This window comes from Necator americanus, chromosome I, assembly GCF_031761385.1.
Source record: "Necator americanus strain Aroian chromosome I, whole genome shotgun sequence".
NCBI classification, from domain to species: Eukaryota; Metazoa; Nematoda; class Chromadorea; order Rhabditida; family Ancylostomatidae; genus Necator; species Necator americanus.
The window spans coordinates 6,401,429-6,528,287 of NC_087371.1; the positions used below are offsets into that span (position 1 = coordinate 6,401,429).

At 40.2% G+C, this 126,859-nt stretch overlaps 12 protein-coding genes across 17 annotated transcripts in view; 7 read left to right on the forward strand and 5 right to left on the reverse strand.

The window, feature by feature from the left end:
• Positions 1–454, reverse strand: part of RB195_004710 (uncharacterized protein) — a gene marked incomplete at both ends in the record, with an annotated part of 6,550 nt that extends 6,096 nt beyond the window's left edge. Inside the window, one exon of the mRNA XM_064182674.1 lies at positions 279–454. Coding sequence (XP_064033941.1) covers positions 279–454 — 176 coding nt within the window. The remainder of the gene's footprint in view (positions 1–278) is intronic.
• A 12,887-nt stretch (positions 455–13,341) lies between these two features.
• Positions 13,342–17,231, forward strand: RB195_004711 (uncharacterized protein; the record flags this gene model as incomplete). Its single annotated transcript, XM_064182675.1, has 2 exons — positions 13,342–13,447; positions 17,074–17,231. 2 exons carry the CDS (start codon positions 13,342–13,344, stop codon positions 17,229–17,231), a joined length of 264 nt encoding a protein of 87 aa, XP_064033942.1.
• Positions 17,232–24,798: 7,567 nt separating this feature from the next.
• RB195_004712 (uncharacterized protein) lies at positions 24,799–25,041 on the forward strand (the record flags this gene model as incomplete). The annotated part of the gene is made up of 1 exon (XM_064182676.1): positions 24,799–25,041. One exon carries the CDS (start codon positions 24,799–24,801, stop codon positions 25,039–25,041), a length of 243 nt encoding a protein of 80 aa, XP_064033943.1.
• Positions 25,042–51,491: 26,450 nt separating this feature from the next.
• RB195_004713 (uncharacterized protein) lies at positions 51,492–53,327 on the reverse strand (the record flags this gene model as incomplete). Its single annotated transcript, XM_064182677.1, has 2 exons — positions 51,492–51,666; positions 53,290–53,327. 2 exons carry the CDS (start codon positions 53,325–53,327, stop codon positions 51,492–51,494), a joined length of 213 nt encoding a protein of 70 aa, XP_064033944.1.
• A 49-nt stretch (positions 53,328–53,376) lies between these two features.
• RB195_004714 (uncharacterized protein) lies at positions 53,377–72,421 on the reverse strand (the record flags this gene model as incomplete). Of its 2 annotated transcripts, XM_064182679.1 has the most annotated exons (14): positions 53,377–53,494; positions 53,593–53,678; positions 55,845–55,937; positions 57,904–58,062; positions 58,131–58,206; positions 60,024–60,087; positions 61,706–64,257; positions 64,495–64,578; positions 64,732–64,795; positions 65,507–66,645; positions 68,922–68,977; positions 70,984–71,069; positions 71,141–71,171; positions 71,271–71,282. In XM_064182679.1, the coding sequence occupies 14 exons, from the start codon at positions 71,280–71,282 to the stop codon at positions 53,377–53,379; spliced, it is 4,620 nt and encodes a 1,539-aa protein (XP_064033946.1). The 2 variants fall into 2 exon arrangements, with proteins under 2 accessions (XP_064033946.1, XP_064033945.1); XM_064182678.1 differs by lacking the exon at positions 71,271–71,282 and adding an exon at positions 72,173–72,421 and having other exon boundaries at positions 61,706–66,645.
• On the forward strand, positions 71,541–73,969 carry RB195_004715 (uncharacterized protein; the record flags this gene model as incomplete). 2 transcript variants are annotated; one of them, XM_064182681.1, is made up of 7 exons in its annotated part: positions 71,541–71,613; positions 71,681–72,026; positions 72,088–72,307; positions 72,364–72,869; positions 73,181–73,302; positions 73,362–73,527; positions 73,588–73,969. In XM_064182681.1, the coding sequence occupies 7 exons, from the start codon at positions 71,541–71,543 to the stop codon at positions 73,967–73,969; spliced, it is 1,815 nt and encodes a 604-aa protein (XP_064033947.1). The 2 variants fall into 2 exon arrangements, with proteins under 2 accessions (XP_064033947.1, XP_064033948.1); XM_064182680.1 differs by lacking the exons at positions 71,541–71,613; positions 71,681–72,026; positions 72,088–72,307; ... (1 more) ...; positions 73,362–73,527; positions 73,588–73,969 and having other exon boundaries at positions 72,559–72,888.
• RB195_004716 (uncharacterized protein) lies at positions 73,649–73,969 on the forward strand (the record flags this gene model as incomplete). The annotated part of the gene is made up of 1 exon (XM_064182682.1): positions 73,649–73,969. One exon carries the CDS (start codon positions 73,649–73,651, stop codon positions 73,967–73,969), a length of 321 nt encoding a protein of 106 aa, XP_064033949.1.
• Positions 73,970–74,000: 31 nt separating this feature from the next.
• RB195_004717 (uncharacterized protein) lies at positions 74,001–74,312 on the forward strand (the record flags this gene model as incomplete). The annotated part of the gene is made up of 1 exon (XM_064182683.1): positions 74,001–74,312. One exon carries the CDS (start codon positions 74,001–74,003, stop codon positions 74,310–74,312), a length of 312 nt encoding a protein of 103 aa, XP_064033950.1.
• A 3,373-nt stretch (positions 74,313–77,685) lies between these two features.
• RB195_004718 (uncharacterized protein) lies at positions 77,686–79,834 on the reverse strand (the record flags this gene model as incomplete). The annotated part of the gene is made up of 5 exons (XM_064182684.1): positions 77,686–77,696; positions 78,652–79,420; positions 79,478–79,548; positions 79,708–79,729; positions 79,808–79,834. The coding sequence occupies 5 exons, from the start codon at positions 79,832–79,834 to the stop codon at positions 77,686–77,688; spliced, it is 900 nt and encodes a 299-aa protein (XP_064033951.1).
• A 5,872-nt stretch (positions 79,835–85,706) lies between these two features.
• RB195_004719 (uncharacterized protein) lies at positions 85,707–100,200 on the reverse strand (the record flags this gene model as incomplete). Of its 2 annotated transcripts, XM_064182686.1 has the most annotated exons (12): positions 85,707–85,824; positions 85,892–85,977; positions 87,902–88,003; positions 89,471–89,620; positions 89,683–89,758; positions 91,619–91,709; positions 92,706–93,859; positions 94,777–94,814; positions 94,875–94,924; positions 94,997–95,030; positions 96,886–96,888; positions 99,991–100,200. In XM_064182686.1, the coding sequence occupies 12 exons, from the start codon at positions 100,198–100,200 to the stop codon at positions 85,707–85,709; spliced, it is 2,112 nt and encodes a 703-aa protein (XP_064033952.1). The 2 variants fall into 2 exon arrangements, with proteins under 2 accessions (XP_064033952.1, XP_064033953.1); XM_064182685.1 differs by lacking the exons at positions 96,886–96,888; positions 99,991–100,200 and having other exon boundaries at positions 94,997–95,027.
• Positions 100,201–100,597: 397 nt separating this feature from the next.
• RB195_004720 (uncharacterized protein) lies at positions 100,598–108,704 on the forward strand (the record flags this gene model as incomplete). 2 transcript variants are annotated; one of them, XM_064182688.1, is made up of 11 exons in its annotated part: positions 100,598–100,660; positions 102,205–102,272; positions 103,269–103,338; positions 103,399–103,466; positions 104,610–104,710; positions 104,771–104,894; positions 106,632–106,700; positions 106,769–106,887; positions 107,005–107,153; positions 108,288–108,471; positions 108,541–108,704. In XM_064182688.1, 11 exons carry the CDS (start codon positions 100,598–100,600, stop codon positions 108,702–108,704), a joined length of 1,179 nt encoding a protein of 392 aa, XP_064033954.1. The 2 variants fall into 2 exon arrangements, with proteins under 2 accessions (XP_064033954.1, XP_064033955.1); XM_064182687.1 differs by lacking the exons at positions 100,598–100,660; positions 102,205–102,272 and having other exon boundaries at positions 103,270–103,338.
• A 2,570-nt stretch (positions 108,705–111,274) lies between these two features.
• On the forward strand, positions 111,275–125,433 carry RB195_004721 (uncharacterized protein; the record flags this gene model as incomplete). Of its 2 annotated transcripts, none has more annotated exons than XM_064182689.1 (15): positions 111,275–111,343; positions 114,029–114,121; positions 114,260–114,305; positions 114,391–114,434; positions 114,833–114,879; positions 116,743–117,574; positions 117,634–117,668; positions 119,474–121,126; positions 121,193–121,305; positions 121,367–121,487; positions 121,559–121,634; positions 123,037–123,189; positions 123,763–123,870; positions 125,134–125,222; positions 125,337–125,433. In XM_064182689.1, 15 exons carry the CDS (start codon positions 111,275–111,277, stop codon positions 125,431–125,433), a joined length of 3,576 nt encoding a protein of 1,191 aa, XP_064033956.1. The 2 variants fall into 2 exon arrangements, with proteins under 2 accessions (XP_064033956.1, XP_064033957.1); XM_064182690.1 differs by lacking the exon at positions 111,275–111,343 and adding an exon at positions 113,766–113,792.
• Positions 125,434–126,859: the final 1,426 nt, after the last annotated feature.

Genomic DNA, 126,859 nt, shown 5'->3' on the forward strand with positions numbered 1-126,859 from the left:
TAATTTCCTTTATTATTTATTAATTATCCCGATTATCCCAGCACTCAAAAGCGTAAAAATACTGTAATAAAAATATGGAAGAATATCGTCTTCCTTTCTATCCCTTTCTTTTTCTGTCCTTCACTGTATATTTTCAGTATTCCCTTTGCATTTGTACTTCCCAGAACCTTTTCTGACACGCCACTGAGCACCACAAGTAAAAAAAATTGTCCATTTATTATTTCTAGTGCTTAAAAATGTAAATACGTAGAGGAAAACAACTATAAAAATTTTTTCACCTTATCAAAAGTAGTGCCATCGAATTCCCAACAATTCCAACCACACATAGCAACGGTAGCAGGTAGGGGAAATTCTGTCGCAGCCATGTGATCACGGATGAACGTTCGATTAATTTAAATATAGCATAAATCGAATTCTCATCGTCAACTTCCAATTCCATTATCGTCGAATTCATTTTCTGAAATTGTAAACAATTCAGACTCGGATTTAAATGATCATCCACGAAAAACACTCATTTCGAGCGAGTGAAACGATAATAGGATAAAAGTACAACATACTACGGTAAGTGCAACTCACTACGGTACGGTTAAAATTTCATTAATTTTAAAGTGAACGTGTATCTCCCAACTCCCAAAAGAGATGGAGTAATTGGAATTTTTACAAATGTGAAGAAGATAGAGCGGATAAAAAAACTCAAATAAAAAGAAAAAAGATAAAACTGTACCGGAAAAGGGAAGAAAGAAAGAAAGGAAGGAAGGAAGAAAGAAAGAAAGAAAGAAAGAAAGAAAGAAAGAAATGTAAAAATAATACAGTGTAGGAAACAGTTATCACTTGCAATTTTTAATTTTTTTTTCTAAATTTACAAAGAAAGGTTATATGTGATAATCCTAGCATTAAACGTAACAAGAACTCATCCATCCAAAAATCGTTGGATTCCATGTTTTTCAGGTTTTTTCAACGGTCTAAAATATTCGATAACTAACGCCTCCGCCTCTAAAATTTGGATTTTGTTCCACTAGTACATGTATCTTGAGAACTTTTGACCTTACCGTAATTGAAGAAAACAAAACAAAGTAAATACGAGGTGGCGTTATATTTTGTGGGAATTCTCCTCAGTAGCAAAGCGTAGATTCTTTTTTGATCGCTGCTTTAACAAAAGTTAGCTTTTTATACCTTTTTTTAAATCGCCTTTTTTTAGCAAATCGTTAGATTCTTTTTTGATCGTTTTTTTAAATTTTTTAAATAGTTAGCTCTTTGCCGTTTTTAAAATGGCTTTTTTTTAAATCGTTAGATTCCATGTTGTTAACCTTTTTTAAAAAATTTTCTTGGAATTTGAGAGTTACATATTGCTTTTTTTTTCGAAATTAGCAAGAGTGTATGTGAAAAGGAAAGTGTAATAACTTGTCTGCATAGGGAAAAAAGGATAAAATATATGTATGTGCATATGTATATGTATATTTATGTTTATGTGCATATACATTAAAAAATGTAAAAATATCCTACAAAAATACCCCCAGGTAACGAGAATACTGAGTGGAAGAATAGAAACGATTTGTTAGCACGCAGCAAACGCTGGTTCAAATTATATTTGAGTTGTTATCAGGTGAATGATGAGAAGGACAACGTTCGAAAAATAAGAAGATACACAGAGAAAAATCCAGAGAATGTCGGATCAACTGTTGCGGATCTCTTGAAAATAAATGCCATAGATTGGTAGAATAAATTGCGAAGCACTAGCGGAAAGGTCTAACACTGGTCAACAAGATGTTATTAGACGGTAAAAGTGATAAATTATCGTTTAGCAGGTAAAAACATCAAAAATGAACGTTGCAGAGCAGAACTCGAAATAAAAATAAGATAGAATATAGGGAAAAAGTTGATTTGTCAACAAGTAAACAGATGCAAGATTCTAAATTTTTCTTAGTAGCTTCTAAGCAAAAATGACAGTTACCCCTCTCTGGGGTACAAGTTAGAAAAGCTTTCCAAAAGTTTATCGTTTAATTTATAAATTATTTCTAAAAAATTATTACATTAGATTTATCCATTTATTTATTTATTTATACCAATAATGTGCCGGAAAAGGGAAGAAAGAAAGAAAGAAAGAAAGGTAAAAATAATATAGTGCACGAAGCAGTTATCACATACAGTTTTTTAGAGCAGGAAATTTTTTAAATATAATTATTAATTATTTGTATTATTTTTACTTTATTTTTTTCAATGTTAGTTCAATCTACACTTCCTTTTCTTGTAGGAAATGAAAGGTTCCCTTGCGAGAATTGGTCGTTAAGCCTACAATGCTTTGCAGAAGTGGACTACCGCTCTGGTTTCTTGAAAATGTGCAAGAACAAAAGAAGAAAAACACTGTTTTCTTGGCAATTGACGGTCTCGGAGACCTAACAGACTCATACAAATGTTCCCTTTTTAAAGGATTTTTCCAATTCGCCTATTATTCTAATTTAAAATTTTTATTTTAAAAGGATTTTCCAGGCACCAAGAATTGCAACGAAAAATTACGCATCGACCAGAAAAACTCAGCCTATGTATGTGCAATTTCTATACGTTTGAAAGTATGAAAAGTACGTAGGACTTCACTTCTTCACAACACTTTTATTCCCAAGAAACATTTTAAACAATGGAACAAAAGCATCAAAAATTCAGAAGAGAGAAGGGAGCCAGAATTGTGATGCGATGCGGTCACACGTCATTGTACTAATAGGGCTCTATGGTGCATTATTTAGAATATTTCTTAGCGCAAAATGTCTGGAATCCGTATTTCGTGGCTTAAAAAATAAAAGAAAAAACTCGGTGTCATTGTAGAACCATTGATCGTAATTAACGACGTAGAAGATGACGTGAAAAAACGAGGACTCAATTATTTCGAGCGGGAAAAATCCAGCAAAAAAAAAAAGATTCTCGTGAAACTACTAAAATACATATTTCCCAATATTCACGTGTGATACTACAATTTTGTAGCAGACTACAATAAAAATGTGGTAATTTGCACTTTTAAAATTACATTGCTACGTCAATGCTGGGTGATGTTAGAAAACGCTATATAGATTTAGATTTGACCAATAAATTTAAGGACAAAATGGATCTCTCTCGGGAAATGTGATTATTTCAGATTTCACATAGACATGTCGAGAATGTGGAAAGATGAGTGATAAATAAATTTAAAAAAACAAATATATAAATGTGTAAATATTAAATAACACTTTTCGAGGGTTCCCCTTATTGTCAGAAAGCTATAAAATATCGGGAAAGTACATATCTCTGGGGCTGAACATTGCTGAAACACCCCCTAAAAAAAGAAACACGAGAAAGTTTATGGAAGGGAGAGTCTCTGAGGTATTAACTAATGTTTAAATAACGATTATGTCGAAAAATCTGGAACTGTGCGGAAGCAGACGAGCTGTGACAGATATATAATTCTTGTCAAGTCAAAAAAAAAATCCTGGAATCATCGCATTTTTCAGGTAACGGACAAGGAAGTAGTGTTTTTTTCTCATTTGTCAGGTGGCAAACACCTGACAAATGAGAAAAAGTGTTCTTCATTTTGAATGTACCTATGCTATGCTGCGGCCTTCAAGGATATCCGAGCATTTTAAGGAGCACGTTCAGGAGGAGAAGAAAATCTGTGTTGCACTTTTCGCGCGGTCACAGGCGCTCGCTCGTCACATGCTCATTCGTAGTTCCTCAACTAAACCTCACTCGATCAACGTCAAAACGGGAGGGAGGGGAGGGGAGGGGGATTGACACATATAAACTATGCACTCTTGTGAAATTTGCGAACCGCTAACATAAATTTGAAATAAAAAACGTCGGATCGAAGGAGAAAATTGCAGTTGTCGGGCGGATGTAGGGGGGACGGATTCGAGGACGAGACCGACGGCTCGGCCGAAGCTCAATTAGACAATTATGGACAATGAGTAGTGAATGCGAATCCAGAGCGGCGTTGAGAAGCGTAAAGCTCGGAGAAAAAAGAGTGAGCTGGAGACCAAAGACAAGTTCCAGCTAGGGCACATCGAGAAAAGCCCCAACTCCGTGCGGTTCGTAGGAATTCATGCAAACGAGTTCATCCGGAGGAGGAGGAGAGTGCGGATTTGAAAGTAGTCGTACGAGGGCAGCCGGCACTGGCTATAGCGCTGCTTTTTTTTCTGAGCTGAGGCAAATGAGTGCAGTAAAATTCAATGTACTGCCGGAAAAGATTCAAGCACTTAAGCTCAACTTTTTAACGTAACTATAGTGGAGCACATAAGATACAGCTGCGTTAGCTGAAAACTAATTAAAATGAGGAAACGATTTCGGAAAGAAAAAAAGGGAATGCAAACGGATGAAAAAAAGAGGATTTAATGGACATTAGTAGTACTAGTAGATAAAAGTAAAATATCCATTTACTCTAGGATATAGTAATGAATGACTTCTCTTAGGTTACTGTATAGACCTTAAGTTGGAGTTGAGGCGTCGCTAACTGCGCTTAGCGATAGTGTCATCTCTTCTCACTTCCTAATTAGCGTTCTCTGAGGAAATTCTTAGAAATCCTAGAAAATATTCTCTTACGAGACCGTAGTAGGACGGAAAAAAGTAATTAAATGGCAGAACCTTATCAAATTGCTACATAATCATGGTTTCAGTACGAAAATGCTTTGATTTGTACTGTAGTAGTAAAGTGTACTGTACTGTAGAGGAATGAATGGGCTTCTTCCGAAGCAGGGAAGTTACAGTGTCGTAACTTGGATAGCAGATAGTATGGATATGCAGAAGGGATTAGTTCTTAGTCACGGAAAAAAAATTAATTCTTGAAAAAAAAACCAGATTTCCTTGGTCTAACATTGAATTTGAAAATAAGGATAATCATTTATATATATATATTAATATTAATATCACTTATACATATACATATATATTAATATTAATGTCATTTATACATGTATTAAGTTATGTGTCTTTAAATCTTTTACTTATTTTTAATTCATTTCATTATATTTTTTTTGTAGATTTTAAAGAAATTGGACTAATTTGAAGCGACTAGTATGACGTTGCGTTGATGCAGTTCAAAAGCTGAACTGCCACAATTTAATTGTTTTGGTTTTTCGACGGAATGAACTGAAAATTCTCTGAACGTTTTCATTTCACTGCTTTCACAGCAGGTCCCAGAGCGATCTCTTTAAATTGTTTTTCATTTGTAGCTTTATCCGCTTCAGATAGCTCCGTATAGATTGTGCTAATAAGCGATTCTATTTAGTTTTTATTGTCACTTCTTGACAGGATAAACTGCAGCTGATTGCTTTTATTCATGCTTAATTTATGCTTTCAGCATAACCTCAAATGGAACAGTTTTTCCAGTAAATAAATAACAGTTAATAAATAATTTCTTTGTTGTTATTTTTCCGTTCTTCGGCTCTTATTTTTGGTCAAAGTACAGAGTAGCTTTGATGGTGAAAGCATATCTCATTCCAGCAAGCTACAGGCTCATTTTCCGTTCCTAGGTATAGTCAGAAATTGTAAATATACGACTTTAGCGGGTAAAAGGCATCACCCACGAATCTGGAGTGGTACGGATTTCCGGTAGAGTATTCGTATACGGGATAGTATATTATGGAGAGAGGGTGATTCCGTCCATTTCTTCCTAATTGCCGTAAAAAACGGCCCGGAAGATGCGCGCGCGCACAAGTCTGGCGCGCTCCAGTCGAACTCCCTGTACAAAATAGTGCGCCAAAACGCCTGAAGCCGTATCTTCCGAGCCGTTTTTTACGGCAATTAGGAAGAAATGGACGAAATCACAGCCCTCTCCATAATCTACGATCCCGTATACGAATACTCCTCCTGAAATCCGTACCACCTCAGATTCGTGGGGTGATGCCTTTAAATGCCCGGTTGGAAAGCAAAAGTTATATTCTATGTTAGTACTGACATTATTTATTTATTCATTTATTTATTTATTACGCTTAAAGGCGTGTCCAGAGTAAGAAGCAAGGGATAAATACAAATAAACAATAGAAAATCCAGCAACGAGAAAAGAGTAGAATGAGAATAAGCAGGGATAAGTCACGCAAACAGTAAAGCAAGGGACGATTTAGTAATTTAGTAATAAATTATGATGATTATATAATAATAACAATAGTAATAATAATAATAATAATAATAATAATAATAATAATAATAATAGCAATAATAAAATAATAATTATTATAGTAGTAATAATAATTATATTAATGTTAGTAATTGTGATATTACTATTTTATTACTACAACTACTATCGCTATTCGCCGGCGACAAAGCGACAAATGCATTGATCTCTGCAAACTCTCGCAGAAGATCGAGAAGGTTGTGGGCAGAGCTACATGTACGTTCAAGGACGACACATCTCAGGGAAGATACGGTAATCACGTTAGGTGATCACTTGTTTTCAGAGTGAATTGTAGCTATCTGATTCTATTGATGCGCAATTTATGCTTTGAACCTAACCACGAACGTAACAATTTTTAGCAGTAAATAAATAACATTAATTTTTTTTTAATTTTTCAAAAAATAATTTCTTCAGTGTCATTTTCATACATTCATTCATATTTCATTTTTATTCACTGTCACGATAATGGCTTCATACGAGAAAGCTCCCTAGCTAGTACCATTGGTCATTTCATCATTTTAGGGTCCCGGCTAACAATTTATGGCCTTGTCTTTCTACAGGCACTTGGAGCCGTTTACCGTTTCACGGTTGTTCTGCCGATTAAGTAAATAAGTAATTAACATCGTTAATATTATTATTACGCATGTCATAATTACTCAAGTTGTCTAGCGCAGAAGTATGTCCGTAAACAAACATTTGGAGTCGTTTTGGTTTATGAACTCGCATGCATGATGCGCTGGGATAGAACGACTTGGTGAGGAAAACGATGGATCAAATCAGCTTTGTCCTCGCAAAAGAAAAACATTATAAATTTATAATCAAAAGGATAAAAGGATAAAATCACTGGCGTATCAATCCACTTGGGATGCGCCAACGCGTTTTACTGGAATTCGTAATCGTTGAGGTTTTGGAACGCGTGTTGGCCTACGCAATGACTTGCGGGGGCCAGCCGATGATCAAGTCAGTGCTTTTATCCTCCCAGACAAGTCTGGTACCAATTTATCGACCCCGGAAGGATGAAAGGCTTGGTGAGCACTAGAGCGGATTCGAACCCTCGACCGTGTGGCTACAACGGACCTCTAACCGACTGCGCCACACCCGCCCCTAAATTTATAATTACTGATATAACAATATAGCTATAATTAATAGTGTGATATTTATATAATTTATAATATATAAATTATCTGGCACGAATTAATACACCACAGAGGAATGAAAGGCTCGTTTAGTCATGGGTGGCGTCAAAACATTCGCCAGACACAATGAGATTTCCTGCTATTGTGTTTTATTCGCCTTCTTAGTTGCGGGAAAAGGTTAATTAGCTATTCTAAAGTATACAGAAATAAAAAAATCTCGTTGAAAAAGATGGATTATTCGATTCCGTCACGTTTCTAATACGTCTTGTTCTTTACTGAAAGCCGGAGAGGAGAGGGAATTACTTTCAATAAACGTTAGAACCCACCACTCTTAATGCTTTGAGGGGCCAGTCTTGTTGTGTAAAATTTCAGGCGAAATTCTCGTGAGCTCTATTCCATCTCGTTTTCTGTTTTATGGCACCCCTGTAGGTGTTTTCAATAAATAAATAAATATTGTTACTCCTAAAGTGAACCGCTTTTTTTTTGCAGGGTATCGACTGTATTCTACAGTATCGTCTAGCCAGCCAGTCCTTCATAGGTAGCCAATTACGTGGGTATGTCAACAAGATCATCAGAGAGAGAGAAAGAAAAAAAAAACAAAATTTGTATTCCTTTTTCTGCATTTCTACTTGTGGCAAAAAAAAAAGATTAAATGAGAAGTTTTCGTGGATTCTGATGTATGTGAGATGTCACATGCATGGATCTCTTAGAAATGGAAGGGAATTTCTTCGGCGAAAAGGTATGGAAACAACAAATCGCAACAAGCAGCAGAATTATGAGGTAATAAATAACAGAAAAGAAAAATTTGTACGAAGTGGGGGCAATGAATATCGTTCAGATGCTATTCGACAAGTTCTCAGCGAATCTTTACGATTAATGTGTTAGTTACTGGGAGGTGAACAGCTGACATATCACACACACACGCACATACACCAAACGATTGGATCCGAAAAATCCGCCGGCACCATTGGCTACCGACCTCAGTTGCGGCTGTAGTGATTCGCCCAAATCCCAAGTCCTCGTTAATTCAGGTTTTTGTCCACTAATTTTTGAACCCCAATGAGTAAATGACGGGGTAACAGTGCCTCGGACTCGCTGATTTTTGATCCTTTCTACTTAGGAGATTTTTTGAGCGGTGACTACGAATTAGGTGGCGGTGTAGAAAAACACGAAATTTCAGAGAAATGAAATAATGAAAGAAAGGGAAGGAAATGTTGAGCTAAGAATGTCTTCAAAGAACAACGTAACAGGTTTGAAAAAAGAAGCGGAAGAGGTCCAGAAGGGGGAATTTTCCGCAACAGCCGGAAGAAGAGGCGCTGGTATAAAAACAACCGAGTGGAATTTGAGAAGACTTCATTCATTTTCGGGCCACAAATTTAACAAAATCAATCCATCAATAAAAAGCAAATAAAATAAAAAAAGGCCAACCAAAAACTCATTCCGAGGTCCCGTTGGATTAATTTTGGTGCCTTTTGTCTTTTGTTTATACTTAATTCTGACGCATTTTCTCTGCGCTAAACTAATATTTATCTTGAGGATCTGTGAATGGATGAGTCAGATAGGGAATCCGTCTCTTTAAACGAATTTATCCACTACTTAAGGTCAACTTTGGCGGATGTAGCGCAGTCGGTCGGAAGAGGTCCGCTGCGACCGCACAATCGATGGTTCAAAACCGTTATAATGTCAAGCAAACCAAGCCATTTATCCCTCCGAGGTCGACAAATTGGTCCTAGGCTTGTCTGGGAGGATAAAAACACTGACTTGATTATCGGCTGGCCCCGCAAGTCATTTGTATAGGCGAACACACGCGCTCCAAAACCTCAAGGATTTCGATTTTCAGTAAAACGTGTTGGCGCATCCCAAGCAGAAGCCAAGAGCTTTATCCTTTATCATTTTGGTTGAAATCTTTCGCTAGTGTGTGGTCGGATAGGTGTTTTTTTTTCAAGAGTTAATGTTACCCGATCTTGAAGGTTCTGTCGGTTTCAGAAGAATTAATATATTGAAATTTTAGATTTCTTACATCGTTATATTTGCATTATCTAAATTGTATTTAATACGTTACATTACATTATTATTTACATTATTTATCATTTATTTTATTTAATACGTTACATTACCATTTAATACATTGCATTTTAATACATTACATAATATATTTTTAGTGGATTTTTTTCTATCATAAGTTCTGAGCGATGTTTCAAAAAGAAAAATAAAGTCGGTAGTTCCGAGAAATTCCCTGATTTTCTTCACTTCCGGTGGATGTTAGACAGCTACGTATAAATCAACTTGGAATGCAATTTCCTTTGTTGGAAATTGTGTAAAAGCCTTCGCATCCTTCCATATAAGGCATGCATTCCTAAGTACAAACTCTCATGAATAGTTCATCTAAGAAGGAAATAAGAGAAATTTTCGAAATAATAACAGGAAGCTCTGGCAAATTTCCGGAAAAACCCAGTTGATGAGATTTACGGTTTTTAACACTTTATCTACTATTTTACTTTCAAAAAATTACGGTGGTGTTAATCATTTCAAACTATTTGGAGTGCAATGTTCGTTTTTCTCTTTTTTTCAAATAAATTTTGAAAAGATGTCTTTTACACATCTGAAAATATTGCAAATGCTTTCGAATTTATCTTTGAGCTTCACTTTTTTACACTTTTAATTAAATCCGATAAAAGGATATGAGATAAGTCTCAAAGGAGATCCAAAAAGAAAGGAAAGAAATCAAACGTTCCTGTGAGCAGAAATAGAGGAGGGCCGAGGGAAAGGGGAGGGTGAGGGGAGGTGCTTTAATAATCACCGGATAAAGATTACATAAGTAGTCCCAACAATTCCTGAGTATTACTTCCGTTCACCTACTAATCCACTGTCAATGCAGAGGCACATTAATCTATATTTATTCATATTTCAGTATTTATTATATTTTTTTTTTTTTTTTTTTTTTTTTCGATAATTTTACGAAGATCTTAGAAAAGTATGAGGTGTCGATGAAGGATAACAAGGACAAATACATAAACCACTGTACTTACAGTAAGCTTACGGTTACCGTACACTTGCACTTGTGGTTGAAGTTAAGCTCAAATTTCAGATAATAATAAATAATAAATAATACATGATGTAGGATCCGAACGTTTTCGATCGACGCACTGGTGCAGTATGGATTGAAAATACCGAGAAACTCATTACCGGAATCTTTTGGGGAAATTTCCCTGGGATTAAATACTTGTTGGAATAATTAGGATATTGATATGTCACCTTATTAATAAAAACTTTTACGTTGAAATCTATGAATTGGAAAAGTGTGCGGATTTTTTTTTGCTTTAAGTTGAAATCTACGAATTGGAAGAGTGTATGGAATTTTTCGCTTTTCACCTGTATTTTTCAGAAAAAAAAATTCAACTGGATACTTAAACTATAGAACTTTTCACTGATCCATAAAGTATGCATAAAAAAGTAACAATTTAAATTTCTGCGACGAAAGCGATAGAGGTTGACTAGAAAAAGCTAAAAGTTTAGTATCACACAACGTTTTGGAGAGAAAATCTCAACTCCCAGCTGAATTGCTGCCGTCTCCCTGCCAGTACATACGCAGCGCTGAACTCACACGTCGTATCTCAAAGATTTATGGCTGGCTGGCTGGGAACAAAGTCAGAGCCAGCTTCGGATAAGCTTGTTGTGCTGGATCCTACAAATAGAAAGTGACGGCAATGACGTCTATCCGACAAATACAACGTCGTTCTTCTCAATGCATTACAGTTGGCGCGTGAAAGGATTAGGAAAAACGTGAATTCATCTTACTGAGGTGTTTTGGAAATGAAGGAGCGACACCACTGCATCGAGAAATGCGACAACGACAAGAAATACCGGAGAAAAATCCGCGCTAAAATGCGCATAATCTATATCCTTTGACGCATTTTTGATAGAGCCATTAAAACCCGTTGAACGCTCTCTGGGATTCGACGACGACAACGAGGGAGTTTAGAATTATGGGGAAATACGAAGAAATATAGCTGGACAGCTGGAGTTACAACATTGCCAGAGAATACTAATCAAGGGGGAACGTCAAAAACCAGCTTATTTCTAATCACGACGAGAATTCCCCCACGTTACTAGCAAAAGCTATGCGATTAACGTAATTTCACACGAGTTCTTCGGCGGTCGGCAACAACCGCCGCCGCCAGCAGCAGCAGGAAAGGAAGCTAATTAGTCCGACCGACGTAGCGAATTGTATCCTGTACGTCCAGCAAATCGAATATCAACTTTTTAGTGATGATTCTCTTTTTTTTTTCGTTGGTTGACTACCGGATGTAGCAAGATTAAAGAGCATGAGAAATGTTTGTGGATATGTGATAAAAATCTTTGCTGAAGTGCGTACCTTTACGTCCGCCTTAATCTACAGAATTTTTTCTACAGATACGGTAAACCGTACTGTAAAATGCAGGGTGATGAGCGCGTATGAGTTACGCTCGTGAAATGGAAAAATAAATAGAAGAAATAGAAGAAAAAATGTAAGAAAAAAGAACAAATATAAGAAGTGGAAAAAAACTGTAAAACTAAAGAAAACCAAAAAAAACACAAAAACTGTAAACTAAAACTGTAGAAAAAAACGAATATTTTTATCCGCGGAATGCTATAGAATCAAAATTGATCCAAATGTTCCAAAATATCGTTAATTGGGAAAATATACATACGCAGTTATTAACGTTGGTGGGGTGGGAGACGTGTGTTCATCGTCTGCGGCTTATTTAATAATGTTGCCTTAGCTGAGGCAGAATATATTAGCAAATATTCTCACACCCTCAGAATTACTGGACGTCATCTATTTTTGCCTCGTTTAAGCCTCTTAGATTGAAATGGGCCCGTGTGAGGGACAATCCCTACACCGCTAGGATACTGTAGGACACTGTACTGTGTGTGTGATATGTGATACTCGAAGTAGACCTTTGATATTATAATCTTATTATCAAATATTGCAATATTACTATTTATTATAGGGTTTCTTGAACGGATTCCAGAAAACCTTTCAATAATCTCAATAACATGAGACGCAGTATAAAGTGAATAGAATATTTTTTGTTTTCTTTAAGATTGCGTGGGGAAAGAATTGGAAAACTTCAAATCAGAAACTTGAGACTTGCGGAAGAGCCGAAAACAGCCGCTTATGTTGAACCGAACGACCGCGACGCGTGTGTCAATTGGTGCCGACTGAGACACGTGACACGTACAGAGAGGCTGCTCGACCGCGGTCATAACAAAATGCAGAAGGGTACAGCCCAACCCGTTATATTCATTGCTAATATAATTATTACAGTTATTCATTTAGTTATCTAGTTATAGTTATTTAATTGTTTATTTATTATTTTTATTATTATCACAATATATATTATTCAATTCCGCTTTTTAAGCGGACTCAGTTTAGGATAATTTTTAAGGATCTCAAATTATAGCTTTACCGACTAAATTTTTACGAACTCCACTGATAATTCCCCAACAACTAGAACTTAATTCACTTAGAATTTAATAATATTACTGTGGTTAGGTGTTTAAGTGTGGAGGAAATTTTCAAGATCCTTGAACCCTACAAAATGAAAAGGCATAGCGAGAGATTTAGCTCTCCCTATGGAATTGTTGCTACTATATCCAAACATTATGGGCTGTTTTTGTTTACTATTTTATAATTCAGTGTAATTTTAATTTTATAATTATTTCAGATAATTATTTTATAATTTATTTTCCTCTTACAATTTTTTGAAAAAGTTCAATTTTGAAAAGGAATGAGTGCGGGGCAAAGTGAAACGAACATTCACCTACAAATTACCTTAACTTAGGCTTACCCACACATAGGTTTTGGGGTTCGGTAGGAGTGGTAAACTACAAACATCTCCATGTTTTTGGGGCCTTTTTCCCGCAGGCACTGATTTTTATTCGGCAACGCACCGTACCAAGCTATTATCCATGGCTGGACGTGGTTTTCATGCTTTCCTCACAACGAACCTCAGTATAACAGCAGATGTTATACGTACTACATCAATAGTGCAAGTGACGCTAGAGATATGTAGGGACGATGCGAATTAGATGACGTATACGTCAGATGAGACGTCATTGCAAGGGAATGCAATAGGAGTCGACGAGAGCTGGCGAGGTCTGAGGAAAAGATGTGAGTTAAGTCGAGACGAGTCGGGTACGAGGGCAACACGGAAGTTAAGTGCGGAGTCTCCAGCTACCTTCCGTAGATCCGCTGAGAAATTCTTTGGACCGAACCTCCCGAGAAACAGATGCCTGATGAAGTAGCAAAAACAGACAAGTCGAGAAATAAAAAAGATTTATACTCCTTTAAAGGATTTTCCCTAGGATAATAGTGAAATAGGTGTTTCGCTCAGTAATGACGAAGTTTGCTAACAGAGATCGTTTTATTAAATGCTTATTTAATAATTTTATTGCTAAATAGTAATAATAATATTATAATAATAAATAATAGGAAATAATGGTATGATATTCATGACAGATCATCATATTCTTGATTTTAGTAGTGACATAGTCGATCAGTGCACCCTTTCCTTTCTAGAAGCATCAAATCCGGCTTCTAGCTCTTTTAATTAATTTTAAAATTTTAATTAAATTTCGATTTGATTTTAATAGTGAATTTTTCAGTGATATTTTATTTATTCAATACTTTTTATATTTCAGTTTTATTTGAATTTAAAAAAAAACACGTCCGAACTGAAGAACACGACTCTACTTTTTTGCACATCACACTTCCTTCCACCTTTGGCCGCGCTCCAATCAAACGAGTCACGCGGTCGTTTGGGTGAACATAAGTGTCAACAACTATTGGTATATAGTCGATCGTAAAACAACGTATTAGTTGAACTGTCCCACGTCCTCCGTTTTTTCAGAAACAACATTATTATTGTCATTTGATAGTTGCTCATGAACTAAACATAGTAATCTGATACGCGGAGTACATACAGCTATTTTGCCTCAAAGGTCCCCGGAATAGTAAAACTATTCCGATGCAACGTGCAAGTTCGTGCAAACTCGATATAATCAAGAAAAACTTATGTGCAATACGTTTCTCCACGAACAAGTGCGTGTACGTCTGGAAATTCCAACAGGTTTTGGAGGAGATCTCATTACACACTTGTGGTAAGTCTCAAAGATGAAAACATCCAGAAGATCCAGAGAACACAGAAAGATTGTTTTTTTATTTTTTAAATTATTTTTAGATTATTATTAAATGATTTTTATCTAGATTATTTCTAGATTATTATATTATTAAATTAGATTTTTTTCTCAAAAGGTTTTTTCACGGATATTTTCTTCACGGACATCTCAATGATTAATGCAATATAACGATGACTTCACGGTGCTGATGCACTTCTATTTTTCTCCGGAGCCTCAGTCAGAACTTGATTGCCTAGCGCGTACTTGTGATGGGCCAAATGTCCCTGAGATGTCAAAATATCAAGATTTTAACTATAGGAGTTAACTTTGCGGACAATTTCGTAATTTCTCATAGACAAGGACAGAAGGAGAGCGGGAAAGTGAGGGAGGTAGAAAAAGCTGGCGAAAAAGAAAAAGAGGAAAGAGAAAAAGAGAAGGAAAAGGAGATGAGAATCGATTTATAGACGTGAAAACACCAACAGCCAACAACTTTGTTCGTGGAGATTCTGGAATTAACGGCTGCGCTGCGGAGAATAACAACGCCCAAGGCGGTTGATAAAACAGGTAAACTTAGTGCCTCATCCGAAAACTGCCCGAAGAAATTTCTCGAAAATTTCGAATATTTTTCAGGTCCATTTTCCTCACTTTCTTTTGTCGAACGAATGTAAAGCACAAAAATCAAGTTTTTAGTTAAGATGATGGGAAAAGGACGGAAGAAAGGAATTTTCAATTATAACTAACTTTTTTCATTTTTGTAGCTATATTTCCAACGAATATAACTAGAAAACGGTTCACGTTCCTCCTTCGGTTCCTTTGAAAATAAGGGAATTCCATCGTACTACCATCCTTGGGCTTCCCAAAAATCGATATTTGCTGGGTTTTTCTCAAAATTTTCCCTCTACTTCCAGTAATTCTCTTAAAAACCACACTTTATGGATCTCGATAAGTGCATGCAGTGGAGCAGTACTTTTGAAGAACAAGCCAAGAACAAACAGACGGGAAATCTTAACGAGATTCTCGAAGCAATCCATTGGAAGAAAAGAACCGCTCACTCAAGCGTTTCATTAAGACTTTCTTAGAGGTAGATAAACAATTTGGTGAATTTTTTTCTTAGGAAACATTTGAAATGCCAATTCTCTCCCGCATTTAAGATTTTGATGAAAGAATTGCACACGGAACCACATACTTCCTGAATAGAGCATTCTCGAAAAATCCCGGATGTACATAAGTAAAGAAAACACTGTCTATCGCATAATTTATTCTTTCTTCTTTGAAAGGGAAATAGGAAACGGTTCATTAGCTTCCGCCTCGAAGAAACACCTGTCCATTAGCTAAAAATCAACGATCTTTAAAGCACTTCGTGGTTTGTCCAGCAAATCGCACCTGTTTTATTTAATTATTTATTTTATTTAATTGTTTATTTAATTTATTTTATTTTTATAATCAGTTTTATCGCTGCGATTCGAGTGATCGAAACGGGCTTCTATGATTCTGACCCAATACCGAACTGGTTGGCTCAGCCGTAAAAAATCTCACAAAGTATCCAAAATATGTGACAATAATTACTAACCAAGTAATATAAACAATAAAACTGCATAGTAAAATTTAATAATTAATTGGTATTAAATAGTACCATTTAGTAATATAAATAAAGTGAAAAATAATTAAAACAATAATATATGTATAGTAATGAAAAACAGAGAAATCGATCTTTTGCCGACTGAAAAAAGATTTGCCATACGTGCCGTATCGGATCTCCTTCTCCTCTAATTCAATCACTAATTGAAAGCAAAAATGACATTCACATATTTGTAATGAGTATTAACGTTGGTGCAAATTCATTTTCCTCAAAAACAATCGTATAGAAAGCTTTTTGCACCTAATCCATTTAAAAATGATTGATTCTGGGAAAAATTGAATATTTTCAGTAGACAAAAACTAGAAAGGATTAGTAATTCCATTTGCATACATAGAAGAATACTGTCCGAGGTCTGAGAGAAGGGAGGAGGGCGTGCAGCGTCGAGAGATCAGGATGGGACGTGAATGAAATTAGAAAAAAAATCCAGAACTCTATCCAGAAACATTTAAATCATTAGCAGTATCTCAAATGAATAAAAGTCAATAGAGATAAAATAGGAGAAAATAAGGTAAAAAAATTAAATAAAAGCAACAAGGAAGAGAAAGAGCAGAATTCATTCTACATTGAGGCTATGGAAGCCGTTAAGTAAAAAAAAGAAGGAGCTCACAATGAGTTAAGGTCACCACCGGACAATTAATTAACAGTGACTCGGGAAATATTTACCACAAAAATAAAGAATAAAAATATTATATTTACCACGAAAATAAAAGATAAAAATATTATATTTACCACGAACATAAAACATGAAAATAAAAGATAAAAAAGGGAAATTTTTACCACGAAAATAAAAGATAAAAAGTGTAAAGTAAAAGAAGAAAATGGAAAATAAAATGAATAAAAATAAAATAAAAGAAACAAGGCTCAAGTAAGCAGTGAATATTAAAGGTTGCCGGCATACCATGATAGTGTGTTAACTATTGTGGTATACTGGCAACCCTTAACACAGTCTGTTAAGCCCTGAAGCAGTTCTACAGGATCCGAGATGGATCTGAACGTATACGAAGGAAGAAGTTCGGTACCAGCTATACTTCAATGGTATCCATCGTCTACTCCGGTCACCAAAGAAATCCAGACAGCTACACAGAAATGGCCATGGGCCCGCCTGCCGGCCGAGGGCCAATTAAGAGTTGAGTCATGGGAAGAGTACGAGGATAAAGGATAAAGGATAAAGTTTCTGGCGTTAATCAATCCGCTTGGGATGCGCCCCCACGTTCACTTCAATTCAGAATCGTTTGAGGTTTACGAACGTGTAACTGGCCTATACAGTGATTTGCGGTGGCTAGCCGATGTGTCAAGTAAGTGTTTTTATAATCCCAGACAAGTCTGGTACCAATTTATCGACCCCAGAGGGATGAAAGGCTTGGTGAGCACTAGGGCGGATTCGAACCTCCGATCGATCGTGCAGGAAGCGGAACCTCTAACCGCTACACCACTCCCGCCCAGTACGAAGATAGCACGCAATAATTAGCGAATATACGCGTCATCCCCGTCTAAACTACGTATATGTGAATATGTGTGGATAGTAGCGCTTTGACTAACGCACGTGTGTGTGTGTGTGTGTGTGTGTGTGTGTGTGTGTGTGTGTGTGTGTGTGTGTGTGTGTGTGTGTGTGTGTGTGTGTGTGTGTGTGTGTGTGTGTGTGTGTGTGTGTGTGTGTGTGTGTGTGTGTGTGTGTGTGTGTGTGTGTGTGTGTGTGTGTGTGTGTGTGTGTGTGTGTGTGTGTGTGTGTGTGTGTGTGTGTGTGTGTGTGTGTGTGTGTGTGTGTGTGTGTGTGTGTGTGTGTGTGTTCGCATATGTAAATGAACCCCCTCTTCCCCACCCACTAAATAACGAAGCCACATAAACTCGTTCGGATACCCCCGCTTTTACGTAATTATGCGGATATCCCTGATATGGATCATGGGCACGGCAAAAAAAAAAACAAAAACAAGAAAAAAAAAACGAGGAAAACCATGTTTAGAATTATCTGGATGTAAATTTCGAATATTTTCAGATGAACATTCTTACTAATGCTGTTTTTGTTCAACTATAAATGGTAAAATTGTTTTTAGAATTATAAAAATAATGAAGCTTATCAAAACAACACCAATACTCATGAATAATAATAATAATAATAATAATAATAATAATAATAATAATAATAATGGTAATGTGTAATTAAATAACAGTGGTTTAATAATGTATATTTAATTAATAGTAATCAATTTCTCCGATTTTTCTTTGCAATAAAAATGCGATCGCAATGAGCCCACGAATGCCAATGCCGTGTACACCCCGTCAAATAGGATTTTCTTCTGGTAGACTGCGGATAATCCGCAATCTTAGCATTAGTCTCACGAAATTAGGGCACTTAGGATACGGTAATCCATGTCGGAAAAAAAACATCCACTTCTCCATATAACTTCATTGCTTTCCATAGCTTTCAATAACGAGTTTTCCTGTAAATAGAATTCAGCAAGAAAAAACGAATTATTTTTTGTTTTTGGATTTTATTGACATGCGTGTTTATATTTGAAATACGTTTTTTGTTCAGTTATAGCGAAGTTTGCTAACAGAAATCATCTTATTGAATGTCTATTTAATCATATTCTTGATAAATAATAGTAATAAATAATAGATAATAATGACACGTGTGGTGTAGTGGTAAAAAGTCACCAGTAGGTCTGCACAGTCGATGGTTCGACATCACTCGCAGCCAACAAAACCTCGTTGCCTTCCTTTTCCTTCCCGAACGATAACATGGTAGCAGCAGAGTTGTCCGAGAGGATAACCTGGTACACCAACGTTACCCAACCCACGCCAACGTATAGTCCGCAACTCAAATTTTATTCTAATAAATAATTAACATAATTTTCAATAATACACATATAAAAACATATTAAAAAATCAAAATATCATGTCATATGCCATACGTTGAAAATATTCCATTGCTAAACGAGAAAAGTGCTTAAAATCTTATTATTTGTGTAGTTATAAGAGAGGAAAATGCTGGGTAAATTTAAAATTCAAAGTCTAGAATAAATAATTCTGTTATCGTAGCTTCTTGGTGTTTCTCCTTCCAAACTGAAAGATTTTTATGGCCAAAGATGTTATAATGTATTATGGTTAGCAACCGAAACCTGGGTTCCTAAATAAATAAGTTTAAATCTTATTTTTTAGTGTTTTGAATAAATAATCCGAATAATTTTCAAATAATTCAACAAAAAAGGAACTTCAGTGAAATTAGATGTATTAATGAACATTTGAATAAATCTAACAGCAAACTAACAGAGAAAAATAAATTTGAGTGTCTTTTTTCTATTTTTTTGAACAAATAATTAACATAATTTTCAATACTACGTATATTGAAAATATATTTTAAAAAATTCCTCCAATTTTCATTAATTTAGTTTTTAATTTTGAATTCCAGAGCATTCTAGAGTTCTGGATGTGCAAGAGTTTTACGGCAAAACATCACTACAAAAATGGTTCCTATCCAATTACACTATTATTTGGATTGATTATTGTAGGATTATTATGATTAATTAATTATTATATCCAGAAGCTGTAACACTATGAATATAATTTAGATTTAATCGACTTGAGACGAAGCTATAATACTAATTTTTTTTCCTGGGAAAGTAATCTAAGTGAGACTTCAGTGAATTCATATCGGCTCGTCACGAAAATCGGCTTAGGCAGATGGAGGAAAAACACGCGAATACGTTCGCATAAACATACTTCTCTGATTCTATGTATCCACCTAAAATTAATCCCTCCCTCATTTTTAAGGAAACATGATATAATACATGGAAGCCGATCCAGGTGCCTTCGGTAAATGCAAGCCATTCACCCGTGGATACCTTCGTGGTATAAACTTATGATTGAATAGAAGAATTTGGATCATATTGTAGAAAACTTCTTCTCCATATTTATCTAGATACATTTTGTGGAAAAATAGAAAGGATACATGTACGTGCTATGAAGGTTCTGGCAAAAGTTTTTGCTGCATTTAAAGCAAAAAATAAACGCAAAAACTCAAATCACCCCATGAATCTGAGGTGGTACGGATTTCAGGTGGAGTATTCGTATATGGCATAAAAGATTATGAAGAGGGAGTGATTCCGTCCATTTCTTCCTAATTCCAGTAAAAAAAACGGCCCGGAAGATGTGGCGCGTACACAAGGCTGGCGCGCTCCAATCGAACTCGTCGTAGAAAGTAGCGCGCCGGAAAGTGACGCCCTAAGCCGTATCCTTGGGCGGAAGAAATTCAAGGAATCACTCTTCTCTCCAATTCAAGGAAGAAACTGGATAAATCTTGGAATGGATACTCATCAAGTACGGATTTTCCAAAAATATCGTTGATTTTTTTCCACACAAAATTCTGGTTGAATTTTGCAAAGATTCTTTTCGCACTCTTCAGGCGTCCATCGGGATTCGTTTACCATTTGTTCGAATATCCGCGAACATTCAGATGTCCAGCAAATTCAACCTGAGTTTAATTATATTTCCTTTGATTACTGTATTATTAAATTAACCATACAATGTCTCAAAAGGTCACCACTTTTTTAGATCACGGTTCATTTTCGGCACTTTGGTAGTATGCACTTAATTCTAGAATTCTCAAGCTTTGGAATCACAAGCCTATACTGCTTAAAGGGAGTAAAAACAACTAGATTACTAGGAAATACATAGAAATCCAGAATATTCCTCTGTTCAGCCACATCAAATGGATTATTATAATTATATTGAAGTGCTTGATAGTTGGGTCATCCGGAGCGGACTAATTAGCGCCAGACTCTTTTTTTACATATTTATTCTCTTGAAAACACCCTCAGATGTTCTACAAAACAAAAACAAGGAGGAAGAGGGGTTGCTAGAGCTACGCCCAAGCTTTACACATCGAAGCTGGTCCTGGTCTCCTTTTAGGTACTTTTCAGCATGAATTGACGGCTTCCGCTCCAGCTACGGAATATGTGAAAAGTGTTAGAACGCTACAGTAGGACACCAGGGTTGCCAGTGTTGTGGTGACCTGCTCAACTCAGAACTCAGAACGGGCGAGTCCGTCAAGGACACTGAGCCAACGGTTGGGGGATCTCGAGACGAAACGACTCACTAACTTTGCTATAATTGAGCGATTATCCGCTACTAGACTAGAACGAGGGCCAATTAAAGGCACATAGATTGAAAAAAGCTCATCGGAGGGAGTTCCAGCTGGCTAGTGTCCTAAAAGAGCAACAGAAAGGTAAAAAAGTAAAATATTGAGCTAGAAATAACCCTTAAAGGCATCACCCCACAAATCTGAGGTGGTACTTATTTCAGGTGGAGTATTCGTATACGGCATAGTAGATTATGAAGAGAAGGGTGATTCCGTCCATTTCTTCCTAATTGCCGTAAAAAAACGGGGCGGACGATACGGCTTAGAGCGATCCGGCGTGCTACTTTCTACAACGAGTTCGATTGGAGCGCGCCAGCCTTGTACACGCGCCGCATCTTCCGGACCGTTTTTTACGTCAATTAGCAAGAAATGGACGGAATCACTCCCCTCTCCATAATAATCTACTATCCCGTATAAGAATACTCCACCTGAAATCCGCACCACCTCAGATTCGTGGGGTGATGCCTTTAATTAATTTGACCGCTTAAGTGTTAATTCAGAAAGTATTACTATACCGCAGCTCAAGCTCTCTGGACGCCACCACTTAGACTTGCCGTCAGGGGCAGACGACTTGCCTCAGGGAGGGAAATTTCATCACCTGCGTTGCGGACGCGTAGCGGATGCGTGGACAAACATAAATGCTTGTTTCCATGTTTTTAACAACGCGGCACTTAAGCTCTTCTATGTATCCAGTAACGCTCGACCTCTCGCTTTGCCAACAAGCTTCGTATCGAAGACAAAAAATTAGAAACCAGAGAAATCTAAGGAGAAATTTCAGAGAGAAGTGAAGAGAGGAAGGCTTGAACACATTCTCTCAAAACCAACGAAGGAAGACTGATTGGAGAGAGAGGAAGAGTGAGCGAGTAAGTGACTAAATGACAGTTTTTATACGGTAATGAAGGAACGGGGGAGCATTTGATGCCGTAATAGTGTCCATCAGAGCAGCGATGCATGCAAACTGCAACCACAAAACTCCTCGTAAAATTCATTCAAAGTCTTTGCACACCGTTCACCTAATACAAATGTATTGTGAAAAGAAAAATCGTTCAAAAGAAGAAAAAGATAGAACAAAAGAGAAGAACTCAAGGAAAAGGGAAGTGAAGAATGTTACAAGAAATTCCGCATATGTTGGGTTAAATACAATTTGGATAAATACGTAAGAAATTTGAACTTGAAATTTGTCATACGTCACGCGTATAAATAGCAAAAACTACAAATTTTATAAAGACATAGAAGAAAATTGCAAAATTTCCGTGTTGCACGTGAACTTTACACGAAAACATTTAATTAATTAATTAATTAAAGTAATTAGCTAATTTTTGCTTTACACTGCATTCTTCTAAGATTAATAAAACTACTACTATAACTTATTACTTATGCATTCGTGAGTAAAAATTGATTCAGCCATGTGGAATGAGTGAATTTCGGCTAAATGTCATAGGAATGAGTAGTATTACGGAGGTGTTGACGTAAAGGATTTCCCATAATTCAAGTGCCGGAACTATTACTGTATGCCTACATCAAATTCTATGTATATGTATGGAATAGAGTTCTGATGACGACGAGTTCGGCAGCACAAACTAAGAGATACGAGCATGCAGAAGAACGCTCCAATAAAGCGTTGACTTCTTATAAAAATGAGCAAATCAAGTGCTCGGCGGAAATGCGCAAATGGAATTGTGCCATCTACGAGTATTGGGCCAAAGTATTCGTGACTGATGCATAATTGTACAATTCGGAAGTGCTTAAGTGATGGTGAATGACGGACGACGGAGCTCGTTCCATAACAAGAGCGTTTTCCATTCGCCCTGGAAGCACAAAGCATTTTAGGCGGGCTGATGGCTTCCACACGGAGAAGAAGCAATGCCAGCCTCTTCTAACTATTTGGTTATCCTGATCCAAGTATCATGTATCCGTATTCCTTTCCCTAGATGTTTATTTATTTTTTTTATCTATCTATCTATTCACACACACACCAATGGTGCACCAAAAAAGAACAGAAAGAAAAAACTTGTTCTGTGTCAGAATTGGGGGGAATCCAAAATGGATGAGTGCTTTAGAATTTTGAATGAACAATTGCACCACATAAAAATTACTCGAGAAGAACCAAACGATGGTTGGCTGCCTTATTTAAATGCTTAAATAAAACTGCACAAATGCATTGCTTGTGTGAAATGGTATCGCAGGGAAGCTCAAAAAACACACTGATAAAGGTAACCTCTGTTCATCTCGTTGCGATGAAAAAGAAAATTATCCACAATATAGGCAAAAAATGATTCGTCACGTCCTCTACCTCCTGTGCACAGCAATGTGCACAGGAGATAGAGAACGTGACGAATCACTAAAACCAGCTATAAACATAGCTAGTTTAAACGGTCACACGAGATCGAAACCCAACATCCAATCTCGAACTAGAAATGAAACAGTGAGGACCTCACGTGAAGGTAGAATTCCCCCTGTGCATCCATTTCGTCTCCGATTCCTTAAAGGCATCACCCCACGAATCTGGAGTGGTACGGATTTTCGGTGGAGTATTCGTATACGGGGTTGTAGATTATTTGGAGGAAGGTGATTCCGTTCATTTCTTCCTAATCGCCGTAGAAAACGGCCAGGAAGATACGGCTTTAGGCGTTTTGGCGCACTATTTTCTGCAAAGAGCTCGACTGGAGCGCGCCAGCCTTGTGCACACGCTGCATCTTCCGGGTCGTTTTTTATGGCAATTAGGAAGAAATGGATGGAATCATCCTCTTCTCCATAATCTACTATCCCTTATAAGAATACTCAACCTGAAATCTGCACCACCTCAGACTCGTGGGGTGATCCCTTTAACTGATGCGATAAACCGGGTTCTTTTGCGAGCACAGTTGCAGGATGATGTTGCATCAGTGAACATCCCGAACGACAGCATCATGCGACAGTTGGTTCGTAGTAGACTGTACGGTACACAATGTGTATGGGAGTGTTATGCCTATTCGGAAAAACTGGAGATTGCACGAAGATCGGAGCAATCTACCAGATAGAATGCCTGACCTGAATGCATTGGAGAAATTGGGAGGATGCTGAGCATGCGTATCAAAGACCATTTGACTGGTGAACGGCGTGGAAACACGATGACACGATTAGGGCGCCATAAGAACGAGAAACATGGTGGAAATGAGTTTGAAATAAAATGTGCAATATCAGCCCACGAGAATGAAATATTTGCAGAGAAGCCATTGGAACCATTCTGGAGTTTCGTCAGGAATCCATCCATGAATGACAGAAATGAGTGCTTATCAATTCCGACGACTCTATGTCGTTCGTAACCCTCTGTGAACTAAAAGATTGTTCCACACGCAGTTCCTTAACACTATCCAGACATTAGTACTTAAGGATACTGCAGCGTAGAACTCATTCGCCTTGGGTGTTATTCCGTAAGGACGAAACGTCAGTCTGATAATAAAGTTTCGTTGGCATAACAAGAGAAAATAAAAATTATTATTTTTATCTAGCATCTTATTTTGCTGGTGGATCCTGGCGCAGTCCTTTTCGTGGTGGATAACACGTTAAATATATCATTTTCCTACTGTAGAAAGTGAAAGATTCTCAGTTTATGTGCACATCTGGGTTTGGACGACCAATCTACGCACGAATAGATAGGAATAGTGGTGTTGTTCACGAATATGAACGCCATTACGCTCAATTCCCCTTAGTGATCCCGGAAAATGATCGTGAAACTGCCTCGGGTGTCGCCCTGCCTCTCGGGAGATGTGCAATTTATTGCGGCAAAGGGATAAAGGATAAAGTGAACGGTGTTAACCAACCTCTATTCGCCTATGAGCTCGACTTTAGTTGAAAATTAATTAATTAATTGAGACCCCTTTGAGGTTTATGAGCGTTTATGAGCCTTAGAATTACTTGCGGAGAAAAACCAGTGAATTGTGTCAGTGTTTTTTATGGACCCAGAGGGATGACATGCTTGGCGAGCACTATTGCGGATTCGAACCTCCGCCGATCGATCATGTAACCATGGGTCTTATGCACTACGCTACACTCGTCCCAGGGTCCCAGGAGAACAGATATATTTTGGGAGAATTGAGAACAAGTACTCAAAACTATTGTCAAGCCGGTCCCTAACCATACCCATTCGCTGTAGTAAATGACGGATGACCGCAACTGGTGTGGAGATTTAGAGGAGAATCATAATTTATAAAAATATAGGAGAAAATAATGAAAAATTATATTATGATAGAACTAATTCGCAACCCGTCTGTGATTGTACAGATGGGGCAGCTTCTGCTGCCTAATTGAGCTGCATTAGTATCTATTATACTAACATGAACTAAATAAATAAAAATTAAATAATTGAACAGTTATTTATGGTTTAAAAAATAGTAAATAATAGTAATTAGATAAAATAAATTTCAGATTGGGTTCGAACTATTATTATTCGTGTCGCGGACGCTGGACGCTGTTCAACGTATGGTCCGGAACAAAACGACATGAAGCACAGTGCATTTGCGTACGCGCTTGAAACGGCGCGTTGGATTCAGCATCTGGAACCGAGGTGGGACCAACACAAACTACAGCGATGGATGGTGCCAGCAAGAGTTCCAGTACGCTCCACCGTACCACCTCGAGAGAAGCCGTGTACGCAATTGCACCGTGTTTCATGTCGTTTTGACCCCACTATGGTATGCTGGGGTCCCATCGTGTAAAAAGTGAACCGTTAAGAAGTGAGGACCATGGAAATGTGCTTCACGACGCCATCTTCAGGATTGCTAGAAGGAATTGAGAGTGAGAGAGATTGAGTATTCACTTCTTAGCAAACTACACGTACACTCGTACGTCTATTTTTTTCGTGGAAGGATCCCACTATCGCGTCCTTTAAATCCTACGCTGCCTTTAAATGCAACGACAAATTGTAGAACCGTCCTCTCCCCGACGCAACACACATTCAGCTTACGTGGATGTTTGTTTAATATTTTTATTTTTTTTAGATATTTTCTTTATTATTTATATGTTTAATTATTTCTTATTGTTATTATTTAGTTCTTTTTTTATGTACATCCTCCTCAAAGAGGAAACATCTCATATTTAGACTCGCCTGGATGCTCGTTTCCGCATGAATTCTCTTCAAGCAACTCACGAACTCGGCTATGACTTATGTTTTGCAGGTGAAATATTTTCCATCCGTCTTCAGAATGAAAAATATCCGCCTTCAATCACAGTTAGTTGATATTTACTGCTGAGGATACCCGGCAGAACATCGTTCGCGACAATAAATTGAGAGGAAAATCTGAGATACGTCACATTTCCCGTTTTTCCATCTACTTTCCCTCTCATGGAAGAAAAATTATTCGCTTGACTTCTAATTACTGACTCGTTGAGCAATTATAAGCATACGGGAGGAAACATTCGTCATTCAGCATATGTTTACTGCTTCTAATAAACACATTGGTGGAGAAAAAGCATTTTATCGTCATCAGACTCGAATTAGCGTGAGTGACGAGGCAATAAGCGTATTTTCCTCTCTGTTTTTTTTTTCGTGCTGCCTTTAACGACGACATATCACGAAACTGAGGGCTATTTTGGATCCCTGCGCCGATACATACAGTTAAGGATGCATAAAGCACGCTCATACTCTCGTAAAATTCACCCTTATTCCTATTCGCTTTTCGTGGAAGGACCCCAACAACATCCTGGACAAGTATGGTAGTGGTCGTTCGTGTGCTACCTTTAATCATAAGTATGGTTAATGGAAGTGTGCGTAGTGGTTATGAGAAATTTTTCAAATTGAGAAAAAAAAATCAGAAATTGAAAAGTTTGATTCTCGAGGATAGAACAAATAAAATCGTGGATTGGATGATGAATTCTTCGATATCCGTGGTCTTTATGTTATATCATATGTATTGATTTCTTCGGATCTCCTTTGAAAATGAAAGTCGCGAAACCAACCGGTAAATTGGTTCATCGGTGATTTATTGTAGTCTTTTTTTCTTTTTTCTTGAGATAAATGGGAATGCCACACATTTTTCAAAAATTATGATCACCCACGAAAATGAACCACATCGGTCCTGGTCCAATCCATCCATTATCCGGTCCACATAAGAACAATCCTGTCGAGTGATAAGTTTCGCCTCGTCGATAAAAGAATAAAAAGTCGTTTTTGCTTCTTTTTTTTCTTGTTGAAAAATTGAAACATGATTTTGGGCTAGTGAGGTTTCTGTTTGGCAAGCAGCTGTTATTGGACTCACCCTTAAAAAAAAAACAGGAGACTATTTAATGTTGCCTTCTCAAATTTCCATCACTTCTGGTAATTATTGCTATACATACAGGACCGAATCGATCACAAAAGTTTCATGGATCAAGTGAAAAAATTACCGTTAGATTAATTTAAAAAAAAATCACTGCACAACAGCATAGCATGGATTCATGATAGCATGGATTCAGCTGCACTATTAATTCTGTATTTGAATTTGTATCCATTTTGAAATGGATATTGATTTGGAAATTTCTCCCGGTAATAAATTGATATGATTTCTTTTTCTTTTAGGCAATTTCATTTTTTTAATCAGACTAATTCTTAAATTTTGAAGAACTCCTTGAAAATCAATCATAAAAAAAACCAGCACATGTATTTTCTGTGCTTTGGAACGAAAAACTTTCTTAGTCCCTCCAATTCAGCGACATTTCAGGATTTGCTCCCGTCCAAAACATTTCCCTGTAATGTTTGTTTGTGGAAATCGACATCGAAAGCAGCTAACGCGTTTTCGAGTCGAGTTAGTGGTCTTGGATCCCCCGGTTAGGATTTTGATTAATTCGAGAATCCGTTCTCGTCGCAGAAACATAAATGAAACTCGTAAAGCAACAAATTGCCTGGAAAAACTTCGTGCTGCGCTGCGATCGTGGACAAAAAACAAGCAAACAAACAAAAAACATTCATCAAAAGCTATGACCAAAAAGGAAATGTCTTCTGTCTGACCGCAGGTTAAGTTTCGAGAAGTTTTTTTTATAAAATTTAAGAATCATTCGGACAACAAATTAATACTCGTGGATGCCTCATATCAATTGGGACCCATCGCTGGGACCTTAATAATTTCAGGTGATGAAGAAAAAATTACAAGTAAAAATGCTGGGAAAACGAGAAATAAAAAGATATAGTACTATCGTGTTCTTCATTTTTATAAAATACCCAATATTTATTTTCCTACGAAGGTATGCGACGGAACGCATGCAATTCGTCTCCTTAGCGTTTACTTTCCTCTCTCTCTCTCTCTCTCTCTCTCTCTCTCTCTCTCTCTCTCTCTTCTCCTCCTCTACCACTTCAATTGAATGCAGCTATTCTCGAACATTCACGCATGTACCAGCGCTAAAATGTAAGTATTTACTAGAATTTTAACATAGCACTTAAGTATGTAGCGCACGGAAAAAAATTAGCGTTCAAAAGTTTGAAAAAAATTAAAATTAAAAAATTAGATTCTCGAAACTAAAATTTCTATTGTCTACAAAAATTTATATAGTTTCTATATAAAAAAAAAACATTTTCCATGAAACTCGTCGTCACTACAGTAATTTTGCTACGCAATTGCTATCTTTCTATGCTATCCTTTTTATTGTCTATAAAAGAATAATTTTTTTTTACTTTATACATACGAATCCTGTAATCCATGCCCCATAACTCATACAAATCCCTCAAAATCCATATTGTGGATGTTTGTGACGTAAGTCAGTTGCTTTCAAGGAAAAATCAATCAAGCCGACGCAAACATGAAGGGAAGAGTTGTGTTGGAGTGGATGTGTAAAAAGAGTAAACTAAATCTGATACAATCACAAATAGCGCGCAGTTAAGTTCTTTTCAAGTTATTTTAAAGGAGATCTTTCTGGATGGGAGGGTTGGAAGATTCACTTCGTGTGTACGTTTGCCAATATGCTAGAAAATTATCCAGAAAATTAGAACATACAGAAGAAAATCTATTTTTTTTCTCGCACTTCTACAATGTCTAACACATGGATTTGGTGAGGATTCATTAACTTGAGGATCATCGTGTCCGAAGGATGCAAACGGCGAGAAGAAAAAAAAACAAGGACGATTAGAAAAAAAATGCAAATAAAATTGTTTCCGAAGAAATATACGGACAAGTAGTTAAAATAGGGCAACAAGACAACAATTATATTTTTGTCACGGATAGTTTTTATGAAATATTACCTTTTTCTTTATAAAAGAAACATTGCGAACACGACATTACGTCAGAATGCGTTCGAATGCTGAATGGAGAGCGGAATATAACAAGTAAATGGGAGGGACCGGAAATGCGACTCAAAAGAGTGGGAGGAGAAAAAATTCTGATGGAATTTCCATGGACATCATCCTAGGAGTATTCTCATTTTAGTATTTCATCGCTCCGAAACAAATTTATACTGGATCGACAAGGAGACATCAAAAGTGCCGAAAAGTCTTCACTTGAAGACAGCAACTGTTCGTATTTCGTGTATGCAGGAAGAAAAATGAATTTTTCCTATTTTTTCAGCCATAGTTGTTTTCAGAATAGTGGAATTGTCAGTTCTTAAATCTAACGAAATGTGGAATAGGAAGTTCTCGAAATTCTTGGTGGCTTGCTGGAAAATGTGGATTTCTAGTCATGATTCTCTGAAGTCGCGTTCTCCGCTCCAGATCCAATTTCACATTGAAAACGGTTTTTCTACAGGTCGAAATTCAAATCAATTCAGCATTTCAATTCAGAAGATTCAAATCTACTACAGTAATCTGCAGAGTTTTCTTTTTAAGCGAGAAACTTTCGAAAATATTGAACTTTCATCTTTCAATTGTAAATGGAGCAGGGGAAAAAAAGGAAATCTGACGCTAATTATCTAACGGGTAGCGCTTGCGTCCGTTTCATCTCTAACCTTAACCTAAAAAAAGAGAAACAAAGGAAATGAAATAAGTATTTTAAATAAATTACGCATGCAAAATATGTATGGTAATACGAAATTATTACCTATAGTTATTAAAGTTCTTAAGGTTTTAATCCAGTTATTGTGGCTTCAAGAAAAATATCCAGAAATAGAAATACGAATATAAGGCATATACTCGAAAAACTCTCTTTCCGTTTAAGCAAAAGGAATTTGTAGGAGCTTTTTTTTCGCGTGACTGAAAAACGAGAAACGTTCATATTTTGCGGGTCCCGTTAGTAAATATGTTACAAAAACGGGAGAATGTGGATTTCTTTTGGGAAAAGAAACTTGGATCTTATTCTGATTCAAAGAAATTTCCGCCTTTTTTTGAATGGAAATAGATGGTTCAGGCGGAGTGTTGGAATAGATCTTAAAATTTTATTATTTTATGTTTATGTAGTGTAGAAATTTTTTCGTCAGACGCTAAATTTTCTCTAGTTTAGCAAACTTCTTCGTGAATGCCCATGCGCAGCCGAGAATCCCACCACAAAAAAGTCTACGGTAGATTAATAGGGCATATATACACATGTGAGAACGGGGTTCAGCAGAAAAAAAAATCCAAAAGGTTCCTGCTCCGACGATCATTTCTGCTAAATAGATTAATAAATATGTAAATAAATAATAAATAATAAATAGATATAGTTAAACAGAACAGAACAGTTAAATAGTTTCCTTTTCTTCTTTTTTCTTCTAAATTCTTCTAAATTAAATAATTACTTTGACAACTGAGGGCTGGCTGTCTTTCTTAAAGCAAACATAAAACGTTTCAAGACACACGTTGCCTACCGAGCGACCAAGAGGTCGAGATACGCTGTGAATAGGTGCAAACGAACAGAAATGGGTTCCTCGAAAAATGAATAATCTGGAATTGACCAGAAAATAATGAGGTATAAAAAAAATGAGATAAAAAATAATTCTCCAAGAGAAAACATCAAAATGGATTAAATATGGATGCGTTGAAGGAGAAAAATCTAACACATGCTATAGTAATGACATTTTACAGATCTACTCTCCAGTTACCGTATGGAAGCAATGTTTTCGAAACAAGAAACAAACAGGGGAACAAAAACGAATGGATTGAGCTGAAATTGACGCACACGCACGCACAGCATCGACCGAGTTTTATCAGTTTTAGGATTCCACACAGAGAGAGAAAACAATATTATTGAGGATCTGATTGGGAAAAAAAGAGTAGTCAGGTGCCGCTGGAATTATCTACAAAATCAACGAATTCCGAGTCGGCAGGAATTTTCAGAAATTATTTGTCTTCCTCATATCATATCGTCATTAATCTCTAATCACAAAAAATGTATAGATGATAGGAATTTTGTGCTTTTTTTCTTCTAACAACTGCTTTTCCAGTGAATAAGTGCTCCAGTCTCGCCTAACAAATCTACTTTTTTTCTGTTGTGCGCTCCTCCGACCAAAAAAGATAAATTACATTTCGAAAAAAAACTCTTTAATTCTAACTGGATTAAAGGACTTTTTTTCGAATTGATCGAAGAATTCTATGATCGTTAATTTATTTTGTGTTCCTTTCGATTCAGGAAATGTCTGGAGGAAAAAAAAGCATTCTGAAGCAAAAACACTTGTCAAGGCCGAGCAGAAGCTCTTAATTCCGTCGAAAGAAAACGTTTAGGCTTCGAAAATGCTCCAGGGAATTCCCGTGAGGTTTCTTCAAAAGAGTCTAGGAGAATAACATGAAGAGTTAGGAATTGACAACAGTTTCTATTCGTGAAGTAATTGACGACATAAGAAATTATTTAAGAAGATTTTTTTTAGAAATTTTCATTATTTTAGAAGCTAGTTATAGTTGGAGACGATTCGTATATAATTTAAAGCATACCTATTACCTTGGACCAGAAACGAAGTGAAATTTCGCCTCGAGACGGTCAGGATTTCGTCGGCGTTTATTCCGAATCCGCTGTATTTCTTGAAAATGAGTGATTCACGCAGTACTAAGAGAAGTGAGGAGCGAATGACGACCTCTCCGCCTAATTAGATATTGGGGATTTACAAATTCGCTGCAATCACGTTGATTTTCCTTCAACTAATTGCAAATGGATGCTATATACGTATAGAACTACGGTACGTGCACAATGAATTCGGAAGGGAATGTAGAAATGTAGGAAAAGCGATGTGCACGGCCGAGAAAACAAGCAACGCACAGCTTGCAGTGCTCCCAAATTCAATTTCGTTTCGTTTGACAAGGCTGAGGAAAATGTACGAGTAGGGGAAGGAAGAGGTAAATAGGGAGGAGGGAGAGGAGGATGAGGAAGAGGAGGAGTGAGGGAACGGGAGGAAGAATAGATAGGAGAGGAAGATGAAATTTGAATCAAATAAGAGGAATCGGAATTGAGTTATTAGAGAAAAAATGTTTTTTTTAGAACTTTATTTAGAATAGAATAGAAATAGGATTTTAGAATTTTCCTCAACATTGAATGTTTAATATTCTTAAAATTATGTATTGAGGGAAAATTTCCTTTATTGAAAACATGTAAATCTCAAAATATGGCTGTTGCTGCTGTTATTTACATATTTATTTATACTACTATTTATTGTAATATGGCACTAAATAAAAATAACTTTTTTCTCTCTGTAAAAGTTCATGAGGAGTAACCTTCGTTATATCTTACTCCTTTTTTGATTTGAGAAAAATTCGAAGAATTTACTCCTTCCCTTAAATCACCACTTTTTTATTTACATTTTAGTAACGATAGTTGTTTGAACTGCACGATATCTGGGGGAACGGTCAGCTGTAAAACTTTTTTTTAAAGAATTTTTTTAGAATAAAATAAAAATAATTTATCGCTATTTAGGTTAAGATGTTGGAAAAAATCTACAATTGAGAGCAACACTGGAAAAACTTTAAAAGTAGAGTAATTTGCTGCTTGTAGCAAAATAAATACAACCAATGGCAAATTTCCACAGCAGAAACAGAGATCAGAATTATTGGTTTGTTTGAAAAGCTGCTCCTATTTTCACAGGAAGAAATAAATATTTATTATAACAATAAAAATAAATGGTAATAAATACATACGTATATCGTATAAACAAGTATATATAATAATAAATATAAAAGTAAATAAGAGTAAATATGAATAAATAAACATATAAAGGAAACAATGTGTGAACAAATAAATAAATAAACACATAAATAATAGTAATAAAACAAAAAAATAATAAAAAGTGCAATAATTTCATCCATTTATAGATGGTTAGAGGTCATTGATGGCCATGCCTAGGCTGGTATCTAACAAATGCAGAGGTTTCCCTTATGAAAAAGTCTTAAAAGTTATAGAGGCAGTAAAAATATACCGTATTGTTTACTGGTGCTGAGCATTAGCAAATAAAGACGACCATACTGGTGGGAACCCATACATTATGCATGAGCTCAGACGATGTTAAAAACCTCGTGACACAAAATTGATGTAGTGTGGTGAAACTTGATGAAAAACAAGAATTCAGAGTGTAGAATACGAATATGGGTGTGGTCCTGGTTAACTTCCGCTAATCTCAGTTAAAAAAGGTGTGGAAAATGACGCTCGTTCCTACGAGGTACCCGGGAACGCGCCACCGTTGCGCACGCGCCGCATCCATAAGCGAGCCGTCGAGGATCAATGAGGTCTCCACCGCAGCCCATTCATGTAGAACCAATGAATCGGCGGTTGAAAGAACCGGTAGCGTGTGAAAGGATGAACGTTCTAACGTACCTCGTAGGATTTAAAATGGTTCTCACGCCGTTTTTTGGTATCATTGAAGGAAGTTGAACGGAACCACGCTTACATTCGTAATCTTCACCACGAACTCCATGTTTTCATCAGTTTTCAAAACACGTTACCTTTGTTATTATTATAATCATTGTAAAAATCCAATTCTTCATAATTCACCTACGCAAACAATTTTCTTCCCATTTCTCAATTTCCATTCATCTTTTATACTTTCTCTTTTTTCATCCTTTTCTCACTGCTGTACAAGGTTTATCTTTAATTTGTCTAGAACGAATTTAAATTTGAATTGAATTTGAGGTGAACAAGAGGGAAGTTTAAATTTGAATTTGAATTGAATTTGAGGTGAACTAGAGGAAAGTTTCCAGTGGGTGTAGTGTCTTAGCTAGGATTTCATGCAGATACTTCACTGGAGATCTAATATTTTGACTCGCCAGATGTTTTCAAACGTCAGAAAATAGTTCCGGATAATTTATTGTAGTGTCTTCAACAAACTCTTCATGTCTTTCGGCTGAAATTCTTTCCATGTGGGACAAGTGTTCCAACTCGAAAATAGAATGTTACGGGAAGCGTTCGTGGATTGCTGATTTTTATTTTTCGTATTTTTTGATGCTGGATTCTTTGCTCTGGTAGCTATGGCTTCTGGACATTGTCTGTAAGTATCAACGCCAACAAATTCAGGAATCAGGGTCATTAGAACCACCCGAGGCAACAGTTTAGCCATACAGAAAATATTTTTACACCAATAAGATTGACGAAAAAGAACGTCGTGAAGTAAATTCCATTACTCGTGTGTTTACGGAGGGTAATCGGGTAATTTCACCAGTAATCCACTTTTTTTTCCATATTGTCAATCATGTGGGCGTATAGAGCTGCATCATTGGATAAAACCTGTACGGTGCTTCTGCCGCCTCGGATTTGTAGGAGATTTTCGCGTTTTCTTACTAATCCCTGTCAACTACACACGTCCCCAACCATAGATAGCAATAAAAAGAAGCCAGCAATGGAAATCTCTCCGAATCCCGTATTCAAGGAAATGCGTGGGCGACAGTCTTAAAGATATGTAAACTTTAAGCGAAGAGGAAAAGAAAAATACAGGAATATAAATAATAGTGTAGGAATATTTTAATTGATTTCTTTGAGCTGTAACCAAGATTGGTATTGATCGTCTTTATTTAACAACGGCTAACCTATAGGAGTATAAAAGTGTAGGAATAAAATATAGGATTCGTTGAATCGAAAGCAAAAAAAGAATCCCTCCCAGAAGAATCAGGTAGCTGTTCGTAAGAGTTTAGATGTGTAACAAAATTTTTATAAGAATCCAATCGTGAAGAGCAGAAATGAGTTCCCATTGATTGGGGAAAAAAATGACCACAGCTCTCAGTGAGTTAATGTGAGAGTCGCAAGTGGAATGAGATGACATTTTTTCTGCAGAAATGTTCTAGAGAATCCCTTTAAGCCACTGAAAGTTAATAGGAAGCTGTGTCGAAAAAAAAGGACTCAGCTACCTGCTGAAAATGAGACTCACACTTCGAGAAAGTCAATAAATAAAAGTAAAGTTAAATTTAAGTCATAATTATTTTCAAAAAATATTTGAAAATAGTCAAACTAAAATTATTTATTTCACTTGTCTATGTTCATTGGACTGATGTGATTTTGCAGTTATTTTTAATAATAATTTTTATTTCCAAGATATATACGCTCCTTCACATGTAGAAATTTCTCAAAATATTTAGGTTCGTTTTTGAAAGAAAAAAATCATAACGAGGAAAAGTTTTGCCTGTTTCTGTGTTTATTTTTTAATATTTAATAAAAAGTAAAATGTGCTTATCTTGGTACGGCGGCGAAAAAAAAGTTAGATCTTTCAAACGAAACATCGCTGGTGTTACCTACCATAGCCGAGTACGGTAAGAAATCGCAAGAGAAGCAAAAACAAAACAAAACGAAAGATTATTGCAATTTATGATAAGTAGTAGATGCGCAGCGGTGAATCAATCAACACTTGCGTGCGAGCGGCTAACAACAAGTGCCGACGGACAAACAAGGAAGTGATGTTTACGTGAACGAAAATGAATTCGTGGAAAATTCAAGGATATCCGGCACGTCTGGAAGTTCCCAGCGCAAGCAGTTCCATCCACCACCGTATGAATAAATGATGTCATTTTAAGTTATTGAAGAATGCAATGAAATCAACTCGACATTCCACTTCATCAATGTAAAAACTGTGCAAAATGTGCAGAAATCCAGCAAATCCCGTGACCTCGTGAATAGCACACGAAAAAAGCTGAAGCATCGGCTGCAGACAGCGATGCTCACTTATTTATTCGCTGTCTTCTAGCCCCCAAAATTTGCATATTTTGTTTATCCGCCGCCTAATAAACACTGAATTTTCTATCGTATCAAATGCGCGAAAATCAATGAATATATACGATAGATGTAATTTTACGTAGACTCAAACTGCAGGAAAAGGATCACATTTCAGGAAGAACGAAGAAACGGGCGCAGCGGAGCGCGCATGATCAGACGGATATTCCCACCTTGAAATTGAAACCTTCAATTTACACTGAGAAACATGCTGCATGATTTTATTAGGATAAATCTACTGCATGATTTTATTAGGATAAATCTAATGTATACCGAAATAGAGTGACATGCGAAAAAAAAATTCAGCGTTCCCATTTTTTCTTCAAAATCTGTTTTTTTTTAATTCTGTGCTCTTTTTTTTTGTAAAGGCATGACTATATTTGGGTTGCTTCTAAAGACGCCCCAGATTTCTAACAACTACAACTTAAATCCTTCTCCGTCGTATTAATGAAAAGTAATTTTTATAATTATAATTCACACACGTATGTACAACATTTCCCTAGACTATCAACTCCAAAAGTCCTGAACTCGGACAGCTACGAGTCGAAGAAGCGCAGAAATCTCACCCTCCAGTTCTTTCTGAACATCGAATGTTTTTTCTCGTTGATGCAGCTTCAGTGCCCGATACAAATGGTGACCAGATGTGGCCATATGAGGGGAATAAGCAGGGAGCGACAATTTTCTGGCAAGATTCCCACGTGAGGTCCACCGCTGTCATGAAGGTTACTCTCGAAAAAATTCGGTTGTAAAGTTCTACTGCACCCTACTTTTACCTCGTCTGACTACCAGCCGCCACTTTATCCCTATCCTTATCCATCCTCCTTAAAGGCAGCATACCACGAATCTGGGGTGGTACAGATTTCAGGTGGAGAGCTCCTATGCGAGGTCGCAGATAGTGGAGATGAAAGTGATTCCGTTCATTTATTCCTAATCGCCGTAAAAAAAACGGCCCGGTAGATGCGGCGCGTGCACGAGACTGGCGCGCTCCAATACAACTCTTCGCAGACAACAGCGCCCCGGAACGCTCGAAGCCTTATCTTCCAGGCCGTTTTTTTTACGGCGATTAGGAAGAAATAAACGGAATCACCCTCTTTCCCACAATCTACGACCCCGTATAAGAACTACCCACCTAAAATCCGTACCCACCAGATACGTAGTATGAAGCCTTTAATCGTTTGAATCGTTGACGTTGTGGAGATCATTTCCTGACAGTAACTTAGACATTATGCATGTGAACAAAATCTTTCATCAATACCAAGAACCGTTAAGCAGTAGTGAAATTCTCTAAGATCAATTTTCAACTGTCAAACAGAGCCATTCACTTTCTTTTTCATTTTTAGCTATTTTCTTGGTCTTAGACCTTTTTTTTTTGACATAATAGTCAGAATAATCTTCTTCTTCCTGTGCCTGCGAATATAGCATCGTAATCCCTTATTTCATTTATTTGTACTCTCTTCCTAACCCGAAAATTGCCCTAAAGATTCATCTACTGTTTTTTCTTTTTTTTTCTTTTCGATTTATACTTTCTTTCTGACATATGAGGTGTTCTAAGGATCCATTCGCTATTTCTGTCGCTTGCAGCCGATCCTCGGACATAAAAGGAACAATCGTCCAAGCACTAAATCACCAGGAATTCCTTTTAGAAATGTATGACTAAACACGACGTTGATAAACAACCGAACAAGAAAAGTGAACGGCTTTGTTTTTCACAGTTAAAAATTGATCTTAGAGAACTTCCGTACTGCTTAAAAGCATCACCCCACGAATCTGAGGTGATACGGATTTCAGGTGGAGTATTCGTAAACGGGACAGTAGATTATGGAGAGAAAGGTGATTCCGTCCATTTCTTCCTAATTTCCGTAGAAAACGGTTCGGAAGATGCAGCGAATGCACAAGGCTGGCGCGCTCCAATCGAACTCTCCAATCGAAATCTGTAGAAAATAGCGCGCCGGAACGCTCGAGGCCGTGGTTCGTGGTATTATTGAAAATTTTTGTTTACATGCACAATATTGAAGTCACTGTCAGGAAATGTTCTCCACAATGTCAACGATTCAAACGATTATGGAGAATGGAGAAAGATAAGGATAAAGTGCACGGTTGGTAGCCAGACGAGGTAAGTAAGTAGAGTGCAGTAGTACTTCCCAACCAATCTTGGCAATTTTCCTGTTCTTTTACTTTGTGACAATGCCCGACCATACGTAGCAAAGCTTACCCTGTGAGGAAATTGCAGAATTTGCTTGGAAATTTCTCCTCATTTGACCCATCTGACTACCATATTTGTTTCGGGGACTGAAGCCGCATCCATGGAGGAATATAAAAATTCGATGAAGAGGAAGAAAGAGAAAGAACAGGAGAGCGAGATTTCTGCGCTTCTTCGCCTTAAAGCCGCCACAGTTCTGGACGTTTGGATTTGATAGTCTGTTGTAGTGTTGTAAATGCGTAGTGGATCATGAAGATCATTATTTTGTGGATTGATGTACATTCATGATTAATAAAATTATAATAGTTTGAAAAAAGTTTGAAATTCGCTAGAAGACTTTGGGAGCAGCCTAATACATTTGATTATGATGTGAAATATCATTTATTTTGCATTATTCTACACTATGCAATTTTTCCTGGAAATTTATTTTTTTTATGTCACTATAAATAACTCCCAAGACCTTAATAATAAGCGTTGGTTCAGCAATCAAACTAAAAGGCATAGAAAAAATGCAGCCGTCTCGCCAGAAAAGAAAACAATGGCCTATATCGGGATTTCAGAGATTTTCCGAAGAAAAATCCGTAAATAGCCCAAAGCAATTTATACAAATCTTATAATTCAACAATTTTACTTCGTTATTAGTTGGAAATGGTGAAAGAGGAAGTTTTAAGCTATTATCTACTATTATCTTTTCTTTTTCAGCGGCGGTGACGATCATTTTCGCGATGAAAATCCTGTGCAGAAGAGAGAGAAGAAACGATAATTACGATTTTTTGCTGTTTGTAATCGCTAAATTGTTCAGATGGGAAAGGAAAAACGAAGGAAAACACTTGAAAAATGTGAGCTAATCCTGTAAATATGTTCCTTCATTTTTTATCTTACCGTCATCCTAGAACAAACAAACAAAAACATGACATTCTATGAGTCTACAGAAGCTCAATTACATCCTTTTGTTGTTTTTCGAAAGTTTCCTCAAGTACTTGTGCCCCTAGTGCCCTGTGAAACATAGTTAAACATCCTGGAAAGGCACTTACGCTTTAAAAAATATGCGGCAATATTTGTTTTTCAGCAAAACAACTAAAATGAAAGAGTTTTCATTAATTTTTCCTGGATTAGGAGGACGCTAAGTCTAATTCTAAGTCTAGTCTTCTATGTCTATTCTTCTAAGTCTATTTTGATGTCTGCTAGAACATTCCAGAATCATTTCGGAACGATTCGAGAACTTTGATAAGCTCAAGTCTTAACTCGAGTTGTTTCAAAGACGCTGTCCTCTGAGTTCTCGGCTGAGTGCTTCCGTTCGCTCCCTCAGTGATCGGCACGGGTTGTTGATGTGCACCGAGAATAAAATATTGACTAAAGTTGTTTTTGCAAAGGAAAAATAAACAAAATGTGAATAAACAATACAGTAACAAAATATAATTTTTATATAATATTTGTCTTATTTCTTTTCGGACAACCCTAAATGAGCTAAGCTAACACGGCTAATCCATTAGCTTGTGTTTATCTGCTGGATGGCAGCGTGTGCCTCTACTTTATCAATGTAAGCACGTATAAATTATAGGGAAATAAGTTTTGGGCCCTTTATGATTTAAAGTAATCACTAGGGCGAGAAAATATGTGCATGCTGTTCCATGTTCCCTAGAAAGTTCGCCAATCTATCGCCGTCCCTGGTTTTCACAAAAAGAGCCGGAAGAAAATCCATCGCAGGTCCCAGGTCTAATTAATCCCCAAGGAAAACCAAAAAGCAAAATCTTATTTTTGTCCGTTAGCGCGTCAATTTTACAAAGACGGCAAAGAAAATATTCAAGATATCGTGGAACTAATCGTCTTACACTCCATAACATCCTCGCAGCTGAGAATTTCCCCGATATTAGTGCGTACGTAATTGTTTTCTTGTTTACGACGATCCGTTCGCAAAGCCGTTCCAAAACAACGCTTTCGAACGTGGTTTTTTCCATAAGAAGATGAGTCGGGGAGCACGTACGTCACATAGAATGTAAGGGTGTTTTTCTGAGGCACTTCACAATCCCTCAATGACTTTAACTTCACTTCAAGATATATGTACAAAGAAATATGCTATATAAATAGGGTGGGTGGGGTGGGGGGGTGAGGGGTTCCCCTTCCGGCCCAATCGAAGGGGGGGTCCACCCCCCCCCCGCCCCCCCCCCCTTTTTTCCTCCGGGGGGGAGAAAAACAATAAAAAAAAAATGAATAAAAAGTGAAAAAATTAAATAAGTAGATAAAAATGAATAAATAACAATAAAATAGAATAAAAATATACATGAGTGAAAATACATGAAAAAATAAAAAAAACACGTAACCCGCCTATCGAATTAAGAAGGTGATTAATTCTAGGATCTAGCCTACGTAGGATATCGTGCAGAGAACGAGATAAGAAACAAAGTGTTTAGCATTAATCAATCCGCTTGAAATCCGCAAAAGCCAGTTCACCATCAACTCAGAATCGTTTGAGGATTACCACCGTGTCCCTGGCCTATACATTGACTCACGAGGGCTACCTAATGTACCGTATCAGTGCTTTTATCCATCCTGAGAAGTCCGACAGCACCAATTTATTGAGCTCGGAAGGATAAAAGGCTTGGTTCCCGTAGAGGACTTTCGAACCAGTGACTGAGAAGTCGCCGCCAAACCTCTTACGAACTAGCACACCTTTCCCACATTGTTAATGATGTGATCTACTGTAAAATATGTAATCGATAATCTGATCTATTGTATAAAAATATGTATGTGCACTTGCGAAAACTCGTCCACAAACGTGTCCCGCGGAGTGTGGCCACGATAGAGAGTACGCAGACGGCGATAGAAAGTGGAGAGAGTGTGTTACTGACGAGAGAGCACTGTCTTCACTAGTGAGGACGTGTCAGAAGGGCAAAATTAAGTCAGAAAATGAGTTTCTTCAACATTCTCAAAATTTCAGTTCTTAAAGCTTTTTGGTAACGAAAGAATTCAGGAAAACACTGCTACTTTCGGTGTTTTCCCGAAAAAAAAAATTACAATTCTGTTTTTCAGAGAGAATAATCATGGATTGAGCCAATTTTAATTGTTCCAGAAAAAAAGTGCCCGTATTTGTGGTAAATGCAATTGCTTTGTGTGTGTACTCGCACACCAATCCAGAAAGTGTAGTTATAGAAAAAACAACAGAGGATGGCGGAGAAAGTATATGTTGGAGTACGGGATGTCGTTGGATCGTCATTTCCACAATGATGAAGCGGAAGAAACCGAAGGAAAGAAAAAGAAACATTTTATAAAAATACGTTTGCAAAGGTGCGGGTGAACCGCAGTCGGTAAGAGGTTCCGCGGTCTGTACGATCTGTTAGAGGTTCGAATCCACCCTGGCCTGCTCACCAAGCCTTTCATCCCTCCGGGGTCGACAAATTGGTACCAGATTTGTCTGGGAGGATAAAAACAAAAAAAATCGAAATAAAAACAAATACACAAAATTAAAAATAAAATACGCATGTCCGTAAACCTTCAACGATTCTGAATTGAAGTGAACGTGGTGGGCCATCCCAAGTGGATTGAGAAATGCCAGACACTTCACCCTTTATCCTTTAAGGTTTCCAAAGTAATAGTACATATTTCCTCGACATTGACAAATCTATAAATTATTTTATGAAAAAAAATCCTATATGGATTCTGTTACAAAACTATAGAGCCAACTTCAGATAACGTGAAAAAAATGTTCTTGGAAAGGTCATATGTAGAAATCTCTGAAGTCCAGTAAATGTCGTACTTCATGAGTATGGGATTTACTGGATCTCAGTGGGTTGTTATATTATTTTGCATTTTTATCCTTTTTCCATAAAAAAAAACTGAAGTTGAAACACGCACTACAAACAATGCATGCACTGTGTGAGCTGTAAAACATAGAGAAGTATATGATTAAACAGAAAGTGCTGCATCAATGCACTCCTCGACTCAATGAACGCTTTCAACCTCAGTACAATACATCGTACAGGGATGTATCAACCCGATGTATCAAATCAGTGTTTTTATCCTCCCAGACAAGTCTGCTACCAATTCATCAACTCCGAAGGAATGCGATCCTTGGCACCTTAAAGGCAGCATACCACGAATCTGAGGTGGTGCGGATTTCAAGTGGAGTATCCGTACGGGACGGGGTCGTAGATTATGGAGACGGGGTAGTTTCACTCATCTCTCCCTGAATCACTACAAACAGCGGCCTCCAGAATGCTGTTTTGTACGACGCCATCTATTGCAACGCTCCACCCCTTGCGCCGCCTCCGTCCTGCGATTCGTCGAAAATCAATTCGGACTGCTCCGATAGGCAGTAAGGGACGCTACGCGTGCAAGGGTAATAAGCTGCAATAGAAGGCGTCGTATAAAACAGCATTCAGGGGCCGGCTGCTTACAGTGATTCAGGGAGAGATAAGCGGAACCACCCTGGTCTCCATAATCTACGGCCCCTTATACAGATATTCCACCTAAAATCCGACCACACCAGATTAGTGAGGTGATGCCTTTAAGGCGAACTCGAACCTCCGATCGATCGTGCACCCGCAGCGGAACTTCTTACCGTCTGCGCTACACCGCCCTACACCGAAGAATTAGGATGTAAGACTTTATTAGATCCAAAGATATTTCTTGTCGAGCAACTGTTCCATCAAAACTTCGGTATTTTCACGTTATCACTCGTGCGGAAACAGTACACTCTAACCTTTTTTGACTATTTACATTGTTTGTTGTCAAGATACTGTAAATAATATACGTTGGATAGGTTGTTCATGCTGGATAGCATAATGTAGCAATCTCTATTTTGCGACAAAACCTATTTTAGGATAGAGCAACTTCAAACTATCATGTACGTTTACAAAAACAAGGATAAAGGAGAAAGTGCTCAGGTATTAATCAATCCCTTAAGGATGCGTTTAAATTCATTTTAAAATCGTGCAAGGTTTTAAATGCGTGCACACCTTCAACAGTAATTTGCGATGGGCAACCGATCGCAAATTAATGTTATCACCTCACCAGGCAAGTCTGGCACTAATTTATATAAAAACAAAACAAAACAAAACAGAAACATGAACGGAACGCTTGATTACATTTTTGTGTTTTTTTTACGCTAACAGAGCGCAATGCACCCTTCGATGTGAAAATAAACACAACATTTCGATACATGGCCACTAATGGTGAGTCACTCAGATTATGGAGAGAAGGGTGATTCCGTCCATTTCTTCCTAATTGCCGTAAAAAAACGACCCGGAAGATGCGGTGCGTGCACAAAGTTGGCGCGCTCCAATCGAACTCGTCGTAGAAAATAGCGCGCCGAAACGCTCGAAGCCGTATCTTCTGGGCCGTTTTTTACGGCAATCACGAAGAAATGGACGGAATCACCCTTCTCTCCATAATCTACGATCCCGTATACGTATACTCCACCTGCAACCCGCACCGCCCCAGATTCGTGGGGTGATGCCTTTAATGGACCGCGATAGTGACAACCATAAAACCAAGACAGAGAGAGTAAACAATTCTCAAGAAAAAAATTTCAATAAAATTCTCTGCTAGGAAAAAAAAGAGAATGACGAAGATGAGTGTAACAAAAATAAATAAAAATTCTCGGTCATTCAGTCATATGGTCATAAACAAACATGAACTGCACATGCAGAACAGTAGGAAGAAGCCTACAGAATCTAATTTACGAGCAGAGAGAAGCCAGCATAAAAGTAAGATTTTTCCTTGTTTCTTTAATGACGTGAATGATGAACATGATGAGGATTTCTTTATGCAACCAGACCAACGATTTCTCGTAAGTTCTGTATTCGTGAGCTAAACGACTGAAACTCCGAAAATCGCAATGTTCGCAATTAGTCTGTCACTAGGGGGAGGTTCGAGCGGTTTCAAGCCTCAACGTGAAAAGCCTCAATTAAACAGCAGCGAACCGAGTCGGCAACGCTGCTTTCGTTCGTTGTTTGTTGTCGTGGAATTCTAAACGCGTCAACATCCTTTAACTACGCTTTCTATAGAGCTAAAGAACTAGGAGAGTGTGGAACAATGGTAAGAGGTTCTCGAACCCATGTCTGTCTCGTTGTCATCATGTCCATCATTCACGTTATTAAAGATATCAGTCCACGAATCTGAGGTGGTACGGATTTAAGGTGAAGTAATCGTATACGGGATCGTAGCTTATGGAGGGAAAGGTGGTCCCGTCCATTTCTCAATAATTGCCGTAAAAAACGGCCCGGAAGATACGGCTTCGAGCGATTCGGCGCGCTATTTCCTACAACGAGTTCGACTGGAGCGCGCCAGCCTTGTGTATGCGCTAATTGTGGGACTTTACAGGACCACCGTATCATATTTGATTCACGCATTGTTTACAAGCAGGGTTGATTAGCATCATAAAATCATCCATGCAGTTGAGGCTTGATACACTTGATCGCACTTTGACAGCAGCCATTCTCTACGTATCCATCCGTCATGCTTGGTCGGTTTGCCGTTGGCAATAGTCCTAGTCTAGCTCAAAAACTCAAATAAATAGAAAAGAAAAAAAGAATAGAAATAAAATAGAGCATAAGAATCAAGAAAAAAATCTTGGAACTGTACTTTTCATGCATACGAAAGGTAGAACTCACAAAAAGGTAATCTTTAGAACTATTACAGCGATTCACCCGAAGAAAATCGATTTAGAAAAAGATTAATTCCGTAGAGAAATGCTCCTTGTCTGGATTTATGCTTTCTTGTGGCAACGAGATTTTGGTGATGGATGGTGAATTTTATTGATGGTCAGACGTTTCGACAACCTCGTATTCATCAAAACCTTGAAAATGGTTTGAGGTTTTTGATGCAATGCTATGCTTCCATTGAACTCCACCTCTGAACTTGCAGAGCCTAGAGATCCTAGACATCGTTCTAAGAGTGCATTATTCTGAATGTGTGGCCCTAGAAAGAATCCCAAACAGAAAAACAAAAGTGACCAGTTTGAGAAGAAAGATGTTTCATGGGATATCTATAGCAACAAAATCCTCAACCAATTTTTAGACCTTTGATAAAGACCAGTCGATTGAAATCGTCAGCCGAACTAATGAAGTTTCACCAAAGACTTTGTTCGCAAAACAAGACAAATCAAAATAAACAACAAACAAATCTTTCCCACAATGCCGAAGTTTGACGAAGAGGAGAGGACTTGTAGATTGTTGTTTGAACTTTGCTAAATTCGTTGCGCGAAAAGAAATGCTTCAGTAGCAATGAAGCGGATAATTACTACAAATTTTGCCTCATAATTATAGTCATCCGTCTTTCTACGAACTCAATATTTAAACTTGAGCAATTGCTGAGCACAAATCATAGAGTAATTATGACCATGCGCACGTCAACCATGAATTATCCTGTGCAGTGCAAAGTTCACATCTACCACAATAATCAGCAGCGCATCACGAAATTTACGTAGTAGTACGGAAATCTCAGGGAACTCGTGGTTGTAGATTACGGAACCCAGCGCGACTAGCGCGCTCAATTTCCCCTTGTCGTCGTAAAAAAAGGCGCGGGAACGACATTTGTTCCTACGCGGGGTACGTTAGAACACATTCCCCTGGCGCACGTTCCGGTCCCATCAGCAGCCTATTCATTGGTTTACTGCTATTTACTAACTTCATACTTAAATAGGCGAACGGGTAAAAAAAGGATAATATCATTGGCGTATCAGTCCACCTGGGATGCGCTAACGCGTTTTACTGCAGTTCGTAATCGTTTAGCTTTTTGGAACGCATGCTGGGCTATACAGTGACTTGCGGGGTCAACTGATGATCAAGTCAGTTTTTTTAATCCTCCCAGACAATCAGTTGACCCCGGAGGGATGAAAGACTTGATCTGCGCTAGGGTGGCTTCCAACCCGTCGACCCTGTGGCTACAAAGGGTCCCCAAACCTGCACCACCTGTGAAGTCGTTCTTGGAGCACTAAAGTCGTCCTTAACTCCCAGTATCCATCTTCACCGTTTGCTCCATATCCATCGATGATCAGCAAACCATCCGTCAAATCCTTGCTTAGGATTCATATTTCAAGTAGACGCAAGTCCTGACGGTATAGTAGTCAGAGTGAAAATACGAGGAGTCAGCAAGTTAGCAGAATCCATTATGCAACCGATTGACCAATTCCCGTTGATATAGGCTCATCTGGAGCGATTTTCATGAGTGTTTTACGATCAACCTCCAAGCAGTAGGAAAGCCAAAACGAATTTTTGAACCATGAACTGGTGGTCCGCTAGCATTACAGTTTTATGGCTATCAATTTCCTGAAGAAGGCGAAACGTTAGCCAGAATAAAGCTCGATAACAATTTTGGTTTCACAAAGTAGGAAAAGTAGTTCACAATTGTTGTACGATTTTTGTGCTCTAAACTTCGTACTCTAATCGCTAAGCGTTTAGGGCAGTTTTGGAGTTGACAGTCATTTCATTCCCATCACATGCGTGCATTCATTATTGTGAGAGTTTTTTCCAATTACATTTTCTTGAAATCACTACATTAAGCAAAAATCATGACGAGATTCCGGGAAACAATGGAAAAAGTCTGGAACCTACACCCATTACTTTGACAACCATGATGTCATCATCCGTTTTGTTTGTCGTCGCTCGCTGTAAATGATACATGAGTTTCTGCAGCATGTTTTCTGAGGTGTGTTACCTCCAAAGATAGGATTCTTGTGATAATTTATGCACCAAATGCAAAAAAAAACATCGTTTTCTTGTTAGCTTCTCGCCGAAGCGGACGAAAATTACAAGGGAATTGAGGCTCGTTACATTACATAATGACATCATCAGACTCGATGCATACTGGACATGCTGGATTCGAGCAAGGAGACTTCGGGTCTTTATCACCACAAATTTCGAACAGTTCGACTAAGTCAGCACTGCTGACGGGAACTTTTTTCATACATATATCTGGGATAATTTCTTTTTAACAAACAACACAAACGGAGAGGTCTCCTAACGATTAGACTGGCTGACGACATATGACCTTTATTTATTTATTTTCTTTTTGAAGCTGAAGAATTGCTATGTAGGAGGTGCACACCTCGGCCGAATGTCTTCATACGCGCTCTTATAGGCAGCGTATCACAAAACTAACCTGTACAAGAATATAGAGTTCGACCCCAGTCAATTCCCCTCTATTGTTCTGAAAAATGGCGTGGGAACGGCGTTTCTCTCTACGATGCACATTAGAACGCACTCCATTGTACGCTCTCCAGCCCGCCCAATAGCTTATTCATTGGTTTTCTTGATTAAACTGGTGAAAAGACCTCATTGACCCTCGGCCGCTCCATCGTGGATGCGGAGTGTGTGCAAGAGCGCGTTCTAGCGTAGCTCGTCAGAACAAACGCCGTTCCCACGCCGTTTTCCAGAATGTTAGGTTGTAGTTGAAAGTAGCCACGCTCCTAGTCGTAGTCTACGCCTCAAATTCTATCTTTTACCGCATTTTTCCCAGCTACATCAGTTCTAGGTTACGATGGCATTATCCAGGACACGTTAGAAGGAGATGTAGTGTGGATCGAGTAGAGAAAGAGCGTTTGCAAACGCACCGCGGGCATCCGGTTGGATATTCAGCACCGGCTACCGTATCTGGTTCCCTAGCAGATTAAAGTGCACTTATTCTTACCATATATGCTCACACGCAACTTGACTAGGGCAAAAAAAGAGGTTAAACCAGCATCAATGATGACTCCGCGAAAAAGTCATGAGTCTTATAAGAGAAAGTCTGTAGAAAGTAATGAAGTGGAAGAAGGGTGGTACACCGTTACCATGTTAGCACACAGAAGGATGAATTCACCAATTCAATTCATTCCCAGTCAATTTGGAAAAGATCTTGATAAGCAGACAAAAAATCGCCATGGAAAACGTTGAAATGTGCAGTTACACAGCCTGAAAGTGAGGTATTGCTGAGTAGTCAAGAAGAAAATTCATGCTCATTATTACTGCTTATTCGCGTTGTTATTGAGTAATTTATTTCTCCGTTCGATACGGGATGTTATTTGTAAACAAACGGTCATGAACGAAAAACACATATTCGCCGTTCATTTGATGTAGTTATGGTTGTTGGAGCATAGGAATGGGGCAGGAAAAAGGTAGTCATGATTGAACTACAGGACCTCATACAGAGTTGCTATTTGGTTAACTTTTAGTTTTATTTGTTCTTTCTTTTTTTCTTTTTTTTTGGCGTGCGAAAGTTGGAGAACCTTGTTGGACACGAGAACCCAACTACGATGCAACTTATTACGCAAAAGAACGCAGGCAACTTCCCCGTCGTTAAACGTCTGGAATCCGGAAATCATCTGTCTCAAATAAGCAACAAAACAGCCTCCCGTCATCCGTACAATCGAGTTGTACGGATTGCAATCTTCCTGTTACTCGTGATAAATTACATCGTTGGGAAGAGAGGATCAAAAACAGGGCTGTTCTACGGGTCTCTTTCTGGATTACTACAAGAAAATGAGTGTGCAGCCGAAAGTGAGTGAAAATGAGGTGAAAATCACCTTCATACTCGGACCTTCACTCCTACCTTGATGTTTTCATGGAAAAAATCAATTTCATGATACACCCCCTTTAGAGGTTATACTTCCTTCAGAGGGTCAGTCACCTATGAGTCACACGGTCGTCAATGTGTTCGAATTGAAATTGAAGCGTTGCACCACCGCTTAGTAACTAAAGCAAAATCGCACTATAAAATTCGTAAATTCCATCTTTATTTGTAATTTAACGGATCAAAACCAAGTAAATTAACGGATCAAAACGAAAACAAATAAACGGTTCAAAACGAAATGGGATCTTCGTTGGATTTAAGCGGATTGTGGCGATGAACGGTTCTCTTGTGTTCGATCGTATTAGCCATTTAATCCAAGTTTAGTCCTCTCGTGTGGATCAAATATACGAATGTATTTATTAGAGTTTTAGCAAATATTAATTTCAAAAGAGTAAGAAATGAAGATCTTCTCGAAAGATCTTTCACTTCCTCTGCACTTAAGACAATTTGTGTTCCTCTCTTGATCTCTCTTGATTCTCTCTCTCTCTCTCTTTCTCTCTTGATTTCCTGTTCTGTCGAGGATGAAAGGTTTATGAGAGGTTCTTCAACATGCGATCGATGCAGTCCTGCACTTCTCTCAACACCGGATCAGATGCGGATTTCAACGGAATTTAGTAAATTAGGTAAAGAAAAGTCGAATTAACATATTTCCCTCTTTAGTTTTGCAATGAAATTGTAACGCGGAATTCCATCCGGAACCAATCCACATTTCAATCGTTCGAAACCGATGGCATTAACTATGGCCCTATTGCGTTTCGAGACAACTCCGATAGACGAAAACATTTCATACGTTCACCACTTTTAGACGTTAAATACTGTGGGGACTTGGGAAGGGGTTGAGGTACGCTTGGGTAACTGACAAGGAGAGATGAGTATCAATGAAGCGTGTTATCCTCATTCTTGTAATGCAGCTGAACGAAAGCGAACAACAAGCGAGCAGATCCAGCTGGAATGGGGGATAACTTTCCCTGCCCATATTTGGAGATCCAAACACAAGTGAAACGAATCTATTAACCAAAACATACCGTAAGAATGATGTAGGATCCTTCTCACCTCTTTCTCCGACATTACGGTTGATTCCTGCAGTAAATTGCCAACCATTCGGATCGGAAGGTTTATTCAAAAAAAACATTTGATACGAGAGTGTAGTCGATTAACGTTCAAGACCTGATGCAGCGATATCTCCTACACGCGTCGATCACTCTGCACTTTGACCTACGAGTCCTCGAACATGAACTGTTACAAACAAGGGATTTATGGAATTTTCAAGACCTACTTCCGATCAAGGTCAACGACCAATATCTTTTTAGATTATTCTTTCTTCATATGTCTGAACAACTAAATCGTGTTTGAGTCGTTTGACAACAGGATACATGGGATAAGGTGTGGACCGTCGTCTTCATCGATTTCCTGTGAGGTCGAGGATGGCTGCTACCACTTTGTTCTCCTCTCACTCAACCACTACTATTTTATCAGCATTGATGACAGTTCCACGCTCCGCACTTATCCTGCACTCTGCTCATAAAGTTATAAAGTTATAAAGTGCTCCCATGAGCGCAAAGACATACTACATATATAGAGATCTTCACTGAGCACGACGAGCTCTTTCTTCTTCTTGTCTATAGCCTTTTATTCCTTCGTAAAATAGTTCATAAATAAGAGTCACGCTGTATTAGTAAGGTACGCCTCCATTAGTTTTGTCGTTTTATCTAAGAGCTCCGCGATAACACCCTTTTCGCATCTACTGTAACTCGTCAAGTATTGTCGTATTGATTTTTGATGAGCTGTTGTTAAATAACTTTATTGGCTAAAGTTTCGGCCAAAGCGCCCTCTTCAGAGCGTGAAATGGACGATTCATTTCACAATTTGAACGACCAAATCTCTGCACAACTAAACAGATAAACTCCATGCCTACTTTTTTCAATCACCAAGTTAGCCACTACACTGAATGCTCACCTTGGAGACCCCTAGCATGGACCGCTGAGTGATCGATCACGAAAGCGAACAGCTGGAATGTCACATTCGGATCAGAAAAACCATCTGAGATATGGTGCGAGTTTCCGCGTTATCGACAGACATTAGCCGTTGCGCTTCATTTTAGGGTTTTTTGGTTTGGATCCAAAATGCCTTCAGCGATTTACGAGTCTACGTTTTAGATCTGCGTGTTTAGATTTGGACCGTGACTTCAAAATCCGCTCCGTCGTGTTTTTGTTTTCTACGGCACGTCTATCCTTTTCGTTCATGTGCTGTTTGATGCGGATATATATGGCGGTCGTGCAGTTTCACTAACATACTCATCGCCACAGTTCGTGCCAGAAATCAGGTAGATCACATCGGAGCTCAGGCCCTTGGTCTAGCTGTTAGACAAATAATACAGTTCGGCATTGTTCGGATGGTATTATACAAACGATTCCGAAGTAGCTGATCTTCTAAATTGTTTGGTTATTATTCAACGACCGAAACGGAGCTATTCTAAGTCTGCTCTACCCAGACAACGCTTAATGGAAGTGCTCATTCCATTGGAAATGTAAGAAAAACAGACAGGTATCTTATCTGTGGTGGCGGTGTCCAATTGCTCTGCTCGTACACTTCAGTACCATCTTGTTTCACACGTTCAGATTTCATAACTATTAGAAACAGAAATTTCGCGAGCCGAGGAATTGATTCCTTTCTCTCCTTAGCTCCACTGCAAACGATTTTTGCGGAACATGTTGTTAATCACAGCTTTCTTCATTTGAAATGGATGAGCAGAGAGAAAGTGAATCAAAATGTTCTGGTTGCTAATCTTACAATATGTTGTTTTGTTCGTTTGTTGTTGTTTTTTTTCCATTTTGTTTGATACGTACCGTTTGAGATTCCAACCTAGATGTTTAAAAATGAAAGCTAATCGTCCTGTGGTTTCTCCCTTGTACGTTTCATGTGTTCGGGCTCTCGGTTTAAAAAATCAAAACATTTGATCATACCGGCTTGGCTGGCGCAGATGACAAAGCAGTCGTCAATGTACCGAGAGTAGAACAAAGGACGTAATTCCAGAACAGGTGCTTCAATTTTCAATCTCCGCTCCTCTGCGAAACATCATAGTTGTGCAAAGTAATACCTTCTTTTCGATCATCAAGTATTCACGAGCAGAAATAGAGTTTTCTCTTAGGGTATGTGAACCGTCGTTTAGTGATTTTTTGGATGAAAAACGTTGAATAGAAGTAAGCATACGTTTATAAACTTGCATGTAATGAGTACAAGTGCTTAACATTGCTGTCTGTGATCTCGTCTCGTGTTTGTGTTGGTTGTTGTTGACAAAATGTTTGTGTAAAAGGGTCAGAAAGACACGGTGCAGTTGCGTAAGCGGATGAACTCGAAGCAGCGTGGTGGAGATAGCGGTTGGAATCGAGGTGGGACTATCGGAGACTGCAACAAGGAATGATGCTAATGAAAGTTCTCTGTTGATCCTAACCGCTACGCTTCATCGCACCGCTTCGAGCGCAAGAGCTTATACAATCACACCGAGCTTCATGTCGTTTTGACCCGACTATAGTTATTCATTTATTATATTTGTGTTTTACCGTATAAGAGGAAGTAAAAACGTAGCGAAAGTGGAACATAAACAACGATCGGCAGTAAAAGACTAGGAGTTAACATTTCCACTGCAATGTCATAGATCTCATTTCCCACCGAGTTTTCTTGCGCACTGGTGTTTCCTCGATGATCTGTTCGCATGTTCAATTCCCGGAGTAAGAGAAGACTTATTTCGGGTAAGTATTTACAAAGTAGTATTAGTTGTGAACTTTATTGCAAAGAAATTTCGTGTCGGAACAGCCAATGAGAAGTTTGGATCATTAAACGTAAAAAAAAACACATAGTAGCGGTGAACATGTTTCACTGGGAACGTAAACATAGGGAAACGGCAAAATCGATGACAATGTTCCCACTCATCAATCAAAACGTTGCATGTGTGAAATTTATGTACGTTTTATTGCATTCTTTGACACAGGAGTTGATGAACGGAAAAGGTTTGCATTCTTTAACGCTTGATCGCATGGCAAGTATAGTTTTCGTTGCTAACGTAACTCCAAAAGTAGCAGCCTGTTTTTTTTAGAAAGAAATCTTCAAAGAAGAGGGAGAATCTGCCTTAGAAGAATTGCATCGTACATCTAACGAATACTTAGAAAGGAGTCGAAAATCATTAAGTTTTACCACATACAATAAGCCAAGTGGCAGTATCTGAACCACTTTCTCTTCGCATTATGTCACAGAGGTAATACATGTATAAGTTCAGCAAAACTTAAGTGTGCTGTGCCAAAATTGCATCCACCTCAGGTGTATAAATGTTACTTGGCAGTAAAACTTCATTGAAACTTCTTTATTGAAATCTTAGATCCATGCATGAACTCTGGGGAAATTAATATCTGGGACCGTTACAAAGTCTATCGTATCCAGTTTTTGGACTTACACGCCCATAAAAGCATTTACTACTAGGATTTCCCGCCGAATACACAGGTCGTCCGTCGATGTTACCTCTAAAAGTTCCCTTTCAGAAATCTCTATGAAAATGCAGATATGCATATGATGTATATATGCGGATTAACGTGAAAAATGCGATGAGAAAAAAGATTACTCTGGTTGATATCGGCAGATTAAATAACTTGATGAAGAGCAATCGACCATGCTGCACCCCAACGAATATGTTCTTCCCCATGCCATCTGAATTTGCAGTCATTTACTTTGGAATCTACGACTACAACAAAACTATGTTAAACTATTTTACGTTTTGCGCTTGCTTGAAAGAAATAGGCTATAGTCAGATCGAATCTTGCTGCTGTTGCAACCATCGCTAGCTTAACTAATCTGTGCTGTAGAAGTGGAGGCAATGATGGTTCCGACTCGACTGGATACGAAAGCTGCACCGCTTCGCTTCGAGCGCAGCGGCTTACACAACAGCACCAAGAATCAGGTTGTTTTTATCCAACTACATTTCCAGCATCTCTTTCTTATCCCCTCAACGTCCATTAACCCACAAATCTGGGGTGGCATGGATTTGCAAAGACTATGTGGGATCGTACACTGCAGTAACGGGTGGGCTCATTTCTTCCTTCTTCCAGTAAAAACGGCCCAGAAGATGCAGCACGTGCACAAGGGTGGCGCGCCGCATTTCCTGGCCGTTTTTTTTCATCTTCTCTTTTTTCTTTGTCACACTCTGCAATGTGTGCACAGACACGCAGAGCCCCTAAGGAAAAAATAACAGACAAACTGAAAATCAATAAACAAAATAACAAGAATAAATTGAGAAACAGAAACGAAAAACCACTACAAATACCGCAAAAAAGTATGCCAGGAGACTGGGGAAGATTCTTGAACTTGAGTTTAAAGGACCAAAATTTTACCACAAAATATGGTTAAAATGTAGTTAGGGGGAAGAGAGACTCAGTGGCACAGTTGGACTCAGTTGTTTCTGGAAGTAAATAACTGAATCAATTGGAGCCGTAAGATCTATGCATTGGTCTTAGACAATCTGTGACATATAAGTTAAAGTTACTATAGGAGGAAAGTGAGCTGGAGCGTCTAGAAATAAGGGCACCAGTGATTCCCCCTCTCCCACCCCAGCCACATCTACCTCCAAAGAAATTGTAAACATCACTCAACCTCTCCATAAAAACTGTTAGAAATATGATTTATGTAGTTCGAACGTTCTCTTGTCTTCATATTGTCCTCGGCATATTTTGTCTCAGTTTTTATTAGTGTGTCTACGAGGTTTTTTAGATGGAACTTTTATTTGCCTGACGTTTCGGATTTTTCGCCGTGTTTTTAGGGCTAAATAGAAGTTGATCGGAAAAATGGTACGTTTATCCCGTCAAGTGCCGCACTACCCTGGGTTAGTGTCTAAGAAACCTCGTAGGCTCGCTATTAGAAAAAAATATGATTTATGTCTTTTTTCTTTTGCCAACGAGGTTTTGGAGAATTTATAGCTGAAAGTGGTCAGAAGTTTTTTGATGCTATGCATATCCCTCCAACTCCCTCCTTACTCGCGAAACATCGATATCGTTCTAAGCCCACTATGCAAGGACTCTGAAGGAAAAGAAGCTGACCAATCACACCGACTAGCGAGTCCGGTGAAAACTGCGTTCTTACAGATTGCCATCCAAGGCAATGCACGCAAAGATCGGAGAAATCTAAAAGATGGTTATCCGATATAAATGGCTTTTCCTTGCGTGCAAAGCTATTTATATCCGGGAAACAGGAAGAATGCTGTGTTTGCGTATCAAGGAAAATTCGGCTAGTAAAAATCATGACCAAAATCATGAAAATCGATGACCCCTTTAGTGCAGCTCAAGAATGAGAAACACGATGGGAATGAGTTCAAAATAAAGTGTACGACATTAGCCCTGGAGAATGAAAATTATGATAAGAAAGTACTAGAAGCATTCTGGATTTCCGTCAGGAATCCATCCATGTATAGCAAAATTGAATGCTTAATAATCACTTTGAGCCGTTCGTAACACTCTGTGAGCTATAGGATATCCACACATCCAGTTTTTTAAAACAATATTCATGATATCCATACACAAGAACTTAATAAATCTCATTCGCTTTGGGTGTCTGTAAGAACGTGGTGCTTCACGAGCACAAATAGTCAGGAATGGCCTGTTTGTTCCCCTAATTGGAGTTCTTACATGGTGTTATTAGGAAGATATCGGGGCTTGGCAAGGAACTTTGATTAAGAATAAGTTATCGAAACGGCCAGACCAGAAAAAAAAGTTCCACCAAAACCGCCTCAGCAAGGCAAGAAAACAGGAATCCAGTTCATCATGACTAAGCTTGGAAAGGACTTGCAGATTGTTAGAATTCAATCCCTAATGGAATGTGACTTACTTGTGTGAAAAACTTAAGCGGCGTCCCAAAAGAGTTGGAGTAAATAAGATTTTGAGGCATATCGACCGCCCCGCTCCACCAATGTTGCACAGCCTAAACAATCGCTGCAAATTAGTGCACTGAAAAAAATAAGAACAGCAGTTCCTGAGATCAAAAAACTAGTGTATTCGCTTGAATAAATGCTGCTTACTTGTCGAATCCATCTCGCGAATTTTGCTGATTTGTAAGAAACGAAAACAAACACTCATCAGCTAGATTGCTGTTTTACTGATTTAACGACAAGTAAACACACAAGTGTATGTACTGTAGTCTACAAGGTCGACTGAAAGCAACAGTTTAGACTGTATACAGGCATTAGCGATAGTCCAGTGGAAATTCGAGGGCGGCGGAGCTCGAAGCTTCACGGTAGGGCTAGCGCTTGCGATCGCGGCTGCAGTCGGACCGCAGAGATGAATAGGCCTGCCACAATATCCTGACACTTCTATTCGCTAGAGCGACCGTTACGCGTTCGCAACATTTCACGTCCTTCCTTTTCTCGGTACATTCTCTCTCTCTTCTCCTTCTCCTCTCACTTCTCTCTTCTGGATTAATCGAACGAGCCCGGTCTGTACATATTACGAATAACCGAAGGTAATTTTGCTTCTGGGGACGTGTATATGAGTCTGACTGCTACCTGCTCGCGGTGGCGCAACTTATACCTAATGTAATGAAGCATTTGAGTATACGCTCCAGGCATGTACGAACTATATAACTTTAACAGTTATACAGCGGAAGTTATCCAGATATCGCAAAAAGCTGCAGAGAGCACATCGCCAAAGCCCAATTCAAATACATAGGGTAAATACCAAGAGAAAGCGTGGAATCTTGCGTAACAACTTCTCGTTTCGTTTAGCTGAACTGCTAGAAACTGTCAGACTGAACTGTTCAGTTCAATCGGTATGGATAGGCAGTTCAAGTGAAATGCCAAGTCTCGCAGGATATGGAACAGTGACGAATGGATGGATTCTGTGCGAACTCTTGCTGGAATGTTCAAGCACGAGATGCTTCGGTGAAGATGGGGACAACCGCGTCAGGTGATAATACTAGCCTACAGTTTAAAGGCAGCGTATCACGAAATTGACGTGTTGCGGAAACCGCAGAGAAAACGTAGAGGTTGTGCTGGAGGTTACGGGACAGCGCGTGGCGCCGCTCAAATACCTCCATTCAACTAAAGACAGCGTGAGAACCGCTTTAGTCCCTACGACTTATGTAAGAACGAGCATCACTGTAGCGTTTCAGTTCACTCAGCAACATATTAATTTGTTTAACGTGAATAAACTGGTAAGGAGACCTCATTAATCTCAGACCGCTCGCTCATAAAAGCGTCGAGTGCACAAAAGTGGTGCGTTGAAGCTGATTTGGTAGGAAAGAACGGCGTCTTCCATACTATTTTTCACGACGAAGAGAAAAAAGAATGAAGAGAAGCGGAGCCACGCTCGTTTTCATAATCTACAACCCGAACTCTACGTTTTTCCTGAGGTTGCTATCAATTTTATGATACGCTGCCTTTAAATCAAGCAAGTCAACATGTCATTTATTTTCGGACCGGTCGGGACCCTAAGACTTAAGCATCGTAGAGGATCTCTGGCTAAAGCTACTAAGAGAAAAAAGTAAGGTAGAAAGCCCGGAAATAAGAGCGCGGGTGAATGCATCCCTTTCCCCAACTAAATTTTCCTCTCAGAAAATGTGCGTGTCTGCCTCACGCAGCGATTTCTGTGATGTTAAGCATGAGTGTTGCCACTATGTTCTCGCTCCCCTCAATCAGCGTAAAACGTATTGGATAATCGGGTCAATACGAACTGATAGTTGCTGCAGTCGCGTAAGCGGGTTCATACGAAACGAGCAAGCGGCTGGGATCGAGCCGGTACCCTTGCTGGCTCCACTCATCGCTACGGCCCCGGTCACGTGCAACAGCTATTTCAACTGAGCCGCTTCAAGCGCAGCCTCTTACGTAAATGTACAGAGGTTTACATTGTCTTTTTTGTTTTGACCCGAATGTAAGAAAATAAAAAGCTTTTACCTCCTTCGCTGTCGCCTTATCGTCGCTTCCGCTTCTCCCTTTGTGCATTTGATAGTAGTTTTCACCTTGATCTTTTAATGAAGTTGAACGTCTAGATATAGACGTTGAACAGTGCTTCGCGTATTCGCAAGCCGCTTTTGCGAGTCGATCGCTCCATGTCTGCCCGTGGTTCGTAGTAAATCGTAGTATTTTAAAGTCATTAGCATGTTGTTAAGATAATCTGTTACCATAATAAACATAGAAGCGGCCGTCGGGAGCTTCCTTCCGCCGGCACCTGTCACATGACCTCTGGTCAACTCGGACCTGAATGAAGAAGCGTACACTTCTGAATAAAAATAAATTGCTCTATGCATGCATGTTACAATAAATGACTGCCGAACCTCCACTAGTGCGCATCTCATGCACTCATAGCAAAATGGAGTGAAACGAAACTATAATAGGGTCAAAACGACATGAAGCACATACGCAATTGCGTATGCGGCTTCTCTCGAGGCGCTTCGATGGTACGCAAACGCACCACAACCACACTCGTGATTCGTGGCATTTTGACCCGACTATATAGTAGGACCAAAACGAAATGAAGCACGGTGCAGTTGAATTGAAGGTGAAGTTGCATGAGCGGGTGCACTCGAAGCGGTGTGGTGGAGCGTAGTGGTTGGAATCGAGGGAGGACTCTTGCTGGCGGCATTTCTGGTTGCAGTTCGCGTTGATCCGACCTTAAAAACATCACCTCACGAATCTGGAGTGGTACGGATTTCAGTTGGAGAGTTCCTATACGAGGTCGTAGATTACGGAGAGAATGGTGATTCCGTCCATTTCTTCCTAATTGCTGTAAAAAACGGCACAGGATATGCGGCCCCTGCAGAAGGCTAACGCGCTTCAATCGAACTCGTTGTAGAAAATAGCGCGTCGGAACGCTTGAAGCCGTATCTTCTGGGCGGTTTTTTATGATGGACAGAATCACCTTTCCCTCCATAATCTACGACTCCGTATAGGCATAACCCACCTGAAACACGCACCCCCAGATTCATGAGGTGATGCCTTTAGTTTCAACCGCTGTCTCCAACGTACCTCTTCGAGCGCAATTGCAGATGTTTCATTTGACGTTTTGACCCGACTGTCTCTCAATTGCTGTTGATCTTGATCGGTGTCGAAATTGTGCGAGTTTTAAGATCATGATTTGAGTATCTGGTCTATTCCATGCTCTTTTCCACTAGGTCTTCATCGTAAGTGCTTTGTTTGGGGAAAATAGTAATAGTACAAGCGCCTACATTTTCGGTTGGACCTACGCGCGGCTGAAGACTGTCGGTCAAGAGAAGAATGTTCACTCGCGTTGCGGTCATTCGGGCAAACAGATTTGCCGGGCATTGTTGTGTTGCAATTACGACAGTCACAAGTCCCAAGGTTCATATCTTTGTGGTACACAACCTATTCAGAAAAATGTTGTTGCTACTGTAAGCTCTCGAAATAAAACTAAAATACTAGACATAGTGAGTTCAAAACGACATGAAGCAGTTCGGGCAGTTGCTTTCATAACTGCTTCATCAAAGATCCGTTCTCGAATCTATTTGCTACGTTCCGCCGCGCTGCTTCGAGCGCAGCTTTTACGCTACTGCACCTAACTTCAGGTTGTTTAGACCCCACTATAGCAAATCTGCTCTGAAACTTCCTAACATACATAAAGTCAACACCGAAAAACTGTTAAAGGCAGCATCCCACGAATCTGACGTGGTGAGGGAATTCGCGGCAAAAAACTAGAGATGGGTTTGTGTAATGGACTCCTGAAACTGGGGTGGTTCCGCTCGCCTCACCCTAATCGAGAATCGAGACCAACAGACTTCAAGATTCCGCGACGGAGATTTCTACTCGAATTATTTTTGGTCTAACATTTTTGCCGTACATTTGGATGTGATTTTGTGGATTTTCTTTTCGTGCGGTTGGCAACCTTTACGGAGTGCAAATACATGCTAAACATGGGACAGTGGAAGAAAAAGTCAAAACTGAATTGAGAACTGTTGATAAGGTAAACCAATTGTATGGAAATAAAATGAAAAACTGCAAGTAGATGTGGGTAGATTAAAAAAAACATGTAAGGGGAGACTGCCACTAAATGAACTCACCGTCGATAGTTGTGCATATGAAGAATTTGTTGCTGTCCGCTGTGCGAAATAGAACGACATGTACCTGATCAAGACATATTAAAGCACAGTATTTCTGACAAATCTTGAGATTACGTATCTTTGTGCGTATACGTACGTCACCTCGTCTTCGGGGTAATGTAATTTAATCAGCTTGGTTTCCGTGGATGGTTGTGATTAATAAAGATAATTGGAAGTGGAAAAATGCGAAGCATAGTGACCGAGACTCAAATTGAATTCAACTAAACTGTCATAATTGAATCATCGATTTCTTTTAGAACGAACACGGTTCCTTTCATTTTTACGTTTATTTCATTTTTTTCCACTTTTCATTACTCATTTCGCTTCATTTCTCCGGAAAAGAAGACAACTGATGCTGCATGGAACAGGCAGGGTTTCGTTGTCCTTTCTTCCCATACCTGCTCCGTCGCTGTTTTCAGCGAATCCATACCGGTGTGGCTACTCCTACGAAATTTGTTCTCGACTCGAAATTTGAATAGGCGGAAAAGTGGACCAGGTTAAAGGCATCACCCCATGCATCTGAGGTGGTGCGGGTTCCAGGCGGGTAATGCCTATATGGGGTCGTAGATTGTGGGAAAGAGCCGCGCCCCGTCTACGACTCGCCGAGTACTCATTCGGACGAATCGCAGGTGGGGCGGGGCTCAATGGTTGTGCGCTGCAATAGAAACAGCGTCCCGGGGTCGTCCGCTTACACCGATACAGGGAGAGATGAACGGAACCACCTTCTTCCCCACAATCTACGACCCCGTATGGGCATTATCCGCCTGAAACCCGTACCACCTCAGATTCGTGTGGCGATGCCTTTAATTCATAAAGTAGGATTTGAACCCTCTGTCTTGAAGCCCTCTGCGGCTGAGCTCGAAGGCGCTCTGTACAGTTAGCGGTTGCGATCGAGTCGGTACTTATGCTGGCTATGATCGGACTGCAGAAATAAGTGAAGGTACTACTCCAATCGCAGCCACCAGGGATCAGGTCAATTTGACCGCTACTGTGAAAAGGGACCTATGCCTGCTTAAAGGCATCATCCCACGAATCTGAGGTGGTGCAGATTTCAGGTGGAGTATTCATGTACGGGATAGTAGATTATGGAGAGGGGTTTGATTCCGTCCATTTCTTCCTAATTGCCGTAAAAAAAAACGGTCCGGAAGATGCGGCGCATGCAGCAGACTGGCGCGCTCCAATCAAACTCCTTGTAGAAAATAGTGCTCCGGAACACTCGAAGCCGTATCTTCTGGCTATTTTCTACGGCAATTAGGAGGAAATAAACGGAATCATTCTTCTCTCAATAATCTACGATTCCGTATACAAATACTCCACCTAAAATCCGCATCACCTCAGACTCGTGGTATGCTGCCTTTAAGGATGCTGCTACGTAGATGCAAAGACTTGTTGGTTGCACCTTTATTCTTCTCCACTCAAAATAGGATGCCTTTAATCATCGCTTCAATGCGAACATAATTAATGGAATTCTTGCGACGGTTTAATTCTGGCGTAAAACGAACTGCTCATGTAGTTGGTATTGAAACAGTAGTGTAGTATTGAAAACGAAATATTTTTGGGTGCAGTATCATAAAAGATATCGATCTTTCAGTGTTTGTTTTTCCGGTTCTCAACTTATTCCTAGAATGTATGTGAAAAGTTACCTGTAATTTCTACTATCCTGGGTTCTTGTGTTGTTGTTGTAGTTGATGTGGTTGTGGTTGTCGTTGGTTTAGTTCTTGTTGTAGTCTCAGTGGTGGTGCTACTGGTTGTAGTTGTCGTCGTTGTTGTCGAGGAAGTTGTTGAGGACGATTGCTCAGGGATCGGTTGCGGTAGGCGGAAATGTTTTGGATTACATTTTCCGTCGATACATCCAAGTCTATTGGGGCAGTCACGGTCGCTTTTGCAGGATTGTCCAGTAATAAGACATTGAAAACTCACGCATTTGTAGCCTTGTGGACACTCCTCATCATTCTGACATTCTGGTTTAGTGCACATGCTATCTAAACACAAAGATCCAGGTTCCGAACAGTCTGTCGGAGATGTGCAGTGTTCGAGTTTTGAGCACTTGAAGCTGTTGCAAATCAACGGATATGGACAGTCTGAATCTTTCTCGCAATGTTGACCTGTTTTGGTGCATTTCGATTGTAAGCAAACGGTAATTGGAAAATATCTGCAGTCATTATCTCTCAGACAAAACTCCCCTGTGGGTTGGCATTGAAATTTAATGCACATCAATTGGTTAGGACATTCTGCGTCGTCTTTGCAATACTGACCAACCCGAACGCATTTACCACCAACACAAGCGCTGTATTCCGGGAAGTACGTACAATCATAATTTTGATGACATACTTGTCCCAGCTGTCTGCATTCGTATTGTATGCAGTAAGTCGTTTCAGGACAATCGCTATCCGACTGGCATGGTCCAAGTTTAATACATTTTGAATTCACACACTTTAATCGAGAATCAGGACAGTCTGCGTTTCTTTGGCACTGTTGGCCAACTTTTACGCACTTACCGTCCATACAGGCAGTGTTAGGGTAGCTTGGACAAGTGCTATCTCTCTGACATAATTGACCTAGCGCAGTACAAATAGACTGTACACATTCCATATCTGGCGGACATTCTCTGTCCAGTTGACATTTAGATGGTTTTCTGCATTGTGAATTAACGCATTGCACCTCAACGTAAGGACCACAGTCTCTATCTTTAGAGCAAGTTTGGCCCATTTTTATACACTTCGATCTCACACAAGCTGTTTCAGGGTATTGTGGACACTCATCGTCGGTGCTACACTTTTGCCCTAATTTTACACACATCGAAGACACACAAAACATTTTTAAAGGACAATCCGAATCCTTTTCACAGCGACTTAGTTTGGTGCATTTTCCCTCGATACAGATAGTTGGGGGAGGACATTGCATGTCGTACACACAGGGCTGGCCGGCTTTTGTACATTTAGAGCTGACACAGATTGCTCTGGGATATGATGGGCATTCCGAGTCTGTCGTACATTGCTGTCCTAGTTGAACACATTTGTTGTTTAAACAGAACACATTCGGCGAAGGAGGACAATCGTTATCCGTTGTACAAGGTCCTCCCAGATCCATGCATTTCGAATTGATGCAAACCATTTTTTCAGAAGGGCAATTTCGGTCAAGGATGCAGCTGCGGTCATTGTCCACACATCGTGAGTTAATACATGTAGAAAGAGGAAAAAATGGGCAATCTTTTTCTGTGCGACAGGTCTGGCCAAGTTTCACGCATTTCGAACTCATGCATACTGTTTGAGGGGAGTATGGACATTCCTTGCCATGTGTACATGGTTGGCCAAGCAATGTGCAGCGTCCATCGACGCAGAACACATAGGAGGAGACACTACATTCTTTGTCTGAATAACACTCTTGACCGCCGGGCTTCTGGCATGAAGAATTGTAGCATGTCGTATGTGGGTAAAGTGGGCAGTCTGCTCCGCTGCTGCAAGATTGCCCAAGTTTGATGCATTGTGAGTTAACACAAACTGTCTTCGGGTAGAAAGGACAGTTATTATCAATTCGGCACTGCTGACCAAGTTTCACACATCGTTGTTCGATGCAGAAACGATTTGCCGAGGGGTTACACTCATGGTCGGTAATACATGTTTCACCGCCAGCTTTCTGACATAAAAAGTTAATGCAAGTTGTCGTAGGTTGAAGAGGACAGTCCATCGTGTTCACACACGGTTGTCCAACTTTAATACAACGTGAGCTGACGCATACTGTTCTAGGGAAAAGTGGACATTCGCCATCATCAGAACACTGCTGGCCGAGTTCTGTACATTTTCCATCAATACAAAAAATGTAGGTAGATGGATTGCATTCTCTGTCTAAGGTGCATGTTTTATCGATTGCCTTTTGGCAAAGTGAATTGATACAGATTATAAAGGGATTAAATGGACAGTCCATTGCGTTGCTACATGGTTGTCCTATTTTGATGCATCGTGTGTTAAGGCACACCGTGTGTGGACTGAATGGACATTCACTGTCGTGTGAACACTGCTGGCCGAGTTTGGTACATTTTCCACTAATACAGAACAGATAGGCCGATGGATTACATTCTTTGTCTGAGTAACAGGCTTGACTTCCAGCCTTCTGACAGAGGGAGTTGAGGCATGTTATGTAAGGGTGAAAAGCACAATCCATTGCGTTGCTACATGGTTGTCCAATTTTGACGCACCTTGAGTTTGCGCATGCTGTCTGAGGACGGAATGGACATTCACTGTCAGTTGAACATTCTTGACCGAGTTTGGTACATTTTCCACTAATACAGAACAGATAGGCCGATGGATTACATTCTTTGTCTGAGTAACAGGCTTGACTTCCAGCCTTCTGACAGAGGGAGTTGAGGCATGTTATGTAAGGGTGAAAAGCACAATCCATTGCGTTGCTACATGGTTGTCCAATTTTGACGCACCTTGAGTTTGCGCATGCTGTCTGAGGACGGAATGGACATTCACTGTCAGTTGAACATTCTTGACCGAGCTTGATGCATCGTCCGCTAAAGCAGAAAGTATATGCTAATGGATTGCATTCTTTATCCGAATAGCATGTTGGACTTCCAGCTTTCTGACAGAGGGAGTTGAGACATGTTATGTAAGGGTGAAAAGCACAATCCATTGCGTTGCTACATGGTTGTCCAATTTTGACGCACCTTGAGTTTGCGCATGCTGTCTGAGGAGAAAATGGACATTCACTATCTTCAGAACACTGCTGACCTAGTTTTGTACATTTTCCATCAATACAAAAAGTATAGGCGGATGGATTGCATTCTGTGTCCACGGTACATGTTTTATCGATTGCCTTTTGACAAAGTGAATTGATGCAGATTATAGAGGGATTAAATGGACAGTCTACTGCGTTCCTACATGGTTGTCCGATTTTGATGCATCGTGTATTCAAGCACACCGTGTGTGGACTGAATGGACATTCATTGTCGTGTGAACATTGCTGTCCGAGTTTGGTGCATTTTCCGCTAATACAGAACGAATAGGCAGATGGATTGCATTCTTTATCTGAATAGCATGTTGAACTTCCAGCCTTCTGACAAAGGGAGTTGAGACATGTCATGTAAGGGTGGAAAGCACAATCCATTGCGTTGCTGCATGGTTGTCCAATTTTGACGCACCTTGAGTTTGCACATGCTGTCTGAGGACGGAATGGACATTCACTGTCATCAGAACACAGCTGACCAAGTTTGATGCATCGTCCGCTAAAACAGAAAGTATATGCTAACGGACTGCATTCTTTATCTGAATAGCATGTTGGACTTTCAGCTTTCTGACAGAGGGAGTTGAGACATGTTATGTAAGGGTGAAAAGCACAATCCATAGCGTTGTGGCATGGTTGTCCAATTTTAATGCACCGTGAGTTTGCGCACGCTGTCTGAGGTGAAAATGGACATTCACTATCTTCAGAACACTGCTGACCTAGTTTTGTACATTTTCCATCAATACAAAAAGTATAGGCGGATGGATTGCATTCTGTGTCCACGGTACATGTTTTATCGATTGCCTTTTGACAAAGTGAATTGATGCAGATTATAGAGGGATTAAATGGACAGTCCACTGCGTTCCTACATGGTTGTCCGATTTTGATGCATCGTGTGTTCAGGCACACCGTGTGTGGACTGAATGGACAATCACTATCGTGTGAACATTGCTGGCCGAGTTTGGCACATTTTCCGCTAATACAGAACGAATAGGCAGATGGATTGCATTCTTTATCTGAATAGCATGTTGGACTTCCAGCTTTCTGACAGAGGGAGTTGAGACATGTTATGTATGGGTAGAATGTACAATCCATAGCGTTGTGACATGGTTGTCCAATTTTGATGCAACGTGAATTTGCGCACACTGTCTCAGGACCGAGTGGGCAATTGTGGTCGGCTGAACAACGTTGGCCCAGTTTTTTGCACCTTCCACTAATACAGAAACTATATGATAAGGGATTACATTCTTGATCCACTGTACAGGTTTTCACTGGTTGTTTTTTCAGACATATTAGGTTCATACATGTAGTGTACGGCTGGAAGGGGCAACCAAGTGCGTTAATGCATGATTGTCCAAGTTTGGCGCAGCGAGAGTTGACGCATGCCGTGTCAGGATAGTAAGTGCATTCGCTGTCATGGGCACAGTGTTGACCAAGTGTCATGCATTTGCCATGAAAGCAAAATTCATAGGCGGCAATATTGCATTCTTCATCTTTTTCACAGATACGATGGTCAAAGTTAAAGTCAATCCTGCGACAGACGGACTTTATACATTTAATGTGCAGGTGGGGTGGGCATTGTAGTCGATCATTACACGCTCGTCCAAGAATTACGCATTTATTGTCCACGCAGGACGTCTCAGGATGAAAAGGGCAGTCCTTGTCCAGAAAACAACTCTGACCAAGTTGAACACAGTAGTTATCGATACATTGTGATAGAAGAAATCGAGGACAGTGGTTGTCCGTTGAACATCTTCGTCCAGCCTTTACACAGAAAGAGCGGACACAAATCGCGTCTTGGTATGATGAACAGTCGCTATTTGATATGCACTTTCCATGGTTTGGCAAGATGTAAACTCTGAAGATGAATGGTTGTAGCACAGTCGGTAAGATGTCCGGCTGTGACTGCACGATCGATTATTTAAAAGTGAGCTAATGGCAACCAACTCCTTCTTCCTCCCGGGCTCCATGAAGCGGGACCAGGGTTGGCTGGAAGGATGAAAACACTGAACTGATACATCGGCTGGGTCGAAAAGTTACTGTATAGGTCAACACGACTTCATAAGCTCCAACGATTTCGAATTTTAACCAAGCGCGTTTGGCTCTCCAACCGAATAGAAATGCCAGAGACTTCACCTTTTTTAGACTCTGGAGATTTGGTTGTCCAGCATGGAATGTTTGCTGCCAATTTGTAGTACTGCTCATCCCAGACCATTCATGCAACGTTATCCGCTACTGTCGCCACGCAAGGCATGTGCAAGCAAATACAACAGGAGAAACGTTGCGCACTGTGTTGCACGCACAACTGTATAAGCATTCTCACCTGATGCAAAGTAATGAGCGACAATCGACGAAGAGGAAAAGCAAAAATCACACTGGCCAATCGTGAATGCTGCCTCGTTTTTTATGAGGAGACTAGGCGGGAGCACAACATTGTCTGATCTGGTAGTTGGAGTAAGACAAGAGACAGTGGCAGGGTCCTTCCTGTTCAACTACTCCATCGATGGCGTCATGCAAAGAGGTCAGTTTCCTGCAGATATCATCGTATCAGGACACCCTCTGACCGATATCGAGTAGCTCACGATCTTGTGATTTTCGGGAAGAGCAGTAGGAAACTTTAACATGTAAATCTTATAACGAAGCTGAGTGTAGCCTATGGACTACGTCTACGCCCTGATGAATGCAAGCAGATGTGGGTCTCTTCGAGACCTTCACCGGGAATCAGGGTTGACGGACTTCCGATGGAACTCGTCGATGAGTTACCTGGGCTGTGTGCTGAAGAACAATGGCAGGTACGAGAAAGATATTCAGCAAAGATGCGCTAAGGTCATTTCTGCATTTAACTACTTAACGAAATGCCTGTGGCCGATCTTTATAACCAATGAAGCCCTCCAGCGAGTCTACCTATTCCCAATTCGTCCCATCATGACGTATGGTTCGAAGACTTGGGCAACACCGCTTGCGAAGATGGAGATTCCTTACACCACGGAAAGGAAGCCACTTAGATGACTCATTGGTTACTTTTGGCCTGGGGTATGCCATAATGAAGATCTTTGCGCGGAAGTCGATATCTTGTGCCGGCGAATGACAAATGGAAAGTATCAACATCTTGCACCGTCATCGGAAGTGGCTACAGAAAATGGTCTTCGCTCCTTTGGTCGTATACTGAGGAGATCAGCAGATTGCCTGGTCCGCGAGTCTTGCGGCATTTGTCGGGTTCAAGGTAGAAAAGACCACTTAGCGAAAACGAAAGTTCTGGACTTCGGTAGTGAAAGCGAACCTGAGGACACTCGGCGTGGATGTGCAGTTCAGGCGAGACGTAAGATTTTGCATAATGTGGGATAGCGACGAGTGAATTGATTCCGTGCAAGCTCTCGCAAAAGATGGACAAGGCTGGCCAGAGCTATGTTGAAGGACCACACACCTCGGCGAAGATGAGGGCATTCGCCTCAGGGGTACTATAAGCCCGTCGATTGTTAAGTAAGTCAAATAAATATGATTTGGGTGTGTGGCCTAGGCAGTAACTTTCGGGGGCTTCTCGATGGATCAGGTCAGCGTATATACCGTCACACACATATGTGGCTCGAATTTATCCACCTTGTAGAAATTAAGGACTTGTTTGAATTCGGCCAGTTTCAAAATATTGACCCCTGCATCCGCAACCAAACTCCTTACCAATTGCGCTACAACAGCTAAATATAAATAAATACGTATCAGCTTTTTGACTTATGAATGTACTGTGGATGGGCAACGATTTGAACCGCATGTAAAAAAGTTTCTGCTGAATGAACCGCGTACTTTCTTCCTGGTGATTTTTTAATCGTATGCAGAAGATAAAAGTTGCAGGAAACTAAAATAAAAGAAGACCCTATTTTGACCAATGCCCACAGCTAATGTAGATCGACATGCAATTTTTATCCTTTTGAACACACGAATATAAAAAGGTAACCTAGTAGTAGTTTAGAAATAGTGAATAGCCACAAGCGATTTTTTCTAACAATTCTATTCGTTCTCGATTACAAACAAAGAAGGATTAGAGTAAATATTATACTTATGTTAGGGGCATTACTCAAAGAAAGTCGAAAAGTAAGCTACATAGTCAGTGAAAACCAACCGTGGTAGAAAAATACTCACATTCCAACGATTTCGGTAGTATTGTGGACCACGACTGGAGGGAAATGTCGTTGAGGCTGGAATTACTCACGCTGCCTGATTTTCTTCCCGCAAGCGGTGAAAGAAGCAAGCGTGTTCCTTCTTCTGGAACACACACACACACACACACACACACACACACACACACACACACACACACACACACACACACACACACACACACACACACACACACACACACACACACACACACACACACACACACACACACACACACACACACACACACACACACACACACACACACACACACACACACACACACACACACACACACACACACACACACACACACACACACACACACACACACACACACACACACACACACACACACACACACACACACACACACACACACACACACACACACACACACACACACACACACACACACACACACACACACACACACACACACACACACACACACACACACACACACACACACACACACACACACACACACACACACACACACACACACACACACACACACACACACACACACACACACACACACACACACACACACACACACACACACACACACACACACACACACACACACACACACACACACACACACACACACACACACACACACACACACACACACACACACACACACACACACACACACACACACACACACACACACACACACACACACACACACACACACACACACACACACACACACACACACACACACACACACACACACACACACACACACACCAAAATTATGTTCCAGTTATTCAATAACTCCTCTGTTCAGGACTGTTGTTTATATGACGAATTTATCTCAGATGCAAGAAATGTTTTTCTTTGTTATTCGTTTCAGCGGAAATCCTTCGTTGTTTCGAATAGACGAGTATATATATAATCTCTCGCAGGAGCTTTCTTGAGCGACTTCCAGATTTTGCTTTCCTTGATGATCTTTTGTAGGCATCATCTTCTACAACAAGCCGTTAGGGGTGCTCTGATATTTTATCGCTACCAAAGAGTCTATTACACCCATGTTATGATTTTTGTGTAAATGAACAAAAGTGGTGCTATACTATGTAAAGTGGGTCAAACGTTGTAGAGATAATTTTTCCTTTTCGTGTTTTTATGAACACCTCTACAAATGAAATCGAAGGTATTGCTGTTGTTCATGGACACTTCACGGAAATCTTTATATTTCCGAATTCCTCTCAAGTTCTATCGGTAAAGACAGCACTGAGGAAAGGTTAAGACATTTCCTGCTCTTACTTTTTTCATGAATTCTGGAGATCTTCATGATGCACTAAATCACTTATCATTTAAGTATTTTATTCATTTTAAAAATCCACACAAAACTACTGAGTAGGTCAATTAACTCCTTATAAGTCTTAGACGAAGGCCACTTTACTTCATTGTTGGATCAAATTTAAAGCGAACTTAAAGGCATCACCTCACGAATCCGGAGTGGTGCGAGTTTCATGTTGGTTATGCTTATACGGAGTCGTAGATTATGGAGAGGGGTGATTTCGTCTATTTCTTCCTAATTGCCGTAAAAAAAACGGCCCGGAAGATACGGCGTATGCATGAAGCTGGCGCGCTCCAATCGAACTCGTTGTAGAAAGTGGCGCGCCGGAACGCTCGGAGTCGTATCTTTCGGGCCGTTTTTACGACAATTAGGAAGAAGTGGACGGAATCACTCTTCTCTCCATAATCTACGTCCCCGTATAGGAACTCTCCACCTGAAATCCGCACCACCCCAGATTCGTGGGGTTATGCCTATAACTGACCGCCTACCTTTTCCTAAAGTTAAATAAATATTGACGAAGAAAAGTAACGAATTCCTCGTCAATATTTAAGTTTGCTAAGGTTTAGCAACAGCACAGGAACATAGCAAGGATGACAAAAAAGCTGTTCTTTGCTAAACTTGCAACCAGCATCCAATTTATTGTTAAGCTTACTATTCTTCTTGGAATCAAAATTTTTCTTATGAAGATTTAATTTTAATTTTTAATTTTTATCTAATAAACATGATTACCTTCCATGTTGGCGAAACTATTATTCGTTGATCACCATCTGGTAGGACTCTGACTTGCCCAACCATTTCAACTTTCTCCTCTACAGCTGTAATGATTTGTTATTTTGTGAAGTACAAATTTTGACCAATTAGAAAAGGAAGCAGAAAACATACGCACCACTTGCAATGTCGATGAGCAGCAAAAGAGCCTGAAAACGCTTATTGACTCTTTAATACAAGATTTCTTATTGTTTTTAAGATAGAAAATAACTATTAGTGATGTTCTGCATGTTTGTCATTCCGGCTACTGATGAAAACATTATTTTGCGAACTATTCGAGCTGTTTTCTGTATGTTTATCAGGATTCATTGTTTTGTGGAATTTCATACATGTTAACAAAAATAATTGCATGATTTAATAAATGATATAATATGTATGTAGTGGCTGTCCGCCCTTTCCGGCATTATTTATTGAAAACGCTAAACTGCCGAACACTATCGAGTGAACTCCAACAAGCCGCTCTATCCAGACTTCTGCGATATCTCTGTGTGCCTTTTGCTGCACTGCAGGAAAGACGTATGAGAGATCGGCCTGTCATCAGCATCGGAAATTACCCCACATACTGTGGCGATGCTGATGAGAACAAAGTAGGTGGCTGCGCGATAGCTGTGAGGAACGATTACAAGAACCTGGTGGAATTTGGCTCAACGTCGTCTAGATGCGCCTTTTTACGACTGCGGGATCGGCAGAGGACGTAAACTCTGGATCGTAAGTGCTCACGCACCTACGGAAACCGCTGAGGACAACAGTAAGGACGCCTTCTATGATGAACTCAATGCATTGATGTCTAAAATACCAAGCCAACAGGTGGTCATTGTCGGAATCGACGCAAATGCGAAGATAGGACTCGAAGAGCAATCCAATGTGCTAGGAAAATGGTACTATGCAGCGGAGCGCACGTCGGACAACGGTGATCGTCTGGTCGACTTGTGCGAACAGACGGGCCTCATCATCTCTTCCACGTTTAAGAGGAATCATCGACGCCGTCAGCTCACGTGGCAGAGGTCAACCCTTTTAACGCCTGAAGAGCAGCGCAAGTGGAAGATGAGGACTCTTAAACTTCAGCTCGACTACGTTCTGGCGAGGAATATTCGTCAGCCATATCCGAAAACCTAGAGCTGTTTGGGACGTCGCGTTCGACTCTGACTACCGTCCAGTTCTTCTCAGCTTTGAGATACGGTTCCACAAGAGAAACCGAGGAGTTCCTCTTCAACCGAAAATCGACATGGCAGGTCTTAAAGACGATGAATGCAGAACAAAATTCCGCCAACGTGTGTCTATTCATGTTGGAGCACGGACCAGGAAGAAGCTTAGCGATGCGGATTCCTTCACAAAGTGCAGGACGCTGCAAGGAAAACGCTCCCGGTTCTATTGCCGCAGAAGAAGCTTGCCTTTGCATCTGCGGAAACAAAATCCACATACAATTCTGTATGTGTCGCGTGCAGCGCTGGTGACTTCAACCAGGAAAAGCGTCTTAGAAGGAAGCTGCGTCGTCAACTGCAACAAGACCGCGATAACGAGTGGACGTCAAGAGCGATGGAGTTTGAGAAGGCGTGGGAGGACAGGAACCTGTGGAAAGCCTATGCTCTACTAAAACAGTACAGCGGCAAAATGAAAAGATGTTCTCCTGTCCTCAACACTGCCAATGGAGTACCTGTCGGTGAAACAACCCTTCCAATTTGGAGGAAACACTTCAATACTTTGCTAAACCGACTGGCACCGTCAGCTCCTGAACTCGAACATGTTCATAGACCGACATATGCGTTTAACGAGGAGCCACCGACCGAGTCGGAGGTCCTGGCCTGTACTCAAAAAATGAAGAATGGAAAATCTGGTGGAGAGGACGGGTTAGCGCAGAAATGCTAAGATATCTTCCTCCGTCTGGGATTCGTGAGATGACAAAGATCATCCGTTCAATATGGACAGACGAAAGGACACCTTATTCGTGGAGACACGCTATCATAATTCCTCTCCACAAGAAGTTATCCGTCACGGACCCCAGGAATTATCGAGGAATCTCTTTGCTGCGTGTTATGAACAAGGCATTGGAGTGCATTATCCTAGGTCGACTCATTAAATATCGCGAAGAAACAACGCGCGACGAGCCAGCTGGCTTTCGTCCTGGCCGATCTACGATTGACTAGGTGTTCATCGTCAGGAGAGTGATCGAAATCTGGCATTCGAAGCCAATGCAACTAGCGTTTCTGGACTTTGAAGCCGCGTTCGACTCTCCTCACCGAGGTCGTCTTCTCAACGCGCTTCGCGCCGAGTACCAGGAAAGTTCGTTCGCTTGCTAGATGACATGAATTAACGAACAACTGCTGCAATTCGAACACCAGCCGGATGTACAACACCGTTTGAAGTGGTAACTGGAGTAAGACAAGGGGCAGTGGCAGGACCTTTCCTGTTCAATTTCGCAATCGACGACATTCTGCGAAGAACAGTCGACCAGTGTCCTGCCGACATTGTCTTGGCACCATCAGGGTGCCCCTTGACTGATCTCTAGTATGCCGACGATGTTTTTATATTCGCGGAAAGCAGTACGAAACTTCAACATTTTGTCAGCCTTGTATCGAAGCTAGCTGCAGCCTATGGACTACGTCTACGCCCTGATAAATGCAAGCAGATGTGGATCTCTTCGAGATCACGAACGGGAATTAGGGTGGACGGACAACCGATAGAACTCATCGATGAGTTCTGTTACCTGGGCTGTACGCTGAAGAACAACGGTAGCTACGAGAGAGATGTTCAGCAAAGATGCGCTAAGGCCACTTCTGCATTTAATTCCTTAACGAAATGCCTGTGGTTGACCCCCAACGAAGTCAAGCTGCGAGTCTACCTGTCTGCAATTCGCCCCATTATGATGTACGGATCGGAGACTTGGGCAGCACCATCAACGGTTATGGAGAAGCTTGACTGCCCGGAACGAAAGCCGCTTAGACGGTGACTTGGCTACTTTTGGCCTAGGGTATGTCACAATGAAGATCTCTACGCAGAAATTGATGTGGTACTGGTGGATGACACGTGGAAGACATCAACATTTTGCACCGCTATCGAAAGTGGCTAAGGTAAATCGTCTGCGCTTCTTTGGTCATATACTAAGGAGACCGGCAGATCAACTTGTTCAACGAGTTGTGAGGAGTTTGCCGGGTTCAAGCTGGAAGAAGCCACCTGGCCGAAAACGGAAGATCTGGACTGACACGGTGAAAGAGGACCTGAGGAAACTCGGCGTGGATAGGCAGTTCAGGCGAGACGCAAGATTTTGCATAATGTGGGATAGCGATGAGTGAATTGATTCTGTGCAAGCTCTCGCAGAAGATCGAGAAGGTAGGGCAGAGCTGTGCTCAAGGACGGCACACCTCGGCGAAGCTGCGGGTAATCACGTCAGGCGATGACATCAGCCCGCCGATTAAGTCAAGTAAGTCATTGAAAACAACATAAATGGTGTTATATTATCACAAAGTAACAACTTACTGCGCAGGTATACTTGTTGATCATGTAGATGAAGATTTTATGTTTGCAATTTCCTCAAACTCTTCACCGGAAATTAGGTTGAGCATTTTTAGAAGTTCTAGAATTTATCTAGGAAAACAGAAAAAACAGAACCGCGTAAAAAGACAGTGGAAGCGAACAGCAACAGCAAGCAAAAAAAACAACTGTGGAGTACTGTGAAACAAATTCTCATAACTTTACGGCCGTAAGCGTTATATATCGTCCTACCGACGGCAAATCGTGAATAAATTCACCTTCTGAATCAAACATAACATAAATTTTATGCCAAATTGAATCAAACATAACATAAATTTTACGACAAATCTCGACTTTTAGCTTCGCCTCTTCGTAATTTTATAGCGGATGCGATAAAATTACACCTCTTTGCAAATCTTTAGAGCATTTGAAGGACAGTTATTGTCAACAGTAAGGGTCGAAGCCAAAATTATACCAGACCACTTTTGCTTCTGATTTCCATGGTAAGCTGTTCTTCACCTTTCCTCCGGGCACTGGTCATGACAAAAATTGAAACTGATTGGAGCGAACAGGCTGGATCCTCTTCTTTCTACCCGTCTGCGAACTATTTACTTTTAGTTTCCATGTTATACCTAGAATAGAGCTCGTATAAACCTTAACTTTTGTTCTAGTTTTACTGCCACAACTTGCGCAAGCAATATGGAATGACATATTCAACCACATTTCGGAGTTGAGTTGATAGAACGTAGATGAAATTCGGAGTTTTTCAATTTCTGTGCGATCGACATAATTCGGAGTTGTTGTGTGGCGCTACGTTTGTCGTGGTGGGCGTTCTCCTTTAAAAGAACCTATAACAAGACTCACTCTTAACTTTTTAATGAAAAAAAATTCACTGCATAAGCATAGCTTTAGTGGCAAAAGGGTCAAAGGTTTGTGACAGGACTTCGATCCGTTAGAGGTAGGATATTCTTACTGACGGGGATAGATATGTGTTTGGAATCGGATGGATTTGACGAAATGGTTTTTTTTTATCATCCCGACATTCATACTTATTTATTTACTTAGTTAATCGGCGGGCTGCTGTGCTTGGAACAGTTGTCCGGTTCTTCGCCGTGGCGTGCAGCCGTTGAGCACTGCTCTGGCCTATGTTCTTGATCTACAGCAAGGGCTCGCACAGAGTCCATCCATTCACCACTGTTCCACATTCTGCGAGATATGATGTCCCGCTTGAACCGCCCTTGACCCAAGTACCTCAGATGGACAATGTCCAGCAGTTCAGCGTAACGATACTGAGGGTTGTTACCAAGGCTATCACGCTTTCGCTGGGTATCTCACTTACTTGAGTTGAAGTTTGGCAGCGGACTGAACAAAAGCAGTTTTTGCAGTTTCTGGGTAACTTCCGCCGTGCCGTGCCGTGTAACTGTGCAAGTTATTGAGCTCGAAGTTCCCAGAGGTCTACTCAAATGCCTGATTGGACTTAGTAGGAGCGGGACCGCTATACAAATCTGACTGTTACCTGCTCGTGGTGGCATTGCTTTTACCAAACGCAATCAGGCATCTGAGTATACACATTGGACGCGTACGAGCTATAGAACTTGCACTGTTATATGGCGCAAGCTTCCTAAACATTGGAAAAAGGTGCTGCCGTCCTGCACACTGCCAGAGCCCCTACTCTCATAGGTCAGATGCGTAGAGAGAATGTGGAATATTTGGCTATAAACATTCCGTAACACAGAACTGGCGATCGCTGTCGAGTGAATCCAACAAACCGCTCAGTTGAGACTGCGATATCAGATATGAGTTCAGATACCAAATGCTTCGTTTGCTGTATTGGAGGGAAACAGTTGTCAGAGGACGTCCTGTCATCAGCATCAAAATCTACAGTATATACTGCGGCGATGTTGATGAGAAGAAAGTAGGAGGGTGCGCCATCGACGTAAGGAACGACTTCAATGATCTGGTGGAAGAATTTGGGTCGTCAAGGTCACCGATGAGCGCCTTTTTACGACTTTGGGATAGCAGAAGACCCAAAGCATGGTTCATAGGTGCCCACGCACCTACATAGACTGCTGAAGGCTATTACAAGGATGCTGGACCAGACACGTTGATGATCAAGATACTCAGCCGAAGGCGCTCATCGTCGGAATTGATAAGAACGCAGAGATGGGCCTTGAAAAACAGTCGGATGTGTTTGCAAGATGGTGTTATTCCGCGAAACAGACGTTGAACAACGGCGATCGTCTGGTAGATCTTGTGAACACACGAATCTCATCATTGTATTCACTTCTAAGAAGAGTTATCAATGCTACAAGCTTATGCGACAGTGGTCAACCATTTTGACGCTAGAAGAGGAGAGTCAGCAGGAAATGACAACTCTTAAACTATAGCTCGACTATGTTTTAACTAGGAACATCCCCTTTTCAGATATTCGAAAACATAGAGCTGCCCAAGGCGTCGCGTTTGACTCTCTCCACCGTCCTGTTCTTCTTAGCATTATGATCATGAGAAAGCGAGTAAATTCTCTTCAACCGAAAGTTGATATGGCAGATAGTCGATATGGGAAGAAGAAAAATGCAATAAGAAATTCCACTATTGTGTATTTATGTTGAGACAAAACGCACAAGACTGCCCTGCTGCATGACAACACGAATCCTGACACTGCAAAGATTGCAATGCTTGGAGGGGCTGGGCTTCTGGGCTGGGCGGCTGTGTTCCATACTCCCTATATTCTGAACCATGTTCCATTGGTTATCATCTGTTTCGGGCTCACGCAAGCACCTACGCGAAGAGAAAACTTTCAATGGTCTCGTTGATCTCAACGATGTACTAAACGCCTTTTTGCAGTCTCAGTCTCTTTCTTTGTGGAAGAAGGACATTGAGAATTTGCCCATCAACTGGGTTCATGTTGCCGATAATGATCTTAATTACATTGCTGATTACTGGTTTGTTCTAATAAAATACAAATCTCTTATTTTTTTCAAGTGGGAAGAAGATTTGGAAACAACCAACAGTTTTTATCCTCACAGACAAGTTTGTACCAATTTACCAACTCCTTTCACCGACTGCGCTACACCCACCCAAAAACCTTGAACGAAGTAGTAACAGAAACAGGTACATGATTGGATTGCAACATTTATTTGTTCGAAAAGAGATGCTCTGAACGATGATCATCCGCTGCGTTGACTTGATAACCTTCTAGATTTTACCTAAATGATGAAAAAGAATGTTCTAAATTTATAGCAATACTGAACTCAAGACCAACTAGTTATAGTGAGTATGAATCAAGAAAAAGAAAACGCAGTTCCCTTCATTAATCACTGTAATCTTTTTTTTTTCGACGGCAAATAAAAAAATGTTCATCAGTTTTCTTCTTAATTTTTTTTTTTCGCGAAAATCTTTCGGTTTATAAAGGTTAGATGTATCGGCTGAGTTTAACTAGGACTATCAGAACCTGCAGTGAAATCATCTTCCATCCAAATAATTGTCTTTGTCATGGCTACATATTAACAGGGCTACAGTTCGGACACTTCTACTTCAAGAATTCAAGAACTTCGAGAATTGATTGAAGGACTGAAAGAGCATATAATCTTACAGGGCAGCTATACGACGCTCGGTTTTGCTAACATGGAACAACAGGTAAATTTTGTACTTAAAAAAATAGATTTTTCTTTTTTCTATATCTTATTTTATTTTTTAGAAAATTTTCGGAGCAAGTTCTAAGAGCATTAATCAAATTTGATCGATAAATCTTGTTTCACAAATCACCTTTTGTGAAGATAAAATTATGAGCATCGAATGGGCGTGTGTCACATAGAAAAAAAGAAAGCGGTTCCGCGTCCTTTTTCCGTTTTCTATGGAATAATTGCTATCTTGTTGAGATAAATAAGGATAACCAAAACTGCAACTGACATAAAAAAAAGAAAAAATAGTGTTCCTCAAAGTAACATAGTTGATAATTTAGTTGATTTTGAGAATGGTACCGGAGTTATCATCTTTAGAAATAATCTTCAAATACATTTGATTCCTAAAATCAACGGTAAGCTTTGTCACCATTATGTGGTTTTGAGGTAAAATTTAAATCATTCTTTCTTTTCTACTTTGTACTTGTTGCATTTTGATATGTCAATTTTTCTATTTGACGAACAAAGGAAAAAGACGCACCTACTTTCACACAGCGATAGTTGTGACATTTTGTCTTACCACTCGGTGAATGAGGGCAATTTTTGTCTTTTAGGCATGCTTGTCCCAACAGTGTACATCTTCCGAGCACGCATTTCATTCCAGATACGCACTGTTTGTCGATTTCACATGGAGTTCCATATTGCACACAACCCCACCTGGTACACTTCATCCCTTCGAATCGTGGACAATCAGTGTTTGTTTTACATTGTTGGCCTAATTTAATGCATCGTGAATTGATGCATTGTGTTTGGGGGAAGTGCATGCACTCCGCATTATTTTTGCATTGCTGTCCTACTTTTATACATTGGGAATCTACACAAACAGTTTGTGGAAAATGCTTGCATCGAGCGTCTTTGGTGCAGTGCTGACCCATCCTTATACACTTGTTCTTCAAACAATATACAGGAGGATAACCTGGGCATTGTTTATCCTCACGGCAAAATGTGTTCAGCTTTACACATCTGCCATTTACACACTCTGCTGGGGGTGGACAGTCGCTGTCCAGAAAGCACTGATTGCCAACCCGTTCACACTTTGATTTTAAACATGCAGTGGAAGGGAATCCAGGGCATTCTCTGTCAAATGTGCAATATCCACCAAGCAGAACGCATTGCTTATTGATGCAGGTTATATTTTCAAAATGTGGACAGTCCAAATCCTTGGTGCACATTTGTCCAAGGGTTACGCACACTGTTTCTATGCACTGGTCTCGCGGATAGTTTACGCAATCTTGGCTCATTTTACATATCTGAAATGTAGAGGAAATACGACAGAGAGATAATTCTATTTAAGTAATAATGATTACCTCTTCATTTTCGGTTTTCGGTCGCATATACTTTTCTATTTGACCACCCGTAGGGAGAAGAGATGCAGAAACTGAGATGTGCCAAAATTTTTTGATACAATGAATACAATGAAAATATCACTACTACCTAAGGAAACATTCAGGTTAGAAAACAGCTAAACTTCTGCTATAAAGAAAGCAACCTATCGTGTTATTCAAAAAAAGAAAGCAACCTATCGTGATATTCTTACCTATCGTGTAGAAGAATCCAACCTGAAAAAAGAAATAGATGGGAGTTGGAAAATGAAAAAATGAAAATGAATGGAAGCATGACCCCGCTGGAACACGTACCAGTAGAACGGATCCGTAACAATACATCGTCACAGCTTGGTTCGGTCGGTTCAGAAAAAAAAGTAAAATTAACACAAAATTAAGGAAACGCTGATTTAGAATAGATATTTCTGACTGGGAGTAGAGTTGTCAAAACGGAGAAAATGAAGGAGGCTTTTCGTGTGGAAGGAACTTGTAGACAGAATTAATTTTAGTAATGTCCACGTTGGAACGTATCTCTGCAGAAAAAACGCCTGAATGGATCCTCTGATTGTTGCTTTTATATGTTCCGACATTGTGCAATTAAAATCTTGAATAGCAATAAAATAAAACGTTTTTATATCTAATGAAAACTCGTATTGATTTTTAGTAAGCTGTGCTTGAGGTTGTTAAATAATTTTATTGGCGAATTTTTTTCAGAGCCTGAAATGGACAATTCTATTTACAATCTGAACGAACAAATCTCTTCACAGTTAAACAGACAAACTCTTTAGCTGCTTTTTCAACCAGAGACGTAGCGGCTACTCATGCTGTATCGAAGAAGCTTAACAGGGACAGCTGGGACAGACAGGATCGATCACGAGAGCGAATGATTCGAATGTCTCATTCGGATCAGAAGGGCTACCCAAGCTATGGTGCGAGTTTCCGCGTTATCGAGAGACGTTCGCCCTTGCGGCTCATTTTCGGGTTTCTGCTTGGATCCAAAATGCCTCCAGCGATGTATGACCCAACGTTTTAGATCGCATGATTCATTGCACAATGTCGGAACATATATAAGCAAAAGTCATAGCAGCGTTTCACACGTTTTTCTCCTGCCGAGATAGCTTCCACGTGGACATTATTATAATTAATGCTGGCGACAAGTTACTCCCACACAAATAGCCTCTTTCATTCAACCAGTGAAATTGTTTAAAGGCATAATACCACGAATCTGAGGTGGTGCGGATTTCAGGTGGAGTATTCGTATACGTATATAGTAGATTATGGAGAGGGGGGTGATTCCGTCCATTTCTTCCTAATTGCCGTAAAAAACGGCCCGGAAGATGCGTGCGTGCACAAGGCATCGAACTCCTTGTGGAAAATAGTGCGCCGGAACGTTCGAAGCCGTATTTTCCGGGCCGTTTTCTACGGCAATTAGGAAGAAATGGACGGAGTCACCCTTCTCTCAACAATCTACGATCCCGTATACGAATAATCCACCTGAAATCCGTACAACTCCAGATTCGTGGGGTGGTGCCTTTGACATCCTCGTGTACAGCTTATTAAAAAACCAACACGACATCTTACTATGCCGGTGTTCATTAAAGTCGAACTTTACAATCCAAAGGACATCGACAATAAGGGCAAAATGTTCCTTCTATTGTCAATGTACATTATACTTTATGAATCACTGAGCTTCTGCAACTGTTCATCTACAAAGCGAAGAAAAACGTACGTGTAAGAGGAGATGTTGTCTGTTTGTTTAGTCTAATCTCTCATAATCTTCAACCTTTTAATCACACTTTGGTGACTATACGTTGAGTTATTCATCATGAATTTATACCAGAATGTTCCAATTCTCGGAGGGTTACAGTTCTCTGAGATCAGAAGCTGATACCCAAAGAACAGCTAAAGAGCGGATTTGATTTCAGTGAAAGAGTTGAACAGTTTTTTCTGGGCCGGAACAACCGGTACTCTGACGGGATTCTAAAATTCTCTCAAGCATAAAGAGCTCCGTTCTTTCATTGACCTCAAATCCGCTGTTTAGCTGTTCTGTTTTGATTCTCAGTGCCTCAGCTTCTGGTCCCACGGAATTGTAACCCTCCCTGAAGGATGGAACTCTGTGATAGTCACTGATGCTGAACACATTGACAGATGATAAGCAATGTGTGGTTGAGAAATTATAGATTTCTTAAGAATATGCGTGTGAAAAAAATAAGTAGCCAACCTAACATTTTGCACTAAATAGGTAAAGTCAGGTGCACTGAGAGACTGTTATCAGAAATTTTCCTAGATCACTCATTTTTTTTTCTTTAACCAACATCCTGGAACAAAATAAATGGAAGAGCTGTGGATGTTGCAGCCAGAAACCAATTATGTTCAAGCACTAACTTTTTTAAACTAAACCGTGGTCAAAAAGTGCGGCTAGAATTGTATTGAGTCAGTCTTGAGACTACAGACTTCAGTCTGGACAATCTTTTCTACCCATTTATTGAAGAAAAAAGTACTTTTCATAGCAGAAGATTACTAGATGCAAGGTTGTGGAATACAGAATTTGATAAGTTGTTCGTACTTGTAATATGCACAAGAAATCGAAGGATGAAAGTTGAAAACATCGAATGCAGCGTAATAAAATTTACAACGGGCATAAAAAGTTTTATTGCAGTGTTTTGTTGTATTTAAATTCCTCTGAATAGAAGCTTTAATGTTTCGTCGATGTATTAATAAAATCTTTCTGAGATCTGTAATGGTACGGAATGCTTTCGTGGTAAATAAAACGGATCAGTACAACATAACTAGAAAAACGTTCGCAAGCAAAGCAAAAATAACATTGGCATTCGTGTAACACTTTGAACTTTTTCAAAAAAGGTCCATACTAGACGACTGTTACGCTAACGACTGCTAACGACTTTGTATTGTACTTAGACCGTTTCACCGTTATCCAGATCTCCGCTATTCTTAACAAATACTTCAACCGTTCCATTTTCGGGTGACTGCGAAATTAGCACAAGTTGACCGTAAGTGTGTAGCAAGGCCTTGCACCTAACTCAGCAATGGGTGGCACGAGATCTAAAATCCCATATTAACCCATTGACGACATTGCACTTTTTTTGCGTGTTTCAAACGTTTGATAGGCACTTTTTCGGACACCGTGCAACCGCGGCTCAACGTCAACCCGCGTTGTCCACCGGTTACCACTTTTTTCTGGTAACACATCTTTGCGTTTCTACGTGATCTGATTTACGTTTTTGCTAATCGCGTTGTTAGAAGATTTTTTTACTCTCATTCATTCTGCATACATACAGTTAACTGAGTTTTAACACCCAAACATGGACGAATCTGAGTTAGACAATCTGTTGAATAGTTTTAATAGACTACTCGATGAATCTGATGAAGAAACTACAGAAGATCAATTATGCTTCAAAGCTGCTTCAGGATAAGGAGTCTGATTCGAGAAATAACGAAAGATCTTCGGTGTCAGATAGTGAGAGCGAACAGAGCGGTCAAGCGACACAGAAACTCATGATGACTGCAAATTTTCTCAATAATGTGGCCGTCATGATCAGTCAAATAGCTGTCACAAACCAATCGATTTTTACGAACTACATCTAGACAAGAAAATGCTGCTAGTAATTGTCGAAGAAACGAGTAAGTAGAGCAGGGAAAAGGATCCTAAATTCAATGACACATATGCCGCTGAGATCAAAAACTTTACTGGATTATTTCTAGTGAATGAAAAGGCCAACTTTGCATTTCATGTTTCTAAAGAATGCACAAAAAATGTGATTTGCAACTAACGCTTGAATTTGTTTCTTGTTTTCAAAAATTAGGGACCTTTTATGCCCACGTTGTGAGTGATATTATTCAAAGATAATAAACCAATTAAGTACAAAAATCTTTCATAAACTTGGCAAGTCACGGAAAATAACCGATAGAAACCGTGCCGCTCAACCTTGTGCCGCATTGTGCCACAGGACCAAAAAAGAGCGCTCGTCGTAGAGCTGCGCTGTCGTCAAAGGGTTAAGACGAAGATTATTTCCTTATTGCCGTAACATCAGTGACTGCTCAATTATTTCTTTGAAAAATAATTGAAAATCTGAACGCATGCTCTGATCTACATAGTCAATAATAATCTGATAGTTCTTTTGTCTTGGGACCTCGACATACACCTATGATTTCTGTCAGTGCGCCCACGAGGCGTTTAGGTGGAACCTTTATTTGTGTGACGCTACGGCCCTTTCACAGTGTTCGGAGGGCTACATTGAGGTTGATGCGAACTCACCTTTATCCCTGAAGTGATTCACCATTCTGAGTTTGCGCTTTCTTAATAGTTCAAGGCAGAGAAAATCAAGGCTATATAAATCGGAACTAGTCTTGCGTAGTGATCTATCACACTTGTGGGCCCTGGTGAGGTGCGCTTGCCCTGCTAAAAGTGCGAGGGAGTGGCACATGTTGTATAGGTTCCCCATCGACGTTATAATATTTGATCTACGCACGCAATATCAGGCAGCCACAGCTTGTAATTGGCAAGAAATCCTTCGTTATCGACAAAGATTCGTTCCTATTAGTCATTGTGGAGTTCCTTTCGAGCATCCAATGTATTTCATACCTACTTTTCGTGAGCTACTACGTCGCATTTCATTACGGAATCGTCTTCGCCCTGTGTTTCATGAAATACTTTCAATAAGTGTTACGAAGCTTATGTGCGGCTTTCCCTCTATATCTTCAATAATCCTCATATCTAGACTTCCGCCAGTTTCCTCTCTGCACATTGCATTGGATCTCAAGCATTTAATATAATAGTTTACCTATATTTCTGCGCAGTCGCTTGTTTTTCCTTGAAAGCTATTGTCACATCTTTTACAGATGATGTAACAGTCGTATGCATACTGATCCTAACAAATTGATTCTTGATGTTCGCATTAGGGTTATTCGCTTTATCCGAGTTTTAGTGCGGTCAAGAAAACATGAATCAGGGCGCAGTTACGCAAACGGCTGCGCTCGAAGTGGTGTGATGGAGCGTAGCGGTTAGGATCGAGTGGAGACCCATGCTAACGCCTCTCATCGCTGCAGTTCACGATGGTCCCACCTCGATTCCAAATTTTAGCCCCACCGCATGGCTTGGAGCGCAGCCGCTTACGCAACTGTACCGTGCTTCATGTCGTTTTGACCCGACTATATTTTATTTTGCAAATGATCTTGAGGAATTCTGCGTTGAACAACAGTATTGAGGTTGTCAGAAAAGAAGAAAAGGCAAAGAGAAAGTTTGTTTTTGCGTGGAACATTGCTTAAAGGCATCACTCCACGAATTTGGGGTGGTGCGAGTTTCAGGTGGGTTATGCTTATACGGAGTCGTAGATTATAGAGAGAAGGGTGATTCCGTCTGTTTCTTCCTAATTGCCGTAAAAAACGGCCCTGAGTATGCGACTCCGAGCGTTCCGGCGCGCTATTTTCTACAACGAGTTCGATTGGATCGACCACCTCACACACTCCAACCTTGCGCACACACCGCATCTTCCGGGCCGTTTTTTTTACGGCAATTAGGAAGAAATGGACGGAATCACACCCCTCTCCACAATCTACGATCCCCTATAAGAATACTCCACCTGAAATCCGTACCACCTCAGATTCGTGGGGTGATGCTTTTGATCAGAATCGATCTGTTCGTCTACGCCGTTGAAGCAAATGTTTTGAATATCCTTTAAATGCTCAAAATGGAGGATAAATATGTTAGCACTGCTAATAAAGTCACTCCTTCTGTCGATCTATGCAGTTTTGATCTACGTGAGAAAAGGTTCGCATGCATTGCACTTCATTCAAGTGTTGGGGAGCGCAAAGCTCAGCCTAGCAGGAATTGCATTTGAGCATATATTTAATTTGTTCTAATAGTTGTCGTGTTTCGCCTCCTTTTTTTACCTCCTTCAAAGATTTTCTCATATCATTTGTTCCTTACCTTCTAAGACCAGATGAAGTCCTATCCTTTCCCAGTGCACGCTTTTCTGTTAGAGCTGGGACCAACACACATCTTACCGATTTTAACAAATTTCTATACATTTTCCAATAATTTCTCCTCGATTGGTGTTGGTCAGGTAAGTTGTCCGGACAGGATCTTCGTTTGAGAGCGCGTAAAAAGAACGATGTTTCTCATCACAGAATCAAATTCACATTGACATTTACTTCTAGTACCTTTCTTTACATTTATCTCACATGAATACGTGTATCAATGTGGAGGCCTGCAAAGGCCATAAAACTTGGAGTTCTTTTCGGAGATGCAATCAGATGGACACGCTAAACACGGACTGCCGACTCTGTAGATAAGCTCTCCAGGAATGCTTCCCCTAAAACGACACGCTAACGACTTTAGACAGACTGCTTTTATCAGTACAAATAGTCGTAATCAGAGACCTTTTTGCATAGCGGCAAACAAGAAGTCTACTCGTCTGACATTGGTACGAATAACACCCAACTTTGCTTGTTTCTGCCCATGCTGCCTGAAAAATCCAATCATAGAAATCTTTACACTTTTATGCATGTGTGCTTATATGTTACAAGAAAACTCACAAAGTCAGTGGGGATAGTTTTGAGAAATTGGAAAAAAAAGTAGTTCCCGAGAAAGGTGTGCGACTTGGCAGAAGATTAAGATTTGTAGTATAATCAAGGGAGAAATTTTTAAAAGTAGATCGAAAACGGATAAATCAGCAAAGAAGAAAGTCCTCAATTCCAAAATATTTCGTGTTTGGATTTCTGATGATTTCAACTCATCACAACGCGTCATCGGATGTATTAGTTTCCTCGTTCCTTTCCGTATTCTCCCTACTAAGGTATTGTTAGGCTGAATTTTCCAAAGGTTTGAATCTGCTAATTGGTTGCATAAAACTGCTGGAATTTTTGAATGACATACTACCGTAAGTATTTCAAGAATTAGCCAGGACATCAGAGGTATGCACTACCTTCAATTCACCAATTGATAACAACTGTTGTCGCTTCTCTCCTCCCAGGAGGACTGTGCTTGGGTCCTGAAGAATTCGTCAAGAAACTTTGTGGCTTCGTCATTAGTCCTAAACTTTCACGAAGCGTTCGAAGCGACTGAAGAGCAATCAATCGAGACAGCGAAGTCCGGGTGATGAGCACACTGGGAGATCACCAGCCAGCCAAAGGTCTTCACCTCGGCATGGATCAGGTCGTGCTTTCGGGCATTGTTGTGGTAGAATTCGATTTGCGCCTACTCTTTGCATGTGCGATCGATGTAGGTCTTTAAGTTCTGAAGTTGGAGAACGCAGACTAAGGTGTTAGTAACTTTTTGTTTGAGCAAAAGCTTGCAGTACTCCATCCTATTGATCTCATTGCTGGATTGCAAACAGCTACATCTTCTCGGGGTAGTGATTCAATTTTGCTAACGGGTTCTTTTCGGATCCCCCTTTTTCTCTTCCTCAGAGCGTTTTCGCACACGACTGCACCCTCATCATTGAAGTAGGCGTCTTAGACAACCTTAACCTCATTTGGAGAAAAACAAGTGAAAAGTATATGATCTTCCTTCGCCTGGGATGGAATGTCGACAGCTCGTGTGGCACCTAACGGCCGAGTTTCTTAAAGGCATCACCCCACGAATCGGAGGTGATACGGATTTCAGGTGGAGTATTTGTATACGGAGTCGTAGATTATAGAGATGAGGGTGATTCCGTCTATTTCTTCCTAATTGCCGTAAAAAACGGCTCGGAAGATACGGCTTCGAGCGTTCCGGCGCGCCACTTTCTACAACGAGTTCGATTGGAGCGCGCCAGCCTTGTGCACTCACCGCATCTTCCGGGCCGTTTTTTTACTACAATTAGGAAGAAATGGACGGAATTACCCCCTCTCCATAATCTACTATCCCGTATACGAATACTCCATTTGAAATCCGTACCACCTTAGATTCGTGGGGTGATGCCTTTAACCTTGCTAATCTTGCCAATCCATACGCAAAGGTATAAAGTTGAAGAACAAGTGTGTTTGCTACTTTCCAGGAGCTCGTGTAGCGGTCCGTCTCCATAACTTCCCGTTGCTTGTCGATTTCCAATTCCAACGACCCGAACCCCGAAAATCAGTGAATACCCGCTATCATAGAATGTGGCAAACCACGTCGCACAAGTCTTGTAATCGTATCTTTGGACCAGTTTGGCTTAATCCCGTGTTGTCTTCGAAGAATTGCGTTGGGAGTGGACGTGATAAAAGTGGATATAATCGGAGTGATACACACTTGCGTGCACCCGTCAGACCACAACATAAGAACATATCCAGGGAATTGTGGATTCGTCAAAAACATTAGAAGAGACTTGAACAACAACGTAATGATTTTCTTACAGAAGTTCAAAATTTGTTGCATCATTTCCAAAATATAATTTGCAAATATCCATATACATTCATTCATTCACTTACTTGACTCCATGACGCATAACTGCTGGATTTGTTGAGTTCTTCTGTGTACCTTGTATCTTTAATTCCAAATTGAGCGAGTACGTTCCACCACTCATTCAGAGCCTTAAAGAAATGCAATTGGGAGAGCTATTATTTCCGTCTTCTAACGATTTTCAGTGTCTGTGAGTTATGCTTCAGTGTGACTGAAATGTCAGGCAAACTTTCCAAGCACGTGCGTAAAGAAATTCATATTCACATCATTTATGTATATTTGTTGGTTTGTATTTTTATATGGTGGGACACAATGACCGCAAAAACATGGCCCACAGTGCGAACATGATAGTGGTGGATATTAGTAAGTTTTTTGTTTTTTAATGCGAGTGACTCAGAGAAGGAAAACAATCAGTTGCTTCCAAAGATCTTCTGGATCATTTTGTTTTTTTTTTCACTAATTTCTATGTTTACGTGACTAACACAAGAACGAAATTTACTGAACTATACAATTCAATGTGAAAATCGTTGTTGACTCAAACCTAGTGAGGAACATCGCTGTCTTTGTGGGAACAGCAACGAAAATCAGGTAATTTTTCCTCGAAAATCTTCATCCACTTTCTTCTGAATTTTTTATGAGGATTGAAGTGAGGATCAAAAAAAGAATACTGGGAAGTTCGAAGAGAAAATGGAAATGAAATCTCAGCATTTCTTGTAAGTTTTAAGCTAGAGGGTGTAGCGCAGTCGGTTAGAGGCTCCATTGCCTGCACGATCGATCAGAGGTTCGAATCCGCCCTAGTGCTCACCAATCCCTCTGGAGTCGGTAAATTGGTGCTAGACTTGTCTGGTAGGATAAAAACACTGACTTGACACATCGGTGAGTCATTGTATGGGCCAGCTACACATTCTTAAACCTCAAACGATTCTGAATTGAAGCGAACTCGGCTGTGAATCCGCTACATTTCCGGAATAGCTGATAGCTGTACCGCTGTTTCTTTCGATGGCTGGGAATAATGATAGAATCACCACTGTCAGTCCTAACCCTTGTCCCGCACCGTGGTTGATCCTAGCAGCGCTCTAACATATAAGTGAATTAAAGGCAGCATACCACGAACCTGAGGTGGTGTCCAGTATCCGTATACGGGGTCGTAGATTTTGGAGACGGGGGTAGTTCCGCTCATCTCTTCCTGCATCACTGCAAACAGCCGCCTCAAGAATACTGTTTTGTACGACGCCATCTATTGGAACGCTCCACCCCTTGCGCCGCCTCCGCCCTGCGATTCGTCGAAAATCAATTCGGACGGCCCCGATAGGCAGTAAGGAACGCTACGCGTGCAAGGGTGGCGCACTGCAATAGAAGTCATCGTACAAAATAGCATTCAGAGGCCGGCTGCTTGCAGTGAATCAGGAAGAGATGAGCGGAACCACCCCGGTCTCCATAATCTACGACCCCGTATACGGATACTCCACCTGAAATCGTACCACCCCAGATTCGTGGTATGCTGCCTTTAAACTGTGCCGTCTTTATGAATTTCTAGAAAACGTATTAAGCATGGAGAGCTAAGCGCAACAATACCGTTACGCATGCATAACACGTACCTGTTTCGCTATAGTTTTATGATCGTAAGTTTGATCCATCGATATATACACGTTCTCTCCGACGTTAGGACGTGTTTCAGGATCGGATTTCTGTGGCAAACATCGTGTCGCGTGTTCATAAGCCATATTTTCAAGTTCGCAATCCCATTGCTGCAATTCATGTCGTAATAATGTCGTAATGAAATTGGAAACAACAGGGAAATACATCAAACCAGTATGAACATCAAGGCTGCTGGTTTTGCGTACCCATACCCATTGTTCTCCAGATTTCCCTGCGCAAGCTGAGCTCTGATGAGAAAGGTATAGAATTGAGAGGAATAGATACAAGGTAGCATTTAGAAGAGAAAGTACTTCCACTTTTTCTATTTAGTATCTGTGGTGTTATGAATCGAGAAATAGACGTTTAAGGGTCCCAATTCAACACTGATGAAAACTTGTCATTTTATCGAAACTATGTCGTTATACTATCGTGATCCTTTTAAAGAATAAGTATCATATGCAGCTATGAAGAAGATATTGGAAGCAAACCCTCTAAGCCATGCTGACTGTAAGATAATTCCATACTTCTCATTTATCTACACTTGGCACAGGAATCTACTAAGAGGAGAAAGATGGCAAAGAAACGAATGAGGAAGAGGAAACGTGGAAGAGAACTTTAGCCCTCGAAAGCTTGTTCTCTCTCTGCTGTTCAACTATGGAAGAAAGTTATCCCGACTGCTCGAATTCAGTAGTAGTATCAAATCATAGTAGTATCATCAAACTCTTCCTCTCCCTTTTCTATGCCTCGACATCATCCTAAGTGCACTAGCAGGAAAATGGAAACATTCTCACCGACCAGCGGGGCTGATGAATCATCGCGTTCCTACGGATTATCATTCATAGCGAATGAAATCTACGCACGTTCCTCAAGTACTGGTGTCTGGATAATCTACCAGATCTACCTGGTAAAAGGCGTGCGTGGGAACACGATGACGTGATTAGGGTGCTAAGAGAATGAGGAAAAAGATGGAAATGAATTTGAAATAAAGTGTGCGATGTTAGCCAACGAGAAAGAAAATATCTGCTAGGAAGGCATTGGAAGCATTCTGGATTTCCGTCACGAGTCCATCAATGAAAAACAGAAATGAGTGCTCATCAATTTCCAACGACTTTATGCCGTTCGTAACGCTCTGTGAGCTGTAAGATTCTTAAAGGCAATTTCTTAAAGGCAGCAATCCACGAATCTGGGGTGGTACGGATTTCAGGTGGAGTATCCGTATACGGAGTCGTAGATCATTGAGACCGGAGTGGTTGCGCTCATCTCTCACTCAATCACTGCAAGCAGGCGGCTCCTGAATGCTGTTTTCTACGATGCCTTCTATTTCAGCGCGCCACCCTTGTACGCGTAGCGTCCCTTACTGCCTATCGGGGCAGTCCGAATTGATTTTCGACGAATCGCAGGGCGGAGGCGGCGCAAGGGGTGGAGCGTTGCAATAGATGGCGTCGTTCAAAACAGCATTCTGGAGGCGGCCATTTGCAGTGATGCAGGGAGAGATGAGCGGAACCACCCCCGACACCATAATTTAAGACCCCGTATACGGATACTCCACATGAAATCCGCACCACCTCAAATTCGTGGTATGCTGCTTTTAACTATCCAGACACCAGTACTTAAGGATACTGCACAGTGCGTAGATCTCATTCACCTTGGGTGACAATCTGTAAGTAAGTGATTATTGACTAGCCACACTAGTCGGTGAGACTGAGCCGTTTGTTTTCTCTTTTTAAGTTCTTCTGTTGTGAACATGGAACGACATTGAGGCTTGACAGGGAAAGAGGGCGACTTTGATGGGATATGAATAGAATCGAAGATCTCGAACCATTTTCAGGGCTTTGATAAAGGCGAAGTTGTCGAAACGCCAGGCCAATAATAAAGTTTCACTGAAACCTCTTTGGCGTGACAAGAAAACATAAATACGGTACCCTATGCCAAGGTTTCAAGAAGAGAGGTCGTGGAAATAGTTGGAGAACATACCAGGAAGTGTTTTTTTTTAAGTCGATCATGGCAATTAGAAGTGATGGGATCATAAAGAGTGGACTACATTATATGACAATCATCATAAGACATTTCCAAGAAAAGAGTAAGAGGAAGTCGCGTAATCAACTAACCGGTACACGTTATGCAGGTCCAGTATGCTCGTCCTCTCTTCTTGTGACATTCTGCAGATTCCAGTACTTGTTGCGATCGATTGAGGAATATCTAACAAATCGTTGTAATTTTCTTACTTTATGTTATGATTAATCTTCTCTTTTATTCCCATTATTTTACTTTAGCAGTCAATTACTATGCTACTAATTCTAGCTGCAGGCATGCACATACCTGCAACCGTAAATATACCTCAAAAGGAATTTTTCTTGAAATTTTCACACTTGTTTGCTGCTAATATCTCGCAGCGCTTTTTTGCTACAGTATCCTTATTCCTTGTTTTCTCTTCGCGAATAATTACCGTGGTTACTGAACTGTTTGCCTCGTCTTACTGTATCTCTTTTGTTCACCACAAGCCTAATCTACTGATCGCTGGTCGCGCGAACAGCAAACATCTTAGAAACAGTTGTTCTTCGGTTAAAGGCAGCATACCACGAATCTGAGGGTGGTGCGGATTTCAGGTGGAGTATACGTATACGGGGTCGTAGATTATGGAGACGAGGGTAGTTCCGCTCATCTCTTCCTGCATCGCTGCAAACAGCCGCCTCCAGATGCTGTTTTGTACGACGCCATCTATTGCAACGCTCCACCCTTTGCGCCGCCTCCGCCCTGCGATTCGTCGAAAATCAATTCGGACTGCCCCGGCAGGCAGTAAGGGACGCTACGCGTGCAAAGGTGGCGCGCTGCAATAGAAGGCATCGTGCAAAACAGCATTCAGGGGCCGGCTGCTTGCAGTGATTCTGCGATAGATGAGCGGAACCACCATCTCCATGATCTACGACCCCGTATACGGATACTCCACCTGAAATCCGTACCACCCCAGATTCGTGGTATGCTGCCTTTAAATAAGGGGAAAAAGATAAGATAAAGATAAGATATCGTTTAGATAAAAGATTTATCAAAGCGAAAGTTTCACGCTATAACAACTTTCAGTTTGAGATTTGAAGAAGTTGGATTCGTTTTCTGTTGCTCATCTTTTAGTGAGAAAAAAATGTTCAACGTTCCGTTTACGTTCTCAGCACAACGAATGTAATGAGAAACTCTACCTACCTCTTCCTGATAATCCTTGGTTAATAGAATCCCCAATTTTCTTACATCTACGGTTTTCACAGTATACTTGTGGATAGAAGGGACAGTCTTTGTTGTCATTGCATACTTGGGGAAGTCGAGTGCACTGACCGCTAACACAACTCATCAGACGTCCGCAATCACTATTTTGCTCACAAATTCCAGTGATTTGGAGGCATATTCCGCGATAGCACTGTAATCCTTGCAACGACGGACAATCTGTATCGGCTTTGCAAATTTGTCCTATCTTTATACATCTTTTCCCAACACATTGGGTCTCAGGACTGTAAGGACATTCCGAATCCGTTGAACACTTTCGACCTATCTTCATACATCGTTTATTCACACATACAGTTTGTGGATAATGCATACATTCCGTATCCGCGTTGCATGGCTGACTAAACTTACTGCATTCGTTGTTAACGCAAATAATGCTTGAAGATTTAGGACAGTCCTTATCTGATCTACAAAACTGTCCAAGTTTCATACATTTCGTGTCGATACAGCGCACCCGTGGATATGATGGGCAATCCGCGTCCAACAAACAATTATCGTCAACTAGTGTACATTTGAAGGAAATACATGTTGTCAGTGGAGCATATGGGCATTGACTATCCGTTCGACAATCCTGTCCGAGTTTAACGCAACGATTTTGTATGCAAAAAATATCTGCAGTCAATGGACAATCAGTATTTCTTGTGCATCCTTGGTGCAATTTTATACATCTCTGATTGAAACATATTGTATGAGGACGTTGTGGACAGTCGGCATCAACTCGACATTGCTGACCAAGTTTCAAACATTGAGAATTCACACAACTGGTCAACGGATAAAATGGACATTGGCCGTCCGCCGTACACGGTTGTCCAAGCATAGTGCATCGATTCATCACACAGTAAATTTTCGGTGATGTTGGACAATTCGAATCGGTCAGACATACCTGACCAAGTCGAACGCACATATAGTCGACACAAAATGTTGTAGGAAAAAGTGGACAATCACTGCCAATTCTACATTTCTGACCCAATTTGACGCACTCTGTGTTCACACAAATTGCCTGAGGGTACGATGGGCAACTGGCGTCTGTCTTACAGGGTTGCACAACGCATTGTGAATCCGTGCACGGAAAGGAGAGGCTGAAATCAATGTATTTCCACCGTTAAAATCACTTTAAAAAACTGTTTTTTTTTCTGAATGTTCAAAAATTAACTTTTTCTAAGGAGATTTGTTCAATTGTATGTAGTTCTCTTCTAGAAGTAAATATTGTATAGTACGGTACAATATGAGTACGTGATAGTGTATGTAGTACGAGGTAACCAATGCATAAATGGATTCTTCTCCATGATCGTCCAAAAAAGACTATAGCGAGACGCTCAAGGAAATTGTTATAGGAAAATTTACGGGAGCAAAATAAAAAGTGTTAACATTTATATGAAAAACTCTTTGCTACTGTTTTCTTTTTTTCCCCAAAACATTCAGCTTCTCCATTTCTTTCATTCGAACTTATCTGTGCTTGCTCTATTCTCAAAGATGCTACCACGTATTTCGATAGTAAACTTTTTCTTTGGATTGCCCAACTCATCCTCTAAAATGGTTTCTCTGCCCGTCAGATTGTTTTTAACAAGAAAAAATTTGAGTGGAAGTAAGTGAGATGGGAGAACCTTGACGTAACTTAATTCTAATTCTGTGATCAACGTAATTTATCTTCTAGAAGCAGATGAGCTCACATGGTAGGCAAAAATTAGAGGGAGAGCGAGGTCAACGGAAGACATGCATATGTGACATTGGCATCCGGTAAAATTGGAGACCTTAGCATCCTCACCAAGGTCTCCAATTTTACCGGAAGAGAGATAATGGAACTCCAGTATTTCTCCATTCTTGCTCTTCCGCCGGACAGAATTTATCGCAATTTTTTTTGTACGAATTCCTTCCCAAGTTTTTCTAATTCCAAATTTGATTACTAGACACATAAAGTTCGTGAAATTTGTGGAATATTCCCCTTCCTCTTGGAAACTGTAAGGTTTTTTTTAAATTTTGTTAATACGTCACTCACTGTTTGTAGGTGATACTTGGGAGTGTTTCAGGATCTATCTGAAAACATGTAACTACACCGAACAACGCCTACAGAATTGAATATATAAATCTCCTCACCGAATCAAGCTTGAATTCTTCTTGTTGGCCTGATCGTATCGCAAAGCAAGCTAGATGAAAGAGATTGCAAAGTCAGGAATTGTTGAGAGAAATGAACCAAAGCAGCTGGGAGAAGCACTCACCAGTCAATATTCCTAGCACAAAAACGATCATTTCCTGAAACATTTCAGAGGTAAAGTTTCATGTAGTAATATCGCACCTCTATTATAGATTTCTATAATTTTTGCTTTCGAATTTGAATCACCAAAATCATGGAATGTGCGGGATCGACATGTATGGCAAGAAATCCTAATACTTGTTCGTTAAGGCGCTCATTAATTTGCTACTCGTGAAAGACGCACAACAAAATTATTGCTTTAATTTTTGTAAAGTTAGATGAGGAAAAAACGCAATACTGCGTAAAATTTATTCCCTTTAGCCGACTTTTACTTAGAAATCCACGTTAAACTAACAGAAAGTGCACAAAATCAAGAATCACAACAAAACCATATCGGAACACATTTGCATGTATTCAAATGTAGATGTGGTGGAAAGCTGTGCACTGTAAGCTGTAACTGTAACCGTCCATGCAACTTTCAGGTGGAGTATTCGTATACGGGATAGTAGATTATTATGGAGAGGGGTGCGTTTCTCCATTTCGTCTATTTCTTCCTAATTGCCGTAAAAAATGGCCTGGGAGATACGGCGCGGCACAGGGCTGGCGCGCTCCAGTCGAACTCCTTGTGGAAAATTGTGCGCCGGAACGCTCGAAGCCGTATCTTCCGGCCCGTTTTCTACGGCAAATAGGAAGAAATGGACGGAATCACCCTCTTCCCACAATCTACGACCCCTTATTCGAGTACTCCAACGGAAATCTGTACCTGTCTGTAATCTCCAGATTTGTGGGGTGATGCGTTTAAAATTTTGACTACTGCTTTAGAACATCAATTTATTTAGAAGTTCATTTAAAGATGTGTACACACTCTGTGACAGTTACCTAATTGTTTATCTATCATTTACTTTTAGGAGACTAGAAAATTTCCACCGAAAATCCATCTACAAATGACGAAAATGAGCGCTTATCAATTACTAGTGACTTTATGTCTTTGATAACACTCTGGAAACTATGAGATTGTCCCACTGTTTTCTAAGACTGTCCGGACAAAGATGCTTAGAGGTATCGTAGATTATGGAGAGGGGGTGATTCCGTCCATTTCCTTCTAATTGCCGTAAAAAACGGCCCGGAAGATGCGGCGCCCGCACAGGGCTGGCGCGCTCCAATCGAACTCCCTGTAGAAAATAGCGCGCCAGAACGCCCGAAGCCGTATCTTCCGAGCCGTGTTTTACGGCAATTAAAAAAAATTGACGGAATCACCCTCTCTCCATAATCTACTATGCCGTATACGAATACTCCACCCGAAATCCGTACCACCTCAGATTCGTGGGGTGATGCCTTTAAGGATACTGCACAGAGTGCAGATCTCATTTGTCTTGGGTGACAATCTGCAAGAGCAACGTGGCTCAGCAGCCCCATCAGTTGGTGAGACTGGTCTGTTTGTTCTCCTGGTTGGGATTTTTGCGTGGCGCACTTAGAACGGTATCGAGGCTTGACAAGGACAGAGGAGGACTTTGATGGGATATACATAACATCAAAAAAATCAAAATCATCAAAAAAACCTCAAAACATTTCCGAAGACTTCGATAAAGATCAGTTTCACAAAGCATCAGACCATAAATAAAGTTTCATCGAAACCTCGTTGACAAAACAAGAAATTATGAAAAAAAAACTTTTAGAAGACTTTTTTTTCATGGTACAAGAGATTGATGTTTATTCTGGGATAGCTCAAGCTGAAATAGTGTGAGGAAATTTCAAGAGGTTCTCGAGAGTGATGACTTTAAGCAATGAAGCCAATTAAAATTGAAGTAGCACGTTACTCGAGTACCTACCCAGAGAAAGACATGGGTTTACCCTGGAATCTATTTTATACTAAATTAGATATACAGCTTATTCATATCTCTGCAACAAACGTACCAACTTCGTAGTAAAATGAGAGTTTTTCCGGTTCAGACGAATTCAGACCACTTGATGAGCAGAATAGAGCCCAGATGAGGAAGTGCGGATCAACTAAATTGGAACAAATTATTCTTCACTCGGATGAAGACACCGTTCGAGAGTATCTATCCTGTTATCAACAGACATGTGGACGTATTTTGCAGGTATCACTGAAAAAAAAAACCGCTGAAGACCTTCTAGGATTTCAGGAAAGAGATGGATCGGAAGCGTCTGACCAAGCAGTTCCCCCCTGCGAATCAACTTCAATCAATGGACAAGTGCACATCGCTTAACGATCAAAGTTGTGTGTTGTGAATGCATCGTTTACGAAAGATATGTAGGTGAATGAAAAGAAATGTGGAAAAAGAAGTGTGGTGAGCTACTGTTCCTGTAACCGGAAACGCTTACAATGGAAAAAAATCTGCAAATGGTTAAAAAAAAAACAAATTTCCGTTCGAATTCGCTCACTGAAGTGATTGGTATTGCTAACAATGCGTATTATTTGTTATTCCATGGTTATGGTCGTTGAATGGATGTGTTTTATGTTTTTTCTAACATATAACATGGAAGGGCATCAAGAAACAAAATGACGCAAGGGGAACGCATCAAAGAAATTGGAAAAGTATCCGTTGTCTTGCCATAAATATTTGTGATTCTGAACATCCTAACTATTTGTGATTTGGTGAAGAGAAAAGATGCATATCATTCTGCCTCAAAAGTGACTCAAATATATGTCATCCCAGAGGTCATACCTTCCCAAGTTCGACAAGCCATTATGTCGGTGAAGAATCGTACTTCACTCGGTTCCCTCAGAAACTCTGAACGTTTGGAGAACCTATCGTCAGCCCTTATAAGTACATTGGCGAGGCTATTCACTCGTTATCTGTAAGAATGCAAGGTTCCTAAGCAATGGAAAACTAGCAAGACCGTGGTGTCGTACAAGATCGGTAAGTATCGACCAATCTGTTTGTTGTTTGTCTACAAGCTCTTTACGCTCAAGATTGATTCTAAACAGGATTGTAGGATATATGAAGAAGAGCCATGCAGTCAAGCATGGTTTCGAAGAAGGTTCAGAATCAAGTGTTTAGTTGAAAAAAAACCCTCCTGAAAACGACCCCTTCCCTTTGAAGACTCCCCTAAAAACGACCCCCTCACCTCAGTCCTACTAGCATAGCTAGCCACATAGCAATCAAAAATTAGGTATAATGAAAAGAATACATAGAACAAATAAATGCTTAATGAATAAGTCAAAATGATATGATATAGTAAATAACTAGATCGTAGAGATTGTTCGATCAACTTTGCATGTTGCTGTAGATCGCGGTCAAAGGTCCTTTGCCGCCTTCGTCTCAGAGCACAAGTCTGAGCACAAATAATTTGTTAGCAGAAAACATTGAATTTCAAGAAAAAAAAACTCACAAATAGACCGCAAAAAGTGTTCGGAAGATAGAAAAAAACTCGCCAGTAGTGTAGGCAGCATAATCAGCAGAATTGATCCCAGAGTTATTGCGATATGTAGTGTATACGATTGACCCGAGAGTGCAAAATTCGTCGTCGTTGTCGTAGGTGGAGAAATCTCTCTACTTTTTTTTTTCTTACCAGCCACTCTTTGAGTGTCCTGGTTCAGAACAAATCTCATAAAGACGTACAAAACTTTCCTCATGAGATAGGGCTGAAACATCGTGATACATCTGTAGATAGTGTAATTAGTGTAAAATAGATCCAATAAATAATTATCATTAGGCGTGAGATTTAAAAGGACGTGTTAAGATAAAAAAAAGACTAACTTATGGGCAGTAGGATTGTCGAGGACCCCACCGGTAGGCCGTGACCCCTACCACATTGGCCACTCACCAAAAATATCCTCCAGATATATTAGCTGAGGTTAGCTCGAGGTAGACGCCAGAGATGCTACAGCAAGGATTAAAAGTGTGCCAGTACAAATGTAAATATGTAATTTGAAAATATGGGTAAGTTCTCAATGTGTATTCGACAACAGAATTCTGTTTGACATTGATAGAGAGATGTTCGGAAGTTCGATCCCTTCCGGAACAATTTTTTTTTGTTGCAAAATGGAAGAAACAGCTGGAAACGAACACATTTCCAAACCATTTTCACACTATTTCCTACATTTTACAAACAATTTTACCCATCGACAATGCAAACGAACGGTTGAGAGTTCCATCCCCTCCAGAATTCTACCGTTTTTTCAAAATGGGAAAAGCAACTATTACCGACACAGATCACAATCTAAAAATCACAATCACTATTTTCTACTTCCTACACACAATTTCACTCACTGACAGTGTTTACAGACAACGAATAGTTCGATCCCCCCGGAATCTTTATTTTTGTAAAACTGGAAAAAAAAATTACTGAGAAGATTATTTCACCGGGTGTTTTTTCGAAAGTGCCTTTGGAACATTGTTCGCCGCGTATGTTGTTGTGTAGAGATTATTTTAGCTATTAGAACTAGGCTCTAGTTGGAAATTATTACTGGACTGGTCGAATTTAGTTAGAGTGAATTAAACATGAATAATGGACTATAGAAGAGACGAAGAAAGAGGAAGGTGACGACGTTTAGTAAAGGAAGATTTGCGCTATGAAAGAAACCCTCTGGTTTTGAGGAAAGCTAGTTCAGAAAAAGTTGAGAAATTTAGCATTTTCTCAATTAACTTCGGAGAAAACGAAAACTACCTGAAAGAAAGTACAAATGAATTATGATGGCAAAATCCTGCTTTACAGTACACCTCGACCCGAATTCATTTTTATAAACAACGGGCTGAGTTACTGGACTTTGTTTCAAGTCATAAAGATTTTGACGCGTAGCCGAAAATCTCAGACTTCGCACTTTTCCTGTTGCGAGACTACGGCAGCGCGGTAACAAAGTGCGATGCCATCGAGGAAAACCCTCGACTTCAAATTTTGGTCTCTGTAACAGTTCACTGCTCTTTCGGTCACTTTGACCCAGGTAAGGTGATCTATCTAACGTTGATAGGCAGACCATGTCTGCTCTGCATCCACATCTGCTTGCACATATCAGGGCAGAGTCGCAGTTCGTAGGCTGCAGCTAATTTCGATTACCATGTGCTCGAGATCCACTAAAGGACACGCAGACAATGCTAACACAACATCCGGAAAAGCGGAACACTGCTCAAATGTTCTTCGTATAATGTCATCGACAGCAAAGTTAAACAGAAAATATCCAGCTACGGTACCTTGCGTAACTTTAGCTTCCACTTCGAAAAGTGTGGTACATCCAGCTCGAACCGCAGCATTTGTTCTTCCAGCCATATTGCTTACTAGGGTTTCGAATTTTCCTAGAACAATTGGAGCGAAGCGTGTTGAGAGTACGCTCTTAGTGAGGAAAATCAAAGGTGGTCTCGATGTCTAGAAAAGTTCAGCTACATATTAGAGGATTTAAAAACCGCTGCCACAATCACTCTCCTCACAATAAGCACCTGATCAAGCCGGCTTCATTGTTCGTTCTTCTTCGCTATGTTTGATTAGCCGATCTAGGGTGATCAAACATAGCGAAAAATTTATTAATTTATCCACTAAAAACCTTGAAAATTAGACGCAGCTGTGATAATACTTGGTGATTCAATGGTTCCATGACGGACAAGTTTCTGTGGAGGTAAATTAGGATAGCCTGTCTTCAGGTATCCTTTCGTCAATCCGTGTTGAAAGGATGATCTTCGTCAACTCACGAATCCCAGAAGGTGAAGAGCTTTGTTTATGGTCTCTCACACAGGTATGCGCTAGCATTCACTTGTGTAACAAAAAGTTCAATGCTTATTTCAGATAATTGCTACTTGTCTATTAATTTATCCATTTATCTATTTCATCCCAACATCTTCACACAACGGTGTGATCTTCCAAAACGTGAATGTTGGGAACTAGGAAGCGTTATTACGGTCTATTGCAAGTTTCTTAAATTCATGTTGGGTTTATTAAAGGTTTCTCTTCTTTCAAGCACACTTCCCGTCTTTTGGGAATAACGAGCTCTAATAATCTTCGTTCACAGCAGGAAAACAGAATAAAATTACCGAAATAATTATGCGCAACGGTTCGACGAGCAGCAACGGCGGAACTGAACAGCTGAACGATCAATTCGGCCTTCCGTTCGACCCACACTCAAACATAAGCGCGGTCGGTCGGTGCTACACGGAATTTAGATGAACGTTTGCAGTTTACAGTGAAGAAAAATTCATTTGATTTCTAACTTTAAAGAAAAATAAACAAGCATAACAGCATAATATACATTAGTGCAACACAGTCGCACGTCTTCTATTATTTCCCAAAAAAGCGTCCAATTTTTTTCGTGTTTCAAATGAACCATAAAGAAATTTCCCGGCAATGAATGGTGGATCAAAGCAATGTCCGATCAAGTATTAGCTCTCATTAATATTTTTGATTTCTGCACTGTTTCGAGACAAAAAAAGAGAATGTAATCTGTAATTTAATATTACACTACACTACATATTACATTATACACTTGGAAGAGAGAGTCTGCATAAGTTTGTTTTTTCAGGCTTCATGGATCCCAAGTTTTCTTCTCGAATCTTGAGGAATTTCCCCTTTCATGGCCCTTTACTCTTTCCCCGTAACCTTTGCGAAGGTGAAGTAAACTATTAATAGAGAGGTACCGAGTCTGCAGACGTCTGCTCCGATTTTCCAGACACCATCAAGCGCACATTCCATTACAATTGTTGATTCTTTTTTTCGGAACCATTACGGCCAACGATTTCGAAAAACTCCAATATTCAACTATTCCATGTCCACATGTCAGACTGTTACAGCTCGCCTTTCAATAAATCTGTGAGAAATTCCCAAAACACAAAGGATAATTTTATTGCGCAAAGTTCGATCGAACACAATCGGTATGCAGATAGAACAGGTACCACTGTTACAACTACCGTATATTTCAGAATTTGTGAGGGTTGATGGAACTTCACATTATTCGTTATTTATACATGATGAGCGAATAGTAGTCCTGGACTAAAGCGCAAAAATAAAATCGATTGCATAACTTGAGCGATGGATAGAGTTAATCTGCTACTTGTGTGCTCAAAAGAACGATAATCTGGACTGAGACGGAGCGGTGCTTCTGCTGCCGATCCGATGATGAACGATGAACAAAATTCCCGTACGATTTATCAGGATATTACTGAGGCCAGTGCATCTTGCACAATTCTTCGTCACAAGACAAGCACCATAGAAGTCAAATCACCACTTTTTTGTGCGGGCCATTCTCCTTTAGATTTATTTCTCAATGTGTGGCTTCCGCTTAAATAGGGGCCAGCGCTGAATCAAAGTTGTATTCAACTGAGCTTCGGTGTCTTCCGTTTATTGCTCAGCACTAGGTAAGTCTCACTGTATAAGGACACTGCCCATGAATTTAACTCCGACCTAGGTTAACTAGTTTCTATTCGTATTTTAATTTATTTCGTTCTTTCCACTCTTCAAGAGCAGCTAAAAACCTAAAGATAACGGACGAACAATACAGTGCCTGAGGTTGATCGTCCCCTGTCGGGATGGACGTTAGTGCGTTCCAATCCAATTAAAGGTATCACCCCACTAATCTGATGTGGTACGGATTTCAGGTGAAGTATTCGTATACGGGGTCGTAAAATATGGAGACGGGGGTAGTTCCGTTCATCTCTACCTACATCACTGCAAACAGCCGCCTCCAGAATACTGTTTTGTACGACGCTATCTATTGCAACGCTCCACCCCTTGCCCCTCCGCCCTGCGATTCGTCGAAAGTCAATTCGGACTGCCCCCGATAGGCAGTAGGGGACGCTACGCGTGCAAGGGTGGCAATAGAAGGCATCGTACAAAACAGCATTCAGGGGCCGGCTGCTTGCAGTTATTCAGGGAGAGATGAGCGGAACCACACCGGACTACATAATCTACGACCCCGTATACGGATACTCCACCTCAAATCCGTACCACCCCAGATTCGTGGTATGCTGCCGTTAAGTACGGTATAAGTAGTTATAGTAGCCAGCACTAGTGGTTTGTACCTACATGAAGTTAAAAGCGCGTTTAAGGCCAATATTGTTACACACAACTACTATCCTATCAGTGTAATGCTTCTGTATGTGAAAATTTGTCACCTTAGCATTATAGCAGAGCATTCGGGATCTTAAATGTGCACTTAGAGGAAAAACTGAATTGAGAATAAAAGAAAAAAAATTATGAAAGGAGTCTATCGCTGAAAAAACGTTTTTCACGGCCCTTCAAAAAATCTGTTGGATTAGTATGATTAGTTTCCACTTTAGTTTCACCTTAGGTTTCGATGCATAAATTTAGCAGTACAAAGCAGTACTTCCACCTGTCACCTACACATTTTTCAGGATGGGCGTCATCCATATTGTCGGTCAATTACTAAGTGTCCTCACACTCATTCAAACAGTATCGGGAAAAGTAAGAGCATTCTTTTTTTTAGATGAAGTACGTAAATTTAATTTCCTCAAATGTTTTGAGGCGAAACCGATCAACATCTTCACACAGAAAAACGGAGCGGACATTCTTCAGCTGAGGGACAAAGAAGGGTGAGCATGCTTCTTTACTGCGTTTTTGAATTGAAAGGAAATGAGGGCACAGTGATTGGGATTGATCAATCGCATTTGTTTGCGCTAAATTGTTTCATATCAATACAGGACCGTTTCGGATTAAATGACGGTCTACCAATGCATCCAAATAGTTGATTTTATGCTCGTGTACAAGTTTGGTGAGGGCGATTATGGTGAAGTATTCAGGAGGCTCTGCTGCGACAGCAAGATTACTCGGTGGTTTGAACCATCTCGGTGTCAACAAAACCGTCCATCTGTATGGGAGGATAAAAACTGACCTGATTTATCGGAAAGCGCCTGGAACCCATTATTTAGGCCAGATACGGGTTCATAAATCTCAGACAACTCTAAATTTATGTGAACGCGGTGACGCATTCTGTACGGATTGATTAACTACACAATTACTTTTTATTTATTATCCTCCATACAAGTTTGGCACTTGTTTGTCCACTCCGAATGGATAAAGGGATTGGCTAGCCGGGGGCGGTTCTTAGGTAACTGAAAGTGTAAACGCAGCGACAGCACTGACGGTACAGCGCAATGCTGATCAATGTTTGAAAGAAAGTCGTCCGCTACGACAAATAACCGCTACTTCTCTTTATTTTTGGACAGATATGTAAGCATTTTTTCCGCAAAAATCCTCTTTCACCTCAACTCGAAACGTTGCGTACCCGAAATGACTATTAAAAGGACACACGAACGGGGTTTTTTTAGTTTTAAAACTGCTTGTAAAACTAAAAAAATCTGTTCTTTTAAGGCGATAAAAGTGATAAAGTGACACGAAAATTAAAAGGGAGCGGTGGATAAGCACTGTGACTGCTGCAATGCGTATGCTTTACCCGATTGAACTCTTTCAAACCTTTCTCATGCCAAAAATCTATGCGACGTGCGATAGCATTTATGTTCAGCAAGGGGAAATCTTAATTTCTCACGTGATTGATACAGAGCGCGGACATCTGGAGCATATCCTAATCCAGTGCTACTATTTGAAAAGTAACAAGTAACATAAATACTATTTCAAAGTACAGAAGTACAGAAGAACGATCATACTCTAAAATAAGTTATATCTGAGAGGTTTCTAGCGGCCTCGATTTGATAATGATGATGTACTTGTAATTTCAGCAAAATGTTCAATGCTCTCTTTAAAACGTCGCCTCTTAAGTGGAACGTAAAAGATAGGGATGGAAATATTGTCATACCATACAGAATTGCAGCACACTACGGTACTTCTCTAATAGAGTACTTGGGAAAAATTCCATCTGAGCAAAATTAATGTATTTCAGATGCGTCAAGGATGCGAGCTATCACCACAGCAATGAAACGCATCGAAGACAACACGTGCATTCGCTTTAAGAAAAGAACGAATGAATGGGATTATATCGAGATTCAGAACGAGGCCGGAGAAGGGTAAGTCATCCTTCTTCTTTTTTAAAATTCTCTCTTTTCTGGTCTCTTTATTTCGTTTATTGAAGAAGATGCTCCAGAGGTAAAGCTTTAGATGGAAATCAAACATAGCTACTTGTTTCCTTTGAATCTAATTTTATCGCTGCTCTAATCCGCTTCGGAATTATCTGACAGGAATTGTCCAAACATACTTAGTTGAATATTTTATTATCACAATATATTATTTTTGTTTAATTCAGCTTTTTTTTTAAATGTAGCCAACTACTATTGAATTCTAAAACACACTTGATACGTGATCAACTATAAATACACTTTTTGAATTTGAGAAAGTAGCGTGGAAAATCGCAAAAGTTTTGCAGATCATTTAGCAGTTCAAAAGATTCAGCAGAAAAAAAACAAGTTGTACAACAAGTTGTTGTACAAATACCGAAAACACCGTTATGTAAATGAGGTCGAATAGCTGAGTGAACATAAAGCGAAGCGCCTCTTAGCTTCAGAGCATTTGAAAAATCGACTGGTGAATCCTAATCTGCGAAAAATGGCAAAGCTTTTCGTAGACAGCGTTCATGGAGATATGTTTAGGTCAAAACGACGTGAAACTCGGTGCAGCTTTGTATGCGTCTGGGCTCGAAGCGATGTGGCGGAGAAAGTGGTTGGAATCGAGGTGGGACCATCTGTAGGACTAATTTCTGGTAGCAATGGTTCCGCCTCGATCCTAACCGCAACGATCCACTGCAGAAGCCGAGCCGCTTACGCAACAGTACCATGCCTCATGCCGTTTTGACCCAAGTTTTGTGGATTATGAGTGAAATTAGGAGCATTTTGCTGGATTTATGTTTCCTTGTTGCGCCAACTATTTTTTGGTGAAACTTTATTCATGACCTGATGCTCCGACAAACTTGTTTTTATCAAAGTTCTGAAAATAGTTAGAGTTTTTTATTGCAATGCACACTTCATCAAACTCATTTCCTTTTCTTAGCAACTCTCAATATTGCTGTAAGTACACCATGCAAGCACTCAAGACAAGAAAGCAGATTCAGCAGTCTTATCGACCTGCGAGGACGGGGAATCATCGCCTTTCGTACAGATTCTCACTCGCAAATGATATCTATACATTTTGCAGTATCCTTAATTATTAGTTTTTGGATCACCTTGATCACCTTGACTCCCGTTGATCCTCGAACTGGTCGAGCGGGCGCCAGTAATTCTTCCATTTGTCCCGATCGCGTGCCAGAGTAGCCCAGTGGTTCCTCCTTTCGCGTGGGACACGAATAGCATCATACTTTTGTGCAGTTTTTGGATAGTGTTAAAAAAATGTATGTGAGGTAATCTTATAGCTCATGAAATGTTGCGAACCACATGAAGTCATTTGCAATTGATAGGCTGGGATTTTTGTTATTCTTCTATGGATTCCTGACGGAAATCCACAATGCCTCACATCCCTTCCTAGCACATATCTCTTCCTTGTGGGCTAATATACTCTATTTCAAACTCATTTTCATCATGTTTCTCATTATTGTGGCCCCCTAATAGCGCCATCCCGTTCCCACGTCTTTTACCGGTCAAATGTTTCTTGATACGCAGTCAGTCTCCCCATCCTTACAGTTTCTCCAATATAGATGTCGTTGCAAGCTTGAAAACCATTTTAGTTTTTCTTGCCGTTTTTCGGATGCAGATGAGCTCAATCATTTTTTTTGCTTTAGGACTTTGTTTTCTTTTACTTTATAACATTCTTTTCAGATGTTATACCAGTGTTGGTCGTCCCGGAGGCAAAAGTGTACTGATGCTGGAACACAGCCGTACAGACACGTACATTTCCTTTCAATGCTCAAATATTCCGATTCGTATACAGGAAGGATAGCAACTCTTTTTTATAGATGCCTGGAGGTTGAACTCGTACTGCATGAACTGTTGCACGTGGTAGGACTATGGCATGAGCATATGCGTGCCGATCGTGACAAGTACATCAAGGTGCACTATGAGAATATCCAGGAAAGTGAGTAAAATAAGCTAACTGACGTATATTCTTCTACTACATTACTGTATCGAAAAATCACTTCGACCCACTTACAACTCTGAACCTGAAAATTCTCTACATTTCCATTAAACCCAGGCTATTGGAGTCAATTCGATAAGGTCTCACCACTCGAGGCAACTACTTATAATGTACCATACGACTACAAATCGATCATGCACTACGATAAAACATCTTTTGCACAACCAGGAAAAATTAGTATGGAAACGCTCGACCGTAAGTATCAGGTTCGTGTTTATTAGACATATACACAAATAGAAGAAGAAATTTGCCAACATGCATACCTCAAAGATATGTTCTACATATAAGTTTAGCGGATCAATCGATGTCAATCGAAATTCGCAAACAGACATTTACGGACAGGTCACAGATTATATGCCACTCTTCATTCAGAAATATCTATCACTTATTCAGTTTCGTCCAAATTATTGATTTAAGCGGTATTTATGCTCTAGCAGCACTATAACCTTGCCACCTTGAGTAGTATTATGATGATCACAAATGTGATAACCACTACGTACGAAAATATTGATTTTACTAACTCAACTACTTTTAACCACTTTCTGCTTAGACTTTGTGAAATTTTCCCAGGTGGAATTATGGAGTATGCCGATGATGAAAATCATAGCGAATTTTTCGTAGAATATCGGTTCTATCGATTCATCCTTTCTCACATTTTCCTAAGCTTAAAGGCATCATCCCACGAATCTGGGGTGGTGCGGATTTCAGGTGGAGAGTTCCTCTACGGGGCCGTAGATTGTGCAGAGAAGAGTGATTCCGTCCATTTCTTCCTAATTGCCGTAAAAAACGGCCCGGAAGATGCGGCGCATGCACAAGGCTGGTGCACTCCAATCCGACTTGTTGCACGAAATAGCACGTCGGAACGCTCGAAGCCGTTTCCTCCGGGCCATTTTTTTACGGTAATCAGGAAGAGATAGACGAGATCACCCTTCTCTCCAAAATCTACGACTACGTATAAGCATAACCCACCTGATACCCACACCACCCCAGATTCGTGGGGTGATGCCTTTAACGAAGCGCAGGTGCTCTCGGATACTCTAACCATCGGTGTGATAACTGCTTTAGAAAAAGATCTGTATGTAAATGTCTTTCCTTGAAAAAAATACATGTGTTAATACTCGCATGACGAAAATGGCGGAATAACAATGAACTCTGCGTTCTCTTTTAAACATTTCCTCGCCAAAATTAGGGAAAGTGATATTTTGTACGGAGTGGTTATAGCCGGGCATAAAAAGCTGTGACGGGTAATTTCGAATGCACGTCAGTGTTTCTTAGAAAAATGACTTTCAGAATGTTTACTCATCACTAATGTCATGAATTGCTAAGTTGCTCAACTGCAGGATGTAATTGGTAACCAAAAGGACGCTTCTCCCAGCGATTATCGCAAGGTCTGCGAAATATATCAGTGCAAAAAATGCATGGGCGCGAATACCGGCTACGGCAGCAACAATGGTGAAGTGGAACCGCAAGCAACTAAAGCTCCAGCTCCGTCTATTATCGTCATCCCATCACCGAACCTGCACTGTTAGTTATGTTTGCGAAATGTCTTTCCTCGAAAAAAAAAATACATGAGTTAATACTTGGGTATCTTAGATTGCCGCGATTCAAATCCCTCATTCTGCAGCGTCTTGCTCAGAGCACGAATGATCGACTGTAGATTTATGGACAGACGAAGCTGTTGCGCCACATGTAAAGCTATTGGAAAGGGCAAGTACAACCCGTTCTACAAACGTCTCGCCTCCGTCGATCGTTTCTAGACTGGTACTCTAATTAGATCAAATAAATGACTGCAGAACGCCTCGTCTTTTTGATTAATTCTTTGAGCTTCAAAAATTATAGGACGCTTCACATCTCATACAGACTCTTAGTGCTTAGAACATTTCCACTACGGTGCAGTATGAAATACTTAAAATATAATTGAGTTTCGATTACGACTACCTATCCTAATTGTATTTCTATGAACCAAGCCACCAATCTGACACCTTACAATCCGTTCTCCTTCACCCTTCTGCATTCTGGCACTAATTTAACCACGTCGGATTTGAAAAAAGAAAAAAGCAAAAAGCTCAGTACCGAAGTAGAATCTGCATCACTGAGTAAGGTGTTTTCGCGTAACACATATGCACACAAAGAAACAAATATTTACAAGTATATATGCATATAGACTAGCTCATTCCAAGCACATGAAAATAAAGACTAATGCCTTTTTCGCGTGTAGCACTGCCCGAAAATTAAGGTTGTCCTAGGACCATATTTTTTTCTACATTGGTCATAAGGATGATTGCTAACCGGGTGCTTTTTTTCAAATTTGCGGAAACAACAACATGTATAACTGTTTACTCATTGCTATGCTTTATAATGATGCATCTCGAGACATTGCAGCCGGCCCACATTGCTCTTGATTTATGCACCGCTGGATCTTTAGGAAACGTTGACCGCGCTAGTGTACGCACTTCTGCTTCCTGCTGCCTCTTTCTTGATCACACAGTTCTCGTTCTGTGAAGAAATCTCACATTTTCAAAGCTTGCTGCTTGCTTTTAGAGGATTTTTTGTTGCTGGATATTGTTAGGGAACTTGGACAAGACACGCTCAGCCACTGACTGTTTACATTTTACCTTTTTTTCATGTTCACTCCCATGTGACGAAGTTCACTTCCATGTTATCATGCAAAAATCAGATCACCAACTGCCACATATGCCAAGGGAAATAAAATTAGATTGGGCGGACACTGCGTATGGATGCGTATCAACGACAATGGAAAGGCCACTGCTGTGGGCTATTTGATCAAACGCACCGCACGAAGACCGCCGACCCAATGGTCAGATCTCTTTACGAAGTCCTTCAAAGAGGGGTATAATGGTCTTTGAGTACCTCGCGAGAAGAGAAGCCACTGCCCAATACTTGCGCGCGATTGGGAAAGAAATAAAAGTATTACAGCTGCTAAACTGAAGCACCAGCATATTTCAACAAGTTATCAGCGCAAGCAACGCACTCCCGTTTCATTTTAGTTCTCGATCTTTGCTTAGTTAGAAACCGAGTTCACTGCAAGCCTAGCGATTTGACTTTGATTTGGTTTCCATAATTAAGTACGAGTACAAACAGATAACAAGTTTGCTGTTGCAATTGGGAGCAAAGCTATCGACCACCTGCTAATCGATTACAAGCAGCAAAAAGGCTATAACCGTTACAAGTAGCATAACACAGAAGTGTCGATTTTTCAATCTTTCAGAAAAAAGAAGGCTTGTAGCGTAGATTGCGTGTAGATAGATTCCTACAACGAGTTCGATTGGAGCCTTGTGCATGCGCCGCTTCCTAAAATTAGGAAGAAATAGACGGAATCACTGTCCTCTCCATAATCTACGACCCCGTATAAGAATACTCCACCTGAAGTCCGTACCACCTCAGATTCGTGGGGTGATGCCTTTAAATAAGAACTGAGATCGTTCAAAAGTTTACTAAGTTTCTAAGCCTTACATACGTTTGAACCTTTTGAAAAACCGACACTGTTTCGTCCTTGTGGACAGGGACCAACGTGTGAATCATGGCGCAGTATCTGCTGAACTGGTTCTCGGTGGTTGTCCATCTCCACAGGTGCATGTAATTTGTGTTGGCTATTTTCAACAATATGTGAAAATTTACTAACCACTATCTCGCCATTCGAGATATGGAGTCGGCATTAGCAGACGTTCCGCTTCTGCCGTAAGCCATACATATCGAACAAAGTGTTTCTTCGCCGTCCACACCACTATAAATGACTCCCAAATACGGTCGAACTACGCCAGGAAGATGCTGCTGAATTTCCCGCAGTTACCGCTTGAGTTAGTTGGTTGCGCCCAGCGGGCAGCCAGTCATACTTCGGTGTGAGAGTGTGGGAGCTGTCACTGCAGCCGCACCGTTATCGTGGAACGTTTTCTGTTCTGATCTCGAATGAAGCAGAAGGATATGGAACAATGGATTATACGTATTAACGGATTGCAGAATAACAGCCAAATAACAGGCGACAACAATAACAAGGAAATCGACGAGCCCTTTTTCAATTGAAATTTAAAGACTACGAACTATGACCATAGTGGTGCTCCAGAGAAAAACATGCCATAAACTAAGACCCTCACGGACTTCGCCATGGGAAACACAGGTCGTCCACACATGACTCGATTTACTGTTATGTCTAGAACGTGTATAATCGGCTATAATACAAAGCTACACCACACTGGTGGGAAAGTGCGTGCTAAGAGGAGAGCAAAATAAGTAACTGTGGAGCAAACAATTTTGCTCTTTACTATTTCTCCGAATGTTTAGCCAGTTGATTGCGAGTGCATCAGTCGAAATGACATCTTCGGCTTACTTGTGCACGACTGACCTGAAGCCACTTCCATCGCTCGACTCGACTACGCAGGTAACTCAGCGTTCTCCACGACGCTGCCCAAGTTCTTCTTTAGTCGTACTTAAAGAATAAAGGATAAAGTTTCTGGCGTTAATCAATCCGCTTGGGATGCACCCCCCACGTTCACTTCAATTCAGAATCGTTTGAGGTTTACGAACGTGCATCTGGCCTATACGATGACTTGCGGTGGCTAGCCGATGTGTCAAATGTAAGCGGAACCTCTAACCGCTACACTACACCCGCCCCATAGTCGTACTTAGTCGATGGTATCTCTCCATCCGGCCAGCTGAACTCTCCCTGCGAGGTGTTTACTTAGGGGGCCAATTTTAGGCTCAGTATACTCTGTGAAAAAAAAGTCTTTTTTCAATAGAGTATCAATTTGCATGTCCATAATCTCTGATCTACGGTATAGAAATGATATTACAGCTTGGTTGCTACTTCTGCACTTTAGTTGCAGCATGTTATTACTTTCCGAGGACACGGTATGGTATACACGCATACGTATACATATGGTTTACAAAAATCAATTCGATTCCAGTTAAAATAAAATTGGTAGTTTGACTTTTGAGTTGATTCGCGAGTTCAATCGATGTGTCTTTCATCTGAGAATTCTACAGCTTCTTGCGAAAAATTGCTGATTTGACGATTTTTGCGTATATTACTGCCAATAAAATGTGGACGGTGTGGAGCTTCTCACATCCCGTATACATGAATTTCAATATCTTAGCCATTTCCCCAAGTTTTAAGCCGTTTATTTTGATTTTACATGTCTATATTCCATATTTGCTTGTTAGCGTGGTCAGATGTATAAGCACATCTGGTGTTGTGGAGAAATATAAATAAAGAGTTTTGAGCCGTGCTCATCCGTCCTTATTTTCAATTTCCTCGTTGGTCTGCGTTAGGTCACGAAGAGCATCACATTTTCCTATTTAAAAACGTCATGAGAAAATCTCACCTTAAAGTCTATGGTCTTTCTAGTGTGCACTTCTAATTTCGTAAAGCCCTTATGAGGCTGATGTTAAAGACTATGTATGTTCGGCTCTCACAGTTCAACGCTGCCTCTTCATCGGTCTTGGCGCTTAGATTTCTTGTGACACTCAAGGTCTCAAATTTCTCTTTTAAAAATCCGAGTTACAAAAAAACCATCCCATTCGACAACTTCATGCTTTAGCCAAATTAGCCAATTTTTTTAATGAATTTTCCCAACAACACCAAGAACAGTCAGGCAGAATTCTCGACTGTTTTGATTTCATGAAGCTATCAGTGAGTTTCACGCACTGCATAGAAAGAAGGGATTTTAAAATTTTGAGTTTCCATGGATAAACTTAAGACTCTCTTCAACACAGCCTGTGTCACTCGCTTAATCAGATTGTAGAATAGATATTTTAATGAGAAATTCTTCAGGTGTTCCGTTATGACCATTCTTTCGATTAGTTTCTGTGTATGTGCAACGTTATAGAAGTCTTTCTCTGTTTTGAAGTCACTGCAGAAAAAAACTCGACTTCTTCTTTACGGTTTGATTCAGATCATAAACAAAGAAGATTATTTACTTGCACTGATCCGTACCTCATCAGCCATAGACCTCCGATCCTAGTTTTAAGCTGCTGAAAGGATCTATGTTCATTAGCAGACTTGTGCTGATAGGAACAATAGTTCTTATTTTTCGGACCAGTTTTTTGATATCGTAGTTCATCTTTTTCACTTGTGTGATATTATTTTGGGTGCGTGTAAAGAGGGCCCCGGCGGAATTTCCAGCATGCCCCGGTCATGCCTCGTCAGGGCAATTAGCGATGGCGCGTGTCCTAAAGAGATTCACTTTTGTTGGCACCTAAATGACTGACTCTGCTTACCTACCGCTAATCATACGCTGCATCAACGGCTAGGACATAATTCACTATATACTAAATTGTCTTTGAGAATCAGACACATTCACGGCAATTTTGTGACGTGAGGTGATCTCAATTTTGTAATCGTACCAGAAGCAAGAGAAATCCTTACGTGAAATATGAGATAAGGATGTATCTGATAGCTTCAAATTAAGTGCATAAAAATTTTCTTTGAAACGAAATATTCCAGCTCTCAAAAGTAACGGTAATGAGAATTATCTCGTTATCTTGTAACTCCCAAGTTTTCCTAGCCTAATTTATTCCTGAACTTCTGCATCCCTGACTTCTTGGAACTTACGGGAAGAGAAAGAGTTCAAATTTCGTAAGATTTCTAGACTTTCTGAAGGAGATATAAAGGCAAACATATTCCCTTTCTTTATTAGAACACCATACAAATCCCATGTACTTCTATCTAACACTATTATTCTTCGACTTATTCGGTAATTTCGACAGCTCAGACCACTCTTCTTTGCATATTTCCTTGTAACTGCGCAGTTTTCTGCGTCTCTGTGGCTAGAAGAACATCTAATACGGTTGTCTGCGTCTTCATGAACGACTGGAGCGTGACCGTCGAGGTACGTTCGCTTGTCCGCCGGCATATCCACTGGGCACGTTATGCCTCGGAGACATTCGCGGAGAATCCGCCGGGACCCTCTTTACCGTTCCCCAATGTCACTCAGCGTTAAACTCAAAAATTATCACTTCTATAGGGTAATATTGGATTCTGTTTTCTTCTGAAATGATGAAAGTACTTCGGATTTTCTTTCATTGCTGGACCTTTGTTCGCAGAGTTGCAAAAAATGTTTTGCAGGCCTCTCAATTCACTTTTCACTTGTCCACATTTTTACAAAAATACTTCGGAGTCTCTAGTCGGAAAGGACTACAACCATTGGCTATGATACTGGTATGGAACTCCAATTACTTAAATTACAAACCAACATGTTTTTTTTTTGAAATTAAAAGTTAAAGCTGATTTTTCGAAAAGCCGAAGATTATAACAACTTTTGATGTTCCTAAACAGTTTTGTGGAGTTTAATTGCAGGCTTATTATTTGTGGACGGTGGTGTTACTTACTATTTCCTATGAAGGTATGTTTTCTAGCCGTTACCATTCATGTATAACTTCTCATAGTCACACAAATGTTTTCTGTTCTTGAAAGAATAACTCATTCAGTTTCTGCTATTCAACAGAGTGGTCACGTGAAAGTTACATATGATGTGAGTTAAAATCCATTTACTTTTTCTATAAATTCTATATCACCAAAATAATAGATAAAGGCAATTTTAGCAAATCTGAAGCCGTTTTTGGAGCATGATGAAGTCATACGCACAAGCGTTCGTATTCGTCTGAGAAGCACATCTCAAAGCATGCAAATTTAAACACCAGAACTCATGCAAAAAGTGCTTTGCTTATGTTCCTCTATTTTTCATTCCGTTTGTTTTTGCTACTTCTGCAAAATCCATCACGCATTTATTTAAAACTACAATTCTGCGCCGGAACCTGCTTCGCGTGTTAGCACATTTCAGGTTTGAGTGCATAAGCCGATTAAGTGCTACGTGAGACAACTTAATTTTGCAAAATACGCGGAACACAGTTACTCAGAATTCTGTTTCAGGTTTTTCCCGGTATTATTGACCCCGTTTCTCCCGAAACCATTGGAGTGTAAGTCGTTCATAATTATTCACCCTCACCATGTCATAATTCCTTCTAAGGGAATATTCAGATCATGAACATTATTTTATTACAGGACGCCTCTTATAGATACACCATTATTTTATGAGCTTAAGGTTTAATAGGCTCACCGGCAATTTCTTCTAAAAAGATGAATGTTCTAAAATTTTCACCGTTGTTAATCTGCTGTCCTTAACTCCTTAATGTTAACTTTTTCGATCTGACACAAAAGACCGCAAAAACGTTGAACACACTCGAACAGAAAAACGGAATAGTAAGCAAGTACTATACGGCTTTTAACAAAAAGTGAGCAAAGTTATGAGGAGAATAATTTTTCTGACTTGGATGTGCTTTACATTCTCTACAGTTTAATGTTTCTAGCTTGACTACATATTTTTTTTACACTGCAAAAAAATTGAAATCTCAAAGCAGTCACATAAAACCGCCATGTCTCAGTTGTGTCAACCTTCGAAAGCAAATGGATCAACGCTATCTCTTGTGGTCTTCTTCTTCGAGAATATGTAACGCCGTACGGCACGTTAGGCGACTGTCAACACCAATGAGGCGTTGAGGGAGGAGGATACTACCAAGGACACCGTCAGCAACCAGTTCCACCGCTTCGACGGGGGAAATTTCTCTGTCGATGACTTTCCACACGCGGAACATCAGCGTGCCAAAGCAGACGACGATATTTACAACCTCTTCGAGAAGTTTTCGAACGGCACGACGCGAGCAATGGTTGTACAATTCTGGCGCACCTATTAGCACCATAAAAGTTCACCTATATGCTGTAAGCTACCGTTAAGTTGCCCGCGCTAATCGGAGTTCCTGAAGGACATCGTAACGGAAGGCAAGAGCTGGGTTCTCTATAAGAGCAATAGTTGACTCCCTCGTGGATCTGCGGCCGGCAGCCGCATAGGAATCAACATCCTTCTTCTCTGCTGCTCCCTCGAGACTTACGAGAAAAGAATAAGTGGTGGTAGCTGTTGACCGACGACCAGACGGTGAACGCCAAATTCTTCACGCTGCAGCTCCGCTAGTGAATAGCCACAATACGAGATACCGAGACATGTAGCCGTTTACCCCCTGCGACATCGTGCGCCCGCATGCGGCTTTGTCCACCCGCCGCTTGGGGTCCTGGGTTGACAGTCCCTATTTACCATATTGCCTAGACCTCGTCCCATCAGAGTATGTTCCGATATCTTAATCATTTCCTGAACCAAAAGCGCGTTTAATCTTTTCACTGCCCTCAAATCCACTGTTGAATTGTTGCATGAGTTTCAGCCCTTCACCTTTAGGTCCCGAGTGTTTGTAACTCTCTCAGAATGTTGAAAAAGTGAGATGGACACTCACGTTGAATTCATTGACGAATGATCACCAAAGTATGACTATGAGAAACTATGAAAATGTAAAGGAAGTGCGCGCGTAACAAAATAGGTTCCCAACCTTGTAAAAGCTGATATTCTCGTTTTTTTCAGCAAACAACTCAACTTAACAGTTTTTAAGTTTCGTTCAAATCTGAAGAATAAGGGTGTGCTTGAATTGTCAATTATCAACAAGAAAAGCTTATTTTAAATGATAGATATGCTTTCAAGACTAGAACATGTGCTCCGATTTTATGTTCAGCTTCCACTATCTGCTATCGCTGGAAGTGGCGATCCTTTTTAGGGATGTGGATTCCAACCTTAGTAAGTAATGATTACTGAGCAATCACAAAGATAGGTACGATCATCCTGCTCAGAATTGCTATTGTCGTCAAAGACTGTGCGTTATAGAGCCAACCTTACATCCGTTCTCCGCATTAATTTCGTTGCCGCAGTTTTCATAGTATTTCAAAGTGTAAACTTGTTTCAGCATCTATCTCTTGCCTTCGAATCGGTACTGCAGGTCGGACGAAGAGTGCTCTATGTTTCCAGGAGCTCGCTGCATCGGAAAATATTGCATGCAGCTTGGTAGCCGATGTGATAGCGATCAAGATTGTCCTGTTCGAAACCAGGTATATTGCGTAGAGTCGCGCTGTGTGCAGCTAGGACAATCATGTAGAGATAATGAGGACTGCCCATACCACCTCGAGGGTGTGTACTGCCTCGAATCACTGTGCGTAAAATCAGTGCAATGCTCCACAGACAACGATTGTCTTAGATATCCAGATACAGAATGTCTTGGCTACAAGTGCGTGAAGGTGACTCGATCATGTCGACAGCATTCTGACTGCTACTACCGGGAACATACATTTTGCATACACTATAGATGCAGGTGGTTGTATCACACTTGTGCTGCCGACGAGGACTGCCCGTACAGAGATCTCACGAAATGTCATAATTCGCGGTGCCAACTTCGATCAGATCATGACATGAACATGGGACTAGGAAATAAAGAATCCTGCACGAGAGATAACGATTGTCCTTCACATCTTCGCTGCTTAAATTCGGAATGTGTCAAAACTTGCAAAAGCGATGCCGATTGTGGTGACGATTCTCAAACATACTGCATAAGATCAATTTGCCTAAAGTTGGAACACTTATGCCGTACTGATTCCGACTGCGACTTCCTTCCATCTTCGTACTGCATCGGGGGCAGTTGTGTTAAACATGTACGGGCGTGCAGTGTGGATGCAGATTGTCCTGGTAAAAATACGAGATGTGTAAATCGAAAGTGTGTGAACAAGGACCAATTTAGCTCTCAGGTAAATAGATTTTCATTTTGCCTGTGAGTTTCATACCTTATACAATTCGCAGTATTTAGATAATCTTCAACATTACCAGGATCACCCCTAACCAGTAAGTCAATAATTCATTTGATTTTGAACAACACTGCAACCGAGTTTGTAGTGCTGACAAAACTTTTGGTCGACAATTTTGTCAGATAATTATAAGTAATACTGTCATGATCTCAATTATAAATCGCATTATCAATACGAGTTAATTTATCTTGTGAGTATCTTTTCTTTTCTTTACATACTCCGACAGTCAAATGCTTGACGTTGGTGTTTTCTATATCAAACATCACCCACTTTGTTTTTACTTCACTCACCAGATTCAACAATATTGTGTGTTGAAAAAATCTCGCTAATTAGATAGATACTACGTTTTGATAGAGTACACTATCTTCGGATAGGAATTGTGAGCGATTTTTGCTGTAAGGAGCAGAGTGCTGAAAGAGTAAGCAGAGTACTGCACGAATTGATCGAACAAACATGGAAGAATTATTTCTATTTATATAATAGCTCTAATAAAGCTATTCTATAAATAGAAATAGCTCTGGGACGGGTGTGGTGTAGCGGTTAGAGGTTTCGCTTCTTGCACGATCTATCGGAGGTTCGAATCCGCCCCAGTGCTCACCAAGCCTTTCATCCCTCCGGGGTCGATAAATTGGTACCAGACTTGTCTGGGAGGATAAAAGCACTGACTTGACACATCGGCTAGCCACCACAAGTCATTGTATAGGTCAGATACACGTTCGTAAACCTCAAACGATTCTGAATTGAAGTGAACATGGGGGCGCATCCCAAGCGGATTGATTAACGCCAGAAACTTTATCCTTTATGCTTTATAGAATAGCTCTAGTTCTCTAAGCTTGAATTATCCATACTATTAACCTACTCTGCCCCTGGAAAAGATCGATTGTAAAGACTGACTAGTTAGCTTTTACGAAATGCAGAGTTACTTTGTAGTATCAGAAATTTCATTTGATTTATCGCACATTTTGAAACAAAGACCTGAAAGTTCACGAGATCTCAAAATGACAGGTGGAAGTTCCCAGGATTTTCCCTTAAAGTCTCAGCACAGTTCTGCTTCATACTAGGAGAGGTAAAACATACCGAGCGTTTTTTTTTCTAGATGTCCTTAGTCAGCAATATCAACTATATGGATCATACTACTTCAAGTTGCAATTTCAATGTGACATTATGAGAACCAATTCGAAACTACTTGTGCTCCAATCGCGGTAAACTGGCCCAAACGATCGCTAAGCCCAAACTAACGGCTGGAAAGATTTTTCTGTGTGTTTGGTAGGATTGGAAGGGAACTATCCACTATGACCTCCTTCTGTCGGAGCAAATGCAATGCAGACTGTAAGTAGTTGACCAGACTAAAGCAGGCGATCCATCAGAAGCGGCCGGAAATAGCCAACAGGAAGGGTGCTGTGTTTCATCGAGAAGTCGCCAGGCCGCACCCATCTTTAACACGTTAAAAGCTCTGAAAGCTTGGATGTTCGGTTCCGTCCCACCCGACATTAATCAAGATCTGGCATCAAGCGACTGCCTCCTTTTCGAGCTTATGCAGAATTTTCTTGATGGTACAAATTTGGATTCAAGAGAGAGAGACTTGCGAAAGCGAGGTGGTCGAGCTTTTTGCCAGAAAGGACGATAACTTCTTCAATTGCGAGATCATCAAAATGCCATCGAAATGGAAAAAAAGTTATCAAGCAAAAACGAAACGATTCCTATTTGATCTGAATTGGTTAATCCTAGATATGTTAATTTCATCGCCGAAATAATACGAAAAAACGCTCAGGACGTTTTACTTCACCTAATATTTTTATAGTACAGTTGCAACGAGACATTGAGAACTCCCAGCCATTTCAGAGTTTTTCCTGGAAGGCGTTGCTCTGTGGATGAAGATTGCTCTCCTTCTCGTGAAATAAAATGCGTGGAAGGTTTCTGTGTGACAGAAGGTGAACCCTGCTCAAGAGACAATGATTGCTCTGGTTACCCTTTATCACAATGCGTGCATTCTCGATGTATGACGATACAGCAGATGTGCAGCGTCGATGAAGAATGCCCATTTTATCCAGAAACGAAGTGCATCAATTCTCAATGCATGAAACTTCAGAAAGAATGTCGTACAAATGCGGATTGCCCTCTGAATCCATATACTGATTGTAAGAACTTCAGATGTGTCACACGCAAATGTACAAATGATCTCGATTGTCCTTCTCATATGGAATGCATTCGGAACACGTGCAGAGAATCATCTCATTCTTGCCAATCCGATAATGATTGTCCGCTTAAGGGATCCTACTGTATCAACTCTCGCTGCATCAAGTTATCACAATCTTGCGTGGTAAGCAAGGATTGCCCATATTTTCCCGAAACGATATGCCTCGAATCGAGATGTGTCAAAGCTATTGCGTGCAAGAACGACGTCGATTGTAGCGACTACACGGGATCATTTTGCATTCGCTCGCAGTGTCAGAAGCTCGGACAATGTCGCATTGATTCAGACTGCCCTCTCGATCCAATGATTTACTGTATCGAGAACCAATGCATCAAAACAGGACAATCATGTAGAATTGACTCAGATTGCCCTCATAATCCGGAAACTGTTTGTCTGCGATCAAAATGCGTTAGAGTGGGACAACCTTGCCATGAGGACTCAATGTGCCCGGATTATCCACTTACATACTGCATAAAATCTAAATGTATCAAGATCCCCGCATGCAGAATCGACAAAGATTGCAGAGATTATCCAGAAACATCTTGCATCGACTCTCAATGCCAAAAAATCGGTCAATACTGTCGAGTCGATGCTGACTGCCCGTTTACACCACACGTCAGGTGTGTCAACCACGTTTGCTCAAAAGGATGCACATCCGATAGCGACTGTACCTACCCAAACACTAGGTGCATAAACTCGAAGTGTTCAGCAGGCAGACAAAGCTGCATAAGAGACAATGACTGTGCAAAATATCCAGATGAGTTTTGCTTGAATAGTGAGTGCGTACAGCTTGGACAGTCTTGTACTGAAGACACAGAATGCCCTTCCTATCCGCAGACGGTTTGCATCGATTCACGGTGCGTCAGAGCTGAACAGGGCTGTGTAGTCGATCGTGACTGTAGATATTTTCCGATGATGGTTTGCTTGAAGTCGAAATGTGTGAAAGTTAATCAAAAATGTTATAAAGACGAGGATTGTCCTTACAGACCTGATACAATTTGTATCAAATCAGTTTGTGTTAGAGAAGGTCAATACTGCGATAGGGATAGCGAATGTCCATCATCGATGGTATGTTTGAATAAAGGCTGTTATCGAATCGGAGGAAAATGCACGATGGATCGCGACTGTCCACATTTTCCACACACAACTTGTATAAATGGAAAATGCATAAAGGTAGGACAGGAATGTCGAAATGATGACGACTGTCCATTTAGGCCGGACTTGATTTGCATCAGATCTCGTTGTGAAGCAGCAGGCCAAAGTTGCACTTCCGATAGTGATTGTACCTATCCGAACACTAGGTGCATCAACCACGTTTGCTCAAAGAGATGCAGTTCCGATAGTGACTGTGCCTATCCGAACACTAGGTGCATCAACCACGTTTGCTCAAAGGGATGCACTTCCGATAGTGACTGTACCTACCCGAACACTAGGTGCGTAAACTCGGAGTGCATAGACTCTTCACTTCCTCACACTCCATGTATGTTTATTTTTATTTCGAAAACACACCTATTAATCTGCAGCAGCAGTAATGATTTCAGCAGTAGATTCAAATGGTTGTGTGGTCGACACATCTGTTACTATGCCTGGAAAGTGTGATGGTGGTCGGGGGATGAATGATAATGCTAGAAATCAGGTGACTTCGATTCACAACAACTACAGGTGAATTACAAACGTTGCTCAAATGCTGATGTGGTCTTCAGTGATTTGATTTCTAATATTCTCTTTCTAAGAAGTCAGCTGGCAAAAGGAGAAGTTAGAAATGGGATGCGTAATGGTAAATTCAAAGTAGGAACTCTGTACCAACTGGTAATAGTCTTTACTATTTGATTTTCAAACTATGTGAACTTTAATTCACTTGACAAATGACCGAGCGATCACAACTGATCTACGTGGTTCACACAACCACTTTCAGGAACCTGTGAAAAAAGTCATTGCCGCGCCCAACATTCATACTTGTGTAAATTTAAAATTGAATTGAGCTGATGTTGCTTGCGAATGAGTTCTTAGAAATTCTCCACAAAATATTACACACCTGCAAGAAAATAAAAATGAGGAAAAACGCTAACATGACCTCTTTCTTTGTGACTTTAAAAGAAGGAAAAGCACATACTTTTTTCGAAGGAGAAAAACAACACTGTTATGGAGTTTTGCGTGCAGGCACTGTTTCATATATCCACTATTTTCGAAAGCATTTTATTCCACTGGCCGAATTTTTGTGAGCGAATAAACTGCGAATAATCGTCAATAATCAGTCGAACACAGCTCGAATTACAACGCTACTGACCACTAAGTTGTTTCTTTTAGTAAACGCAGCAGAAGTCAACAGTCTTCTCATAATGACTCTAATGATAACCTAGATTTCCAAGTACAAAGCCTTGTTAAAGCCATCACCCAACGAATCTGAGGAGGTACGATTTTCAGGTTGAGTATTCGTATACGGGATCGTAGATTATGGAGAGAAGGGTGATTCCTTCCATTTCTTCCTAATTGCCGCAAAAAAACGGCCCGGAAGATACGACTTCGAGCGTTTCGGCACGCTATTTTCTACAATGAGTTCGACTGGAGATTCGAGCGCCAGCTTTTTGCACGCGCCGCATCTTCCGGGCCGTTTTTTTTTCGGCAATTAGGAAGAAATGGACGGAATCACCTTTCTCTCCATAATCTACGATCCCGTATACGAATACTCCACCTGAAATCACTTCAGATTCGTAGGGTGATGCCTTTAAGGGTGAAATAGATGGAAAAATATGGGGAAATATGGTGACCATCCTTTCAAAGAACCAAACCGATGCTCGGCATCTTTTTCTAGACTGTGACCTGTAGTTCTTCAAAACGTATAGTTCAGAGCCAAGAGGGCACTGTTCGCCTCTGTCGCAGATGTAACGTGTCACGCCGGCTCGTGTTCGTGCATTTTCTTCCATTCGTCTGTTCATGATGTAAACATTTGCATTCCACTTATTCTGAGATGTTGGCAATCAAGTTCTAGACACACAAGCAAACATCCCTAGATTCAATTTTCAACGCAGTTTTCACGACAGCGACTTTGTATATCATGTAAAATTACACTTAAACAGAAGAAGCACATAGTTTTCACTCTAAAAGTCCTCTCATTTTGTTTGTAGAAGAACCTTCATAGCTAACTAAAGAGTAAACATAATGCTCTGTGTTAGGTTTATTTTGGCAACGTTCGAGCAATTCGTTTGTTCAGACATACGATTGCAAACTGGAAAAAGATGCATACGCAGAAGCAATATTATGCCCAGATGATGACCGTATAAAAGCTGAAAGACGATACTCACTTGATGTGAACCTGCTTGGTTTCCATGACGATTGCCGAAACATTGCGGACTATGTGCTAATGGTAAATATTAGAATTCATATGGAGAAATAACAAAAGTTATGATCCTCACTGATGAGTATATACTTTCATACGAGGAGATCAAAAAAGTTTGCACATCGAGGAGGAAAAGATATACTCGAACTATTCTACAATATGAATAAGTAGTATAATGTTGATGATAGCTTATCATGAATCTCATTATTGAACTGTTTCCTATCTTAGCTGATCTGGCAGTTGATGCATTGAAGTCGGCACTGTCCCAATGAAAAGGGTCTATAAGCCAAAAAAAAAGCTCAAAAATCCAATTTGAGGTATTAATAATTTTCGCGAATGTAGTCGACATAAAACGAACTGAAGCTTAATGCAATTGTACAAGCGGCCGCGAGCGAAGCCGCGGGGTGTAGCGTAGAAAGGTCCCATTTCGATCATTGCACCGCCCACACAACTGCCCCGACATGCCGTTTTGACATAAACTACTACCTACATTGCTAAATGTGTGAGGTTGAAAAAAGTCAGATTTAAACGATCAGTTTGTTCACACGGTGTCCGAGTTATATGTAATGATTTCGTTTCCAGTCCCCTTTCTTATTACAGGCAACAAAGAAGTGGTGGGACGAACATAGATATGGGGAAATAAACAATCAAGTCGTTTATCATAAATATCTTCACAATAAGCGGGATGGAATTTTCGCATGGATAAATGTAATCCCTTTATTTTTTCTACATTTCTTCGCAATTGCAGAGACTACTTCTACTTATCCATTTGAATGTAATGCATTTATTGGCATTAACCCTTTGACGACAGCACAGCTCTACGACGAGCGCTCTTTTTTGGTCGCGTGGGCTCAATGCGGCTCAACGTTGAGCCGTGCGGTTTCCAACGGTTATTTTCCGTGACTTTCCAATTTTTTAAAAGTTTTTTGTGTTTAATTGGTTTATCATCTTCAAATAATATCACACACAACATGGGCATGGAAAAAGGTATCTATCTTTTGAAAACAAGAAACAAATTCAAGCGTTAGTTGCAAATCACACTTTTTGTGCATTCTTTAGAAATATCCAATGCAAAATTGGCTTTTCCAATCACTACAAACAATCCAATAAAGTTTTTGATCTCAGCGGAATATGTGTCATTAAATTTAGGATTCTTTCTCTTGCTCTGTTTAGTCGTTTCTTCCACAATTACTGACAACACTTCCGTGTCCAAATATAGCTCGTAAAAATCGGTTGGGTTGTGACAGCTACGTGATTGATCATGTGGACCAAATTGATGTGAAAATTTTCAGTCATAATGAGTTTCTGCATCGCTTAATCATTCGTCTGTTCGCTCTCACTATCTGACACCAACAATCTCTCATTACTTTTCGAATCTTACTCCTTATCCGCAAGTAGCACTAACGCATCATTATAGATAGATCCATTTTCAGAAGTTTCTTCATCGGATTCATCTAGCAGTCTCTTAAAACTGTTCTCTAAATCGTCTAACTCAGATTCCTCCATCTTTGGCTACTAAAACTCACTTAACTGTATGTAAGCAGAATGAATGAAGACAAAAAAGTTCTATAACAACGCGATTAGCAACAAATACAAGATAAATTATGTAAAAAGGCAAGAATTTGCACATAGAAAAAAGTGGTAACCGTGGGACACCGCAGCTCAACGTTGAGCCGCGGCTGCACAGTGCCCTAAAACGTGCCTGTCCCACGTGCCAGACACGCAAAAACGTGCATTGTCGTCAAGGGGTTAAAATCCTTTATAGCAGAAAAAAAAACACCTGCACTCGTCGCTAGACGCATTCAATAGCGAGTGACGGGGGGCATCTTGACAGTGCTCTTGAATGCGTTTGGCGCACGTTCGATGTATATCATGTCAGCTTATCGAAGTGTATGTAGTTTTGCTGTTCTCTTTTCGATGCAGTTTTTGTTTTTATCATTTGTTCCATTTGATTGTATCGATTTGCTTAAGATGGCATGGGGTCAATCAAAAAGGATTGGATGTGCAATCGCCACTTGTCCAAATAAGAGAAGAGTTATTGCGTGTAAATATTCTCCCCCGTAAGTTGCTTTGTATCGGTATTCTTCTCTCTTTCAATCCACAGAAATGCATGTGAATGAGAATGTTGTGTATTTTCTTTTCTTTTTAATACTCATTCAGTCAATGCATTACAGAGGGCGAATCATTGACCAGAAGATCTATCAAACAGTGAATTCATGTTTTGGATGTGGTGCACATTGCATTGATGATCTATGCCCCTCAACAACCTGAGCGAAGTATTTCAAAGCATGTCAACAGAAAAGTACATCTAATAATAAAAAGTTTGAATATTTTAGCAGAGACACTGAAATTGTATTTCATTCATTTGCTATCGGTTGGTCAAAACACTGAGAACTTTTGAGATGGATTGGATGCTTAAGAAGAGCCTAAAGAAGTAACTAGGATTAGATGGACTCCGTAAAATTAACATCGATATTCATTTGAACATATTCGTGATCCCTCATAGTCTTATCTTTTGCAAAAATTTTGCCAAATCAAAAAAGTCACCGCAACGCACATATGCATAACAGACCCTCTTGAACTGAAAATGAAACCAAGTTCAAACCGCAGCTTAACAGATTACTAGTGATAAAAAACTGTCAGCTTAGACAAAACCTTTTCGATGTTATAAGTCAAAATTTACAAAATCACTGCTTTCTAGGATTTTGTTACACACAAACACAAATGACGAAAACAGAATAAATTTAAATGTTCGATTTTCAGTATAGGTTTCAATGAACCTATACTATCCTAGTATAGGTTCATTGAAACCTACACCTAGGATAGTCGGATGCCGTATTGATTTTGATAAGCTATACACGAGGTTGTTAAGTAAAGTTAAGTATTGGCTCACGTTTCGGCGTCTTCTTCAGTGCCTTAAATGGACAATTCAATTTACAATTTAAACGACCAAATCGCTCCACAGCTGAGCTGATAAACTCCTTCCCTACTTTTTCAATCACCAAATTAGTGACTACACTGAATGCTCAACTTAGATCGGAGACGCCTTGCACGGACCGCTGACCGATCGATCACGAGAGCGAATGGTTTAAATGTCTCATTCGGATTGGAAGAGTCATCCGAGATATGGCGCGAGCTCCCGCGTTATCAACGAACACTCACCCTTGCGGTTCATTTTGGGGTTTTGGTTTAGATCCGAATTGCCTCCAGCGATATTCGAGCCAACGCTTTAGATTCGTACGCTAAGATTTGGACCCTAATTTCAAAGTCTGCTCCGTCGTGTTTTGTGTTCTATGGGCACCTAAACGTGCCCATTCTCGTAACCTATTCTTTCCGCCGACGCGCTCTTTGATGCGGACGTACAGCGGTTGTGCCGTTTCACCGACATACTCGTCGCAGCAGTTCTTGCAAGACATCAAGTAGGTTACACCTTTTAAGGAGTTCCCTAGTCTACCTGTGGGAGCAATTTTTTTCTCCATCGCAGCCCATTTCAACTGTAGTTCTGCGATCGAAGATCACTTGTGCTTTACATGATGTTCAAAATAGGCTCCGCAGAAAAGCGAATTTTAAAAACTAAACAAATAAGGTTATCCACAAGCGATAAAGGTGTGGAGTTTGTGGCCATTCCAGATCAGCTGGGTATTGCAATAACAGAAAGACACTCGCAAGACACCTCACTATATCGTTTATCCTCCGT